General features: G+C 32.8%; 11 protein-coding genes, 1 long non-coding RNA gene, 2 other non-coding genes and 1 pseudogene across 31 annotated transcripts; 6 read left to right on the plus strand and 9 right to left on the minus strand.

The window, feature by feature from the left end:
* Window positions 1-500: 500 nt before the first annotated feature.
* On the minus strand, window positions 501-6,925 carry LOC11440472 (D-aminoacyl-tRNA deacylase). Its single transcript, XM_003628680.4, has 9 exons — window positions 6,685-6,925; window positions 6,423-6,606; window positions 5,676-5,818; window positions 5,198-5,261; window positions 2,560-2,612; window positions 2,346-2,401; window positions 1,733-1,807; window positions 1,203-1,379; window positions 501-971 (listed from the first exon to the last, which is right to left on the minus strand). The coding sequence occupies exons 1-9, from the start codon at window positions 6,919-6,921 to the stop codon at window positions 884-886; spliced, it is 1,077 nt and encodes a 358-aa protein (XP_003628728.3). The 5' UTR covers window positions 6,922-6,925; the 3' UTR covers window positions 501-883.
* A 6,396-nt stretch (window positions 6,926-13,321) lies between these two features.
* Window positions 13,322-13,393, minus strand: TRNAE-UUC (transfer RNA glutamic acid (anticodon UUC)). The gene has a single exon. It is a non-coding gene; the product is annotated as a tRNA-Glu (tRNA).
* A 690-nt stretch (window positions 13,394-14,083) lies between these two features.
* On the minus strand, window positions 14,084-26,602 carry LOC11411182 (uncharacterized). Of its 10 annotated transcripts, none has more exons than XR_003008117.2 (11): window positions 26,393-26,602; window positions 24,071-24,177; window positions 23,038-23,985; window positions 20,644-21,189; window positions 20,519-20,551; window positions 18,735-18,772; window positions 17,517-17,652; window positions 17,341-17,418; window positions 15,139-15,188; window positions 14,771-14,827; window positions 14,084-14,575 (listed from the first exon to the last, which is right to left on the minus strand). XR_003008117.2 is itself a non-coding variant. In XM_024773779.2 (11 exons), exons 2-8 carry the CDS (start codon window positions 24,134-24,136, stop codon window positions 17,623-17,625), a joined length of 438 nt encoding a protein of 145 aa, XP_024629547.1. In that variant the 5' UTR covers window positions 24,137-24,177; window positions 26,393-26,597; the 3' UTR covers window positions 14,084-14,827; window positions 15,139-15,188; window positions 17,341-17,412; window positions 17,517-17,622. The 10 variants fall into 10 exon arrangements, 8 of the variants coding, with proteins under 8 accessions (XP_024629547.1, XP_024629549.1, XP_024629545.1 ...); XR_003008116.2 differs by having other exon boundaries at window positions 14,689-14,827; XM_024773779.2 differs by having other exon boundaries at window positions 14,084-14,827; window positions 17,341-17,412; window positions 20,644-20,750; ... (1 more) ...; window positions 23,953-23,985; window positions 26,393-26,597.
* Window positions 26,603-28,821: 2,219 nt separating this feature from the next.
* LOC11443506 (translin-associated protein X) lies at window positions 28,822-32,915 on the plus strand. Its single transcript, XM_003628686.4, has 8 exons — window positions 28,822-28,951; window positions 29,040-29,170; window positions 30,597-30,676; window positions 31,077-31,218; window positions 31,297-31,446; window positions 31,673-31,874; window positions 32,361-32,462; window positions 32,555-32,915. The coding sequence occupies exons 1-7, from the start codon at window positions 28,873-28,875 to the stop codon at window positions 32,459-32,461; spliced, it is 885 nt and encodes a 294-aa protein (XP_003628734.2). The 5' UTR covers window positions 28,822-28,872; the 3' UTR covers window position 32,462; window positions 32,555-32,915.
* Window positions 32,916-35,258: 2,343 nt separating this feature from the next.
* On the minus strand, window positions 35,259-36,519 carry LOC11446492 (cytosolic sulfotransferase 12-like; annotated as a pseudogene).
* Window positions 36,520-40,769: 4,250 nt separating this feature from the next.
* LOC11445287 (cytosolic sulfotransferase 12) lies at window positions 40,770-42,025 on the plus strand. The gene has a single exon (XM_003628690.4). The coding sequence runs from the start codon at window positions 40,844-40,846 to the stop codon at window positions 41,843-41,845; it is 1,002 nt and encodes a 333-aa protein (XP_003628738.1). The 5' UTR covers window positions 40,770-40,843; the 3' UTR covers window positions 41,846-42,025.
* Window positions 42,026-46,464: 4,439 nt separating this feature from the next.
* LOC25501384 (pentatricopeptide repeat-containing protein At1g08070, chloroplastic) lies at window positions 46,465-54,568 on the minus strand. Of its 6 annotated transcripts, none has more exons than XM_039828864.1 (7): window positions 51,570-54,568; window positions 50,490-50,975; window positions 50,329-50,408; window positions 49,934-50,108; window positions 48,926-48,993; window positions 47,072-47,777; window positions 46,465-46,984 (listed from the first exon to the last, which is right to left on the minus strand). In XM_039828864.1, the coding sequence occupies exon 1, from the start codon at window positions 54,254-54,256 to the stop codon at window positions 52,451-52,453; it is 1,806 nt and encodes a 601-aa protein (XP_039684798.1). In that variant the 5' UTR covers window positions 54,257-54,568; the 3' UTR covers window positions 46,465-46,984; window positions 47,072-47,777; window positions 48,926-48,993; window positions 49,934-50,108; window positions 50,329-50,408; window positions 50,490-50,975; window positions 51,570-52,450. The 6 variants fall into 6 exon arrangements, with proteins under 6 accessions (XP_039684798.1, XP_039684795.1, XP_024628531.1 ...); XM_039828861.1 differs by having other exon boundaries at window positions 49,934-50,196; XM_024772763.2 differs by lacking the exon at window positions 50,490-50,975.
* A 3,935-nt stretch (window positions 54,569-58,503) lies between these two features.
* On the minus strand, window positions 58,504-64,489 carry LOC11418521 (truncated transcription factor CAULIFLOWER A). The gene is made up of 8 exons (XM_003628694.3): window positions 64,061-64,489; window positions 60,964-61,042; window positions 60,709-60,773; window positions 60,521-60,620; window positions 60,362-60,403; window positions 60,227-60,268; window positions 58,927-59,042; window positions 58,504-58,811 (listed from the first exon to the last, which is right to left on the minus strand). The coding sequence occupies exons 1-8, from the start codon at window positions 64,243-64,245 to the stop codon at window positions 58,718-58,720; spliced, it is 723 nt and encodes a 240-aa protein (XP_003628742.1). The 5' UTR covers window positions 64,246-64,489; the 3' UTR covers window positions 58,504-58,717.
* Window positions 64,490-80,549: 16,060 nt separating this feature from the next.
* LOC11423693 (cytosolic sulfotransferase 5) lies at window positions 80,550-81,363 on the plus strand. The gene has a single exon (XM_003628696.4). It carries the CDS (start codon window positions 80,665-80,667, stop codon window positions 81,292-81,294), a length of 630 nt encoding a protein of 209 aa, XP_003628744.1. The 5' UTR covers window positions 80,550-80,664; the 3' UTR covers window positions 81,295-81,363.
* A 2,429-nt stretch (window positions 81,364-83,792) lies between these two features.
* TRNAD-GUC (transfer RNA aspartic acid (anticodon GUC)) lies at window positions 83,793-83,864 on the plus strand. Its single transcript has one exon. It is a non-coding gene; the product is annotated as a tRNA-Asp (tRNA).
* Window positions 83,865-83,935: 71 nt separating this feature from the next.
* On the plus strand, window positions 83,936-95,442 carry LOC11410157 (uncharacterized). 2 transcript variants are annotated; one of them, XM_039828890.1, is made up of 15 exons: window positions 83,936-84,169; window positions 85,454-85,561; window positions 85,672-85,806; window positions 86,881-87,459; window positions 87,740-87,884; window positions 88,250-88,588; window positions 88,777-89,238; window positions 89,519-89,634; window positions 89,665-90,309; window positions 90,415-90,500; window positions 90,584-90,802; window positions 91,362-91,490; window positions 92,068-92,439; window positions 93,208-93,323; window positions 95,068-95,442. In XM_039828890.1, the coding sequence occupies exons 1-15, from the start codon at window positions 84,026-84,028 to the stop codon at window positions 95,193-95,195; spliced, it is 3,723 nt and encodes a 1,240-aa protein (XP_039684824.1). In that variant the 5' UTR covers window positions 83,936-84,025; the 3' UTR covers window positions 95,196-95,442. The 2 variants fall into 2 exon arrangements, with proteins under 2 accessions (XP_039684824.1, XP_003628745.2); XM_003628697.4 differs by having other exon boundaries at window positions 89,519-90,309.
* Window positions 95,443-96,508: 1,066 nt separating this feature from the next.
* Window positions 96,509-97,369, minus strand: LOC25501386 (uncharacterized). Its single transcript, XR_003007996.2, has 2 exons — window positions 97,189-97,369; window positions 96,509-97,085 (listed from the first exon to the last, which is right to left on the minus strand). It is a non-coding gene; the product is annotated as an uncharacterized lncRNA (long non-coding RNA).
* Window positions 97,370-100,796: 3,427 nt separating this feature from the next.
* On the minus strand, window positions 100,797-106,290 carry LOC11421697 (probable transcription factor KAN2). 2 transcript variants are annotated; one of them, XM_024771726.2, is made up of 6 exons: window positions 105,345-106,290; window positions 105,064-105,140; window positions 103,642-103,687; window positions 103,366-103,528; window positions 101,899-101,959; window positions 100,797-101,375 (listed from the first exon to the last, which is right to left on the minus strand). In XM_024771726.2, the coding sequence occupies exons 1-6, from the start codon at window positions 105,934-105,936 to the stop codon at window positions 101,253-101,255; spliced, it is 1,062 nt and encodes a 353-aa protein (XP_024627494.1). In that variant the 5' UTR covers window positions 105,937-106,290; the 3' UTR covers window positions 100,797-101,252. The 2 variants fall into 2 exon arrangements, with proteins under 2 accessions (XP_024627494.1, XP_003628747.2); XM_003628699.4 differs by having other exon boundaries at window positions 101,899-101,965; window positions 105,345-106,288.
* Window positions 106,291-113,193: 6,903 nt separating this feature from the next.
* On the plus strand, window positions 113,194-119,347 carry LOC11419499 (phosphatidylinositol-glycan biosynthesis class X protein). 2 transcript variants are annotated; one of them, XM_024771861.2, is made up of 7 exons: window positions 113,194-113,431; window positions 114,381-114,479; window positions 114,789-114,850; window positions 114,993-115,104; window positions 117,630-118,020; window positions 118,144-118,301; window positions 118,948-119,347. In XM_024771861.2, exons 4-7 carry the CDS (start codon window positions 115,000-115,002, stop codon window positions 119,239-119,241), a joined length of 948 nt encoding a protein of 315 aa, XP_024627629.1. In that variant the 5' UTR covers window positions 113,194-113,431; window positions 114,381-114,479; window positions 114,789-114,850; window positions 114,993-114,999; the 3' UTR covers window positions 119,242-119,347. The 2 variants fall into 2 exon arrangements, with proteins under 2 accessions (XP_024627629.1, XP_024627630.1); XM_024771862.2 differs by lacking the exon at window positions 113,194-113,431 and having other exon boundaries at window positions 114,361-114,479.
* Window positions 119,348-120,389: 1,042 nt separating this feature from the next.
* On the minus strand, window positions 120,390-125,601 carry LOC11443508 (syntaxin-22). Its single transcript, XM_003628703.4, has 7 exons — window positions 125,246-125,601; window positions 123,467-123,560; window positions 122,997-123,136; window positions 122,657-122,731; window positions 121,934-122,091; window positions 121,732-121,832; window positions 120,390-120,968 (listed from the first exon to the last, which is right to left on the minus strand). Exons 1-7 carry the CDS (start codon window positions 125,434-125,436, stop codon window positions 120,903-120,905), a joined length of 825 nt encoding a protein of 274 aa, XP_003628751.1. The 5' UTR covers window positions 125,437-125,601; the 3' UTR covers window positions 120,390-120,902.
* Window positions 125,602-144,179: the final 18,578 nt, after the last annotated feature.

Raw genomic sequence — 144,179 nt, forward strand, 5'->3', positions numbered from 1 at the left:
AGATAACTTGAAATCACTCGTATTATCAACCAAATTAGGGTAAGTAGAAGAGACAACTTGGAGCCGAAAGATATTTTGAAACATCAAACTCTCCAAACTACCATGTAAACAACCGTTACAATGGACCGATGTGACGGCCTCCACTGTCTCATAATCCATTAGAACAAATCATGCATGAGAGCTGTTGCATGAGCTCCTTAGCAGCACTTGTGAAAAGACCATGGAGGAGTGAATTCATAAGAGGTGCACATATGTGCTTCAACCCGCCGTAAAACGTCTACGAGAGAGGCACTTCAAGCGAAGGAGTTCAAATCTGGAGTGTCTAACCTGGTCTACACAGCTGTTAGTTGCCTTTCCAAACTTATTTTAAAAGCTAGAAAGCAATCTATACATCAAAATGAGAACTCTGCAAATCATCATGACTCACAAATCAATTTTCAGTTTCCTCATTCATCAAACTAGTGCTGCTTTGTAGTATAATGAACTCATAAGTAGATTTCTGGACAAGTAACTATATTTTATTGTATATCTTTTGACTCAAATATTGCCAAGGCAAATACATTCATATTAATCTGTCATACATACATATATTATCAATCTACGGTACAATTCCAAAATAAATACATAGGAGCATAACATATATGCTAACCTTCTAAAGCGCCTGAAATTATTTCTAATAGAGAGAAATACAAAATCACTTTCTAATTTTAAACAAACATAAAATGACTTTTGCTTTCTCTTAGAAATCTTGAAAAAACAATATGTAAATTACTTTGTATCAAAATCACTTTTACTGCTAATCTGGTCTACAAAAATTTGCAGCATGCCTCTGTCTGCAATCTGCACATTCTGTGTTCACAATAACATCCTCTTAAATCGACACTCAATAGAAGTTATTTGGCTTTCCAATTTTAATATTCTGCTCCGTGAGGAATCCTGTGATGGCATTCTTCTGCCAGCCCTTGAAACTCCTGCAGTAAATTTTAGGGTAAACATTAACTTGAGTGTAAAGTAAAAGCATTACAGCCTATTATCTGTTTCAAATCATATTTCAGACCCCCAATAAAAAATATCAAACTTCCATGTCTTGCAGTTGCAGATGATTTTTTATGAACCGTTTATCACTCAACAAACAAATATCATTCAGTTGTTTGCAACATGCAAACAATTGATTACAGAAGGATAATGCACATTGAGCTTACTTTTGGTCAAGATGTGCAATAATTTCGCCACCAGGAAAAGCAGATTTAGTTGCCTCGTATGCAGCTTTTATAGACTGTTTCCAAGTTCCTCCAATCTCCACATTTGTTTCTCCTTTTGGATCTTCCATTGGCACCGAATATCCAGAAAGTACGTGACCAACCCAAACACCGTCTTTCCTGTATTGCAAAAAGCAAAGCAAGTATTCTCATTTTTTTATTCAAGGTTTAAAAATAATTTTGACAAGTGCAAAATTTTATGTAAACATCATTTTCTAGAAGTGTATTAGAACTCAAGACTAAAAAAAGGCTCAAGTAGAAGATTGTTTGCACAAAATGAAGATGTGTTGCATATGAAATGAGGCTAAAGTAGTCTAACTAAGGAAAAGCCACCTTTACCTTCAATCCAGTGGAGTTTAACTCCCATGTTTGTCACCAATGTAATTTATTCCCATAATCTATTTAAGTGTGCAATTTATACCCTTTCATCAATCAGAAAATTCAATTATAAAGTCAATAAAATGGCTACTTACAACACTACATTCATATGCCTAGGCACATAATGTCCACCACCTATCCCAAGAAGGACTTTCTTCTTATCATTCTCCCTGCAGGAAGAGTGTGAGAATTAGATTCAGTTTAGAAAATTTTCATCAATTTTAGAAGGAAACTTTAATCCATAAACGAACCAAACCTAAATATTGGCTCTGCATTGATAAAAAACTTAACTTAGTGCTTATAGCATGTATAAGCTATTTCTATAGCAAAAGATAAAATCAAATCAAACTGTTTTCGTAAGCTATCTATGAGTTGTTGTGAAAATAAATTGAAAACAACTTATAGACATGCCATAAGTTGTATATGTACGCTCTCAGAAACAGTCTCGCAAGTGCTTATGCCAATAGATAAGTTCAAATAAGTCAATCTAAAAGCTCAAATATATAAACAGCCCTATTTTCTCAAACTAGTCCACCAAGGTTAAAATTTAAAACTCAGAGGATCATATGGTAATTACACATTTTGAAACAGATGGAATGCAATGCTACTCGTCGAAACATGCGAAAGATGGCAAGGCCTCATATATACCAAACACCAAACAAACATGCCAATTAACATCACTACATTTTCTTAACATAATCACTCTACCTGCTCCAGTTTCCGACATCAGTCCCTCCTCCAAGTCCAAGTCCTTCCCAGACTAACTGAACGAATCCAAACAATATCATTTTAGTAAAATAAATAAATATCACTAGCTAGATACCAATACAAATCTTTAGCTTTTTACAACAGAATGTATGCACACAGGGAAACTCTACAAATTGAAGCAAAAGTTTTGGGAACGTATAACAGTCCACTCGACCTGAGCCATAACTTGAGCAGCATCTTGTCTTTTCCAGTAATCTTCAGTACTTCCTATACCAGAATTATCCAGTTGTTATACTAGCTCAAATTGCAATTAATTTCTAACAGTTTCTTGAGTAACTGAAGAATAAAATTTAGCAGCCACAAACTACTTCAAAATAAAGTAAAATAATCGTGGCTTATCTATGTGTAAGAGAAAATAATATGTACTAGAAAAACTCAACAAATATGAACATGGATGATGGATGAAAGCAGGAAGGAGTGATCAGGCGTCAAACAAAAGTGATAATGTTACCAACACAGAAAGAGATATCAGGTTTGGGGAAAAGTTGATCAGTCGGGGATCGTGGAAATTAGTTGTTTGCTCAGATTCCACTACAGTGCTAAAGCCCCGGTATTTGGTAACACTTTATACTAAGGTACTGTTTGGCCCGGTTTTTTTTCAGCTTTTCTACGTTTTTAAGGAGAAGCTAGGCCAAACACAATATCAATAAAGTACCTTCGAAAAAGAGTACTTTTTTTAGAATGCATAAAATTGAATGGAATGAGCTTTAACCAAAAGTTGTTGAATGCTACTTCAAAAAACTATTTCTCCCCAATTTATTTCAGAAGCACCTCTCTTCAATACGCTTTTTTCATCCATTTTATTTTTTTTTATTTTTTTTAACCGGTCCATTTAATTTTTTAATGAGGTTCCATTTAAGTTTATTATCTATTTTTTTAAGGAATTTTATTATCTTTTTATCACTTATATATTAATTTCAATATCTTTTGATCATCACAACCACGCAAATATTTGTATTCACGCTGTCAGTGAATGACACCGAATATTTTTATTCCCTTTCTTCAACCACGGAAATACACACACACATTAGTGTTTAGAGTAATACTTTATGTTCCTCTTTCTGTTTTTTTTTTTTTTGTTATGCTAATGCGTATAATTTTTGTTAGTGTTGTGTAATGCGTATAATTATTTTTATAAAATTTTGATTTTAATTAAAAGTACAAGTGTAGTTGCCTAAAAAAATTATACTTATATATAATTTACACATTTGTATTGTAACAAACTATGCATATCTTTTTCTTATTAAAAAAACTAAACATATCTTTTTCAATGACACCAGCAATATAACAAATATAATATTATATATATAAATTCTTATCTTTTTTACCAACACTAAAAATATGGTATTCTTATAACAAAATTTGTTATAGAGTATAATTGGAAAAGAAAAAACCAATTATTCTCATTATATATACACACATATACATATTATAGATATGATTAAGCGTGACGAAGAAAGCAATATAAATGAAGAAATCAGTTCATATAATCCAGGAAGAGTGCAAGATGGAGGCTACATGAATAAAGTTAGAAATCAAATAGGAGTTGCGTTGATGGAGAGTAGAAATATTTGAGTTTGTGATGATTTATGTCTTTAAAAAAAAATGATTATTGTTTTTAATTTTCCAAACTACTTTGATATTATTTATGTTATTATTTGAGCCTCCTTAAATTATTTATCCTATTCAAATATTTAACAAGTCGTTTATATGATGATACAAATTTGTATTCATGTTACATAAAATAAACGTCATTGAGTAAATATAGTATTGGTAAAAATATATCTTTTATATTTTAAACATTTTTTCCCTTCAAAAAATATTTTAGACATTTTTTTATTTATTATGTTAATTCATAATGAATTCAAAGTTTTTTTATTTATAGACAATGCATAAATATATGCAAGGTCCCGGGTTCGAACCCCAGACACCACCAAAAAAAAATAAATTCAAAGTTTTGTACAATATTTTGCCAAACAGCTTTTAACTCAAAAATAACTTTAGAACTAAAAAAAAAAATAAAGAAACCAAACAGCTTTAACCTTTTTCTTAAAGAGCTTTATTTTAACTTTGTTTTAAAGTAGCTTTTAGACCGAAAAAAAGCCTGGCCAAACGGTACCTAAATACCATATCGTGGAACAATAGAGATTTGTTCAAATTATGCTATGCTATAGCACCATTATAGTCATTATTTGACAACACTGGTTGAGGGGGTAGAGTGAGGAAGGACCAAATGATAAGTTGGCCATTTCTTGATAATACCGCAAAGCCAATAAAAAACTGAGCACTTAACATATACACAGAAAGAAAGAAAAAAGGGCAACCCGGTGCACTAAAGCTCCCGCATACGCAGGGTCCGGGAAGAAACAATTTGAAATTGTGTTGTTTAAAATCCTGAATGGACTTTCGCAATACCAGCAAAAATACCCGTTATGCACAAATGAAGTATTAAAATAAAAAACACTGTTTATTTGCAAGTTTCATTTTATTGCTCTTTTGGCACCTAATATCTCGTTTCGCATTGAAAACCAACAAAATATGGAACCTTCTTCGCAAATTACTGGTACTTTCATCAGGCAAAAGATGAATATGAAATGAAAAGGAGATTAATCAACAAAATAAAGACTAACTGAATCTAAAAAAATAAATAATGAAGGATGCAAAGACTTTACAAGGCATGTTCATAGTACGGACTTGAAGACAACAAATAAAGTATGCAATATGCTTATAATAGAGGATGTATCAAATCTATCAATCTAAAATACATCTAGGAGGAAAGAAAGAGTACGCACCAATCTCCAGAAACATAGTTGGCTTATTTGTCATTGGTCCATGATGAGTGGCCTCCAGAGTAATCTAAATTGAGGAAACACATAAAAAGTATGCAACAAGTGCTTTTCAAAATTCAGAACACAAATTTGACAACATTTTGTACTAATCGGCGTATTGCAGAATAATAGTAATTTGTTCAAATTTTTCTATGCTATAGCTACTATTTAACAAAACTGATACATAATATAACATTAAGCCAAACAATCCATGTAACATAATATATTAAGTCATCTTCCTCCAATGGGAAACGATCCATGTATTTGCAGAAATATTCAAAACATAAAGTAAAAGTACTTCAGATAAAACTAGAACACAAAAGGATAATTTAAAAGCAAAAAACCATCACACAACACAAGTAACAATCAACAGGAAAGAAAAGAAAACCGGTTCAAATTGGAATTAAATTAAAATTACAAATATAAGAAAAGAGTAAGGCACCTCAAACTCAGGGACCAGATTATGAGCCTGAGCAATATTTTTCAAAAGTCGAATCCAAGGTCCAATCCTAGGATTTGGCAGTGCTGCCCATCCAGGTTTCCCACCTTGAGGTGGAACATCACCTTCACGCAAATGTGGAACTCCTACAAAAACACAATATTTTAAGAAATTGTTTGTGACAGCCATTTGGGTTGTTTATTTATTTTACCCCAGAATTTACAACATTCACACACTGCACACAGCACACTAGTGTGGCGTTAGACTCAAACCGTCCGTGACCACAATTTGGGTTGTGACATCAAGAATTTGCATGTCTAATTGAGGTCTCATCTGCTTCATTTACCATGACTTAAACTTTTCACACACTCATTTCACCCAACAAATCATTACCAGACAGACTCTTTTTCAATTTGAATTGACTGAAAAGTTGGTACAAAGTACAAAAACTAAAATTTCAAGATACACATAATCATTTCCTTCAAAAACAAAAAAAAAAGATACACATAATCAATATAGCATCCACTCTTCAAATTGAAGCCTGTCTGGTGTCTAGTGTCTGGCATGACACCAACATATGTAGTTACATTCAATGAGTTCTATTTCTCAATCTATTATTACCTATATGTCTACATGTCAGTATCAGTGTCACTGTCACTGTCGTGTCCAATGTTCGTGCTTTGTAGGTTAGAAAGACTAAAAACATATTTAATCCTTATTAAAAAAGGGTAATGAAAAGAAATTAAATACCAATAGGATGAACAGTGAGAGCAGGTTTATTAGAAGCAGCAGTGTGTTTACTTAAGAAGATGACTTCATCAACAACCTCTCCAGTAACCTCTTCCCACCTTGTATCCAAATAATCTTCCACCACTATACTCTTTCCATGAAGCAACACTCTCAACCCTTCATTCACAAAACTCTTCATATCATCCTAAATCAAAAAAAAAAAATTAAAAAATTTAGAAAAATGGAAAACAAAAAGGAAGAAAAAAAGGGTTTTTGGTTGAACCTGGAAATGGGGTCCAGGTTGCCAACCTGGCATGGCTAAGAGGGCATTGGCAGGGTTGATTGAAGCAGGGTCGGATGTTGTTGCAACGAGAAGAGACACCATTGGATGATGATGATGATGGGTTGAAGAAAGTGAAGAAAGTGGTTTTGATGATCTAAGGCTGCGGTTTAGGTGAAAAAAGGGGTGGCGGGAGTGGTTTACTATTGGACAGGAACGAACTATTGTACTAAGCAACATGTCATGTCATGTCATGTACAACAAGCAACAATTGTCTTTGATTAATTTTTTTACTTGAAAACAACAAAATTAATCCTTTTTGCCTTAAATTAATAGACTTAAGTCTACTTTTGACCCCTTAACTTTTTAAATGTTGTGATTTTGAACCCTATGAAGAAGAAAAAAATTACAAATTTAATCCTCTATAAATTAGCTCATGTGCAATATTCATCCTTTTTGCCAGTTTTGACTTTTTCATAGAATACATAGTTCTCCCTTAGAAACTATGCACTTTGCGCAATAAAGTCTATTAATACCAAGACAAAGAAGCGGTTACTGTGCATTAACTAATTGATTTGAGTTAATACTTCAAAATAAACTAATGACTACTACGTTTCCACTCGTTGTTATTTTATCTCCCCAAACGGAAGGTGGAAGCTGGAAGTCTCCTCGTGTCACCTCTCCACAAAGGCACAGGCCAGACCATGGTCAATCATGTTGTAGCTGGTATCCTGGAGCCAACCAAGGTCGGTTCCCTGTTCTCCCACCATCGTGCAGCCATGATAGGTCTGGTGTCATCATCATGCATCGCTTCTATCTTCTTTCTGTTGATGATGCATTTTAATTTTCCACGCCACTGCAAATAATTAAAATTAATAAAGTGAGTTTAAACTCATGGCTTCACAAACATATTTAACAATAAATAAACAGGTAGATTTAACAGTACATAAACACGCAGTTTCAGATATAAAGTGAGTTTAACATTAATAAATAACACGCCATCAGTCGCCTTCCAGACCACGTGCACATGGTACCTCCACAACAGGCCAGTCTCGTGTGGGCCACCGGGATAGTCATCAGGGTCCACCACCTTCTTCTTTCGCCTTCGTCGTGGCTCGACATCTTCCATTTCCTCGTCCATACCCTGCAGCTCCTCCTCAAGCTCCTGCTCCTCCATATGCTGCGATTCCACATCAGGCTGCTCCTGCTCCATGTAACGCACTCTTCGAATTATTTATTTTATTTATTTATTTATTTATTTATTTGAGTTTAGAGTCTGTTCTTCTAGAATTTAATTAACTTATTTGATAAGTGATATTTTGTTATGTGTTATATATATATATATTAGTAGCTTATATTTGTTTATTTAATTATTTTAATGAGATAGAGTCGAATTATATGATTTATTTGATTATGTGGTATGTTGATATTTTATTAAGTGGTTTTATTTTATTATTTATTAGAATATGATTAAATAATAGAATAAGTAGACTTGGGGGGCTGAATTAGAAATTAAAGAAGTTTAGTGGGCTTAAGTAGAATTAAGAGAAGTGGTTAGTGATATAAAAGAGGAGAAATTAGGTTAGAATAGTTTTTATGTGAAAACAAGGATTTGGGAGAAAACAAAGAGAAGAGAAGAGTCAGAGAATGAGAAGTCTGTAGAACCTTGCTGTCAATCAAATCTAAGGTAAGGGTGGGACTAACATTCAATAATCTTGAGTCTATGATTTTGAAAATTGTATTTAACATGTTGTAGGTTTAGTTTTTGAGAATTTGAGAATTAGGGTTAAGAGTGATGATTGTGATGATTTTGAATGAAAGTGAAGTTGAATAATATAGGTTGCTTTTTCTGATTTTTCTTTTCATCTCTGCCCCGAATTTGAAATGAAAACTGATATTGATTGGTACAAAATTGGTCTTAGGTGTAAACACGAAAGTTGTAGGTATGGATGTTAGCTTTCTAATGTCGTTGGTCTGACGTCAAAACGATTTATAGAACTTGAGTTATGGTCAAATTACTGCACGTAGGTCACAGTGAATTTTTATGAATTTCAGCACAACTTTGTCCGAGTTTGAAATGAAAACTGGTATTGATTGGTACATAATTGGTCTTAGCTGTAAACACGAAAGTTGTAGGTATGGATGTTAGATTTCTAATGTCGTTGGTTTGACTTCAAAAGGATTTATAGAACTTGAGTTATGGTCAAATTACTGCACGTAGGTCACAGTGAATAATTGAATATGATTGATGAATTAGTATATGTATGTATATGTTTGTGAATACGATATTGTTCATGATTGATGAAGTTTTATATGTATATATGATGTTTAAGATGTTGATTTACTTTGATGATTAATGTGAGAATATTTATATATTGTGAAAGATGTTGATATGAAGTTGTAATGGTTGTATTAGATGATTATTGTTGATGTTGACTTGCTGTAAATTATTTGATGGTGTTGCCTTGCTGATGTGATGTATTAATATCATTAAGATGCTAATGTTGGTTTAAGTTGTTTAAGTTGTAAGATGTTGATCCAAATTATTGGAGTCATAAGAGATGTCTAAGTTGTTAAGATGTTGAGTCTATTGCATACTCATTTACGTTGGGTGAGGGCTTGATGCTCTGTAATATATATTTATACATAATATGTGAAGGGAGAGGGCTTGATGCTCTGTGAGCCTATTTACACTCAATATGTTGGGGGCTTGATGCTCTAGTTGGTACCACATGCATGATTAAGAAGATGAAGTTGCGTTGTCGTTAAGTTGTCATTTGTCAATGAGTTGTTAATAAAGAACTAAGTGAAGTATTAATATTTATTAATCGTTGTTGTTTAAGTTATTATGAGATGACATATGTGTTGTTATATTATGACGAGATGATGAATATGTTGTTGTTAAGTTATTATGAGATGATGAATATGTGTTGTTGTATTATTATAAGATGATGAATATGTGTTGTTTATATCATTATAAGATGATGATTATGTTGTGTTGTATATGATTATTATTATGGCTTAATTATCTTTTTGGTCCTCTAACTATTTAGTTGATATCAGATTGGTCCTCTAACTAAAAATTGATTTATTTCGGTCCTCTAAGTTTCTCACGTTACTACATTTAATCATTTCTGTTAGTTTTATTCAAATAAACATTATGATTTGTGTTATGTGGGTATCTGACCTCTTGCTTCACACATACATATGAACCATAACAGTTACCAATAATATCAGTCACTATTTAATCATAATACCTTAACAAGGAATAAGACCAAAATGATACTAATAAATAAAGTTAGAGGACCTACATAACACAAACCCTAACGTTTATTTGAATAAAACTAACAGAAATGACTAAATGTAGTAACGGTGAGAAACTTAGAGGACCGAAATAAATCAATTTTTAGTTAGAGGACTAATCTGATACCAATTAAATTGTTAGAGGACCAAAAAGGTAATTTAGCCTTATTATTATTAAGTGATGATTATGTTGTGTGGTCTAAGTTATTATGAGATGATGATTATGTTGTGTGTTAAAGATGATATTTATGATGTGATGATCTATGTTGGTTATGATTTGATTATTATGTGCTATATGATGAAGTTTATAATGTGATGAATATGAAGTTAATGATAATTAGAAGTTGATTGAGTTATTAAGAATCATTACATAAAGGATTATTATTGCTAATACATGAAGTTATTTATGTTGTTAAATATAATTAATGAATTATATGCTTGATATTATTGTTTTGTGAAATCTCACCCTTTCTGCTTGGAAATATTGCTCTTCGTATGAGTAACTTGCAGGTGATCGAGTTTAAGTTGCTGTTAGATTGCTGTCGTGAGTGGATTATCTCTCATGTGTGTCTTTAGGTGCTCTGATATGTAACAGGATAGGAACTTTGTTGCATGCTTTTCTATTCCTTACGTATTGCTTATGAATTTACATGATTAAGTTGTTAATTGGATTTTTATGAGATACTTTAATGAGGCCTTCGTGCCAAAATTATTTTAGATGTTCGAATAAATTTTGCTGCGAAGTATTAAATATTATGTTATTGAATTTTGAAGGATAATTAGTTAATTATTCCGTTTATGATTTTAAGAAAAGAAGTGTGACATTCCGTTTATGTGAATTACTCTGATTAATTAAATGAAATTTTTACGTTGGGAAAACGAGGTGTTATACTCCATGTCCATATTCTCTTGCTGCTCCGGCTGATGCTCGACATCAGCACGGCGTCCTCTACCACCCCGATGTCTCGGAGGAACACCACCTTTCTCCTACAGCCGTCGGAGACACTCTCTCCCATGGGAAGCATGCACTACCTCCCTTACGTGTCGAGTATTAGATGTTGAACATTTAAATTAGGGTAATCAAACATCACAAAACATAAGCAAAAAAACATTCTGGGTTTTTCCGGATTTCAACTTCCGGACATCAACAATCAAGTCCGGAAAACAAAATTCAGATTGCATCCGACCAGAAATAAAAAAAAAAAAATCGACGAAATTAACCATGCATATGTACAGAAATCGAACTTACATTCCATGATGTTTGAAAAGGGTTGAAATGTGGTGTTTTTCATCAACAAAACTCCAAATTTGGACAGGATTTGTGGTGTTCGGAACTTGGGATAATGTAGAGAGAGAGAGAGAGAGAATGTTGAAAGTGAGACTGTAAAACTGTAAAAATGGAGGGTGAAGTTCCTTTTATACTTCGCAATTGTCCGGATTCTATATTCCGAAATACGTATAGATGTTCCGGATTATATAATCTGAATGGCATGTTGGTAATTTGCATAGGACGAGTGAGAAGGCCATAGGATGGGAAAAATAATAGTCTAAATTTAAAGAAAGAATAACCCATAATTCTCAAAAGGTCATGAACATAAAATGGTAAGCAAATTGGATTTTAAACAAAAGATCATGGTTATTTGCATAACTCACAAAGATTTAACAAGAAAAGGTGAGAAATGATGTGTTCATGAGTAATTACTACAAAGTTTTGGACTTGTGATCATTTACATATTTTGTAAGTAATGGAAATCAAATTCAAAGAAAGAGTAGACGTTTTATGAGTTATTACCTTTCTCAAGGTTCTTGGAATTTTCTTTTGTAGAAGAGAGAAGAAAGAATAGAAAATAACAAAGAGAGAAGAGGTAATAAGAGAGGAGATAGAAGAATGAAGAAAGAAGTCAGGAAAGTGAGAGAATGATAGGAAGTGTGAATCACCTACTTTGGTTTGGATACATATATAATCCAATCTGACACAAACACCGCCGTACCGGTGTAATCCTTTATATTTTAAGTATCTATTATATCTCAAATTGCAATCTAACTTACAGAGTCATATTTGCTCATTCAAAAAAAAAAAAAAAAATTTACAGGTAAATGCTTATTTCTATATATATATATATATATATATATATATATATATATATATATATAACATGAGTTTTTATAAAAGACCACATGATATTTCACACCTATATTTTTAATAAAAAGTGCAGGTAATGTTTAGAATTATATATGATTCGTGCGACAGCATGGGTAAAAAGTCTATTTTATAAAAGAATTGGAATATTCTCTCAAAAAAAAAAAAAGAATTGGAATATGTAAGTATGTGTGGTTACCATGTGAGGATAAGAAGATGAAAGTATATATTTTCTCACCAAAAGATCATCTCAGTTACCCTCTAATTAATATCATTTCTACCAATATTCCCTGAAATCATAAATAATTAGTCACTTCTAAAAACTCATCATAATTATTTGCTTACATTTATATTTCTATAACACGTTACTTAATTTTAAACCTAAATGATTGCCGTCGACAGTTATACGTGATATCTAATAAAAATGTTCAAAATCATTTTTGTCGATAAAATAACTTTTTCCATCTAAGTAACCTATACGATGCGATTTTATGAGAAAATTTCCGACGAGGAAATTAATTTTACAGCATAATATATCGTAAATAATTTCATAGTATACGAGGTTCATTTATAAATTTATGCGCGGCCAAATCGTCGTCTATTGAAGAGCTTGAAAATCGTGTTTCAGAAACTTTTTTAAAATTTTACCACTGGTCACTAATGTGACAAAAAACACTAAAATATTCGAGTAGCGATAAAAAATCATCTTCGAAGTCATTATTTATTTTTATTTGAACATAATTTAAAAGAGTTATGTTAAAAGATATGGTGTGCTGTCTTTTTTTTTTTGGTAAGTGTGCTGTTTTTTTCTAATTGATATATATATATATTTTTTTTTTATTTGAATGTATTTTTTATTTTAATGTATGAGCTTGTTTTTTATTTTGGTCTTAATGTATGAGCTTGTTTTAATAAAATATTTTTATTTTCATTAAAATTTAATAAACTTATATTGAAAAATCATAAACTGTTAAAATTGTTATATGATTATTAATTAGCTACAATATAAGAAAATAAATGGAGAGTATTTTCCAGTTTAAAAGATACAAACTTTTTTAGATGATTATTATAAAGTTTCCATAAAAAAAAACTCTCAAAAAGAAAATATTTCTCATAAAATTGGTAGAAAACGATTATTATTTCCATGAAAGACCCAAATTTTGGACAAAAAATATTTATATGAACTAGCCAAAAAATTTCCATTGCCGGGAATCGAACCCGGGTCTCCTGGGTGAAAGCCAGATATCCTAACCGCTGGACGACAATGGAAGATGTGTTACTTCTTCGACATATTAGTATATATAGAATTTAATATGATAAATCCTCCAGAATTTGATACTTTCATCTGAAGTTTATGTTAAAAAGAGGAAGTAAAATTCACCCATGAGAATAAAGGAGAATTGATTCTTTCACAAAATGATGTCTCCTTTTTTTAATTGGATTCATGATTTACAGCTTGAGAAGGTGGATTATGAGCTATACGCCAATAAAGTTGTGGACTACTTCAGCAAAACACTAATGATGTTACAGAATTTTGAGTTGTGAGATGTCGCATTAAATCGGAGAGAAACGAATGAGGTCAATCATACCTTAGCCAGAGATACCACATTCTTTGCTAGTCCTCATATGTTTATTGAGGTATCACCACACATTACCAATTTGATATCTAATGAAATGTTATAAGCTTGTTCCCTTAAAAAACAATTGGAACACGCTCCGGTCCAAGACCTGCTCCAACATTAATCTTAAGTTTTTTCAGTATTTTAGATCATAAAGTACATGAACTGAAGCAGAAACATAGGAGTTCTACTTATCGCTTCTAGTTTTAGCTTCTCCTTGGCATTATATATCACTATTTTAATTGTAATCTGAAAATAGTTTTTACATTTTATTGTTTCCAGAAGATACATACAATTGTTTGTTCGGAACCTCTTAGTTATCAAGTAAAAATAACACAAATTTTAAGAAAACATGTTCTGGCGTTCACGGACAAGCATTCACAAAGAACATCACATCTACAATTCAAAGAAAGACTTGTATAACAATCAAACAACATTCGGTTAATGCTTCACATACTTCCTTACAGTCAAAATGTGCGAGAATTTCGCCACCACAAAAATTAGATTTATTCACATACTTCTTTTATGCCTAATGCTAAATCTCGCGAGAGTTGGTATCACGAATGGATTGCGAACTCAGCTGATTGGTTGTTATCACATACTGCATTGATATTTTCCGGTAAATAAGGAAGTGGGGACACGTTGCTTGCCTTTTAAAAGCAACACGACAGCTTCGTGGAATTTCACAATGGAATTATTCGCTTGAAATAGCATTGCTCTTCTTATAAACTATTTCCAAGTTCCTTCAAGATCCACATTTGTCTCTTCTTTGGGATCTTCCATTGGCAGTGAATATCCAGAGTATAGGTCACCAGTCCAAACACCATCTTTCCTAGATTGCAAAAGCAAAGCAAGTATTAGTCTCATATTTCTTTTAAGCGAAAAACATACCCACGAATATGTATAATGAGTTTAAAAAGTTCAAAATTCCAGTTCTAATGTCACCCCTCTAGAAACAGAGTATGAAGTCGACAAGCCTTGTAAAAACTTGCAATTCTTTGAAAACAAAGGTTGCTCAATTACACACCAAAGAAATTCACGGTAGCAAGGTTATTGTTTCTCAAACCCTCCTTCCAAACACACCCTAACACAAAAATGAAACAACCATATGGTTATTGTTTCTCAAATTAGTCCATATAATTCTGCAATACCATCAAACATGAAAAACTATTTAAAAATGGTGGAAGGGAAAATATAGTCCATGAAGGCCAAAAAATTAAAATCAGCGGACCATATGGTAAACACATATGCATCTCTTAAAACAGCATAAAGATATGTGAAAGATGTGAAGGCCTCATTTTTTTCTTCTCTTTTGAAGAACCGCGTGAAGGCCTCATATATACACCAAACAATCATACTTACTAACATTGCTACAACTTAGTATAGTTATTTTACCTGCACCAGTTTCCCAAATCAGTCTCTCCTCCAAGTCCTTCCCAGACTAACTGTAAGAATCCAAACAATATCATTTCAGTAAACAAGATAAAATATTTCTAGCCAGATGCCCACAATGTTGCCAATCACATATCATGGAAAATAGTGGTTTGTTCAAATTTTGCTGTGCAACAGTGTTGTAGTACTGCTATAGCCGCTATTTTATAAACTTTGTGTAACGTATGTGTACCACAAAGCAAATAGCAATTTGTTCAAATTATGCTCTGCTAAAGCGCCGATATAGCCTCTACTTAACAGCATTAGATTGCATGCCCATGCCAAGCATTTAGGTTTTTAACGCCACTGCTCATGTCAATTTTTTGTTATTTCAATGATTTCTTCCCTGTTGCAACCTTGACAGACCTTAGAAAACTTTGCCCGTTCATATGGAGCGCTCAACGACGTTTTCTTGCCTTAGGACTGCTAACAATTTCTCAACTGAGAGAGCAAATAATGGAGTTTCTAATTCACCCAGCATTAAAGTTACTGAACTTTAGGATAAATCCTATTGTTTGCCAACCTAGCCTCAACTTTAGTGAAGTGTACTAACTCGTGTGCTTTTCATAGAAGCATTTGGTGTCTGACCAAATATTAAGTTAACTCCCATTTGACACTGAAAGTGGAACTAGAACCTTCTATTCAATGTCACACAAGTAGGATTTCCTGATACTTAAACAAATGTTGTATATTAGACCCAAAAATGGGTGGCATAGAATACTAGGATCTAGTTCCACCTTCAGCTTTAACTAGGAGGCAGTTCCTCCAATATTTGAACATTTCTCAGATATTACGAAATAATCCACGCGAAATAGCATGATCTATGAGGCATTTACTCATTTTTTAATTCATTCTTTAATTCTGGTAAGGAAAATTGTGAAGGTCTCAATGCTTAAAAGGGACAGTCTTCAATGGAAGGGACATGTTAAATAAAATGAAGTCCCACGATAAGTAATATATCAGCATACAGTTCCAAATGTGCATATCATGCAAAAAATATCAAAAAAAATAAACAAGCGCAAAAATTGAATAAAAACACCACTATATATATGCAATCTCATATCACCGTCAATAATATATATATATATATATATATATATATATATATATATATGCATAGCCAAAAGTATAGGCATGATTGTCGGATGAATAAAGGAGTAATATGTGCAAATTAGCTTGCAGTCACACTCACGATTCAAAAGCAGTCAAGGAAAAATATTATACGAACTGCATAAAAAAAATGTTTTTTGTGTAAAGTTAATCTTTCTATGCTTCCATAATTAAATTTGACTCGGTGGGATACAAATTCAACCAAGCCAAAAAAGAAAAGAAAAAGAGGGACCCAAACAATGAGTTTGGGTTGAACAGGCTCAGATTCGCCTTTTCACAGACAAATGAGAGAAGTTTGCAAAGGCTGCGCAACAGCATTTATGCAAAGGACCAAAAGGTAATTTCACACAGACACGGAGTCACAATGCCTTGAAATAGCTATTCACCCAATGTCTGATTCAATAGTTGAAAGCATCACTGCCATGTTGTTAAAGAGGATGAGATAGAAGAAGAAAAAGAAGTACATAATTGAGACGAAATATATATGTATATGGATCGAAATGTGGTTTATGATAGAACATTATGGTGTAGTTTGATCCATGTAGTTGGTTGTTGATGTGTAAAGAGCTGCTTGCAAAGTTCACCGAGAAGGATCATCGGCTTGCACAGCAACTCAGAGCGGCAACAACACTCAAGACAACCTTATCTCTGAGTGTGGAGCCTCATACTTGAACTAACAAATATTAAGGGGAGAAACCCTAATTGCAGGGTTTCAGATAAAGGCTCAGATTCACCTTTTCTCAAACAAGAGGCAGAAGAGAAGTGCCTCACCATGGCTGTGTTACCAGTATTTGTAGAATGGACCACAATGGTATTTTCAAACAGATACTGAAACACCTTGCCAGTGATAAGACTCTTCAACCTGTTTAATTTAAAAGAGAAAACAACATCACCGCCTCCTTGTGTCCTATATCAAGAAACGTAATTCAAAAAAATCATATCATAGAAGAAATGTGTGAGTAACAGAGAAGCTTAACAAATGCAGAAATAGAAAATCTGATAGTCTTAGAGACAACCTGATACATAAATAAAACACACATTGCGTGATAAAAATACCTTAGAATTTATTAAAACAGGAGTGGCATGCTTCTCCTGAAACCATTTCAGCATATAAAACCGCCTCTTCATCTGCATCTAACAAAAAAGAAAAAATACACTTCAAACAAAACAACATAATGAAAAGAAATTATTAAGGTTCAAATACTAACCATTTGAGATAGGAGAGTACAAACCATCTACTAGTTCTCTTTTATTTTTTATATATAAAAAAATGGATTGATTGTCCAAGGCTTGCAGTAGTATAGTTTTCTCAGGAGTTAAGCAACTGTTACTTCTGAGTCATTCCCTTTCCACCATGGCCAAGTGTATCTAAACATATTTCAAGAATGAAAAAATAGTCGAGTATAATAAACTATAATCATAGAAATTCTTTTTGGAGCTCACTTCACGCGAAATCAATTAGTGTGTGTACAAATATGCCCCACACAAATTGATGATGAGGGTCAAGTGAAACGCATACTAAATACTAACACTATCATCAATTAGTGTGTGTACAAAATAGCGATGTGTCCCATAGTCGTATGCTTCCAACAAGTAACTTGACTTTATGTGGGAAACAACAAAAATTCAACAAGACAGACGAAAGACGGAAAGAGGAAAAAAAAATCCCCAAAACAAATGGAGTTAGGGTTTAACAAAAGAAGGCTCAGATTCGCCTTTTCTCAGACAAAAAAGAGAAGAGGTTTGCAAAGGCTGCATCAACAGAATCTGTGCAAATGACCGCAAGGGTAACTTCACACACATACATAGTTACCTAGCCAGAAAACAACTCTTCATACAATGTCTGATTCAATTGCTGAAATCATCATCACTGCCTTGTTATCTAAGAGGAAGAAGAAGGAAAAGAAGCTTATGTATGGAACAGAAACAGAAACAGAGTATGTGTGTGTATGTGTGTATGCATGGAGGGTTTTTTGCGAATTTCACTAAGAAGGATCATCAGCTTGCACATCAACTCAGAGGAGTGACAGCTCTCAAGGCAACCTTATCTCTCTCTGAGGATGAAGCCTCACACTTAACTAACGATTGTAAACCCTAATTGCAGGGATTCCAAGGGAGGCTCAGATTCACCCTTTTCTCAAACAATAGGCAGAAGAGAAGAGCCTCACCATGGCTGCGTTATCAGTATATGTAGAATGAATCACAATGGTATTTTCAAACCAATACTGTAACACCTTGCCAGTACTTAGGCTCTCCAACCTGTTGTTTGATCTAAAAGCTGAAAACAACATCATAGCCTCGTTATATCCTCTATCGAGCAACTTATTCCTATAACAATGTATCACCCAAAAAATGTGCAAGTCATATATGAGGTTTAAAAAAAATGCTATAACAGAGTATTCAATAGAGATAACCTAATATATAAAACACACGAAACATGTTAAAAATACCTTTGAAACCATTTTAAGATAAAAAACCTCCAACTCATCTGCATTTATAAGCAAAACAAATGCAGTTAGACAAACAAAACACCGCAAAATGAAAAGTATGAGAAGAAATAAACTACTAACCTGTTAGGAACCCAAAATTAGATTAGTTAACGTAGTTATGGGTTGTTAGAGTAGTTGGTTAATATGTTAGTTATTTGTTTAGTTAGGTTGTGTTTCTATTTTAAGTTGGTTGCTTGCGATCCTGTCTCTTTCCCTTGTATATGAAGTCTAAATAAAAACTTCCATTCCCTTGATCGCTTCCCTTTTGCAACCATAATAGCAGCCAGGCAAAGTTATCATGTATATTCATATATAAGATGGAGCCCTCAGCAATGTTGTCTTGCCTTGCCTTGCCTTGAGAAGCCTAACAATTTTCTTGGCCATTTTCTCAACCGAAGGTCAAATAATAGTGTCTAGTTCACCTAGCATTGATGTTTCTGAACTATGTCACAGATTCTATAGTTTGCTGACCTTGCTTCAGCTTTAGTGAAATGTACTAATAATTCCTGTGTATTTTTTATACAAGGAAGAAATTGTGTTTGGCAAAAAAAGGCCTCAAATAAACACGATTTGAGATAGGGTGGGTTGAACACAAGAGGGCTCAGATTCGCCTTTTCTCAGACAGAAGAGAGAAGAGGTTTCCATAGGCTGCGTTGGGCATCTGTGCAAAGCGCCACAAGTGTAACTTCACACAGACACAGAACCACCTCGCCATGAAACAACTCTTCACCCAATGCTTGATTCAATTGCTGAAAACATCATCACTGCCTTGTTACCAAAGAAGAAGAAGAAGAAGAATGAAGGGGTTAACATTGCTTTGTTATCTAAAAAGAAGAAGAAAAAGAAAAGGTTAATATACGCGTTGTTAAATAGCAGCTATAGTGGCGCTATAACGTAGAGGAATTTGAACAAACCGCTATTATTCTGAGATACGCTATCCAGTACAAAATATTGTCAAATAGCGGCTATAGTGGCACTATAGCACTATTGCACAGCGGAAGTAATAGAAGGTATGTGTGGAGAGTTGTTTGTAAATTTCACTGAGACGGATCATCGGCAACCACAGCAACACGGAAAGGCAACAACTCTCAAAACAACCTTATTTCTCTGACTGTGAAGGAGCCTCACACTTAACGACTAACGAAGTTAAAAAACCTTAATTCTGGGTTTCAAAGGAAGGCTCAGAATCACCTTTTCTCAAACAATAGGCATAAGAAAAGAATCTCAACATGGTTGCATACTTAAATACCTTGCCAATACTAAGACTCTTCAACCTATTGTCGGATCTAAAAGCTGAAAGCAACATCACTGCCCCATTGTGTCTTCTATCAAGAAACTAATTTCATACAAATCAATAATATCACAGAAGAAATGTGTAAGCCACTGCTTTAACCTAATACTCCATCTGGTCCTAAGTATAAGGTTATGTTTGGATAGAGGATTTTGGAGAGGAGGGCATACTTTTCTATTTTAAATTACAAATATCATAAAATGTTTTTTTTAAATAAATAAAGTGTTATTGAAGTATTATATGATAATTTATCATGCTGTTCTTTGAACTTTTTAAAATATCAAATGTATATATTAAAATATAAATTTAGCCCTACAAAGCCCTTCCCTCCAAAAACCCCTCTCAAACAACCCTAAGATAAAGTTTAGACCAAATACATCAATTCTTGTTTGCCAAACTTTCTTATAGTTCATATTGAAGGGAGTATAAAACACATGAAGCTCATTGAAAATACCTTTAAATTTAACATTGAAACCGTGGAATTCATCTGCATTTTGTGAAGAAAGAAAAGAATGCAGTTAGCAAAGCTGCAAAACAAATGAATATAATCAAAAGTAAGTGAAGATATAAAATACTAACCACCATTTGTGATTTGAGATGGTAGAGCACCAAAGCCTCGTTGAAAGTGGTGTGACAGTGATGCATGCTTGAGTTCAATCTTCCGCAGCTTTCTCTTCAATTTTACCCTATCCCAAATCCCAATATAAGCAAAATAGATTTGTACACTTTCACTTGCTTCGAGTGGGGAAATGGTAGGTCTAGGGGGAAGAGAAGTTTATTAGGTTTCATTGAGTATTGTGAGTGAGTTGCTGAGTGGGTATGGTGAAAGGTTATTGAGATGAAAATAGTACAAGGAGAGATAACACACTGTGGGCTACTTATTTCTTTTTTTTTCCTTCCTAGTTTTGAATAAAAAGTGTTTTTTCTTTGGAATGCAAATATTGTGTTCGTATCAAAACCATTTGAGATAGGATAGTTCCAATCCCTCTAGTTCTCTATTTAAATATTTACATATAAATAAAAATATATTGATTGATGTCCAAGGCTTGCTTTGTTATAGTTTCCACAGGAGTTAAGCACACATTCCTTCTTTGGTCTTTCTCTTCCCACCATGGACAAACATATCTATATAAATTTCAAATTTTAAAAAATGAAACAATATACAATATCACTTCAAATGAAATCATGATTCAAAAAAGACTTCAAATGACAACAACTAAACATGTACTGTGTAGAAAACTGTTGCAGAGATGTGGGTCAGTAAAGTGAAACACAGTTGCTATCATGTGTGCACTGTACAGCATTAGAATTTGAAACGGTTTGCATACAAAGCTTTGCAAATAGAAGGATTCTATAAATATAGTACAACTTGTTTTGAAAGGTTAAAAGACTTTGTTAATTCGATGATCACTTCCCTGTTGCAATGCAACCATAATAGCAGCAAGACAACATTATCATGTCCATTCATGTATGAGATGGAGCGCTCAGCAACATTGTTTCGTATAAAAGAGGCATCCCGACCCAAACACAATTTGAAATGGGCTGTACAGAAGAAGGCTCGGATTTGCCTTTTCTCAGACAAAAGAGCAAAGAGGTTCCTAATGGCTGCATCAACAACAACATCTGTGCAAAGTACAACAAGTGTAATTTCACACAGACACAGAATCGCCTCGCCATGAAACATGTCTTCACCCATTGTCTGATTCAATTGCTAAAAATATCATCACAGCCTTGAGAAGAATAAGTAGAAGAAAAAAACAAGTGAACAAACATTGCCTTGTTATAAAAAAACGAAGAAGAGGAGCCTTGTTATCGCAACGGAAGTTATCTTCCGATGGGATCGGTTCGTAACTTCTGATCGTTTAAAACAGGAGCATGTGAGCAATGAATGATGTCAGAAAAGCAATTTTCCAAAAATGTTGTACAAATATCATATCTCTTCCCAAACACAAATTGAGATGGGGCAGAACAAATGAAGGCTCAGATTCGGCTTTTGTCAGACAGAAGAGAGAAGAGTTTCCCAAAGGCTGCGTCAAACCACCTCGCCATGAAAAATCTCTTCACCCAATGTCTGATTCAGTAACTGAAAACATCATCACTGCCTTGCTATTGCTATCTAAGGAGAAGAAGAAGAAAAAGAAGTATTCATTCCATTATTGTATTAAGAAGAAGAAGAAGAAAAGGAAGATTATGATGAGGAACAGAGGAAGTAATAGTATATATGTGTTGAGAGCTGTTTATAAATTTGACTGAGACGAGTCATCGGCTACCACAGCAACACAGAGGGGCAACAGCTCTCAAAACAACCTTAACTCTGTGAGTGTGGAGCCTCATACTTAAACTAACGACAAATGAGTGTGTAAGGCTCAGATTCACCTTTTTTTCTCAAACAATAGGCCGAAGAGAAGAGCATTAACATGGCTGCATTATCAATATCTGTAGAATAAACCACAAAAAAATGGTATTTTTCAAACAGATATTAAAAACACCTAGCCAATATTAAGACCCTGGCTTCAACCAATTGTGTGATCTATAAAAGCTGAAAACAACATCACTGCCTCATTGTGTACTCTGTCTATCTATCATGAAACCAATTTTTTCAAACAAAGTAAATAATATGACAGAAGAAATGTGCAATTTGTTGGTGAATGAGGGGAGCCCGGCGAATTATCCATATTGGAGAAAAGCTTATGACAACCGCATCTTTCACCCAAAATCCTAAGACGTTGGGTTCACGGATCTAACCAATTATATGTTGTTTGACCTTTACTTTTCTAAACAATGTGAGATTTCCAACTCACACTTAAGTATAATATTCCCTCCGGTCCCAACAAAAAGCGCATTGAAAATAGCTTAGCATGTATGATTAAAATCTAATTAATATATAAAATGTGCATTTTAGGAAGGAAGAAAGAAAGGTAAGCTGCTAAATGAAAAGAAGAAGAAGAAGAAATGAAAATAGTAACAACCCACCATTTGCATGCATTACATTGCTCGAGTTCAATCTTCCGCAGCTTCATCTTCAACATTTCCCAGTGGGTAAGTGTAAGTGAGGCACCGAATCTTGACACCAATGAGCATAAAGAGACAACAAGAACCACGACCTCGAAAAAACCAAAGTCATCGAATGATGTATGCATATAAAGGTTTACATACAAAAATTACTTTCATATAATATTTTACACTATTTAAAATTATATTCCCCAACTAATTCCTCATTATGTTTTATTTCCAAAGTACCTGCTTAGCTCTAATACTTGTGTCGGATTGCATCATCTCATCTCTTAAAGGTAAATTAATTGTAAAAGAAAATACTTCATCTGGTAACATTTATAAACAAAAAACTACTTTTTTATTAGTTACATAATGTATTTAGTCTATAAATACATTAAATGTTTATTGAATCTAAAAAGTAGCTTTTAATCTATAAATATGATTCAAGGGAGTACTTCTTCCGTCTCGTAATATGGGTTTTTTTTTAGTTTTACATTATTAAAGAAATAATTAATAATATTTATAGATGATTGAAGTACTCCCTCGAATCATATGTTTGGATAAGGGTATGTTTAGATAGAGGATTTTGGAGGGGAGGGCATACTATTCTATTTTATCAATTACGGACGTTATAAAATGTTTTTCTAAAACCAATTAAGTGTTATTGAAGTATTATATGATCATTTATCATGTTGTTCTTTCAACTTTTATAAAATATCAAATCAAATATATATTAAAATATAAATTTAACCCTTCAAAGCCCTTCCCTCCAAAAACCCCTCTCGAACAACCCTAAGATAAAGTTTAGACCAAATACATCAATTCTTGTTTGCAAAACTTTCTCATAGTTCATACTGAAGGGAGTATAAAACACATGAAGCTCATTGAAAATACCTTTGCATTTAACATTGAAACTGTGGAATTCATCTGCATTTTATGAACAAAGAAAAGAATCCAGTTAGCTAAACAGAAATAACAAAATGAAAAGTAAGTGAAAATATAAAATACTAACCACCATTTGCGATTTGAGATGGTAGAGCCCCAAAGCCTCGTTGAAAGTGATGTGACAATGATGCATGCTTGAGTTCAATCTTCCACAGCTTTCTCTTCAATATTACCCTATCCCAAAATCCCAACATAAGAAAAATAGATTTGTACACTTACACTTGCTTCCAGTAGGGAAATGGTAGGTCTAGGGGGAAGAGAAGTTTCTTAGGTTTCATTGAGTATTGTGAGTGAGTGCCTGAGTGGGCATATGGTGAAAGGTTATTGAGATGAAAATAGTACAAGAGGAGAGAACACACTATGTGTTATTTATTTCCATTTTTTTTCCTTCCTATTTTTGAATAAAAAGTGTTTTTTCTTTGGAATGCAAATATTGTGTTCCTATCAAAACCATTTGAGACAGGATAGTTCCAATCCCTCTAGTTCTCTATTTAAATATTTACATATAAAAAAAAAATATATTGACTGATGTCCTAGGCTCGCTTTGTTATAGTTTCCACAGGAGTTAAGTGCACATTCCTTCTTGGTCTTTCTCTTTCCACCATGGACAAACATATCTATATAAATTTCGAATTTTAAAAAATGAAACAATATACAACATCACTTCAAATGAAATCATGATTCAAAAAAGACTTCAAATGAAAACAACTAAACATGTACTGTGTTGAAAACTGTTGCAGAGATGTGGGTCGGTCAAGTGAAACACAGTTGCTATCATGTGCAGCATTTGAATTTGAAACGCTTTGCATACAAAGCTTTTCAAATATAGAAGGATTCTATAAATATAGCACAACTTGTTTTGAAAGGTTAAAAGACTTTGTTAATTCAATGATCACGTCCTGTTGCAATGCAACCATAATAGCAGCCAGACAACATTATCATGTCCATTCATGTATAAGATGGAGCGCTCAGCAACATTGTTTCATACAAAAGAGAGATCACGGCCCAAACACAATTTGAAATGGGATGAACAGAAGAAGGCTCAGATTTGCCTTTTCTCAGACAAAAGAGCGAAGAGGTTCCTAATGGCTGCGTCAAAAACAACATCCGTGCAAAGTACAACAAGTGTAATTTCACAGAGACAGAATCGCCTCGCCATGAAACATGTCTTCACCCATTGTCTGACTCAATTGCTAAAAATATCATCACAGCCTTGAGAAGAATAAGAAGAAAAAAAAGAAGAAGTGAACAAACATTGCCCTGTTATAAAAAAAACGAAGAAGAGGAGCCTTGTTATCGCAACGGAAGTTATCTTCCGATGGGATCGGTTCGTAACTTCTGATCGTTTAAAACAGGAGCTTCTGAGCAATGAAAGATGTGTGAACAGCAATTTTCCAAAATGGTTGTACAAATATCATTTCTCTTCCCAAACACAAATTAAGATGGGGCAGAACAAATGAAGGCTCAGATTCGGCTTTTGTCAGACAGAAGAGAGAAGAGTTTCCCAAAGGCTGCGTTAAACATTTGTGCAAAGTGTAACTTCACATAGACACAAAATCACCTCGCCATGAAACATCTCTTCGCCCAATGTCTGATTCAGTTACTGAAAACATCATCACTGCCTTGCTATCCAAGGAGAAGAAGAAGAAAAAGAAGAATTATTCATTCCATTTCCATTGTTGTTTATTAAGAAGAAAAAGAAAAAGAAGATTGTGATGAGGAACGGAGGGAGTAATAGTATAAATGTGTTGAGAGGTGTTAACAAATTTCACCGAGACGAATCATCGGCTACCACAACAACACAGAGAGGCAACAGCTCTCAAAACAACCTTAACTCTCTGAGTGTGGAGCCTCATACTTAAACTAATGACAAATGAGTGTGTAAGGCTCAGATTCACCTTTTTTTTTCTCAAACAATAGGCCGAAGATAAGAGCCTAAACATGGCTGCATTAGCAATATCTGTAGGATAAACCACAAAAAAAATGGTATTTTTCAAACAGATACTAAAAACACCTAGCCAATATTAAGACCCTGGCTTCAACCAATTGTGTGATCTATAAAAGTTGAAAACAACATCACTGCCTCATTGTTGATGAATGAGGAACAAAATGTTATGACAACCGCATCTTTCACCGAAAATCCTAAGACGTTGGGTTTACGGATCTAATCACTTATATGCTGTTCCAACTCAGACTTACTACACAACACAAATCACACACAGAGTTTGTAAACCTAACAAACAGCGCATTGAAAATAGCTTAGCATGTATGATTAAAACCTAATTAATATATAAAATGTTGCATTTTAGGAAGAAAGAAAGAACATAATGCAATTAGGTAAGCTGATAAATGAAAAGAAGAAGAAGAAGAAATGAAAATAGTAACCAACCACCATTTGCATGCATTGCAAATTGCTTGAGTTTCATCTTCAACGTTTCCCAATTTCAATCCCAGTGGTGGGTAAGTGTAAGTGAGGCACCGAATCTTGACACCACTGAGCATAAAGAGACAACGAGAAGACCTCGACAAAACCAAAGTCATCGGAACTAGACCGATGATGTTTGCATTTAAAGGTTGGACTGATAACAATTAAATACTGTAGGTTTTTTATACTACATTTCTGGCAATATAAAAGTAGGCAATATAGTAAAATAAATTGTGGATCCTATCACTAAGTGAGTCTAAATATCATTAATTATATTTTACTTTTTTCAAGATTTTATGTATTTTTGTCTCTTCAAATGGAAGAAATTGAGAAAGACATAAATGGAGAAGATCTTAACTCATCTTTAAAGGCATAAGTTAACATTTGTCAAAAAAAAGAAGGAAAAAAATTGTAAATAGGGCTCAGCATGGAGCACCAAGCTTCAACACCGACTCCAACTCTGAAGGAGGAGTCTGCCAATATGTCACACCTAACTTTGAAGAACAATCGAGTTTGCCAAAAAAATACGCGCAACAATTTCCCTCTCTAAGCACATGTTAGAAAGAAATGTTAGGAATATGCTCTTTTAAACCAAAGATCTCCGCCAACAAAGAAGTGTATGCATACATATGCGAGTGGTCTGGATGTTAAAGAAGATAGAGGACTTCCAGAGAATCTATCTCGTAAATAACCTGTTGAATATAGTTTCTTTTTATCAACTTCAAACCATGATAAACACCAAAGAGCTCAACAAAAAGCACATCCCCTGCCCCTCATTAGAAGAGAAACTCAACATTCAATCACCCTTGTTCTCACGAAGTAAACCTCCAGAGCCAATGTCACCAGAGGTACCGCAACTTCCATCAATATTCAACTTAACGCATCCATCTTGAGGTGAGGTCAATACAAACTCAATTAATTTTTTTGGGTTAAATAACTTAGTGGTTATAAATCATCTCTTAAGATGAATAAGTGGAGTGTATGTGGTTTGAACCTTGACCCCTACATATTAATGCAATGTCCTAACCGATTGAGCATGTGTGTCGTAATGGCCTCATACTTGGTCAAAATAAAGTGGGATTGGACGACGACACAACAACTCATGTTCCTTGTTTGTAGCCCTACTAGCATCAAAGAAGGATGAGGGAAGAAACACATTTGTAGTAGAGTTGTGCACCAAGTACATTGTCAACAAATTATGTCGTGAAGGACAGAGGCGGAGTTGCCTATGGGCCAGGGTGGGCCACGGCCCACCCTAATCCTAAAAAAAAAACATTTTTAATAGGTATATACACATATTAGAATATGAAATTATGTTATACATATAATATGTTACGTCAAATATATCAGGTCAGAAGTGTATTCTAGCAGTTAAGGTGAGGTGTTTTGTAGATTCTTATCTGCAGTTTGACTCAACCTGCCATTTTTTTTAATTTCTTATGCTTTTTAAAAAAAAAAAAAAAGATTTTGAACTTGTGCACACGCAATTGTAATCAACAAGTTCTTTCCCATCAGTACAACAACTATGTGGTTTAACTTGATTTTGATTATTATATATATAATGCTATATTGCTTACCAATAAATAAAGCACAATTTTTTTTCAATTAAAAGTATATGTGTAATAAAGTAAAAATTATATAATATTTATGTTAAAATATTCTTAAAACATTAGTTTAAATGATGTTCTATGAAAAAAAATTAATAGTCACTCTAATTAATTAATAAAAACATATAAATTTACACCTTCCCTAAAAACAAATATAAATTTTCACGTGTTAAAAAATTGACCCACACTCGAAATTATTTTAAGCTTTGCCACTGGTGAAGGAGTAGACACAAATCCGAACGTGAAGTGCCACGATTCCATGAATGAGGGAAACACACTACGCGCAAAACTAATCGAACAAAGGTTTAGGAAATAGACGCTACCTCATCACCATATATTATCATATTGTTTGGTTACTAAACATCGTTTTTGTTATAAAAACTAAGTTCGTAACTCTAATTAGCTGCATCAAACCAATCAAACAAACTTATTTCACGTTTTTTTTAATTTTATTTTATCATTTTACCTTTATCTTTATTTTATGTATAGAGTTATGCTTTCTAATCTCCTACTCAACACATCATGAGATGAAACATTCAAAACAATCCTTAACAAACTGAAGGTTACTTGTACAATTGATGAAATACGGCGATTTAATCCCTTGAATATATACAAGTTTTCAATTTAATATTTGACATAACAAAATTGATGAACTTTGTATACTTCATCAATTATTTTTAATACTACTATTTATATAGTTTATGGCCTAAATTGAAGAGAGTACCAATAATTAAAGATCTCTTTAAAAAATTTAAAAATATTTCTTAATATTTTATTTTTAATTAATTATTGGGTTTTAAAGTAGGGGTTTTAGGTGTCCTAGGAAGAACTGAACAGATGTTGCGTTCCTTTTCATCTTCATTTCACAGACTTTCTCTTTTCATGGCTTCCGAAAAAACTCAACGTCTCCATCAAAGTATGTAAACCTCCCTCTCTCTCTCTCTCTCTCTCTCTAGTTTACATTAATTAATACTTATTATTTTTCGATTTTGGGTTTTCAACAGTTACAGGAACCAACTTCCAGAACACATCAAAGAGACCAAAAACAATGTCCATTGCTACTGACACTGCCACTGTCACAGATTCTGCTATGAAGGAACCATTTACCAAATATACCGAATATCTCAATAACCTTGTAATGTTTCTTATCTTCCATTTTAAATTTTCTAGCTTTTTAATATTCATTGCATGAATGTGAGTTCATTTTGGAAATCAGTGAACAAATTAGCTCATGGGTTATTGTTTTGATGCCTAAAGATTTGATTTTTATTAATATTTTTTTATCTGGGGTGTGGGAGTGGAAAGGTTTTGAGAAATGGTTATTCTCATTTAGGTTTTTAATTAGTTTTAGATCCTTGTTTCAATGGTTCCAATTTTATTATGCTTTCGCGTTGCAAAAGGCGATATCTGACAACACTTTGGCCATATTTGGATAAACAGCTTATCACAATAGCACAAGCTTTGAATCGCTTATCATGATAAGCACTTATGTATAAGGTATTTCTATAGCAAAAGATGAAAAATAGTTACATTAATTTTGAAAGCTGCTATGGGGAATTTATGAAAATAAGTTGAAAATAGCTTATGAACAATGTCACAACTTGTTTTCATAAGCTCTCCCAAATAATATGACAAAACTTATACCAGCAGATAAGCTCAAATAAGTTAATCCAAACAGGCCCTTTGTACTAAATTGTTTATTGCGGAACAATAGTGGTCTGTTAAAATTCTACTACACTATAATGCCACAATCACTGATATTTGACTACATTTGGAGAGCACAGGGGGTACTTGCAATGAATACTTTGACAGTTAAGTAAGAAGCTATTTTAGCAGGGGCATAGATGATTAGATGTACCTTTTCGTCTATAACGTACAGTTATTTAGAATATATGCTGATGCTTGCCTCACATGCACATCGCCATAAGATATTCCCCTGGTAATTTGTTAGTATCGACTGAAATCCTAACAAAGGTAGAATGTGGAACCCATTAGAGAAAGGATCTCGATCTCTTGACTTCAGAGGTGTAACTCAGATGCACGGTGTCTATATTGACATGCCTTTTGGTTGTTGATTAGGGTAACCCGGGAAAATTTGAAAGATGGTTAACTGTTGATTAGTGTATATGGAATGGGAATATTGAGGTCTTAAACCTTTTGGATGTATATGTTTGTTCCTTCTGTCAGCTTTTGTCCGTACCAAAGGACTAGTATAATGAAGTGGAAGGCTTTATCCGAGAGAATCTCCATCTTCCTCTTCCCTCAAAATTTATTTTACTGTATTGTTCACCTTTATGAGAGTAGTGGATTCATTAATCATCTAAGATTTTATAGCAAAATGATTTGAAGCATACTGCATACTGCCCTTTCATATAACAAATTTGATTCAATGATAATATTTCGAAGCTGACTTTGCAATAATTTGAAATTGAATGCTTGGAAGTATATAGAGATATTGGGTAAGCTATGAATATCCTGTATATTCATTCCCTTTACAATATAGCTGCATACCATTCGATGCTATTTGCTGTTATTGAGACGCTGTTAACCTGTATTTGTAGAATGATAAACGGGAAAGAGTGGTCAAAGCAAGTCGAGATATAACAATGAATAGCAAAAAGGTCATATTTCAAGTGCACAGGTTACCTACCACTTTTACATCTCACTCTCTTAATGCCTGTGTGTGTGTGTAGTTGGATCTGTAACTGTTTAGTGTGCTAATTTGGATGAACTGAATTTTTATCAATTATACATTTCATGGTCTTTGCATGAATTAGTTTGTCTTCCATGCTTTATTTGTTCTGTATTTTCCCTCACATTCAGAATTTATACTTGTCCTCCCTCTCCCCCTACCCCTTTCGCTTTTGAATATGAAAATGAAATGAGTCAGAAGACCTTGCTATCTTAATGAATTCTTTTTCCATAACAAAGGGTGAAATATGATTCCAAGTATTACTCACAATGTTTAATGATATACTGTTACATGTGATCATTATCTTCTTGGTCTTACCGGCATACTATTTTCTAATATTTTTAACAAGGATGAGTAAATACAACAAAGATGAAGTACTTGAGAAAGCAGAAAAGGATTTAGCTGCTGTGACAAACCAGCACGTGTCTCGACTAGTCAAAGAATTGCAGGGAACTGATTTTTGGAAGCTAAGACGAGCCTACTCACCCGGGGTATACTTTCAGTTACTTAATTTCATTGTTTAAGATCAAATACATTTTATCTGATATACTTGTTGTGGGTATTTGCAGATACAGGAGTATGTCGAAGCAGCTACTTTCTGCAGTTTCTGTAAAAACGGAACTCTTTTGAAGCTTGATGAGATAAATAAAACATTGTTACCGCTAAGTGATCCTTCTCTTCAGCCTCTGCAGATAAACATCCTTGACTATATATTAGGGGTATTTCTTTCCCCCTTTTATTATCTTAGCGTTCTATTCACGTCGTTGAGTAGTAGATATAACATTTAACAATGGCCATTTCAATGGAATCATAAGTGCTTGATTTGTTGTGACGATCTCTATAATTCTGTTGGCCTTTATTTTTCCTTTGGTAATCTCTATTAAGACGAAACAAGCGTTCAACTTAATAATTATGATTTTTCTCCTATTGTTCTCAATATTACAGCTTGCAGATTTGACTGGAGAGCTGATGCGTTTGGCTATTGGTAGGATATCAGATGGTGAACTTGAATTTGCTGAGAAAATATGCAGCTTTGCGCGTGATATATACAGGGAGCTTACGCTCGTCGTGCCACATATGGATGACAGTTCTGATATGAAAACAAAGATGGAAACCATGCTCCAAAGTGTAATGAAAATAGAGAACGGTAATGTATTGGTTTTCAACTTTCTGTTTGTAATACTAATTTTTCTATCTAAAATTGACACGCCTGAATATCTTAATCGAGGTATGAATGGGATAGTCTTGTGACTGATCGGAAAAACATATCATATTGTCTTCCATTGAATATAATGATACTCCATCCGTTCCTTCTTATTTGTTGTTTTAAGGGTATTTTGCACATACCAAGACAAACCAGTAAATTTTGTTACTTCTAATGGAATTATGACTTTTTTCTATAATACCCTTAACTGTTTATCATCTTTATTTCTCTTATTTTCCTGATAAAACCCTATGCAAAATCAATAGAAATGTTGATATTAATGAGTTTGGATTTGTATAAAAAACTCAATATGGAATAACGATTTTTCCTCTTCCCACCCTAATAGAAAGTGAAGTGATCAGAGAGAATACTGTCTAACATATATACTGTTTTTGCACGAAATCTTGATAATAGATGTTGTTTGTGTAGCTTGCTTTAGTGTTCATGTCAGAGGATCAGAGTATATACCACTTCTGGGATCAAATGATCCAAGTTCTTTCTTAGTGGGAGTTCCTGATATTGAACTATGAGGTATTTCATTATTCTCAGTTTGATTTTACTTTAGGACTCTTGCTATTTCTTCCTTTCAAATTAATGAAAAGACATTTTTTTATCTTGTACAGGTCATGAATTGGAAACAAAGTGAAATTTATGTAGATGAGTGATATTTACGGTGATTCTTACTAGTCTCCTTTGAGACTAAAGAAAGACACTTTGGCATAAAAATATAACTATGCTACCATAGGAATATTTTGTTTTTGTTTTTTAATTAGACGATAATTTAGGTATGTCCAAGCCTTGTTTTGACATGTAGACAGTACAAGGCTGATTCTAGCTAGGACCGCCTTTAGAAGTGGTTTATGGTGGATCATGAATGATGACCATTAGAAGAATATTATTTTTGCAGATTCATTGGATCTTGTAGTTGATTCCATAACCATTCCCATGTTTATTATAAGATTGAAGGAATTGAATGTTTATTAAGTACTAACGTTAAAAATTGTAAATAAGTAATGTGTACATACGAGAATCGGCACTCATACTGAGAGTAAAAATGAGTATACTCGTTTGATTTACATTTATTCTCGGGAATGTTATTCCTAGGCTTCAAACAAACACCTCAAAAATTTAGAAACTCAACCCATGTTTGGACAATTTGTTTCCGGTGATAGTGTTTAACAGCTCAATCATTTCTGTTGTGAGAAGATTTTTCCAATCTCCAACTTGTCCACGATGGAAAAAAGCTTTATTTTCATCACCAGATGATATTCTTCATGTCTTATCGACTTCCAAGTTGCCCAGATTCTCAAAACTACACAAATTTAATAAATCATCAACCATGCCGTTGGATTCTTCTTCAATAGAAAATCCACAACCCAAAAACTCAGCAATCTTTTTCAAATAAAAACTAGGCTTCATTTTCGCTTCTTCATATTTCAAAAACATCACCTTCTCTGGCATTTCCAAACTTTCCGTTCAATATCCTAATACATGCTCCCAAAACAGTCCAAACAAGTACACCCCTCTACAAAATTTCTCAAATGACTCTTCTATTGAAAGTCTTCGTATACTTTTTGTTGTCTTACCTTGTTTGTGAAATACCATAGTGAAGTAAAAATGTCTTTAGGATCTCTACACATGTACACTACCTTGCAAGTTGACTCTTTCACTGATTTTGGCAAGTATTTGGCCACGAGAGAGTTTTCATCACTTAATTTGGCCACTAGAGAGTTTTCATCACTTAATTTTGACATGGTGTACATCAAGTTTTTTTTTTGTTTTTTGTTTTGTTGCAAAAGTTGACCCCACAATTAAAATGCTATTAGTTTGGTGCTAAATAAAGGAAGAATATCCGGTAAAATAAAAAGTAGTGATACAAGACCACTTTAGGTGGCATGTACCACTTGTACATCCACAGACAATTGCGACATGTGTTCATGTGGTTTCCATACACACAAAAAACTCACATATATTGTCTCACACACACTCTAACATGGGATGGTACAATGAAAAAAGGGTGTTCATGAAACATTATCCATAAAAATAAGGGAAAGACCCATTAGAAATGCTTTATAATACTTGGTTTGTTGCACAAGTTTTTCTGAAATCGAATTCAATATATTTAGATTACTACTATACTACTTAGTTAGTACTTAGTTAGCAATCCAAAGTTACACAAAAATCGATTAGACTAAAAGTGAAAGTTAAGTTAGCAATCCATATTTACATGCACCATGTGTTATTCGTGTTCTCCAACCCATTCATTAAATTTGGAAATATGCTGAAACTAGTTAGACTTTGCAAAGTTTAAGTCTGATCCGATTAAAAAATTTAAGGTTTAGATCTGCTATATGTCATAAATTTATTTTTAGGGTTGAGTGTGACATATTAATACCCTACCCATTACTACCTGTTCAATTTCTTTTTTGTAACTTAATTTCTTTCTCATTTCTGTTTGATAGGAAAAAGGGTAGCTTAAAAGTATTTTTTAAACATGGCTGAAGTAGCTAGAATGGAAAATAGTTCAGAACTAGCAAATTATTTTGACAAAATTGATTGAATGATCTCTTAGTTCGTCTTGCTCATTATACTTGTACTCACATATGGATAAATATAACCATTAAAAGAATATTATTTTTGCAGACTCATTGGACTTATAGGTGATTTCATATATCAAAATAATTCCCATATTTCTTATAAGATGGAAGAAATTGAATATTTATTAAGTACTAATGTTAAAACTTATAAATAATTAATGTGTACATAGAGACTCGACACTTATATGGAGAGTAAATATGAGTATACTCATTTGATTTCCGTTTAATCTTCTGAGTGTTATTTTTTTTTGACAAAAATAAAATAATATTCATTCATTCAAATTGATAGAGTACATCAGATACAAACATCATTAAAATCGTAAAGGGTGAATCTGCAAACAAGCTCATAACACCCAAGTTCATAACATATAAAGACAAAATGTCTATAAATAATATGATAAAATCTAAATCACTGAAATACCATGTTTCCAAATCTGCAATGTTGACGCCCAAATCATTAATTGAATTTGTACTAACTGAAGTTGATCTTTCAATAGGAATTAAATGAACACCACGACAAGACGCGAAATCAAATGTCGCACAAGACGACGAACAACACAATGGCACACTTAGACGACGAAATTACAAAATACATAAAAGGAAAAACTTGATATATGTAAAAATCACTTATTTAAATTGAAAGAAAATGGAAAGAAAAAAACCTAAAACCGCCCCTCATCGATGAATGAAGGAGAAAGAAAGCTTAAAGATAAGTTGAAGTTTCTCTCACTTGAAAAACTTAATCTCCGCAATGTTATTCTTAGACTTGAAACAAACACTCCAAAAATCTAAAAACTCAACCCATGTTTACCCAATTTATTTTCGGTGATAGTGTTTAATTGCTTAATCATTTCAGCTGTGAGAAGGTTTTTCCAATCTCCAACTTGGCCACGACGAAAAAAAGCTTTATTTTCAACACCTGTTGCTACTCTTACGGTCTTGTTGACCTCCAAGTTGCTTAAGTTCTCAAAACTACACAAATTTAATATATCATCGATCATGCCCTTGGATTCTTCTTCATTAAAGAATGGACAACCCAGAAACTCAGCAATCTTTTTCAAATAAAAACTAGGTTTCATTTTCATTTCTTCAAATTTTATAAACATCACCTTCTCTGGCCTTTCCAAGTTTTCCTTCCAATATCCTAATACATGCTCCCAAAAGGGTCCATAAGAACTCACTCCTCTACAAAAACTCTCAAAAGCCTCTTCTAATGGAAGTGGTCCTCTACTCTGTGCTCTTACCTTGTTTGTGAAATGCCAAAGTAAAGTGAAACAAACATGTCTTTAGGATCTCTACACAGATACACAACCTTGCAAGTTGATTCTTTCACAGATTTTGGCAACAAAGCACAAGGAATATGTGTGGAGAAGAGTCTTGGATGAGATAAAGAGTTAAGGTTAGGAACATAGTCTTTATCACTGTAAAGGTCAATCTCCAAGAAGGGAACAAGAGAATGGGGATTGGAAATGAGCAAAGGATGGTTGTTATGAATAATTGGATATTTGTTGCGGTTTAGCAAAGCAAAAGTCAATGCTTTGAGCCAAGTGGTACCTGATTTGGGAGCGGTAACTAAGATGATATCTGAATCTAGGGCTTGAAAGTGCTTCTGACAAGATAAAACACCTTGAAATTTTTTTGTGGCAATCCAAAATCCTTGATATTGATAGGTGTGGGTTAAAATCCAGGCTTTTTCTGATGGCAAGGTGGGTATCAACTCCTTGCATTCTTGGCTTAAGTCATCATCTTGCAAGTATTTGGCTACAAAAGAGTTTTCATCACTTGATTTTACCATGGTTATGGGTAGTCAAAGCTTAATATTGAAATGATAGAAATAGAAACGTTTGTTTTTAGTTGGCAATGGTGCACATATCCTTGAAGTTGATTCATATAAGTATAGTTCCTACCCAATTAAGGGAATGATTCATTTGTAGATGCTCAATATTATTCGGTGCATAATTTTTTCAAAACTGAATTCAATATATTATTTTATTAAACTATATCCTAGTATAGCGGTGCGGCTTTGAAGGACGCACGGTGGCGGTGGGGGATCACTTCGTTCACAAACATTAGTCAGTTAGCAATCCAAAGATACACAAAAACCAATTACACCAAAAGTAAAAGTTAAGTTAGCAATCCATATTCACATGCCATATGCTAATCACGTTCTTTACTTAAAAAAAAAAATTAATGATATGTTTCGTCCTTGCAATTAAACGTCATTTAAAAATTAGTCCATGCAATCGCTAATTCTGACAAATTACTCATGCATTGTTTAATCATATAAAATTTCATCTTTGAGCAACTTAATCACTATCAAGTCATCAAATTAGCAAAATGACATGAGAATGGACAAAAATACCCTCGTCTTTATTATGAGAAGAAGATGAAGACAGGGGTAAAAATATCAATTCACGAATGGATGACGAGGGTATTTTTGCCCATTCCCATGCAATTTTTCTAATTTGATGACGTGACAGTGATTAAGTTGGTCAAATGATGAAATTTTAAATGATTAAGGTAATTTTTCAGGATTAACGATTACATGGACCAATTTTTAAATGACCCATAATTGCAAGGACGAAACATATCATTAAGCCCTAAAAAAATAATGAATGGCTATTAAGCTAGTTTACAAGGAACAATTGATAGCAGATAAGATAACTTATTGAATTTATAATGTATGATAAAATTAGTGGTTGAACTAGTTTATAAATTTGAAATGAAAAAAAAAATATATTAGATCTGTGTAGTTTTGAGAAGATGAGTAGTTTGGAGGTTAATAAGACAGGAAAAGGTTGAGAGTTGCTTAATTTTCATTGAGTTACACTTGCATCCTATTTCACATGGTTTGTTTGAATTGTGTGCAGTTTGTTTAGTTTCCTAAATTGTTATTGGTATTTTGTTAATTTGTTTCACTAGTATGTGTTATTTAATGAATTTGGTTTTTGAAAGGAAAAAAACATGGTGAATGTGTGCTCCTAGTGTGTAGCATATTTGTTTCTGCAGGTTACATTTTTTTACTAGGATTAGGAATGAGGAGGAGTAAACATTAACCACTAATTTGGAATGTGATAGAACTATATTCTTGTATAGTAAAAATCTATTCCAAAGAACTTACTAAATTTTTATTTTTATTTTTGCAAGAAATTGAAATTAACTTGTGAATGATACATAAACCATTTTCATATAGTTCTCATAAACATTTTTACAGGTGCCCATGCTATAAGATAAACTCAAATAAAATGCAACTAAAATATTTACCATATCAGAAGTTTTTGGAAGGTCAAGAATCAAGATGAGGTCGATTTAAATAATGAACACTATCTTGAAAAGGTTTATTGTTGCTACATTTAAATTGAAAAGGTTTAAATCGAAAAAACACTGAAAACTTTTTCTTGAGGCAGCACAACACAACTCTCAAGTTAGAGGTGATCTAAATTTATTTAAAAAGAATTTTAGATTTCACTTTTTTCTTTCTTCTCTTTATCATTTACCCTTTTTGTTATTTTCTCTTTTTTAATTCATGATTGTTTTTATTGCTTCAGAAATATATAATTTTTTACTTTTTTTTGTTGAAGAAGTAGAATTTTTTACTTATAATCAAGATAACAACCACAATTGGATTCGGAGAATTGCTGTTCCCACTTTTGGTTTGGCTGTGCCACACGAGTAAATTACTCAAATACCTCTCGGCAGTTAACTACCGAAGTTTTAGAAATACGGCTGCAGTTAACTGCCGAGGAAAACTTCGGCAGTAAACTACCGAGGAAAACTGAAAACTTCGGCAGATAACTGTCGAGGAAACCTCAAACTTGTTTTTTTTTTTTTTTGACAAAATCCATAAATTATCATTAATAACAAACTTTTTTTTTTGACAAAAACCATAAATTGTCTTTAATAATATTTATTGATTTTGAATGTTTCAATCATTATTTTGGTACGTTTTAAACAATTGCAGTATTATACTTATGTGTATATATATCTTAATAAGAATAACATTTAAATCAGTGTAAAAATTAAGCATTTGAATATTGTTTTGCACATTACTTAAATACAAATAACAATAAAAAAATCGTTAAAATAATTGTGCACAACAATTTTTTTTAAGGTATAATATGTTGTTATATTTTCTACATTAAAATAATTGTGTACAAAGATTTTTTTTTTTATTTAAGTAATTTGCAAAACAATATTCAAATACTTAATTTTTACACTTATTGAAATGTTTTTTGAGGACTTAAATGTTAAGCCTAAAACAAAGAAAAAGGAAATAAAATTAAAGAAGAAAATTTCGTGAAAGTTCTTTGGAAATAAAATAGGCAAAAAAGAAGAAGATCAAATGAGTAATACAATTAAAATAATTGTGAATATTTCCGTAAAAAGGAAATAAAAGAAGAAAATTCCGTGAAAGTTCTTTGGAAATAAAATATTCACTATTATTGAAGATCAAAGCAGTTATAACAAAAAAAATTAAATTTAAAGGAGTAATACAATTAAAATAAATAAGGAAGGCAAATCAATAAATTAAAAACGAATTATTAAGAAAAATCAATCAAAAATGATAAAGATCGCGGAATATTCTCAAAAAATAAAAAAAATAAAAAAAAAAACAGATTTGAGGTTTCCTCGGCAGTTAACTGCCGAAGTTTTCAGTTTTCCTCGGTAGTTTACTGCCGAAGTTTTCCTCGGCAGTTAACTGCAGCCGGTTTCATAATTCGACAGTTAACTGCCGAGGGGCATTTGAGTAATTTACTCGTGTGGCATAGCCAAACCAAATGTAGGAACAACAATTCTCTTGGATTCGTGTCCGACAGGAAAAGAGAAAGTGGTATAAATGGGTTTGGAAACGTGAGTAGCACGTGGTGCATGTGAGTTTGGGTTTGGATTGGTAGCTTAATTTTTAAGTATCTATCTAATTGTTTTTTGTGCAAGTTTGAATTGCTAATTAAGTGTTTTATTTTGTCAAATAGCCAACTTCGTTAATTAGTACATTCTCCGATCACTATTATAAGCAAAAATTAACATTTTAAATTCATTCATTAAATGATGTATGTGATTTATAATAAAGACTACATATATTATTTTATGAATGTATCTAAAATGTTGATTTTTGCTTATAATAATGACTGGAGGGTGTAGTTGTTAGAGGATGGAGTTGAATTCACGATCTTCTTATCACAGTGATTGCTAACTAAACATTTGTCCAATATTCAATGAATATGTCAAAATCACGATCTTTATAAAATCACGATCTTTATAAGGATTTGCCTAGTCCCCTTTTCTTTTTTCTTTTTGTACTCTTTTTATCTTATTTTATTGAAATGGTTTGATGCTCTCAAACATCACACACACATATTACTACCTCGTGTCCCTCGTTCCCATCGTGCCCTTTTTTTTATTTGATAGTACTATTTCGTGCCCATTAAAAATAATAGGTTTCATAAATGTATTGCCTTTTTTAGTAAAATAAATAAATGTAAGCTAGAGCCACATGAAACATGATATAATACATTATACGGGTTAAATAAGTAAGTGATCCTCCTAAATATATCAACATTTGCTTTTAGTCTTCATAAAATATTTTCCAAAAAAAAAAAAAGGATTTTTTAACAAAACATAAATTTAATATGAATTTTTTTAGAGAGATTTTCATAATATTCTACACATTCTTGAAAAAATTTCACTAAAAAATATTATGGCTAGACATAAGTTGACGAAAAAGTAGAAACTGATTTCATGAATGAAAAATTTCAGAGGGACCAAAAGCCTAAATAATATTTTATGGAAACTAAAATCAAATATTGATATATTTAAGTGAATCATTTACTTATTTAACCTTATTCTATATCATCCCCTCTGTGTTTACTTTTTCTCCAATTTGAAAGGTATGCAATGAAGTGAAAGCTATTAAGTAAAATAATTAGAGAAATGCTAACTAGTGTCTCTGGGACATTTGGTTAAAGAATCAAATATGATAATATTTACATTGAAAGTTGTGTAAGTAATGTATTAAAAGCTTAAAAAATATCTTTTTTAATTTAATTTTTTTTATTGACTTCCTTAATCCGTACCCCTGAGATACTGGTTAGCAAGATCCAAATAATTATCCTCTGAAAAGATTTAAAAAATGAGTCATTTCACTTAAATTTTTTTCACCATCAACTCTTACATCTAATCTAATATTTTTAAAAGATATATAGTGTATTTATACTACTATATATATGAATCAATTTTCACGATAGCCAACCAAGAAACCAATTAGTTTTATCTCCTGCTTCCATATTAAACCTTAACTACCGACCCACAAACACCATGACAAAATCAAGTGATGAAAACCCTACTCTGCCAAAATACTTGAAAGAAGATGACTTAGGGCAAGAATGCAAGGACTTGATACAAACCTTGCCATTAGTAGAAGGGTGGATCGATCCCACCTTTCATGAATATCAAGGATTTTGGTTTGCTCCCAAGATTCTCCAAGGTGCTTTATCTTTTCAAAAGCACTTTCAAGCCATTGATACAGATATTATCTTAGTTACAAATCCCAAATCAGGTACCACTTGGCTCAAAGCATTGACTTTTGCTTTGATAAACCGTAACAAATATCCAAATATTCATAAAAATCATCCTTTACTCACTTCCAACCCTCATGTTCTTGTTCCTTTCATGGAGATTAACCTTTACTATGAAACTGATATTGTTCCTGAACTCAATTCACTATCCCCTCCAAGAATCTTCTCCACACACAATCCTTATGTTTTGTTGCCAAAATCTTTGAAAGAGTCCAACTGTAAGGTGGTGTATCTTTGTAGAGATCCTAAAGACACTTTTGTTTCACTTTGGCATTTCTCAAACAAGCTAAGAGAACAAAGTAGAGGAACACTTCCATTAGAAGAGGCTTTTGAGAGTTTTTGTAGAGGAACAACTTCTTATGGACCGTTTTGGGATCATGTATTAGGATACTGGAAGGAAAGCTTGGAAAGACCGGAGAAGGTTATGTTTTTGAAATATGAAGAAATGAAAATGAAACCTAATTTTGTTTTGAAAGAGATTGCTAAGTTTTTGGGGTGTCCATTCTCCGAAGAAGAAGAATCCAATGGTGTGGTTGATGATATATTACATTTGTGTAGTTTTGAGAAGCTTAGCAACTTGGAGATCAATAAGAACGGGAAAATTTCGTCGGAAATTGAAAACAAGAACTTTTTCCGTCTTGGCAAAGTTGGAGATTGGAAAAATCTTCTCACAACTAAAATGGTTGAGCAGTTAAACATAGTTGTCGAAGAGAAATTTGGTAAACATGGGTTGAGTTTTTAGATTTTGAGAAATTCTGTTCACTTTATGGCTGATTGGCTTTTCCTAATTCCTTTGTACCTTTTCTTTTTTCAGCTTGTTTCTGTTGGGAAATCATTTTGTTTCTTGGATATTCCTTTTGGCTTTTCTTTGTGTGATTTCACTTTGGTCAATGAATTTACCTGCTCTTGAATTTTTTTGATATGATGTTGTTGCATGCAAATAACAATCCAATGACATATATTATATACCCGAGTCCTATTTTAAACGACCTAGTTTGAAAATATGTAATATCCATATAACATGTTTTGAGCTTATTATTTTACAAGAACAAAATATAACATATATATATATATATATATATATATATATATATATATGTTGTTGGATTCGTCTCGAATAATATTTTTAAGATATTAAATTATTTTTTTTTCTAACATATTATTCAAATTCTAAATTGTGCTTTGGTATACATAAAAGGGTCAACTGTATCGTTTAAATGACCTAATTTAAAAAAGTGTACTATTCATATAACATGCTTTGACCTTATTTATTTACAAATATATAAATACGAAATATAGCATATAAGATCTTGTTAGATTCGTCACGATAAATTTTTTTAAAATATCAAATTTTACAATTTTTTCTAATATGTTATTAAAGATATTTAAATTCAAAACTGTGTATTGACATACGTGACAGAGTCAATTAGGTCACATAATATGAGACAGAATGAGTATAAATTTGAAAAAAGTTAACCAATATTTTGTGGCACTCTTTAATGACCTTAAATTGTAAATTTTTACAAAAAATTGTGTAATTAGTGCATTGAAAATTGAAATATTTCACTTTTAAAAAAATAATATCTTAATTTAGTATCATTAAAAAATATCTTAAAGACACTCATTAGCAAAATCCAATAAATTTTAATATTTTCCTAAGATAAGAAATGTTGAATTGAATGTCACATTACCACTGCTTAGATGGCAAAAGACTCAACACATTTATACGTTGGAGTGACAGATTCAAACCTACGATACTCTTTTTTTTTTAATTTAGTCTACGAGTTTTACTTTTTTTTTTTTTTTTTTTTTACAAAATATATACGAGTTTTACTGTTATAGACTATTTGACAAATTTTTTTTTTTTTTTAAAGTTTTTAAGAAATTAAATGAACAATTTTTAAAACAACAGTATTTCTATATTATATAAGATCATGAGATGTTATTGAATTGGTGTGATAAAATCATGTCAAAGATTCCTCAAAAAAATCATGTCAAAGTTAACAGCACGGTTTCTTGCCTGTTGTTACATGATCATCAGTAGTAATGTGTGTTGTCTTCTTCTCTTTGTTCTCACATTGCACACAACATCTGCCTTTGTCTTTCATTTTCAAGGATGATTGCACAATGTACAATGTGTCGCCTCATTATTCAAACTGAATCACTAGTGTTTGATTTTCTTTTTTCTCTCTATTGTTTTTAAGGGTCTTGCTAACGGCTGCAGTTATGGTGCATAAGGAAATCCTTATGCACCCTGCATAAATCCAAAAATGGTTTATGTAAGTTGTATTCCAAAACCATTAGATGTACTTAATGGTTTCCAGCACCCTGCATATATCATAGTATGTTTTGTATAAAATTATGCCAAAACCATTTTGCTGTGGAAATAGTTTCTGTGAGTTGTACTCCAAAACCATTTATGAATTTATGCACCCCTTGCTAACTGGTGCCCTCAAGACAATGGTTAAAGAATCTACAAATAAAAATTGTTTTGGAAATATAAGATATTACTTTTGATAAAATAATAATTACACAACTTTTTCATGAAAATTTACTTGTTTTAGATGCGTAACCATTGTCCTTGGGGCACAGGTTATCATTCTCATGCTTTTAATTAATAAATATAGAGACAAAGAAAGCTGTCCCAAAATATATAATGTGTGTCATATATAATATTTTGAAAACTGCTCTTCTTTTTAAAAGCAACCATACACCAAGTAATGCAACCCAAATAACCGCATCAGGTTCGATTGGCATCTTTCTTATAAAACTCAAAGCTTAATCTAAAAGACCAGCTATTCCCAAAAAAATCAACCATACACCTATAATGATCAATTTGAGGCACATTTGAATAAATGATCAACCATTGATTTGAAATACAAAAAAAAAAAAAGAACCAACTTTAACCAAACCCATATGAGCACAAGCAGACAATATCCTGACAAAAATAACCCCGTCCTCTTCTTATTTAGACCATGCCATACACGTTGGATCAATAATACCCTCCCACAAATCTATATAAGAACAAACATTATCCCTTTCTTCTCATAAAATCTCAAAGAAAATATTCATTCTCCTTCCTTATACTTAATTAGCTCTTGCAATTTATCAAGCTATGGCTCCAAATAAATCCCTAATCATATTATTTATTTTGGTTGTGACCTTATCAAGCATGATCATGAGCTTTGAAGCTCGCCATCTTTTGGAAGAAGGAAAAAAACCAGATATGAAAGCCCTAATTGAGAAATTTCTCCATCTTTCGCAAATAACCACACCGCCACCTTCAACTTAAATACTACTTTTTCACTTGTTACAATTCATCATTATTTCTTTATTGTGTGGCAGAATTGCTTTTCTTTTTTTACAAGAGTGTGACAGAATTACTGAAGGTTATTATTATGAATTTATGAAGATGGTATCTTTGTTTTATGGTGTGAGAAGCATGTAATTATTTTCCTTTTTTTATTTATAAATTTGGCACTAATGCTTGTAATTTCTCTTGGTGGGACCCCTTCCCGAACCCTGCGTATGCGGGAGCTTTAGTGCACCGGGTTGTCCTTATACAGATTTTGTATTACACGTTTATATATGACTAGATCGCGTGACCAGTACTATCGCACGGGTCAATGATGAGCATGATATATTAGCAATTTAGAACTACAATATCACATGAATATATATTAAAATAATGTGAAATATATTACAATTGAAACTTCATTCCAATATCGCATCGGTAAACTACATTTGACATTACATCTACATCTTCAATTTTTTTTCGTCAATTACAGGGATCTTCAAGCCTTTCCTTGGAAGCACATATAGTTGTCCATGAGAGAAAGATGATTGTACAGTAGATATACTTCCAGGATGTCTAAGAGATCGCCTTGACTTTTATTATTGTTGTCCACTAATATCTCCATAAAATATGGATATAGAACTAAAAAAGATGCACATATTATTATTGTTGTACAAATTTGAGTTTTGGCGATGAAATCCAATGATGCGTGACTGCTGCATCTAATGCATAGGCTTGATACATTTCAAATCTTCATCATATATAGAAGAAGATCTTGATCATCATGTAGAAGTGCACGTTCCTATGAATTTGATTACATTTTTTTGGGCAATGCATTCTTGACATAGAGTAGGCTATAGTGTTATAATTAACATGGAAGGGCAATGCATTCTTGAGTCTTGACATAGGGTAGGCTATAGTGTTATAACTAACATAGAAGCTGGTATGTGAGTCCATTGAGTGAACAAATGAAGCAAGCATGAGGCCTTGGCGCCTTGCACTATTAAACACATGGTCTACTCTATAAGAGGCGCCTTGCATTATTGTCAAGGTTTTTAATCTCATATCATGCTAATAAAGGACTTCAAACTAAGCATATGTTAGAGACACTATCATATGATTAGTTCCTTCTTCAGCCAAAATAGTTTTGCCACAGACTTGAGATTATCCTTAATAAGTGATAGCTGTCTTCAAAACTTTGATATAAAACATGGTCTACAATTGTTACTAATTACTAAAGTAGCTGTTATAAGCAAATCAAGGGGCAAACCATTATGATCACGATATCAGGTTTTGATAACTCAAAATATACGATTTTAGATGCAAAAAGGACTTAATAGGTAATAATACATGTGATGCCTATATCAAGCAATACTATCTGCTGCACATCTGAGGTCAAGTCGAGATGTATTGAGAGCCATAGCTTATTAGGGACATTTTTTTATTGTTTCAAGATATATGTCATAACTTTCTTGTAAGAAACTTGAACAATTTGGGAGGCTCAAAAGGCATGCTGTCAATGAAAATCCAAACTAAGCAAATGCTAAAGAGCATTTTTCCATTAAATAAATTGTTTGTATATATGTCTTTCTTCTATTGGATTAAATCTCTTCTTTTTTTCTTATACGTTGACAAAATAATACAATAAAGCATAGTCATAAGAAAGTATAATGTACTAGAGTCAATTTCACTATGTCTAATTGAATCTTGACAACAGATGTTGCAGGGGAAAAACTATATAACTGATAGTATAAATTTGTTTCATTTTTTTCTACTTAAATTGGATGTAACAGCTGCAGGGCAATTGACACATGTTCTTAATTGTAACAGATGCAGGATGAAAATTGATAGCTTATGAAGTACATAACTGAAGCACTATTTTTCTTATATGCAAAGAATTGAAAAAGTTCATAAGGGAAGAATAATATTCCAAATCTCATAATTATGAGAATTTAACTCATATGCATGAACTCAAAATTGATAGCATATGAAGTAACAAATAGAAAGCATATCAAAGACTACTCATACCAAAGATAATGATAGTATTTCCTTAATACCCAACTTCGTAGCAGAAAGTACACAAGGCAAATAATAAGAGTACATCTCACAATTTGTTGATTACTTTATCATCAAATCACTAAAGTGGTAAAAAGTACACACAACCAAAAGAGTACATTTCTCAACTCAGAATAGAACCACTCTATAATGCTTTGAAAACAAAAATATGAAGCCGCATAATTAATATTACTAATTCTTCCAGAAATACTGCTTAAATTGATAAGATGGACCATTTTCTCCAATGCTTGCAGATGGAGGCATTTTTGTTCTCAGCACCAACATTGGAGGCGCACAAAGATAGACAACCCTATTGTTAGCTGCTCCCGTGACACCTAATTTGATCTTTGCTCCTTCAATCAACTTACGCGCGCTGCACAATGCTTGCCATTCACCAGAAAAAACACATGACAACTGTTCATGACAAAAATCCGTAAACAACTTCCAAGTATAGCCCAGGCAATCAATGACAGTTGATTCAGTTTTCCCAGCCCGAAATGCAGATTGACAAAAGCCAAGCCAATTCAAATTCTGCATATAGACAAATAACATAATAAATTAAAGATCATGAGATTAATGACCAACAATCAAACTGCAAGAAACAATCATACAACTCACCAACATTCCAAAAGTAACGTCAGAAGAGGTTAACTCCTAATCAATTGTGTTATAAAAGGTAGTGGGAAGTAAAAGGGCAGAAGAACCATATGGTATGAAGGAATTTACGTACGCATGAGCACTATGGTTCTGCAACAACATTCTTTGTGGAGGAGTGCTTTGAGGATACACCAACTCATCTCCATGTATATTCCTAACTTCAAACAGAAAAAGGTGTCGATTTTCAAAAATGACAGTGATCCAAGTACCAGCCAAAAGCCCATTAAAATTCTTTAAAAATGTCCAACCGTCAGTAAAATAGACTTTCTCGTTCCTCTTTTTGACAGCCACCTCAAACTCATTCTTGTTTGTATCAACTCAGTATCTTATACATCAAATGGAGCCTCCATTATAACAACCAACCAAGTCTCCAACAAAACATGAAAGCAATGCTATAATTTCTTGAGGATCAAAGATGTGTTTGCATTAAAAGTGTGTTCACATAAAAGTGGGTTTATATTACGTGTTTAAAAGCTTAAACCAAACATTATCCATGATGTATTCGAAAACACAAACATGACTCATATAACAAACATTGTCACATATTGAAGGGAAAAAAAGATTAATGGTATAACCACTCAGAGCACATGTCATACTCCATGTGAAACGTTCTCAAATTAATTAAGTCCCTTATAACAGCTCTGTCAATCTCTAGACCAGCATTACCCTGAAATGATAATAGGTGATGAAAAGTGCACATATAAGATGACTATTTGGAATATTTATAACAGAAACAATCTGAACTTGAACATAAATTTGCGGGAACAAAGTCTAGGTGCAATATTCAGCACTGAGTTTATTCAAAGCGGTTGCAGCACAAACATTATAGCAGAAACAAATTCAAGTGCTAACCATACCTTTCAGAGAAGAAACTACATAGTCTTTGGGATACATGGTAAAGTTTTCTAAGTGTGCCATGTTTAGCTATAGTAGGAATGATTTGATCGTTTGATAAGGAAAGTTTTTTAGCGTGCCATCATTTGACCGTTTAGCTAGTCTTTGGCATACATGGTAAAGTTTTCTAAGTGTATGGTAAAGTTTTCTAAGCGTGATATGGTTTATGATTCTACCTCTCAAGAATATGCTACTCACTTTAAATAGAAAGAAGAATTACTAGTGCTTTATTAGTAGAGAAGAGATGATGATGAGATGCATTCTTGAGCCAAATGAATGAATAAATGTAGCAAGCATGATTATACCTATGCTATGCCTATTTAACGTGTGCTCTATTCTCTATATTGTTTTGTTTCTTAATAATGATGAAGTATTTTGGCGCCCATGGCATGACAGTATATGGAATATTCTCTATGGTTTTGTTTGTTTCTCAATGTGTGCTAATGAATTTTTTGTTGATTTGAAGCTTGGCCATGTTGGAAATTCTAGCGCTGAATCAGGGCTTACAAAGTCCAAAGATGTTGGTGGATTTACCAAAATAACATCTTCATCATCTTCAACTTCAGGGTCATCTAAGAAAGCTAGAGCTATTAACAATGGAACTCAGATAGTTTCAAGTCTTGCGGATGGTTGTCAAGCTGATCTTAGTAACTATAGAGGATATCATATGCGCCATAAGGTCTGCAAACTTCATTCAAAGACTTCACAGGTGACACTTGGTGGACATAAGCAAAGGTTCTTTTTTTTTTAGAAGTGTGGGTGTGAGTGTGACTGCAAAACTCACTTCCTCATCAATTCTCTTTTTGTTTTCAAAAGAGTCATCACATATATGTTAGGAAAAAATTGAAAATATGTCAGCCTCAGTTATAATGCCTTCAAAAAAAGAGAGATCATTCTAAGTCAAAGCCAATTATAAGTTACCTTGATTGTCTTTTATAGCTTTTTGTCGACAGCTTCCGGCAGCTATTCAAGTAATGATTCCATTTGATCTGTTTCAAGTTTTCAACATTCAAAAAACAATATAAGTAATACCAAATAGAGAAACTTCAAACATATTATATCCTTCACAATTTAAAGAATAAACAACTGATATTAAAACTAAATAAATACAAATATATGAATTTCATATAACAGACAATTAGAAGGCTTTATGATACATTAATACCTACATTTTTATCAAGATCCTCCCTTAACCATCTTCCATTTGTTGATTTGGTTATGAACCACAATTTAGCAAGAGCCATATTCAAATAGCTTAGTATCAAAGGAGATGTTGCTACAAAATTCACTCTTGCATGATTCTTATAACATCATCCAAAATTGCCACAAGCATGTAATAGTTCCCACTCCCCCACCATTGTTAAATGTTAGGCAATGTATGAATGAAGCGATAATTCAAATTTTTACGACCAAAGAGGCGTTTTTTCCATTTCATAAATTTTGTTATACATCAGAATAGGCTTAAACTCTGCGAGAACTTCCTTAGGCAGGGTATGGTGAAGTAAAAAAATGCAGCAAGCTATCAACATGTTTATCACATTCATTTAATAAAACATATATCCATCAACTGGCCTTTATTCAACAGATAAATAGAAAATAAGAATGTGTTTGAGAATCACAAACAGACACAAAACAGATTTTTTCTCACAAATGTCAATTATTCACAAACACAGACACATGCTTCAAAAATAATAGAAAGTAGCATATGATGTCACATCGGTTTTGTTAAAAATCATGAAGTGGTAAAAAATTCTAACAGATTCATCTCATATATGTCAAAAGAACATGCAAGAAAACCATTATTTAACACATACACACAACCTAAAAATGTGAAAAATCTATAACAACATCAGAATGGTTAAAAATCTCTTATATGCATCTGTTAAACATTAAAAAAATATCGATAATCGAAAGGGAAATAGATAGTACCTTGGAGGACAGAAGAGCAAAACCAAAAGGCTCGGAGATGAAAACGATGAGATGCGGTTCAAGATGAAATCAAACTTTTTCGAAACGGATTAGTGTTTTTGAATCGGATGGTTTCTGTAATTGAACCTTTAAGACTCAATGGTGAATCAGAAGGCTTAGGGTGAGAATCTGAAATCTTTAATGGTGAAAGAAGGTTAGTGGATCGTTAATCATCATGCTCTGGAATTAGCAGCATATCATAGTTGATTTTTCTCTTCAAAATCCTAATTCAAACCTCACATTATAACAAATGACTATACCAATAACCAAAATATATATTCTACACTCACATCATTGAAATCTAATCTATTCATATTCAAATTAGTTCAAAACACTCAAAATTCAAAAAACTCAACCTCTTCATCATCAGGCTTGCAGGTAGTTTCATCAACTTCCCTTGTATTTTCAAGGTCTTCGGCACCTTCTTCTCTGGAAGCTACGACAACACAGAAATAAAATAATCAAAATCAAAATCAAACAATCAAAACAACAACAGCCATTCAGTGAGAGAGAGAACCTCTTCACCGAGCTCGATAGCTCTTTCAATAGTAGCATCGTGAGCTTTCGACTTAGCATGTTTCTAAAACTTCTTCTGACGAGTTTAGCATGAATTTCAGATCGTTTTTCTTTGTTCTTACTCATCGGAGGACGGAGCGGTTCCTTCATTCTGGTCTTCGTCTCCTTTCTGGTTTTTTCTGCGGTTCCTCTTCCCACCGAAAGCCAATTAGAAGGTTTGGGAAGGTTTCACAATTTGAACAGACAGAATTTGAAAAATCAGAGAACAAAGAGAAGAAGATCGGATGGTGGCAAGGAGAAGGAGGTGAGGGAAAGGACGATAAAGAAGGGGAAAACAGTGTGAGGGAGAAGACACTTAGGTTTGGATTTATGTTGGTGATGATTGTTTCTCTTGTATAGAAGGAAAGGAAGAAAAGAGAAGCTTGCAGCAATTGGTCAACCTCTTGTGCAGTGTGCACCGTCCAATGTGGAGTTATCATCATGACCCCTGAGCATAAACAACGTGATGCAGCAGGTTTGAAATTTCCATTCTCCAACATGGCGAGCAATGTATGGTTACATGCAAGTTTTACAACATAAGGGTATAAACGTAATTTTGTCCCAAAAACTCATTAATTAAATTTTTCCCGCCCGATTAACTGCAGTTGAAAATGATGGATTTTCAAAGGATTAAATTAGGGCAAACTTGCAGGTTTGTGTTCCATTTATAATATTATGATATGATGTCTTTTTTCTTCTTTTGAACTCTTATAACAGCAAACAGGCTTATTGCTAATTAGCCTCTTATCATTTTCAACAGTCAAAGAAAGCAATAAGTCGATCAGCATACTTCGTTCCATCTCAATTAGCATATAGCAACAGAAAAATAGACTCATTGCATATCATTAGTATTCATCTGAGAAAATCAATCGGACAGGATAACAGAAGCGTGGACAGGTCAATTTGGTGGTATCCTAGATTAAGAGTGAGCCACCAAATTCTCTTCTCGAAGAATAAAGGAAACCAAAAAAATAAGCACAACTACTAATAATATCCTTCTGGTTTTGAATAATTAAACCAAACTCAGAAATAGGAAGACTACCTTAAATGACAGCATCTGTTAAGATTTTGAAATCAATCTCAAACTCCACATTTTGCAAATTATGATCCTGAGCCCACTTGAGTGCATACATTAATTTCAAAGCTTCTCCCTCTTGAACCATTATCAAAGGACGGTACCAACCACAAAACACAGTGAAAACAGCACCTGTATCATCCCTAAGAACTGCAACATAGCTGGAAATGCCAAGGTTCTCATGAAAACCCGTGTCAATTTACAATTCAAATTCCCCAACGCTGGTTTCATCCACTTAACATCCCCGGGCCACTACCTGAGGTGAACCAGCCTTGCTGTGTTCAAAAGTGCTCTATTCCATGCTTTCCAAACTCCTTGTGCACGAGACACTACCTCTTCCAACAGAGTCCTTCACACCCTTCCACACCATGTTATTGTGAGTGGCACAAATACTCCATATAAGCATTTCAAACTACCTGGAATGGTCATCTGGAAGGATGGCAAGGACAGGAAAAATGACCTCCCTAACTGAGTTATACTGAAGCAGCAAGGCCGAATGAATAGTAGGGTCCCATAACCCCACCTTATGCCAGAATTATACCACGAAGGAACGCATAGACAGCACATGGAACGAGGAAGTATAAATTGTTAAACCATTTTTTGACTAGTACATAATTCAAGGCAAGATTTAAAAACAGAACATTTGTTACATTTCACATATATACCAGAACTTATTTTTGCAACAAATATGGATTTTCGGAGCGATTTTGCACGCATAACTTTCACAAATTCAAAGGACGCAAAATTGATTTTCAAAACAGTCCCAGCATAATTTAAAGAACTCTGATTATCGCCTGAGTAATAACTTATGGACCTTTTGGATAGTGAGCCATTTCATAAAAAATGGATTATTCACTCACTCCTAATCCATGAGCAACATCCGAGAGATTTGGAACATATCCATGTGATCTCAACAACATTGTCAATCCCTTCAATACCCTATATATACTTTCTGTCTCTGAATGTCTCTCATCCAAGGAATAAAATTCCACCACACTATCATTACACTCAATAACACTACATCCTGGCAATTTCCTAAACCCAGTATCTCTCATTGCAATCTTCAATCTGGCAACATCTTCCGATCTTCCCAGATCCTTATATATGTTCGAAACCATCACGAAATTTGCAGGGTTGTTTGGTTCGAGTTCAATAAGTCTCTGTAGAGCCAATTCAGCTATCTCAACGTTCTTGTATAACCTACATGCCCCAAGTAATGCAGCCCAAATAACCGCATCAGGTTCTATTGGCATCTTTCTTATAAAATTCAAAGCTTGATCTAAAAGACCAGCTCTTCCCAACAAATCAACCATACACCCATAATGCTCGATTTGAGGCACTATTGAATAATGATCAACCATTGATTTGAAATACAAAAAACCATCTTTAACCAAACCCATATGAGTACAGGCAGATAATATCCCAACAAAAGTAACCCCATCAGGTTCTTCACCTTCACTCTTCATCCTATCAAACATACCCAACGCATCAGGTGCATGTCCATGTATAGCTAATCCATTAATAATAGTGTTCCAACTAATTATATCCTTTCTATCCAAACAATTAAACACGACAACCGCATTTTCAATAACACCACATTTTGCATACATATCAATCAACACATTCCCAACGAACAAGTTTCCTTTATACCCAATACTCTCTGCATACACATGCACCCACTTCCCCATATCAAGTGCTCCCAATCTTGAACAAGCAGACAACACCGCAACAAGCGTGAAATCATTAGGAATCACATGACCCTCAACCAGCATCCGTTTAAACGACTCCAACGTCTCAGAAAAAAGACCATTCTTAACATAACCACCAATTAGTCCATTCCAAGAAAACACATTCCTTTCAGGCATTTCATCAAACACCTTCTCAAACATTTCAACTTCCCCATTAACAGCATAACCATTCAACATAGCATTCCACGACATGGTATCACGATTTGGCATCTTATCAAACAACTCCCTCGCAGCAGCCATATTCTTTGATTCAATATAACCCGAAATTAAAACACTCCACATTACAACATCACGCTCGGGCGCTAAATCAAAAAGCCTTCTCCCAGAAACCACATCGCCACACAAAATATAACCGTTTATAATAGCTGTCCAAACAACCACATTCCTCTCATGCATTTCACCAAACACTTTATAAGCATCTTCAACACACCCCTTCTTAGAATACATATCAATCAACGAAGTCGCCACAAACGAATTCGACTTAAACCCATGTTTCGTTGCACAACAATGCACCTCTTCACCTTCCCTCACACCTTCCAACTTCCCACACGACTTAATTATCATCGGAAAAGTAAAACAATTTGGCATCCCCGCGATGCGGTTAAGTTCCCCGAACAAAACAACCGTGTCGCGGTGATGCCCATTTTGCAGATACCCTCTAAACATTGCATTCCACGTGGCAGTATTTGGTTGGGGAATTTTATCAAACAGTTTACGTGCATGGTGTATTCGTTTGAAACGTGAACACGTTGTGATGAAATTTGGTGCAACGAAATCGTTGTGTTCAAGTCCATGTGTTACTATTTGGGCTTGAATCTGGTGCAGTCGTTCGTAGTTTTTACATGAACGTAATAGAGTGATGAATTTTTCTTCTACGATTCTTTGAACTGGGTTTAACACAACCATTAGGGAGCATTTGTGGCCGTTGATTATGGTTTAAGAATAGATCATTGGTGTGTATAGTTCGACGTGAACCGGTTTTTTCATGAACCGGTTTTCAAGTTTTTCATCACTTCTTATTTCTTAATCACATGGATTAGCATCTGAGGTTTAAATTGATTAATTGATTAGTGTTTCAGCAAAGAAAGAGTATGTGTGTTAAGAAATAAGAAGTTATTGTTCAATGGTATGAATGAGAAAGCAAATTTTAATTTGAGTTGTGAAGGTACTGATGTTGATATAATTATACAAATCAAAGCTCTTGTCGCATCATAATGTATTATTGGTTATTTCTTGAATGTTCTTTGATTTGATCTTGTTTAGAATTTTGAATTGAATTTTAATTAGAATAATGCTATTCATCCACCACTTTCATTCGCGCCCTGCAGCTATTTTAAAAATGCCCTAATTAATTAATGCAAGTGTAAAATTATGATGCAGCGTGACTTATGACTTAAGTCACGCACACGTAAAAACGGTTTTTTTACACTTGCGTGACTTAAATCACGCTGAAATTAATAGGCTGGTTTCAAAATTTCAAATGTGGAATTAGCATTCTGTTAATGTTGGAACTTGGAAGCAGCCAAGCAAGGCACATATGGGAGCCAAAGTGAAGTGAGGGAGAATAATATCTGTATACATCCTCCGGTCATTAATATAAGCAAAAAAAATTATATTTTAGGTTCATTCATTTAATGATATATGTGGTCTATAATAAAGACTATGTGCATCATTAAATGAATGAATCTAAAATGTAGATTTTTGTTTATAATAGTGACCGGAGGGTGTACGTAGTAAGTACCATTCAAATACTGACATGATAACCAATAATACATTTTTTTTTTTACTTTTTACCTTCATTTTAATTTTTGTCTTTTTAATATTAGTGGATGCATTTAATATATCACAACTTTTTATGAGGGCATATTTACTAAAACAATAAAAAAATAACAGCAATTAATAACCTCATTTTTTTTTTGAAGGAAGAATTAATAACCTCGTTGGTTTTGATGTCTCTTCTCTTATACTACCTTCTTTCTTTTTTAATAGTTACATTTTGACATTTTACATAAACCAATATAGTCAATGATTGTTACTACTTTTTATGCAATAAGTTGTACTGTTACTATAATGACTTTATTTATTTAATATCTCATTTCATATATTTCTCTCTCCGCAATAAATAACTAAGGATAATAAAATAACATTTAATGTTGTATTGAACTTTGAAAGTGACAGTTAAATAGGAACAAAAAATTTCTTCAAAAGAGACACTTAAAAAGGAACGGAGAGAGTAATAAGGATCTGATGGAGTATTATTTGGATTTCTCATTGTCTTAATTTGACAAGGAATGTTTGTATAAACAAGGTAAAACTAATAAATTTAAGAAGATGTGTCAAAATTTTGAATTTCGCTGCCGCCGTTTCTTCAATGATCATATAGTATGTTTGTTTCTGTGGTACAACAAACTTAAACCACGTTTTGGCTAAAGCTCCAAATTGGAGCTTCTACTTTTTCACGTTTTTTATGCATTGGGAAATGTGAATAGTGCATTGGGAAGTGGTTTCTAGCTTCCAAAAGCCTTCCCAAACACACACATAGTAACCTTAAGGCGACTTTCAATTGTCATTCTTTGGCTCTCTTAAGAATTTCCATCATATTTTCTTTGTGAGTGTTTGTTATATCTCAAATGGTAAGATTTATCGTCTTATCTGGATTCTAATTGTAATTTGGTCGTATTGTTTTGCATCCTCTTATACCATTCAATTTGATTTTAGGGTTAATTAAGTTTTTGGTCCCTATAAATATTTACAGTTTTGTTTTTAGTCCCTATAAAAATAAATCACACTTTTTAGTCCCTACAAAATTTTTTGTTAGTGTTTTTAGTCCCTGTTAAATTAAAATTTGTTTAATTATGCTTAAAATTTTAAATTTTTTAATGATTTTTTACATACTTGTTTAAAACATTATAAAAGGTTCCGCCACAATCAATTAACTCAAAATTTTATTTTTAGATCGAAATTTTCGTTAGTTTTATCTTGAATTTTTGGCGTTTTAAAAAAATTATATTTAATTCATTACATGTTAAAAAAATCTAATTTTTTATAAAAGAGATTATTATAATGTTTTTTACATGTCTGTTAAAAATCATTTAAAAATATAAAAGTTTAAGTATAATTAAACAAATTTCAATTTAACAGGGACCAACACATACTTTTAGTCCTTAATTGTGCTTAAACTTTTAAATTTGTAACATATTTTTCACATACTTACTTAGAATATTATACAAAGTTCCTCCGCAAAAAAGTAACTTAAAATTTTATTATTAGGTCCAAATTTTCATTAATATAATCTTGAAAATTTGGCTTTTAGAAAAATTCATATTTAATTCATTATATGTTAAAAAACTAAAAAAAAATTACAAAAGAGTGTCTTACGATGTTATGAACATGTAAAAAATCTTTCAAAAATTTAGAAGTTTAAGCATAATTAAGCAAATTTTAATTTAACAGGGACTAAAAACACTAACAGAAAATTTTGTAGGGACTAAAAAGTGTGATTTATTTTTATAGGGACTAAAAACAAAACTACGGATATTTATAGGGACCAACAACTTAATTAACCCTTGATTTTATTACACTTGGTCGTATGTTGATTTGAAGCTATTGTCAAAGTTTGTGTGATTCATTCATTAATTTGGTTCAATGTGTTGATCTTTGCAATTTGTTGTTATTTTTCTTGGGATCACATTTTCCTCTATCTCAGCGTGATTGTGGTATTGAATTGAAGTAAAGGGACAAAGTGACAACATGAGCCCAATTGATGATAAGACGATGATGGCAGATATGAATGCAAAAACTGAAGAGAGTGATCTTGGAATTTCCATGAGCACCAATCCTTTTTACTATGTCAACTAGTAATGAATATTGTAAGTTGAAATTGTCAAGGATTAGTTAACATGCGTGCAACTCCTAGTTTAAAATACAACGTTTGTATCTATAACCCAGTTGTACTATTCCTAAGTGAGACTTTATCGACCGGTTTTCATCTCAAGTATATAAAGTATAAAAAATAAAGAAAAATCAAATATAATCATCAAAAGAAAATATTAAAAGTAAAATAGCAACATAAGAAATCACAATAAAGATATATATTTGAACATGGTAATAGAAATCTGTGATATATATATTTCTTCTTTTCTCTTGATTGGCTTCCATGTCTAAAATAAAGATTCGGTCAAAAAGAAAGAATATATAAACACCAAAAGAAAAATTTAAAAGAGAATATGAATAATAAAATAGCAACAAAAGAAATCACAATAAAGAGTAACATAAGAATAAGAAATGTTAAACAAACAATAAAACAATAAAAATAAACAAATAAAGGAAAAGAGAATGGGTTGAAATGATTTTTTATGGGAGGAAGATGTAGATGAAAATAATGAAAAACAAATTATCTATGTATAGGAAAAAAAATCATGACATGGTCAATTTTGATTGGCTCATGAAAAAGAAATTAGTCATGATCCATTTTGATTGGCTGATAAAAAAATAAATGATGCAGGATCCATTTTAATTGGTTGATAGAAAAGCATTAAATGACATGAAAAATGTGAATATGACACGTGTACTATTGCTTATAGATGTAGGCTTTTGTATTATATAAAGATTCTCAATTAATATCAATATGACAAATGCATGTATTGTCAAAAAAAAAATCACAAATACATTATTTATTTTTACAAATTTACCATTTTTATTTAGTTGTATGCATATTAAAAGGGAATATAACATATCAATAGGTCTAGATACATGCAGATTTATAAACAGATTTCACATATTAAAATTGCATGCATCAACACACACACGTACACGCGCGCACACACTAATGTTCAGACGGACAAGGTCCACTCTTTTTATTGCGCAAATGCATATAAATTAGGAAAAGTAGTTATTATATAGTTTTGATTTATATTAAAATTATTTTTATTTGTATTAAAGCATAATTATAGATATGTACTCACCCAATTTACCTTTTCTTTTGTAGCTAGCTCCTGCTAGTGCACTATTTATACTGTTGTTAGACTTGTTTTCGAATACATTTTGATGATTTAAAAATAAAACCAATACACACATAACAAGTTCCTACAAGAATTTTAAAACCTTGGACACACAATATAGCGACAGTAGGTGAAGCGTCGCATACATGATCGTAAAAGTCAATGCTTGATCAGCTCGAATGTCATTACATTACAGGACTTGCCTTTAAGCTATATAAATAATTAATACATAGAAAAGCTTAATTCCACTTAGGACCTTATAATTAAGCTTACAGTACACTATTAGCGTCTTCAAAATAGGGAAACTACAAAACATAGAGCCAAATATATATATTGATAATACCATCCACCTTTAATAAGGTTTTCATCAAAAGCATCCAAGATGGCAGGTATACAATGGTTCCAGGGTAAGGTCAAGTTCATTCCTCCCCATTTCTGGTGCTTCCTCACGGTAATTGCCACTGCAAATATATTTTTTTTACTATGATCAGTAACTACTAATGAAGGACAAGAATTGAAGTGGTAAATGTGACATAATTTAATTAATAATGCATAGGTTATAGAAATGTTACCCACCCCATGTTCAAAGTTGGAAGTTGCTGCTGTAGTAAGTAATTTGGATTAACTCCATGATGGTTTGGGTGCTCCCATTGTGCCTGCTGCTGAGCTGCAATCTTTTCCTTCTCCTTGATCTATAATTATTTTTGAAAATGTGTCATGGAAAACAATAAAGAATCTTAGCCTTGATTAATTATTCATATCATAAACGATTATTACTTTTGCATATAGCAAAACCCACCACACTTTGAGTTCCATATTAATGCTTGAGTAACAAAGGAAGGGAAATCAATCCCATAGTATTAGTAGGGAAACCCTAATATGATCCAGATCCAAAATGGTGGACCTGAATGGACTACATGCATGCTATAGTTTAATTTATCTAAAATATAAAATGTTTTGATCGGGACATATCATATGGATTTGATCCAAAGGTGAATCTTACTATTTTCAACAGTTTTTTATTAAATATTTTATGTGTTCTCCATTTTTCATTATTATAAAATAAATTTTTACTAAAATTCATAAAAGACCAATCTTGAACCATTTTTTTTATGGTTTATATTAAATAAACCCTATTTTGACCTTTTAGGTAAATATCTACCGGTCCATATTTAGACTCCCTTTTAAGGAGGGGGAAGCTCCCATATATATCACATTTACTTATTTGCGAGTCTTCATCAAACAACCTAATTAAAAATTAGGCAAAATTACACATTTCGTCCTTTAACTTATAACATTTTCGTCCTGATGTTATAAAATGACAACATAGTTATCCTTTTTTATGAAAAAAATAAATCTAAAACTCCAAAAAAAATTCATCAAACTCATAGACAAACACAAATTTTCATCATACAAGTCTAGAAAATCAAATTTCATTGAAAAACTCTCGGAAAAATTGATAAGATATTGTCATTTTATAACATAAAGGACTAAATCGGGACAAGAAAAATATAAAGGATGAAAGTGTTAACTAAAATTAAGTTAAAGGACGAATTGTGTAATTTTGCCTTAAAATTATTGGATGGATGAATGAAATAGTTAAGCTAACATAGAACCCTCACTAAGTCATATACATTAAAAATATCACCATTTTATAATTTTAAGCATAATTAATTAACAAGGAAAACATACATATAATTTGCAAGAATCATCAAATCAAAGTAGTTTTACATTGCTATATAAAACAATATATATCACTACCATTGTACCAAAAAATGATCATATCCAGATCAAGCAACATTAACCAATGGTAAATTAAAGAATACCTATTGCACAAAAGAAAATAAAAAGAAATAATTAAGGCTGATTAAATCACCTTTTTAGCAAGCATGTTATTCTGCTCCTGAATCACTTTCTCCTACACCAAAGGAGAGCACATGTCAGTTTCATTATCTATAATCAAGTTATAGTATGTCATAAACCTAGGCTACACAAAGATTTGAGCCTGTACCTTCTTCTGAAGCTCTGAAATGGACTCGTACATGACTTGGTTCTGGTTAAATCAAAGTAAAAATACATACTTCAATATGAATCAGCAACAAAGAATAACTATAGTTTATTATAAAGAATGTAACTGATCAAGTATAGAAGTTATATTAGATATATTTACTCTGCGTGTACGAATGAGTTTGAGAGCAGTATCTAACTGCTGTTCCAAACTCTGAAGCTCTTTGAGGCTCATTGATCCCAAATCTTCTCCCATGTAGTGCCTAATTAGGGTTTAGTGTCATAATAATTCAGTGTGACTAATGAATGTTGAAAGTTTAATAAAGTACATAATGATGATAAATAATATACCTATAGTTTCTTTGCAAAAGATCAATCTTTGCCTTCAGTCGCGTATACTCAATAGTCCAGTTTCCCTGCATTCGCGGTTGAGATTATTTTGTGAGCCTTGATATTGGTAATGCCGATGTTGACTTCTAAAACTTTTGTCTTAACGACACAATTGCAGTTGCGGACCACAATTTAAAATTATATCGTCATTATTATTTTGGTTTTCGATTAATAATAGGTTTAACATCTTAAACATGACTGATCTGAATGGCAAACCTGTGACTCAGAATCATTTGCAACTAGCTGTCTCTCTGCATAGGAGTACCTTTCATAGCGCTCCAATATCTTCTCCATGCTGTTTAGAGATTATTACAAAAAAAAAAAAAGAATTAATCCTATTATGTATTTAATTAGGTCATCAATCACTTACAATATGACAACCTTATTTCAAAGTCTTATCAATCACGCCAATGATAAATCATGACAAGCTAGAGCATGTTATATATAATAATTAAGTTAACAATTGGTAATATAAATATATAGTGTGATGTGTACTATTAAACAGAAAAGGTACAATTAATTATATTTATAGGGGTACAAGGGGCCAAAATATAATGCAATTACAAACCAAGCAAGAAACTAGAGAGCATTGAGGTCTTTACTCCAAAGACCCTCCAAACAAACACTTCAAAGGTCTTTAATAAAGCTATGCTAACTTATAATATAGACAAGCACTTCAGAAAAATTCAATAGCAATGTGAGGATTTATTGCTAAATTACCATGCCAATTTATAAAGAGAAAAATAACTTAGACAACAAGAAGAAAATATCCATGTTTAATTCAATCATTGTATGGAAATGATCAAATATATACAAACTTACAATGTTTTTCTCAACTCATTGTAAAATTGAGGGTGTGTCTAATATGAACATCTAAAAAATGGTCTAAAGTTGGACCTTAATCATTTTTAGCAACAAGTAAGTTTTATAATAATAAAAATTGTGAATAAAAAAAAATTCTTTTATTGAAACTCATAAAAAAATAGGAGGATCCACGGCTGGACCGGGTTCATATTAAATAACCCCTAAAATTGAATATAAAAATCCACCAAAAAAATGACAATGGAGTTTCCAAGTTAATTTTTTCATTTTAATTAGCATATAATTAAAACATCCACATTATACTCTATAAAAAAAAAACATCCACATCATATGGTATAAATACTTAAAAGAAAAACACTTTATCTTAAATAGAAATGAGAACATTGTTGTACCAAAAAAAAAAAAATTAGAACATTGTTCACAATTGAAGTTTTTTTTTTTTTTTTTTTTTGAGAGAAAATTCACAATTGAAGTTGAAAACTCAATTTAACAAACATTGTTCAATATCAATAATATCAGAATAAATGTACTCATGGATGGAATTTAATTGTCGTTATGTTTAAGCAAAAAATTCAGTGTATTATGTAATAACAGAACTTTTGCTAATGTATTTTTTATTTTATTTCATAATGTAATTTTTTCTGATTCTTTTATAACAAAAAATTTGGTACACAAAATCAGTACAGAATTTCTGAACCGTCCAATCGAACTGAAAGAAAAACTAGAAGTTAATTTGTTTAATTCATTGACACGAAGCACCTAAAAGTTGAGGCCAGGCAAGAATATAAGTCCTGTTTATTTTTAACAGAAAAGCATGCAATGCAACATTCTTGCTTCCATTGAATGGACTTAAGCTTCAAAGTGAACTCAACACCTGGTTTGTTTAAATACGTGTTGATTACAGCCAATACTATAGGGAGAAAATCATCAACTTTTCAGAAGACTTGTTTTATTAAAAAAAAAGTACAACAACAAATTTAAAAGTAAAGTCTGCAAATGATGCTTCTATATAGGTTCTGCATTGATAAGACTGGAGATCCAAAATGAAGTTGTGACAAGTAATAACCAAATACTGTCACTCTTACTGACTTTGTCATTTCAAGAAGATTAAGCACCTCATCAAGGTATATATTTAACCAAATTTAATTAAACAATTATTATTTATATGTGAAGAAAATCAAACTAGGGTTTACTACAGGACCATGTATGCTTTTTTTTTTTATGATAAATGTCTATCTAAGTAATAATTTTCTACCAAGTATGGATATTTTTTTTATTTTTTTTTTATGATAAATGGTTTGCGACAAAAATATTTAATAAATTAAAAACAAATCTAGAATTGAAAGGATGGTTTCATGTTTTTTTTATTATTAAAAATTTAAGTTTCTTTTTTTTTTCCTTATCAAGAGAAAAAAATGATGACTGAAGTATGTAAAGAATAAACTTAAATAACTATGGAAATGCAATAAATCCAATGAAAAAAAGGACTTGTTTTAGAGAAGTATGACATAAGAACATTCATTATCCATAAAACTCTGCTCTATAATATTTTTTTTATTTAATTTTATTTTGACAAAACCATATAGTAGCAGGTCTGCAGTGTTTGACCTAACAACAAATCAGATTTGGAAGAAATACAAAGAAGAAAGCATATATTTTTCTTTAGCTTTGCACCCAAACAAAAGAAACCCTTCTCAAGTGATGAGAAAGGAAAAAACAAGGTTGTGAAATTTGAAAGAAAAAAAGAAAAGATAAACACAGGCTTAAAAAATCCTTGACTCAATGAAAAAAAAAAAAAAAGTTAGATAAATATATAGATCAACTAATTCTCTTTATTTGAGTAAAAAAGCCTAATCCACTTTACACAAAAAAAAAATATATGAATTCTTTTGAGAGAAGTATATATGAACAATACAAGAACATTTATTGTCCTTAAAAATAAAAATGCGTTCTGTCCTTTCTCTCTACGTTATTTTTTCTTATTTTTTGAAAGAAAAAAAAATCACATACTTTTAGGTTTGTACTGTTTGATATAAACAAAAAACAAAGGAAAAAAAACAAAGAAAGAAAGCATATGTTCTCCTTTAGCTTTGCACCCAAAACATATACAAACCCTTCTCAAGTGAGAACAAGAAGGAAAAATAAAAAGGTATAAATATTGGAAAGAATAAAAAAATAAACATAGGCTTAGAAAATCCTTGACTCAAAAAAAATAAAAAATTGTTGTATGCATACATAGATCAACTAATGATTACATGAAGAAACAAATTTATGTTGTATTTGAAAGAGAGATTTATATAGTATACACAAAAAGTATATATTAAAAATAGTGTAATGAAAAGATCTATATATTTTTTTAGATCTATATATCAATGAGTAATAATATATAAATAAAGTGCAATATTTAGTAGTATAGTATATAGTATATTAATTTTTTTTGGATAATATATAATATATATATATATGATAAAATAAATAAAAAAATATTTACCAAGAATCAGTTGCATATTCAAAGAGCTTTCCTTTGTGGGAGAAGACAATCAAAGCAACTTCAGCATCACAAAGAACAGAGATCTCATGAGCTTTCTTGAGAAGTCCAGCTCTCCTTTTAGAGAAAGTAACCTGACGATTGATCTTGTTTTCTATCCTCTTCAACTGAACCCTACCCCTTCCCATGTTAAGTGATGTTTGTTTTAGGAAATTGTTTTTTCTTTAATTATATTATTATACCTAAATTACTTCTTCTAGCTATATCTTTTTTTCCCAAGAAAAACCCAAACAAGTAAAAGGGAACAAACCCCAGAAATATGCTTAAAAGCCTTTCTATTATAGCTTAGAGAATGTTAATTTATGGGTCTTTCTTCTTCTGGACAAGTTTTTTGAAGAGAGACCACATCTGTGAGTGTGAGTGTTCTACTACTATCATTCATTTTATTATATTATAAAAATTTGAAGATTGGGGTTTGGGGACAAGTGGTTTCTGGTTTTGGAAATTAAAAACCAGAGTTGTTTTTGATAATGTTGTGTTGTCGACAAACTATTGGTTGGTCAGTTACCAAGTTGCTGTCCTTTGGTTATTAACAACCACACAACAATCATATCTCTTATTTTGCTTTTTCACTTTCCTTTTCTTCAAATGTTAAGGACATAATCATTTTTGGTGAAAACTCTATTACTATTTCTTTGATATTGCCACTCAAGTGTATATTGGACCAATAAAAGATATATACGGGTATCTAGTTTAGCATTTCTCTAAAGTATTATATTTATATTGTCTTAGTAAATAACGACTTTACTCGCTCGCATGGCTGTTGAATCAATATTTGTACCGTAGAATACATAATATATGTAGGGATTGAGGTTCGAACTCTAAACACGTCGTATTTCTTCACATTTAAAATGTGAGGCTCCAACCACTAGACTGCATATATAATAAAAAAAAAATACTGGAATCTTGAATTTTGTGACAATTTGGTGAGAAAAAGAGATTGAAGAATAACTCAAAACAGCAATTGTTCTTGTTTGTTTTTAATTTTTCTAATTAGATTTTATTTTTGTCTCAACCATTTGGTTTTTGAGGTAAAAGTTTCTTACTATCTTGAGTTTGATATGAAGGTTCTTATCAACTGTACATAGTTATTAATCTTAAATGGTTAATGAACTTCAATTAAATACAAATTATTAGGAAGATTGTGAGCTTAATTTTGACTAGAACAATCATTGATCATATTACTAAGAACTCACTCGCGCTACAAGACGTACCACACTATTATGGAAGGTTCAATTTGATTAATAGAATTAATTTAAATTTTAGTAAAATACATTTGAATTTTATTTACTCACAGGATAAGGTAAATAGAGTTTGCGAGTTATTTACTCACAGGATAAGGTAAATAAAGTGTGCTAGAGAGAGCAAGAAAATGTTATTTAAAGTGAGCTAGTCTACTTATACTTATGAATTACTCTCTGCCCCTTTTTATAAGCACTTTCAGAACTTTTCATAAATATTTTAAAATAAATTGGTATTCTAATTAATTAATATGTATATTTTATATATCCATAGATATTACTAAATTATCCTTTGTGTAGATGTGTTTTATTTTAAATATAAATTTGTAGAATTACATATAACAAATATTATAAAAAATATATATAATAAATATCTCCAATAATTTGGAAATGTGCATATACACTAATAGACATAATTTTATTTGAATAAAGAAGCTTATAATTAAATACAGAGTGGGTAAATCTTTTCAAATTCAATTATGCTCTTACTACCTTTTTCTAACACCAAATTTATTAGAAAGAATAGGGAAAAGTAAAAAGAATGTTTAATCCACAAATGTTGCAAACCGGAGGATATTGATCATATTTTTCTATCTTGCGATTTTTTGGGGAAATTTGACATGATATTCTAGCTGGTTTGGTTATATTACGGTGCATCTTGCTCATGTGACAGACCGATTACTTCAATTTGGAACTTTAGGCGGTCTTTTAAAAAAGATCCACTCAGTTCTTCATCTCATTTGCCTCTCATGTGTGTGTGAAAGAAATGCTTGGGTTGTTAAGCAAAACGAGGACACGTTACAACAACTTCTCGAAAAAAAATTAAGTTTCAATCATAGTGGTGGCTGAAAGCAAATCAGATCAATTTTGCTTTTGACTATCATTTATAGTGGTTTAATCCTCTCTCTTGTTTGAGAGTCTAATTGTAAAGGGGCTTGCATTGTCTCTTTTATTGATTTCCTCCTTTTGGTAGAGTTTTGATACAACTTATTACTTTCTTTCCTGATTTTCTTTTGGCATTTTTTGTGCTAGAAATACAAGACGTTGAAAAAAACGTTTACCTCACAAATAAAAAAAGTGCAAGAAATATTTGGTTCACATAAAATAAACAACATAAAATAAAAATTAGGGCAAAGAAGAGGTACCAAAGCCATTCAAAATATATATACAAGCCCTAAAAAGTACAAAAAACACCATATACTCTTAATTCGTGTCAAAAACAATTTACTTAACCATTATCTTATACTTATATAAATAAAGATTATAAGTAGGTAAATATTAAACTATATATCTCATAAGCACAACTTAATTGGAAAATTATTCAAAACAAAAAAAACTTAATTGGAAAAGACAGCACTTCACAGCACACACATTTGTATATAAATTAATGGATAGAGAGTAAATTTAAAAGACAAAATAGATAAAAATAGCAAGTGTATTTTGCTAGTACTCCTTTATTTCTTGTTTTGGTTTTGGATTCTCTCTCTTCTGTGTTTGGTTGGAACTGTAGTGTGTCTAATGGACTAAACAGTGTCAATATCGTACGGATGAGGACATTACGTCTGACGCCGCCATGAACCCACGAGTATTGATCTATGGTCCATCCTCTCATCCACCAAATATTGAAATGGTTTTATATTTAGGTTTAACTTCATACCTATTCTATCTTTTTTATCGTATACTTCATTTTGTCTTTCCATTAATGCCTTTATGTGCATTCAAGCTAATCCCCTAATTAATATTGTCTCATAAGTACTTGAAACTTTATACCATGTTGCTTTGAAATTAATTGCTACTTTTTTAGGCAAAAAATGTATGAACTTATATATACAAAAAATATGTATACAATTCAAAAAAATTAAAATAAACAAACACCATTTTTTTATGGGTATTGTTATCTTGTGCCCTAAGGGCACAAGTTAAAGAATCCAAAATTAAAAGTTTTCATAAAAAAGAACAAAATATTGACTTTAAAAGTTGAATGACACAACTTTTAAGACAATTAATTCTATTTTAAATTTCTTAACATATGTCGAGGTACATGTTGGCATTCTCCTTTTTTTATAAGTAAAAACTTTATTGAAAGGGGACTAGGACAACTACAAGGGTTATCCGACCCATTACAATGTAATAAAAACTGACATTACAAAATACAAACTTCAAACTCTTAAGGCATTATAATGGGCAAGAACATCGATCCGAGTATGATAAGTGAGATCTCCTCTCCTCCCTACTAATGAACCAACACTAAGAAATTTGAGTTGGGTTTCATAGACGGGTAAAGTTAAAATTGTGCCTCAAAAGTTAAACATCGCATATAATAAATGTACTTAATTACAACCTATAGATCAATGATCTGATCTAAGTATAAGTCAATTTCTTATCAACCGGATTAGTCCATGTTTGTCATTACATTTCTTACCATACAGTATTTTCTTGAAGAAGAAAAAAAGATTCAATCTTATATGGACATTTAAAAATTGGATTAAAGAAGTCCTACTATTTTTAGTAAAAAAAATACCTTATGTAATGAAACATAGAGAACAAATATAATATTTTTTCCCCTAGAAAAATTATTTTATTAAAACTTATTGAAAAATACTAAGATCTACCATTAGATCGGATTTAAATGAGACACCCCATGAAAAAATATGTATTTTTTAATAATAGTTATTTTAAAATTTTAAAATATATTCATTAATTTTTTATCAAAATATATCAAATCATTTTGCTTTTTTTTTTCTTTTCAATTAACTAGTAACCAATAAATACCAATGAAGTCTGGATGTAACAGAAGAGGCTAAACTAATGTTTGAATTTCCCGCCAAAAAGTATCATATTTTTTTAATTGAAACATGAAAAAGAGAAATCATATATACTATAAACATATATATATATATAAGAGCACAAAAGGTACTCAAACCCATACACAAACAAATAAGGGGAAAAAGAGAAAATAAACAAAGGAGAAAGAAACCCAACAAAAAAGAACTAACCCTACTTCGAATATGATTACTTTTAGGGGAGGTAAGGGGGTAAGGGTCTGTTTGGAAGTTTTGAGGGGTAGGGAAGAGTTTTGGAGGGAGGGGTAGAGAGAAAAATACAAAGAAATAAAAAATATTTTTAATAATTTGTATGTTTTTAATTTTAAAAGTATAACCCTCCAAACTGCTCATCAAATATAATTTCTGGATTTCTCCATTTTGGGAGGTTTTTGCATTTATAAAGAAAAATAACCCCCTAAAATCATCATCTTCTAAAAACTTCTATTTCTTTCACTTCTTCCTTCCTTATTTTTAAACTCCTACCTTCAACTCTCCTTTAAAAAAGAATACTATCGGGATTAAGATGAATTAACCTTTTTTCGTGGATAGTTCAACTTAAAATATAATTCTAAATATAACAGATCTAGTATCAAATTTATATTTATAGTAATTTAGTCAACATAACATATATTTAAAGAGGAGGTAGTAAGAAAAATGGTTGCTTGCTATTACATGAGCAATAAATCTATATATATTTGACATAGTATTTAATTATTCAATGACAAATACATACCCTGATACCATGATGTTTTGTTGGATACATGTACGTCATCGAATCATTAAATACTATGTCAAATATAGGATGTTGCTTTTTTATACTCGATTTCTTTAAAGTTTATTTTAGAGCAAACCTCGATCACTTTAAAGTTGAACACCGAGTTTTTGTTCGAATTGTGTAGATAGGTAGTATATATCCCTTATATTTCTATTATATAATTTTATATATTAGTTTTGAAAGGGTGATTTGTTGTAATGATCTGATTGAAGTCAATAAATTTGTTTTGCTTCCATGGTTTTTAGTTTTGGTTGGAGATAATTGTCCTGCCATGATTGATTTGAAGTCGACACAAACATTGTATTATAATGGTTAAGCCATTGAATGTATCTTATCTTCAACTGTTGATTGTTGAGAACAAGCTTTATAGATTTCTTTTGATACATTGAATTCCTGATTTGTGAGGAAGAATTATAAGTGATGGAATTGTATTATGCTTTTTGGGAGTGTGGATATGCTTTTGATAGCCAATGATTTTTATCAAGTGGTGGAGCAATCCTATTTGAAATTTGGTTTTGAACCTACATATAATTAGAATTAGGAGTGAAAACGTGCTTATTTATTCCCAAAAAAGAAATGACAAATTTTATAAGTTATGGTGATAAGAAGATTATTAATTATTTTATTTAGGCTAAATTATACCGGACGTTTTTAAGTTATTTAATTGTAATAAATTGATCTTTTAAGTTTTTTATGTACCACTTACGTCCTTTAAGTTATTTAATTATAAGAACATTAGATCATTTAAATTATTTAATTGCAATTTTAGGTTTCGAATAACTTACATTTTTAAGATATGAAATTTACAAATTATTACAGTTAAATAACTTAAATGACCTAATTGGTACAAAAAAAACTTAAAAGGCCAACTTGTTACAATCAATTTACTTACTTAAGTGGTATGAAAAAAAACTTAAAGACCAACATATTACAATCAATCAATTAACTTAAATAACTAAAAGACCTCCTGTGTAATCTGGTTTTTTATTTTATTTTTACGGAAGTGATAAGAAGATTGTGGATTTAATGTGCCTCAAAGAGTTTAAGCGTTTAGACGGGTACCGATCCGTGTTAGTTGTCTACTCTTTTTATTGCGTTAATACATATAAATTATATGGTAGTTTTTAAGAAATTTTGATTAAAACTATGCGTATAAATTTTAGATATTTTGTACTTTTATATTGTAACAAACTATACTCATCTTTTTTCAATGAAACTAGCAATATAACAAATCAAACTTGCAAACTCCCCCCAATTTACTTGCTTTTATTTATTTATTTACTTGCTCTTATTTTCTGTTTTAATAAGTATCGTTAGTGGCCTAGTTGAAACGACAATCCATATGAAAACGATCTTACTTATCACTTTATTAATTTAAAATAGTTTGGTGCACTTATCAAATTTAGTCATTAGTGTGTTGTGTTTGGGGATGCTTCAAGTTACACACTAATGATAATGACGTGCTATAAAAATTAATCACTTATGATAAAAAAAAAAAAAAATATATATATATATATATATATATATATGTAGCATTTAAAAATTATAAATGCTATTTTTTTATTTTAATTTAAAGAAAAAATTTAGGGTGAGAGGATGACATTAGGGGTCAAAGAGTACTTATAACTAGATTTACTTTTATTGTCTTCCAAAAGCCCTAGCATAGCTCAAACCCAAAACCTCCAAAATTTGTCTTTTCTACTACTAGATCAAACTCTTAAATTTTTATCTTTTTTTACACAAAACAAAGGACATTCATTTATTTAAATTGAAAGAGTACATCGATGCAATACAAATTCACTAAAAATAAAAAGGATGAATCTGTGAACAAACTCACAACATTCATGTTAATAGCATAAAACGGCAAAGTACATAAGCCTACAAATATGACTATATTAAAATCTACGGAATAGTCACGTTTCCGGATATGCAACGTTGATGACGCCTAAGTCATTGGTTGGATCTGCACTGGATCGAAGCTAATCTGACAATCTGATCTGAACAAACACCTAAACAAGAGGGAAAACACAAACAACGCCGCACAAAGACGACAAACAAAACAATGTCGCACTAAGACGACGAAAACCTATTTCGATGTGAAAATCACTTATTTAAATAAAAAGGAAGGAGAAAAACAATGTAGAGGGACGATTTGGGATCAAAAATTGACCCTAAATCACCCCTCTTTCGTGGTTGAAGAAGAATACATTAGAGTTTTAGCTAACGGCTCACAAAAATAGAGAAGGAGATATATCAAACTCTTAAAACTATAACCTTGTTTAATTGCATATGCATTTCTTTTGGAAATTAAATCTCAACGAGATTTTTATCTCATTAGTTTGTTCTCTATGTTTCAACTTAACAAGTTTGAAGTTGTTGACCTTTAAAAAAAAATTGAAGTTGTCGAGGACAATTACAAGGCGTATAGTCTCATCTAAGTCTAACACTCTAACTTAGCTTAGTTTGACCCTTGTGCCTCTTTTGTTTACCACAAGAAGAAGGGAACAATTACCTTGCAATTCTTTTACCTCTAATGTTTTTGCTAAATATTGGGTAAGTATTATCTCTATCTTATATATATATTAAGCCGCTGGATTGAAAGTTTATATGGTATAAATCACCTATACAGATTTTTATATAAATTTAAAATTATTTTTTTAGCTGAATCGGGAGATTGGACATAATTTAAAATTATTTGATACATTATTCATGTTTGTCAAGATTAAAATTCATGTTTGATTTCTTCTCATATATCAATTAGATTTCAAAAATAATTTCGAATCATGTCCATTACAAAATTTAATTAGAGTTAGTCCTTAACTTTCAAATATATAGTATTTTTTGAAGGAGCTTTCAAGTATATAGTTGTAATTATTAAAGATTCGGTATTAATCAAGTGCTGACAATTAATTTGAATAGAAATTATAATGAACTAGGACTTTTACCCGTGCTAACGCTCGGGACATTAAAAATGGAGAAGCTAAAAAAGTTCTGATATTATTCATTACATAAAAAATAAAATAAATAAACATAAAAAGTATTTAAGGGCATACAAAATATTGGGTCACACATTTTCAAATATCTCCTTGTAAACATAAATTTGAAGTGGTGCTGATACAATCCTCATTGTCATCCGTCGTTAATAATATCTTCAAAGTACGGGTCATAAACAATGGAGAAGCTAATATATTGCAATATGATCCATTACATTAATAAAATGTAATGATATCTCTTATTTACGTACGGGTCATATCGGCTATAATATATAGAAATCAAATATATCATTTTATTGATTTGAAAAGAAAATAAGTTGTATGATACGTACAATTCACTTAACATTAACATAATTAATTATAAAATACGAAATATTTCTCTATAGACTACGTTTGAAGTTACATTAGTATCTTTAACGTATCGGTTATCGATATCTCAACATTAGTATCTTTACAGTATCGATAACATTCGTATCTTTACCGTATCGGTTATCATAAATTCCAATACGGAAAAAAAAGTACTACTTAGGGAAACATTTTAATCCCTACTTGGAGAATAGATTTATATTTTTGGCATTGATAATTATCTAATCTCAACAAAGTACACTATAATATTTTGGAAGAGCAAGAATAAACCTTTATATAGTGGAAGCCAAAGAACTATAAAGTTTTACCAAAGCAGCTGAGAAAATCGGATACTAAATTATAATCTTCCAATTTATATTTCAATTATCAACTTAACGCAAATCACTTGATCCATCATATATTTCTACTGGAAATTACAAAACACAACACAGGAAAAAACTAAAGAGATTACAAATAAAGATACATAATACAAACATCCCAAGTCTTTAGACTAATTACAGACCCTAGCTAACACTATATATACACTGCTAGTTCCCACACAGCATATGGATATCCATAACAACACCAGTAGGAGAAATTTTCACCAAAGTGAGAAGCATATGACTTAGAATGGTTAGAAGCATAGGCTGCTTCAAAAAATAAACTTGTAAAGAATGGCAAGAATCATATTTCTTCTCAGCACCAGTAGAAGAAATGCAACAAAATCAGACCCATGTCGACTTCTTGGAATGTTAAATCTGGAAAAATAAAATTCAACATAAGAGATGTTTAACTTAACAGAAGTGATAAACTTTAGAAACATTAGTTGCTAAAGTAATGGTTAATGAAAAGGCTTTCAAGTGAAATTTAAAAGTCTATCAAGTTTGATAAATTAGAATATAAATACAACAATGTCAAGAGTTCCAAAAAAAGGCTTACAAAAGCTCATGGACACACATTAAGCATCTGCTACAAAAGCTCGTTTGAAAGTTGTAAATTCTAGTTTAAGTTAAAAAGACAATAATAATGAATCCCTAATATATAGATTGTTGTACACTATTATATAGATTTACATGAGTTTAAAGTGCTGTTACAGAGAGAGAAAACTGAAGCTAATAATAGAAGGTTGTTACAGGGCTATAGAGCAAAAGACAGATAAGGCTAAAACATATTTACAACTTACGAATCCAAAATTATTAACATAAAGATAGAATAGCAGTAACTATATTGTGAGAACTACAATAAAAAGCCGTGATAATAGCAAAATCCATCTGCAAAACTATGGACTTAATTTGAAGTGGGGACAGGAACCTGATGACAAACTGTTTTGAGTAGTCTGTCCAGCTCTATACATTCAAATTTGCTGCTTAGTGATGAGTCATTTATTGACTATTTTAATATGCTTTTTAGTTTAGTTTTATTTAGATTTTATTTAATTTTATATTAGTATTATTTCCTTTTTAGGATAGTTTACTTTAAATTGCATTTTATTATATTTTAGAATATTGGATGGATTGAATCTTGGAGCAAAAGAAAGGGACTTGGAGCCGATTGGATGCAAAAATACGAAGATTGAGAGACAAAAATATGTCTCCCACAAGTCAGAAGCTTGGCACGGCCCGTGCTAGGCTTGGCACGGCCATGCCACCCTCCAGAGTGCCTTTTGCTGCTTTTGCTTAGATTTTAAGCTACTCTATTTTTAGCCCAAATGTAATAGCTTAGATTTTAAGTCGATCGAATGCTATAAATAGAGTAGTCACCCATCACAAATATTCATCTTTACTTGGAATTCAATAAGTGACAATTGCTTTTCTAATTAAAGTTCTTTTCTTTTCTTTTACTTTCTTGTCATTTACTTTTATGCTTTCTCTCTTCTCCCCCATGTCTACGATGAACATGAGTGAGTAGACTTCTCCTTGTCTTGGGATTGTTGGATAAGTCTAAATGACATAATCCTAATCAAACCAAGCTCTAAGCCTTAATCTTATGTAACCCTAATTTCTTATCTAAATTCACCGTTTTAACATGGATCAACCATTATCAAACTGTGGAAACGAAAGTGGAGGGTTTGATAATTGTTTATCCATTATTCCAAATATCAATTCATAAAACGAAAGTGGAGTTTTGATATTCGAACAAGTGAATTTAGACAAGGATTGCAAAGTCAGCGAAATAGGCTTTGCAATCTTTGAGACATATAGTTTCGATCTTCAAGGGAACTAATAACAATCAAGTCAGCGAAATAGGCTTGGTTGTTAGAGGAACAAAATCTAATAGTAATCAAGTCAGCGAAATAGGCTTGGTTGCTAGAGGAACATAAGAGAAACTGTCTTGAGAAATTAGGTCTAACATAACATTATAAGCTTATAGTTTTGGTTTGAGAAGGACTTGTTATTTAGATGAAACCAACGATCCCAAGGCTCTTTTTATTATATTAATTTTTCAACCGTTTGAAAACCCCCAACTTACAATTCTCTTCTCTTCTAATCATCTCTAAAGGTTAATTGAATTAAACTACTCCCTGTCGGAACGATACTCTTTCAATACTACTTCGGTAAGACCGTGCACTTGCGGTTTTATCTCATCACTTAGCTTAAGTAAGCAATCACCCAAAACTGGCCATGAAAACTAATTCCTTTGTTTCATGCAGCATTGGAATCTAAAATTACGTCATTTGAGATGCCTAAAGTAAGTAGCGTAGACTATCAAAAGCGTTGAATGTGTGGAAGACTGTATAAATGTGCTTCAGAAATTGGAATTAGCTAGCTAACTCCTCCATGAACATATAGAACTTATCTTTAACATAAATTTCACTTTTTCTCCCTACAAAGCTCATAATGATCAATACACGTCCCAAAATCCTGCTAATTCTTAGCAACATCAGTCAATTGCAATAAAAAACTATTAATAGGACCCTACTTACACATTCAGTCAGACATAGGACAATTGATTGTATTAGCAAAGTACCTTAGTGAGAATACATTACCATACCATTGCTACCGAATGCCCCTTTAGCATAACCGTCGCTTGAACCTCTCAATATAACACATTGTGTGGCTGCTGTAGGAGAAACAATAATCAAAGGGTACATAGACTTGTGCTCTACTTAAACTTTTCATTAGGCTTCTCTGAAAATTTGAGCAACTAATTTCTGAAAAGTAACAAAGAAATGGCTAAGAAAGTTATACTTACTGAGTATTTAATCGAAACAAACTAAAAAAGAACATTAAAACCTTTAAAATAAAATGCATTTGTTCTATTTTTGAAATGTGTTGTTCTCTTAAGATTTAAATCACAGAGTTAAACAAATTTACATAACATTGCTTTTCAAGTTTCAGGAATCACTTTAGCAGCCACATTTGAAAGTATATATCTAGCAAACCAAGCAAAAGCAAAATTAAAGATAGAAGAAGAATAAGAAGCCATCTAAAGAAAAAACAACCCAATGCAAAAATCACCAAAATCATGTAAAAAAAGAAGAGATAAAAATCAATTGAAAGCAAAATAGATCTACACACATCAATATAGATATTTTTGTCCTAAACAAACAATTCAATTCGAGTCCACACATATCTGAAGTACATGAATAACGAATAACAAATTACAAATGACAAAGCCATAACCCCCTTAAACTTATGCCTATTCTCAATAATGCTCTTAACAATTCTAACCAAGAAAGCTACACCTGCAACAACTATTAACCGCCTACTGCACCAGACATATAATGTAACTAAACATACCAATTACCACAAATTGAGACATGACCAAGAGCCTAAAAAAATACATATGGCTTTCCTTCTAAAAAAGTATCAGCATTACACACCTAAAGTATCAACACAACACATCTATGACAATTAATTTTTAAGAATCAATTGATACATACACAAACGTTGTCAGACCAATCTACATGTTCTGTAATGAATTATTCACTACATGTGGTTAGCATTCACTATGCTCTTGCTATACCTACTTTTGCTTCACAACCAATATGATCTCTACGATACATACCTTCACATCATAAGTGTTTTATAATTATATCAAGCATAGATAATGTCATTTGTAATCTTTATGTCAGTTTATTGCCCAAACATGGAGAATGTCGCCATCTGCCACAATTATCCAAGGTGAACAATATTGTAAAGTATTCAACAGTCAAATGCTTATTGTCCAAATGTAAAAATAAAGTCATCATTTTCCCAATGTCATTGACACTAATGTTTGATGAAGAAAAAAAGAGAATTGATTGCTAGAATAGTCTTTAATTACCTTTAGGTGAAGCTTGCAAGTGTGTTTGGTTGCAACTCGTACTATTTGTATTGGAGCAGAAAGTTATATTCCTTGTTTTTTATAATTGTCAAGTTGCTTCATCTCTTGCCATTTTCTGTATGACAATTTAAGTAGGTAATTTCATATGAACTAACAAAGTAAACATTGAAAAAAAGAAGCAAACCATAGGCTTTAACAATAGATGAGCAATCAACATCTTAATACTGTGACAGTCAAAATAATGCCATAGCATTCATAATGCTTCAGATTTGAGAAAAATGTTCTACCACAATATCTTCAAAAAAAGTTGTGAGCTAATTTACTTATGTTAACAATATGCAATTCAAACAAATTGATGTTTCACATCAACATATAGTGATAAGCAAGGAGGGTTGGACCTAAATGAATCCACATCTCCATACAATACTTACACACATACCTATATAGACATATTTTCAAATTTAAGGTTTAAGTTATCATAAGCAGATTAGATAACACTTAGATTACAAAAACCAAAAGAAGCATGTTAACTTTGACACCCATTGATTTTGATTTTAAGAACATTTGAAGTTAAGCAATCAACAATCTCAGTCTGATTATACTTGTCACCAACTACCTTTTATGTGTCAGCTAACATCATATACACCTTTTCTTTGCGTCATTAATAAATTACTTGTAAGTAAATCAAATATGCATACATATAAAATGAAATTTTTAGCAAACACCTTATAAAATATGCAAACTAAAATACATCAAATTCTTAAAGAACGGTTTAAGACAATTTCAAGTATGGAGTTGCATAGTCTGTTGCATAGTCATAATCCTGGAATCATGTAATGTGCAGATCTTCCTACTGAAAAATAAAATCTCAATGCAGAAAAATCAATTATGAAGGTTATTATTAGAACACATGTCCATGTGTTTGAAACTTAGATTATCTGCATTCATTTATAAGCTATAAAAGACACCATTTTTCTATCTAAACTCTTAAAGAACTATAAAACGACACTATTTTTCAATCAAAATTCTTAAAGAAGAAAAACACATGATTAAAGACATACTTTAAATTAGTGATTGAAACATAGTAATTGAGGTATGGAGAAATTAACTCATGAATCAAATTAAATTAAATTCAGGTTTAATATACATTTACAGATTGGAAATATAAGCCTTACCTGCAAAATATGAAAATTGTGATTTAAGTTAGGCAAAGGGTAGAATAGAAAAATTTACCGTGATTGGGAATGTGACCGGAGTTTTCCGGGTGGTGTACCGGAGGTGGCCGGAAGTGGAAATCTGGACGGGTGAGTTTTTTTGTTGATGAACAGCGACAGCCTCAGGAGGATGAAGAGCATAGCTGAGAGAGTGTGAGAGAGAAAAACAGCAGTGAAGAGAAAATGAGAGAGAAGAGTAGTGATTCTGATTTCACTAAAAAAAATTGAAACGGTGTATGTTCCAATACAAATGAATTAGTTGTGTTGAAAGTATCAATCAATAAATGCTCATTTTTCAAGAGTCTCCCATAAGCACATTACACTATAAGCTATATGGGAATTTGGTGCATAGGAAATATACATCAAATTTGAAAGTTTGATTCAGATTAGATCAAAGGATGAGATGCATGCTTAGCCAAATGATGAGATCCAACGGCGTCCCTTGTTTGGAGCCAAAGCCATTTAGGTTTAGGGTTTGCAAAGTCATTAGCAATGTTAACAAAGATTAGATATAAGTATGATGATTAGGATCAAGGAAAAAAGTTCTTCTTTTTTTTTTTTAGCAAGGAAAAAAGTTCTTCTATTGAGGAGTCCACTTCCTTTGTTAAAATAAAGACAAATGGTTTGAATGAGTATTTACTAAGAATTGACTTAGTGGAATCGAATACTTCATATATGATCGCAATAATAAATTGGATTGGATCAATATCAATCCAATGTTTTCTATTCATTCCAAGACAAAAGTTTAAAAATCATTTAATCAAAATCATGGAACTATTTCTATGTTTTTGTGTAGATATAAAGAATGCTGATCTTGAAAAAAATTATCTTCTAATTGTTTTCAAATGAGATCATTCAACAATGTAAAATATTACAATGGGACAAAAAAAAATCCTATAATTCCAATTAATGATGGCACATTGGAACCTGATCCTGACCTTGAGGCTGATATAGACACAGCTGGTAAACTAGCCAATTTGAAGGAAACTCGCTTTGCAAACCAGTGCCTTCGGCAACATTCTCATGAAAAACCAGGCAGGAAAGGCTAGAAGAAAGCTGCTAAAATCATAGATGGCAACAGTTATGTCAGAGTTTCAAGTAGACATAAGAAGACTAGTGTTCGCCTTAAGGACCAAGCATGAAGTGCATCCTTTGGACTTTTAGGGGAATTGTCTTTACTGGATATTCTATGTTTTAGCTGTTTTTCTTCCCTCCTGGCTGTTTTAGGAGGGTTTGTTTCTTTTTGTTGGATTTGTTTCATTTTGTTTTTGTTTCTGAGACTTTTGTATGAGGTTCAGGCTGCACCTAACAACATTTATTGAATTTTTAGCTTTATAAAAAGGGTTTTTCTAACCTGTGCAATGTTGCACAGCTTAAGGAGCGGTAAATGCACTGTTTTATTCACATGATAATCTGTCAATTAATTAGTCTTCCTTGAAAATGATATTTTTTTTCTTCTCTCTCCTTTTGACTATTCTAGAGAGAGACTCGTCCAACTTTTCAATTCAAAATCACCATCTCTAAGAAAACAAACAAAATGAAATGCCCTTTATGCCCATCAATGATTTTTATTTCAGAAAACTTACCTTCATGCTAGAATTCAATATCCATGAATTATATAAACAGTAAACTCATGCTTCACAAATACATTAGATGTTCTTACTAAAAAAAATACATTCTTCTACTACTGGTAGTAGTTACGATTATGAATGGATCTTATTGAAAACCCACTTGTTGGGTTCTCTACTCTCTGGTTTGTTGATCTTGATGAAACCAAATCCATGGAGAAAAAAGATTTTTCTGTTTCCTTCTTTCTGATTTTGGGACTCTAACAATGACGTCAGACTATAGAAAGTATTGTTATACACAGCGACCTTTAGATCTGAATCTTTGCGGGTGATATAGATGTTGGATTCAAATCATGAGGTGATCCTACATGGATCTCTAAACTACAGTATAGTTCGTCCATGTTTGTGGTGGTAGCGTCCAACGTGACAACAGTGTTGCCAAGAGTTACGATAGATAGGGGCATATATGGCATTTTATTTTGTTTGTTTTCTTAGAGATGGTGAGATTCTTGGACATAAAACGTTGGATTAATCTCTCTGGAATAGTCAATATGAGAGAGAAGAAAAAAAATCATTTTCAAGGAAGACTAATTAATTGAGACATTATTATATGAATAAAACAATGTATTTATTGCTCCTTAAGCTGTGCAACATTGCACATGTTAGAAAAATCCTTATAAAAAAAGGGTTAATAGGTCTTTACCCCCCTGTAATATAGGTCATTTTCGGTTTTCCCCCTGTAAAATACTGTAATTATTTTTTGTTTTGATTTACCCCCCTAATAGGCCAAACAAAAACGAAAAATTCTTAAAAAAAAAAAAATTGGTTTTTGTTTGGCCTATTAGGGGGGTAAATCAAAACAAAAAACAAAATTACAGGGGGGTAAATAAAATAAAAAAATTTACAGGGAGAAACCGGAAATGACCTATATTACAGGGGGTAAAGACCTATTAACCCAAAAAAAAAAAAAAACGACTAATTCCTTAAGCCTTTTAGGAATAGCCCTTCAAGTTGCAATTTTTTTATTGTTGAGATCTGATTATGAATGGGTAGGACTGGAATGGTTAAATAAACATTGCACTGCACTGCACATGCTAAAGGCATCTAATGCAGTATGACATACAACTACAGCTCATCGCAAAATAATATATTTATTTACACATCACTATATACATGAATCAACTTCGAGGACCTTAAACAACCAAAAAAGACCAAACCGTTCTATCTCCAACCTTACATATTAATCTTGACTACACTCATCTACACCATGGCAAAATTAAGTGAAGTTGAAAACTCACTTGTGCCAAAATACTTGCAAGAATGCAAGGAGTTGATATCCACATTGCCATTAGAAAAAGGATGGATTACGTCCTACTTCCATCAATACCATATGATTCATTGCCAAATTCTGCGAAAGAGTCAACTTGCAAGGTGGTGTATCTTTGTAGAGATCCAAAAGACACTTTTGTTTCGCACTGGCATTTCACAAACAAGCTAAGAGCACAAAGTAGAGGACCACTTCCATTACAAGAAGCTTTCGAGAGTTTTTGTAGAGGCGCGAGTTCTTTTGGACCGTTTTGGGAGCATGTATTGGGATATTGGAAGGAAAGCTTGGAAAGGCCGGAGAAGGTGATGTTTTTGAAATATGAAGAAATGAAAATGAATCCTAGTTTTTATTTGAAAGAGATTGCTAATTTTTTGGGTTGTCCATTCTCCAAAGAAGAAGAATCCAAAGGTATGGTTGATGATATATTAAATCTATGTAGTTTTGAGAAACTGAGCAACTTGGAGGTCAATAAGACAGGAAAACTTTCTTTTGATATGGAAAACAAATACTTTTTCCGGCTAGGCCGAGTTGGAGATTGCAAAAATGTTCTCACAACTGAAATGATTGAGCAGTTGAACACTATCACTGAAAGTAAATTGGCTACACATGGGTTGAGATTTTAGATTGAGTGTATGTCTCATTTCCGCATTGAATTTGAAATAATTTATATTTGAATACATTCGTGTAAAATTTAATTGATTCCACTATTATGCTACTGCAAGCTAAATTTGATTTCAACATCTACCTCTTATATTTAAAATTCAATATATAAAATATAAAGATAGGTTGCTATCTAAGAAGCTTTTTTTTTTTTTTTGAGGGATCTAAGAAGCTCTTAGAAATAATATCATTCTTTTTTTTTGGTAGATAGACGAAATGGCAAAGCCATTATAAACTCACACGCACAAGTGGAGGTACCGGGGTTCGAACCCCGGACATAACATCCGACCTAACAATTTCGACATTTTGCCAGTTGAGCTAGAACTTCTGGATAAATAATATCATTCTTTAGTAACAGGTTGCAAGTATCTAAACATCTGCTGACTTGCAAATGTTATGCAATAAATGGTGGAGACATCAATTGTCTCACAAGATTGTTGTTATGAAGCTATGAACCTAAACAATGATATCATCAAATCAATATTAATAGTAGTCAATAGACGATTGCATACAAGATGTTGCTAGCAAAATATGAACCTTATTAAAATGAATCGTTTTTTGATAAGTTGAATTGAATCTTCCCTTAAAAAAAAGTTGAATTGAATCTATGGCTACTCCTTTTAATAATTTAGGCTTAATAGCAGTTTTAGCCGTCTAACTTTTCCAAAGTTGCGATTTCGACCCCCTAAAAAAAACTACAAAATCGACCCTAAGTTTTGCATCTATGGCAGTTTTGGCCCCAAAGCCAATTTTAACTCGATCTACGCTGACGTGGCACCCTAAGTGAGGTGCCACGTGTTGTTTTTTTTTTTTTTTTTTTTTTTTTTACCAAAAATTGGCCTTGGGGGCCAAAACTGCTACAATTGTAAAACTTAGGGGATAGTTTTGTAGTTTTTTTCTTAGGGGGCCAAAATCGCAACTTCGTGATAGTTAGGGGGCAAAAACCGCTATTAAACCAATAATATAATTACATTGATAAATAAATATATATATATGGGGTTTGCTAGGATACACCCACTAGTTTTTATTAAGGCGTGTTTTAGCAAAGATATAACTAAAAAGTTGTTAAATACACCTTAAGGTGAATGTTGCTAAAACACACCTTCTAAAATATAAGTGGGTGTATGTTAGCAACTCCTATAAGCATTTGCTAGGATACACCCACTTATTTTTTAGAAGGTGTGTTTTAGCAAGTTATAACTAAAAAGTAGTTAAATACACCTTAAGGTGTAGATTGCTAAAACACTACCACATAAAAACTAGCGGGTGTGTTCTAGCAAATCCCGTCTCTATAATATGTAAATAAGGAGTAAAAATAAATAAATTTTTTGTATAGACTAAACTTGAAAGCTTATAATTTTTGTAGGATTAAAAACATATTAAACCCTAATATAATCATAGTTTTGGTAATCGTCAGACTCCGAAGAAAGAAAAAAAATAATAAAAAAATAAAACATGAGATGACATTGAAATACAGTGTCCAAAGTAAAATTTTAATGTCTAGAAAAGATTATGTATCATTAAATATTACAACAAATAACTAAAAGTACAACAACAAATATCATCCATTGTATTGGATGTACATAAAATTTTGAAAATACTACTCTCTCCAGAATGAAATAGAAACAAATAGAGTAATTGAAAAGTTGATGTATATAGGCTAAATTTTTAACAATATACATTAACTTTTCAACTATCACTTTTGCTTATATTTCATTAGGGAGGGAGTTCTTCTTAATCTTTGTGGAAAAGATGAAATTATTTGGCGGTTTGACAAAAAAGCTTATACTTGGTTAAGACTACTTATGGGGCATGTGTGGATGTGTTAAACAACCTAGATGAGTGAAAAATGAAGGGTGATTAGAATAGATTATAGGAACTGCCTATTCCTCTTAAGGTAAAACATGAAGGGTGATTAGAATAGATTATAGGAACTGCCTATTCCTCTTAATTTGCTGATGTTTACACTCGGTTATTGCATAATTTAGAGCAATCCAATAAGATAAATTTCTCCATGACAACTTGGAGCATTTAGAGGAAACAAAATTTAAAGTTATAGGAGGACAACAATGAGTTCATTGACCAAGTTATTGAAAGAGCATGCAGCCTACTTCATGCATGACAGTTTGCATGTCGAAGATGCGTCTACTGCTGGTCGAAAATAGTTTATTCATCGGAATGCATCTACTTTTGGTTCAATAATTATAAGATAAAGAACACATAAGTCTATTAATTTATTTTTCGTTAAAAAGAAGTCTTTATTAATTTAATTTATTTTAAAATTTGGCTGACGAACTATTGTTTAAAACTTGTATTTATAATTTCCAAGAACACATTAAACATACCCGTAAAACAAACACTATTTTTTCTTACAATTTATCTATTTCAAATTGTTCATCCTTAATTTGTCTCTTAAAATCAAATAAATAAATATTAACCATTTGAATTCATAGGTATCTGGGTCGTTGTAGTATAGTGGTAAGTATTCCCGCCTGTCACGCGGGTGACCCGGGTTCGATCCCCGGCAACGGCGTTTTTTTTTTTTTTTTTATTTTTTTTATAAATTTTGCAATTTTGTTTTATTCATTCACGAAATGGAAAAGCGGTAGATGGAGGGAGCTATATATACTGTTGTTTTGTTGTAAAACCATTTTCCCGCCATCTATTTCACATTTTCACTCTCTCTCCTCTCTCATGGTGAGAACTAGAACCGCTGCAAAACCCGCCGCGCCATCTCCAAATGCGGCGGCACCGGAAAACGCCGATAACCTCGAAGTAATTTCAATCGGTTCACTCTACAACGGACCTTGGGACAAGAAGTATTGGAGCAGTTCTAGGGTTTGTTACTTTTTCCCCGAATCTCTTCCTTTCCGATTTCTCTTCTTTCGTTTTTCAATCTGCAATTGCTACTGAATCACAATGTTTTTCGATCTATTTTCATTCCGATGTGTTCGATTTGCTTTATAATACATCAATGTTTGAATAAGTTTAATTATCTTGTTTCGTGTTTGATTTTGCAATTGAACTGAAGATTATCGCTGTTGTTGCAATTCCCCCCCTAAAAACGTGCAATCTTATTGCAATTGAACTGAAAATATATCTTGTTTTGTGTTTAATCTTATTATGCACTATGTACAGACATCCAAGGATTTAGCTTGGAAGTGGCAACTGTAGTACAAGTTGCGTGTGTGTATGATAGATATGATTTTGAGAACACTGTTTAGATTGAAAGTTGAGATAACAAATGAAGTAAGATCGAGAAAGCACAGCTACTGACACGTCGACACCGAAAATGATTTTAGAAAATGACATAAGTCAATATAATCACATGTGTTGGTGTTGAACACTGGATACACCTTTGATCAAAAGTGTCGGTGCTTCAGTGTAGGATGCTATTCAAGATATCCAACAGTGAGACATTGATATTTTGATCCAAAATGTTAATACAGTTGTAGAGGTCATTGAGTGATGAACTATGAATTTTGAATATCAGAGATCCTTTCCTTGTTTGAAGTGGGGATTTTATGAATATAAAAGGAACTGGGAGTGTACTGACATGTATTTGTGCAAGTACAAGGGGATCGGATCTCTTAAGCACATGGTCGGTCCTAGGTTTAATTCTTGGATCATTGCGTATGAGAAAAATATTGTTGGTATGGGTCCTGCCTTTGGCATTTGACTTAATAGGGTAGAAGGGTAGTCTCTTAAGCACATGGTCGGTCCTAGGTTTAATTCTTGGAAATATAATTAACAAAATATCAGAACTTTAGTATCAATGCTTATTTGTTCATCCAAGTCGTAAGAAGTTTGATTTTCCTTATGAAGGATGCTGGATTCGAGTGAATAGAAAAGATAGGTACCAGGAGAGCTTTATCTTCTTTAAATGAGTTCAGCTAGATTAACATGATTTAGTTGCAATAGTATGTGATTTCTGGATACTGAGTTTCTCAGAAGAAGAAAAAAGGAAGTGTTGAAGCTTATGTGATGTATTCGTAGGAAAATATAAAGAAGTGAGATGCATGTTAGAACAGGGTTTATCTTGGAGGAATTTCTGCATACCACCGTGTATAGATTTGTTTTCCTTTTCTGACTGATTGCATTTTTGTACTGAATACTTTGTAGGGAAAAGATCGATACCCATATCCAGTTGGCTACCAGGCTGTTAGAGCTCATAATGGTACTACTTATAAGATGGAAATACTTGAAGGCGATAATGGGCCTAAATTTTTGGTTTGTATTCATGATTCTTTGTGCTTTAATGTTTTGAGTTATTCCATATTATAAATGTTTCAGCTTGCTTTGAATTTTGTAACAATTTAAGTTACTTACTGTTTCTACAGATTTCTTCTGATGATGGAAATTCAGCTACTGGAAAAACTCCAGACTCTGCGTGGGAGGAATTTCAGAAGAAAGGTTACAACCGCATGAAGATTTGGCATGGGAAGAGACTTTCATCTAAGATGTATGGCTTGGAGGTAGAAATCAGTGACATTGATAATTCTATTTTTAATGTACCAGATCATTTCTTTTACTTTTCAGGAAAAGTTTATCAAAATTTCCAGAAATCATTCCAAATAAACCACAGCCTTATCTATTTTCAAGCTTATTTGAACGCATCTAACCTAATTATGGCTGTGCTTTAATTATTATTCATGGTTATAATTGATTATTTTTACAAGATATTTGAATATCATGTTAACATGATAAAAGAAATACCTCTCTATCATAACACTCTTATATGACATCAGCAATTGTAGTGGCATATTGAAACAAATAAGTCTTGTTGTGCCAAGTAACTATTGAAAGAAGGAGGACGTGTATTACTGTATTACTTATTGATATACACGTATGTCAATTGCTCTTTTCCTAGACTCTAGGTATCATAACTATGTGGTATGACATTTTCTTCTACGCTATTAATATCTATTTTCCTGTGTAACTACTCTGTCAAAACTGCTAGCAAGTTTAAGAAACACGTTTCCTGTTTGTCGTGGTATTAATCGCTGATTAAATCAAAGCACCAAAACAGAATGCTTTTTCCTTTTAATTGAACAATCCAATATGCAAGACTCACCATTTTTCTTTGAAGTTATGTCCTCGTATTTATATTTCTTCAAACTTTGTGATTTATGCTGAAAACAATTGTTAGTGGTAAAATAGCCTTACTGACTTTTCTATGGCGCTCTTTTCATTGTTTCGTTAACTAGTCCCGCAAGAAGATATGCAGCGGGGTTGGAAAGTGTTATTGCACTAACGGTCTAGTTAGCTATTTTATAGTTCTTTCTTTTGTAGCCCTTTTTTACCCTCTTCAGTAAAGTAAATTGTAAATTCTCAAACCGTTAATGCATGTCCGACCATTTGATGTTTCTGTCTACCTACACACATTTTGCAAAAGTTTCTGTTTATGTGATGATTAATCTCATAATCCTCCTTTTTCTTTTCTCTTCATTATTGTTCCAAAATTATTTATCATTTGTTTATCTTATATCACTTTCATGAGTTGTTTACTGTACTTAATGTTATTTTCATTGTTTTTTCATTGCATCCAGCTTTTTGGGTTCAAAAACCAGTTTATTCAGAGGTTGCTTCGTGAACTAGTGTCAGATATAAATGGAATAGTAGATCGGAGCTTAGTATCCTCCAACCTCTGTAATGAAGTTTCTAAAACACAGCATGATGATTGCCACCCTAATGTAGGCACCAGTTCTGATTTATTACTTTCCCAGAAAAGACCGGGTGTTACAAGGAAGAGAACTAGATGTGAACTTAAAAATAAAGAGTCAAATGTCAGATCTAGACCTCAATCTCTAGAACTTGCATGCAGTAAAGCTTCAGATGCAAAGAATGAGACAACAGTTGGTCAAGGGAGTACTACCAGCAACAATGGTTCAGAAGACAAGGACGCCACTTATAATCAAATAGATGTATCATCTACGCTACCAATAATGTCATCTGTTGGTAAAATAACGAATTGCATTTCATCCCAAAATGGGCTCCTATTGAATCCTATTGACATCTCTGAGGACAAAAAAGGGGGAGCTGTACCTGCAGAGAGTCCGACAGGGTTTATTGACTCTGCAAATAAAAAAACTACAGAAAGAACTGAAAACTTGTCTACAGAAAAACTTGTAAGCATGTCCATCTAATATTCTACCGAACATTGTTCATTGGAAACATGCTGGTTCATAAAGTATAGTCTATTGGATGTTATTAGCATGGAAACTCGTTCTTTCCAAAATTGTGATAATTTTGATAAAACTAGAGGGAAATGGACACAAATCTTTGAAATGTTTTATATATTATCCCGCTTCTCGAGATATATTAATTGAAATTTTGCAGAAATTTGTGATTCAATCAAAATTATGGTCCACTTTGTTATAGAGGAAACACTCTTTTAACTTCTTGCAGCTTCATAGGTCACATGATGTGGAGATGAAAATGTCAAATTTGTCGGTAACTGCAGAAGATGACATAGTGATGCAGTCACGTTCTAAAGAGTCTCAGGGTTGTATTGGCATTGATCTTTGGGCTCCTGATTCGGTAGATTTACAAGGTACTTATATCTTTGTCACTTTGTGCTTGTACGGTGCATCCTCTTACTCATATATTGATGAATTGAAAGATTTACCTTTTGGTTTGACATACTTATAGATATTCGAGTTGATTATAATATTTTGGATTTCCAATGCTTATGCCTTTGGTAATATTTGATAGAGTAGTGTAATTTACAATTTTGGGATTTATCATGCTTATGTCTTCCGCATTTCTAATGTACTTCGATTTAACACATTGTTTTGTTAAAAACTATGCAAAACTATCAGTATGCTTAGGATTCTCTATTCATTTAATTTATCTCTCATATTTCTCTGTTCTACATTTTCCTGTTGATTCTAGATCACTTACTCTAGTGCACTGCAGAAAATATATCTGATTCTGCACCAAGCAATCTGGTTAAGAATACTGACAGTAAACCAGCATGTGAGGTCACCTCTGAAGATTTGTTAAATTCAAAACATGAGGAAATGCTTAGATCTGATTCAAATCCAAGCTCTGAAAAAAATCATTTCAATTCAGCTGGCCAGGATGTGGCAAAGTCAATGATGTCACTTCTGCTACCACAAGCAGTTCCCTTACTGAGGAATGTCTCAACAGATGAGAAGTTAACTCTTATCCCTTCAGATATATTACCTTCTATGGCAACAAATTCCAAGGACGAACAAAATGAAGTTGGATGTGTTTTGGATGTACCATCATGTGGTAAATATACCTATCTGTGCTATTTTAATTTTTCCTCATTATTTTTTCTCAATGTCTGGCATAGATTAATACATCGCGCCACAAGGGTTTTTGATGTACCGTGTCTTTTAAATCTTCTTTTTGTTGCATTTGCGTGTTCTGTGTTTATGTATTCATGTGCTTTGTAAAACCATGTGATTATACGGCAGATAAAATGGTAACAACGGATGCATATGGGGAACAAGGTGAAAAGACACACAAGCCAAATACTTACCCACATTCAAATTCTTCTAATACTGACCATATGAAGTCTATTGTTCCTGATAGTTTTGAGTATACTCAATTTGAGGATCTCAAAAACTCAGAATTTTTATCTTTTGATATTGCGGAAGTTGGTAGGTCTAGTTTGAGTATAGAAATGTGTTGTCCGAAAAGTCAAGAACAGCATCCTGGTGATTTGCCAAATGGACCGTCAACATGCTGTGCTTCAGAGTTAGACTTTAAAAACAGGCCTCCTGGTTATGATGTATGTGTTCCTGATTCTGTTCTGGATGACATGTCTCCTCCTGATGTATGCATTCCTGATTCTGTTCTGGGTGACATGCCTCTGGTGCATGATAGTTTCAATTCAGGGAAAAATGACCTGTCAGCTGCCCAGGATTTTACTGAAGGTAATGCGTTCATGATATTTGGCATAAAAAATAAAAGTTCTTAAATTCAGATAATCATGATCAGAAGGGATAAAATGTATATCATAGTATCGTTGTTGAGTCAGTGTCAACTCATTCACATGCCAATTCTACTCAATTGGTCATGCTTGTTGCAAATTATTAGCTTATTTTGCTGTTTGGTTAAGAATGAAACTTCAGGATCTGAGACTAAGGTTTCATTAAATTATTGTTGTGTTTGATCCAGACATCACCATTTCTTACAATTTTAAAAACAACGCAGGTATTAGTAATGCAATCTCAGGGGTTAAATCAAAGATTTGTCATTTAAAAAGCATGGAAACCCTTCCAGAAAAGACACAAGATGAAGCTGTTGGTAAAACAAGCAATACTAAAATAATGATGACGTCTTCTTCTCAGTCACCAAAAATGATGACGTCTTCTTCTCAGTCACCAAATTTTGTATACACCAGAAGAAAGAGGCGGAATTCTGTTAGCATCCAAGAAAACTGTTCTGCTGTGGAGAGTAATGAATGTGAGAAGATTAAACTAGTTACTTCTCAAATGCGTACTGCCAAAGACACTGTTCCCCCCTCAAAAACCATTGAAACAAAAAATGATAAACTATGTGAACCAGATGATTCTGCAGGTTTAATATCAGGAATATCTCAAGCTCATAGTGAAGTTCCAGATGTACAAAGCAACCTAGCGGAACTAAACCCTTCGTCTCAGAATCCAAACCCATTTTCCTGTGAAAACAAGTGCTCTGGTGACAAGGAGGCTCAGTTATTCTCAGAACCAATGGTCCAAAGAAACCAGGAACTCAAGAATAATCTGAACAGCAATGTAAAGTTTGTGGGGAGCTACATGCACCCAATGCCTGTTTCGTCGTTACTTCTAAGAACAAGAGAGGATGAAATCCACATTTGTGTTTTATGTGGCCTTCTGACGGAACAGCACAGAACCCTGTTTACCTACAAGGTAGCTATCAAGGAACCAAATTTTGGTTGCCCCTCTGTCATGGCTCACACCCCGGTAATGTTGCCAGATCCAAAATATAACTTCATGAGAGAAGTAAGTTGCTTTTCTTTTCTGTTTTGAAACCCTTATTTCCTTATTTACATTTTACCCAAACTTCTGGCTACATGCTTACAGTCAATAAATTATATTGTTTGCTAGAATATGTTGGAAAGAACTGGGGTGGACTTGACTCCTGATGGACGCTATATTGTCTTAATAGGAAGCATTAAAACCCCCAATTGCAGGTTAACTGTTTCTACAGTTTTGAATTGATATGTAATAAATTTAAACACTGTAAATAGAGTAACTATATATCGTTTAATACCAGGGAAGGAAAAACTGATTGCTGTTGCTCAACATGCACATCAGTCTGCTCCAAGAAGAATGCTTTGAAGATTGTTCATGTAGAAAGTGGCTCTGCATCAGTTATGGCAACACTGGAAGCTGTTGAAGATTTACATTGTATATTGGTTTGTGAACCTAACCAACTTGTTTCTGTTGGAGAGAGTGGAAGACTACAAGTGTGGGTCATGAATTCAACATGGAGGTGATTTTAATGCATTCTCTTTGATTTTTCTTTCTCCTTAAATACAAAAATAAAAAAACAAAAACTTATGTCCTTTTAAGAATCATGTCTTTTAAAGTTTTTAATTTGCAGTGAATGCGATTGTTACACATTGGTTTCTTATGTAGTAGCATTTATAATAGAGACCATGGTTATATGATCATGAAGTGCTTGTGCTTTTTATAGCAAATCTTCAGAGTATTCAGGAAACTGTTACTCGAATATTATGACCAATTGTTTCTTGGTTAAAAGGTTCCTAAATTTCATTGTATTAAATTTTCTGATAATATAAGAGCTTGGTTTCTGTCTTTGTTTTACAAACTACTTTTGAAGAGCAAAGGTTGACATAATTGATGAGTTAGACGTAGACCATTGTAACTGTAACATTTATTCCAGTTGTTGGTCACTAAAAAAACTGTATTATTTACTTTAAATGTTTATAATTTATTTTCTGCTAGTTTTATTAAATATTTATATTTATTGGTTGTGGTTGTGGTCATACAACTTATCTTCTTCACCCACTTTATTAACATTTTCGCAGTGAAAAGATAGAGTACTCCATCATTCCGCCTGATGGTTCCATGTCCCCTGGCATTGTGGAATTGAAGAAGGTTCCAAACTGTGCTCATTTGGTTGTAAGCCGAAACATTTATGGGGACTTTAGTTTGTGGTATGTTGTCTTTAATTACCTTGAAGGGATGTCCTATTATATCAGCATCATTCTAGTTATTTTAAACATTAAATTTGATAACAGTTGGTTTATAATCTTATTTAGGAATGTTTTTGCGATATTACACAGGAGCAAAGTTAGGGGTTTTCTCACACACCCATATTACATTTTTATGAGATGTATTTTCTTTTTATCACATTTGTTACATTAATTTGCTTGCATTTTGTCTTAAAATCTATTTTATATAGTCACAGGCTCATCGGTATATGCCTATTTACTTTTTCTGCACATAACCCTGTTTTCCTTCTGTAAATCTGGAACAGACTGAGGTTCCTAGTTTGAGCTTTATCTGTTTCAGAATTCAGGGAATATGTCACTGCTGGCTTTGATGCCACATTTGCATGCCCTTATATCAACTTCTCTTCAAATTTCTTATTCCAAAAAACCTCTAACCTAGCCCAACAGTTGTTAAAAATAAGAAGAAAGGAGAAGTAATAAGAAAAGTGTAACTAACTTTTAATTTGGCCATTCACTTATAACAATATCTCATTAACATCATTTTCAACGTTTTCCTCAGGGATATTACGAAGCTCAATTGTGTTTCAAGCTTCTCTGCTTCAGAATATCTAATTAATGAGTTCTTTCCAATAAGCTTGTTGCATTTGCAAACAAAAGGCTTAGGATTGAGCTATGCTAGTGTTGAGGAGAAGGCTGAAAAACTTTTAGAAGCAACCAATTTGTGGCACTCAGAGAAAAGAGAGACCTGTGTGTATCTACTACCAACTGATGATGTTGCTATGTGGTTTCTTGTCTCGACTCCCTCAGACGTTGATTGTTGCCAGAATCATGTTTCATCTTCAAATCATCATGATGTTCATACAGCTAGAAGTTGGAGGCTTGCTCTACTGGTGAAAAATAGCATAATTTTTGGAAGTCCCTTGGATCCTAGGTGCCATATGATGTTTCCTGAGTTGAATATAGTCTGTCATATGTTGTTTGATTCTGTCAACGTTATTATTCTTTTACTGCTTATGAAGTAGAGGGAAGTAATTTTCCCCTTCTATTTTTCAGATTTTTTTTATGTTTTTCAATGTTAAGAAAGAAAGTAAATTAAAAACCGCTTAAACTGAATTTTAGATCAGCGTTGCAGTCTCACGATCTCCTGTCCTTAAACGATAGCCTGTCATTCATTTATGGGGCAGCAGCTGAAGAGCTTTACTGCATATCATAATTATGAGGGTAAAAAGAAGAGGCAACCTGGTATGTCAAAGCTCCAGGCACAGTGGTGTCTAGGGATGGGTCTGACCTATTATGGGTCTAGTAGGCTGCTATACCTTGAATCTGCAAGAGTTTGATTTCACAAATTGAACCTGTGATCTCATAGTTAAATGATATGACAATGCTAAAACTATTCCGCCAAGGTTCCAACAACAACAACAACCAAGCTTTAACCCACTAAGTGGGGTCGGCTACATGGATCAAATTATGCCATAATGTTCTATCATAATTCTGCCAAGGCTCCCCGTCATCACAACTATGAGGATCTTAAGGACATCAGTTCATATTGTTTGAGTTATATAACTATAGCAAAGTACATCTTAAAAACTGCTGATGATATATCATTTTTACACTATTTAAAAGCTGTTGTGCTATTGCCTATTCTACACCACAGATTTATCATTTATTGACAGTTTTCAACTGTATGAACACTATGCAGGACTACTACTGTTGGTGTCTCAGGTGGTTATGGAATCACCAGCACAAGTGACGGTGTGGTATATATGTGGAAATTGTCTACAGGGTCCAAGCTTGATACTCTGCACCATTTTCAAGGTATGTTGCAATGTTCACTTTATGCTGGTCACGTTGCACTGACCACTAATGCAGAAGCACTAATGATATTATAATTTTTTTAATGTTAGTTGTAAGTACAGTAGTGGTTATGTTAGATTTTCAGAGTTTGAATCTAAGACCTCTTGGTTAGAACTCTTTCAGTGTTTCTCAGCTCACTAACCGAGCTTCCTATATGAGATTAGACACGGATATTGATAGTTTTTACTTGGAAATATGTTTAATTTGCTGCACTAGAACTGTCGGTGATTAGTTAGGAATCATCATAAGTTATGATCCATCAATACCTTCAAGAGACTTATAGATGTCATGATATGTCTTCCACATTTACATTGTGTGCTTTTAGGAATTGACCACATTTATGGTGCAACAGTTTCCTTTCCTGTGTTAGTATAGGCCATACTGAAAATTAAACTAAATGTTCACTTTGAGTTGTGTCACTCAAGCGATTAAGATGACTTAACACAACCATGGAGTGAGAAAGTACATATAAGAACATTGGGTTGTTGGTAAATAATCTTAAATTTTTGTAGCATGTGCTTATATGGAGAATATATACACATCAATGTAGTTTAGTCCATTATTTTGAATCTAGTATAGGGTCTTGAACATTAAAATCTGGTTTGAGATCACCAGATTTTTACTTCTTTTCCGTCCTATTTTGTTAACCAAGTTTGGGCTCCTTAGAGTGAACCCTTCAATCTCCAGTAGTAAAAATACTGAACTTATAAAAATTAGTTGCCCCTTTATTTTACTGCAAACTAGTTAATATTCTTCACGAAACATCTGATTCTGCTCACATAAATTGGTGACAGTAAATATCCAAACATACAAATTATTTATCTAGGCATAATAGTTGGCAGTTGGTTCTTTTTTTCTGTTGAAGAAGCCAAACTACCCCACCGAAATTGGCACCGGGGAGAATTGAGTTGGCACTTGGTTCTTGAATTCTTTCTTTTCCTTCGCTGATAAACCTTAGAAAAAGGAACTACTTTAGCAGCCATGTTTGATTGACCAGACCATAACGTCACTTCCTCAGTTAGAAGAGCGTTTATTCTCAAATGCAAATGCACATAGCAAAGTTTCACGTATGCATAATGGAGCCCACTCCCCAAAGGAATCAGCTGGAGAGTCCTTCCCAATGGGTGTGAACTTTTGTCAGACCACCCTAAATTTGAGAATCCAGGAAAGCATCTGGAGATGGATGGAATAGGCACTTCACAATGTAGGGGTAAAGTAGGTGAGCAAGATTCTAACCCTTGAAAATTTCTCCAAACATGAGACATGGAAAATATGATGAAGCTTAGATCCCTTAGGCAGCTGCAACTTGTAAGATCCCAAACCAATACTTCTATAATAGGGAAGACCCAGGATAAAGGAGCTGGCTCATGCACCTTATTACATGGATATGTGACCCATGTTAATAGTGAATTTGTTACCTACAAATGAACCACTAACCATCGGAGGAATACCAATTTAGTAATACTAGGAATACCAGTATAATCAATTATAATTTGGGACAAGTTATTTTTATGTCTCTAAACTGCTTTTCCCATGTCATTCCTCATGGTTGTGTCATTTTGAGTACCATGTTGTGTCATTTTGAGTTTTAAATATCGATATACGGTTTCAATAATGTATGAGCATAAAGTTGACTGATTCTCTAATTTGTTATTTGTGTTTGTGAGATATCTCTAAACTTAAAAAAAAAATGTTTTGATTTTAGATGGCACTGCCACAAGTCTTGCTACGGATGATTTAAATTCAAATTCGAGAAGTGCTATCGGAGTCGTTGATGATGGAGGCCAACTGCTGCTTTATCTGCATCTTCGTGAATGGGACTCAAATGAGTAGACGATGATAGTGGTATTTTCTCATTGATCTAGTCTTAACTTTGTATAGAAATTGTCATAGTTAATGCACTTGGTGGTCTAAAAGGAAAATGCCAGATATAGCGATACATTTTTACCCGAATCATTCACGAAGAAATGTAACTGATCAATTAACACTAGTAGTCCACTACTACTTGACTGTACATATTTTGTCCTTTGTCAATATAAGTATTCGGGAGTTATCTCCCTAACCATTTGAGAGGTATTTATCGGAAGTACAACAACTTTTTTTTTGTCAGGTAGACTAGTGGCTAGAATTCACCTAATAAGGTGAATAAGTGGGGTGTCTGGGTTCGAATCCCGACCCCTGCATATAATAATGCATTATCCTACCAAATGAGCTACGCTCACGGGACCGGAAGTACAACAACTTAGAGGTGAAAAAGAAATTTTAGGGGAATAAAATTAAATTCTCTTTAATTTCTGGATGTAATGTATTTATTATTATTTGTTAATGTGTAGAAAACTGCTCTTCTCCCAACAAAAAAACGTTCACACCCAACCAAACTGATTAAAATATCCCAGCGTGAGTTAATTCACGTAGGTGTATAACCCAATGTGACTTAAGTCGCGTTCGGTCATGTTTCGAACACCAGCTTAATTTAACTCACGCTGGTGTTAAAGACCAAAGTAATAAAGCACTCAGGACCATTCTATTCCCTCTCCATGTACACCTCTTTGTTCATCATCTTTATTAAGGACTGTGTCCAACAAATCACCACTAGATTCAGTTCACTTCAAAATCAATTTCTCTATGAATTTTTTCAATAAATCTGTTTTATTTTTAATGTAAATTTTTCATTTATTCTGCAAGTTAAAATGAAGATCTGTCGTAAGTTCACCAATTTGCTACCGGCAAACATGATTTCGCCAAACATTCAAACACCTATAATTTCTCTCTTATATGTTGATCAATAAATTTCCTTACATGAAAAATAATAAATACTTCATGTACATTTTTTTTTTGATGGCCGGGTTCGAAACCCAAACCTCCATACCAACTGAGTTAAGTTTACAATGACAAATACTTCATGTGCATGATAAGTCACTAGTCTTACCAGAATAATATTTAAAGGAAAGATTATTAAACATCATATATAAGATGTTTGTGCAAGAATACGTAGCTTTTATTTCTATTGCATCGGGAGGTACATAGAAACAAGAGACCACTCTTGTCAAGCACCTTAAAAATGTAACAAAAAAAAAAAAAGATGTTTGCAGGAATTTGGATTTCTCTTTTAATCAACACATAAACTATTTTTAACGTGAATGATGTGCACATACAAACTTCGCGTACAAATTGATAGAAGATACTTAATGACATTACATGCATGTTCCAAACCTCACTTTATTTAGTTTTCTAAAACTATATATAAATTAGATCAAACAAATTGATCAAGAAGAAAAAATCAAAATGAAGCAAACAATAATTTGTTCTAAAATTATGAATTATGTTATTCATAGTTTGTTTTCTCATTGCTCTGTGTAGGTCTTCATCAAATGCACTTTAATTGTCAAAGTATATAATTATGGTGCGACATTGGTGTTCTCCATCTTCTAAAAGAAAACAAATGAGACTACACTTGCATAATATACTTAACATGCTTCAGGACCTCTCAAGAAAATCACAAGGACGAAGTAATATAAATCAAAATGTTAAAGTAATCGTAAGAAGAGTGAAAACATCATGAAATGTAAATAAAACTATAAGCTTGTAAATAACATAAAATGAACTTTGAACTTAACTGTAAAAGTTAGATGCATATACATTGAGAGCTAATACAAACTGCTTTCGAAGGAAAACACAAATTATGAGGACAAGTCATGTCCTGAAAACAAAACCAAGATTCTCCTGTAATGTAAAACAAGAAGATGACAGTGTTTATAAAAGGGATAAAATAAATAACGTATAAGGTAAATTATAAAATTTGAAAAGGGTGTGGGAAAAGGCTTACCAGCGATTACATCACTTACATCAAAAAATACAAAAATAAATATGATCATAGCATAAACAAACTTAATAATTTCGGTCTTATTATTCTCCATTAGATGTAACAAACATTAAATGTTGCAATGAATTGTTTTAGCACTTGTAAGAAAGCCATAAAAAGAAAATTAAAGTCATTATTTAAAATCTTTTAGATGCACCCATGTGTCATGTACATGTTTGTCCCTTAATATCACACAAATAAGAATCTTATATAATTAATTTTTATTAACCTTTCATTACTTTTTAGTTTTGTCATAACCGTTCATGATAGACAAAAGAAAATCTATTACGATTAAAGAAACTTGGATTTCTAGCCCTTAATTGATTATAACCAATATATTTCAAAGAACAATTCATCATTATTTTGATAAATTTTATTGTGTGTAACCAAAAAAGATGAACATTCATTAAGAACTCAAGTAATCAAGAAGAATGGTGGCTTCTAAATGTAGTAAAAAAACACAAGAAAATGTATTTTCATCGTGTTGCTTTTAAATGCTACTTTTTAAAATTTTGTATATAAAATATCTATTGAGGAATACAACTACTTGAAATTACTTTAAAGCCTTCTCAACATCTGAGGCCCAACTTTATTGAGGAACTGACTGGTACTAGGCAAAAAAAAAATATATATAATTATACTAGTTTAAAAATTCACCACTAAATAAATCTCAAAAGAGATGATTTGAATACAAAGCTCAAAAACATGTAAATAACTTTCAAATAAAAGGAAAATATTTTAACACTTTCACAGGAAGATCAGAGATACTCTCAAACGTTGAATAATTTCTTTGTGAATTGTAATTTTCTTTTGTAATATGTCTCTTTAACTTTTTCATGTTTGGTATCTCATGATAGTAGCAGTCTCTAATTACTTTAATCCTCTTGTTCTTCCATTAAGTGTAGTTTCAAGTTTCTCATTCTTTCGGTAAAAAAAAAGTATCTCATTGCTGTTACAAACTCAATTTAGTTGAGTTTCATTGATCGTTTCACAAGGATTCGAGTGTTCAGGCCAAAAGTCCAACTCTATGGTAAAAAAAAATTAAGTTGCTATGATAAGAAACTGGTGATTATATTGGGTCATGTGTGTATTTATGAGTGAGTCAATAAAAAATCTAATTTTCCACTTTGTTCCGGGGTTAGACAATTAATTGAGTCATAGTGAATGATCGATTTTAGCAATTAAATATGCTATTTTGTAAATTACGCTAAAGCTATGTGATGCAATTGATAAGATACACTATATCATTCAGGTGTCATTTAGCTTGGACCCATGAAGTTTTGGTCTAAGATGGACCAATTTTTTTTAAACCTTTAGATTGAATCAACAACCAATTTTTATCATGGTCCATCCACATCAAATACAACTCATCAATACATAATAAAATGTAAATGACATAAAAGAACATTCGTAATTCATAATAAAATGTAAATCAATTAATATTTAAAATATTCATAAAATACTTAATTAATTTCTTTTGATTAAATTATATTTTTAATTTAATTCACAATTTTTATATTTCATTTCAATTAAATAAATTATTTTCAATTTTTTTTTATAATATTTCAGTTTTAAGATTTATTTTACGTGTATCAGATTTTTTTCATTAATATTTAAGTATACAATTTTATTTTAAAAACAAAACAAAAAATAAGAAACCCATAAGATTAAAAACAAAAATATTAAAAAAAGAACAACAACAACAATTCAAAAAGAAGTTATTTAATAACATAAGCAACAACAACTAGATTTTTTTTTCGTAAAAAAAAAAACCAATTGAATACTTATTTAATTCATGTTATTTTTTTAAGAAATTTAATTCATATCCCTTCAAAACAAAATAAATTAATTTATATATTGCTTAAAAACTCGATCAATACAAAGTGCCGTAAGAAAAAGAGTACTTGTATTGCTAAATGAAAAAAAAATGTGACAAAAAAAAAGTAGAGAAATTAAATGAGAGTTATAGAGAAGATGAGTGAGATTTGATGTTTATAGACCATGATAAAATTTGGTGGGTTCATATGATCTAATGGTACAAAAAAATTAGTCCATCATAGACCAATATTTTTATAGGTTCATTTTATACTTCCCCTATCATTCATGATATTGTATATTGTATAAATATCTTGAATACGTATTATACATGATAAGTTTCTTGTATAACTATGTAAGTGTTCACAATGTGTTGTAAACTAATGTGTTGTAAAATATGTGCAGTGTACCATAATGTGAATTGTGTTCTGAATTGCGTAAATGTGTTGTAAATTGTGTAAATGTGTTATACTTCCTCCGTCCCATTTTATGTGATTTAGTTGACTCTATCACGTATGTAAATGCACAATTTTGAACTTAAATATCTTTAATATTCTATTAAAAAAATATGAAAATTTGATATTTAGAAAATATTCGTCGAGACGAATCCAACATCTTATATGCTATATTTTATCTTTATATATTAGTAGAAAAATAGAGTCAACATGTTATATGAACAGTGCATACTTTTAAATTGGGTCATTTAAAACGGGACGGAGGGAGTATATGATACCTAAATCCCAATAAATGATAAAATTAATATCATGTCATAACGATGTACATGATAAAGTTCATTGAATAAAACGAATGTATGTCATGACATCGAATACTTAAAATCTTTAACATGCGAAAATGAAAAATAATTTGATAATCAAAATAAACATCCAAACACGATGTCACCTATCAGAGCGGAAAATCCCAAGCATAAATTTGAAGTTAGCAAGTATGTCAACACGGTAATAATAGAAAGAAATTTTTGAATAAAAATGCAGCTTCTCCTTCAAAAACGTCAAATGTAAATTTGTAATATCATAGTATAAGTAAGATGATGTAAGTTGTTGAAGTTGAGAACCATGAAGGAGGAGGATTGGAATCAGGGTTTTAAATCCAGTGTAGTTGGAAATTTGTGACTTAACGGATACTATGATTTATGTGGTGAAATTCAATCCACTATAAATTACGTATAAAGATGATTCACCTTAGAACTAATGAGGGAGAGAAACTCAACTTTTTTAACAAAAACTGCTCATTTGACTTGAAATATAGGAAAGAAAAAAAAAGTACTTACATTTGTTTGGTGGTCTCAAATATGAGCAAATTCAACTACTTTAATTCTATTTAATAATATATTTGAAAAAAATATCATTCAATTAATATAAACTTTATTTTTCAGTGATTCTTTTATTTTTATGAAATAAGTTTCTATAAAATATTTTTAAAAATCATTTATACTGCATTTCACGATACTTGTCGCTTTTGGAGAACAATTTTGTTTCATATTACTTGTCACTTTCAAGTTTCAATGCAACATTAATTATTGACTTGTCAATAATACCCTTACCTATTTATTGTAGAGAGAAATAATAAATTGTTAAGGGTGTTATAAAAAAAAACACATAATCTCATAAAAATAACAAAAATTATTTGATTTCTTAATATATGTGTAAATTCCTCAAAAACAGCAAGTATTGTAAAACATATGAAGTATTTTATGAGGTCAACGTAATTAACTGTACTTAACTGAATTTCTTAATAAGTGTGAAGCTAATAATTTTTACTTTTTAATTAAGGTGGGAGAAAGTACTAATACAATAAAACATCTAATAAATTTAAAATCCTAGCTCCACTACAATTAACATAGATATCACACTTTGAGACATCAAAACCGTCTCTTATGCCCATTAATTTCTCTCTTTGCAAGGCATACATACAAATCAAATTAGATTTGATATATTAATCTTACAAGAGCTTTGTTTGGAAGGATGTGCTTTTCTTCGTTGCTTTATGCCTTTCTTGTTTCCCTTTCTCTTTCTTTAGCTCCATTTACTTTTTCCTTTTGTATTCTTTTAGCTTTCTTTTTCTCTGATTTTCTTTGCAGGAACCTAATTCTTCTTCCAACACTCTAGCTAGCTCTTGATCTTGTCATTTTTGAGACTTAAAATATTTATGTCAAAATGATTAGTGCTTATTATAAGTCAGTCACAAGAGAGACATCAAACTGAGTTGCCTAATGTGAATTCCAAATTTGGATTCTTTAAGCTTGTTCCCGAAATGTTTGAGGAAGAGCTTCCATCTGATGAATATCTTTCGTTGCTTACACACTTTGGATCCATTTCCTTAGTAAAACAAAATTAAGTTAAATAAACGAAAAAACTTATTGCATGTGATAAACATTATCCATACTAGAGAAAACTAATAACCTAAATTTCTACTCTCCTTATACTTTATTAATAAACCGATGGTTGACCTAAACCAATTATCCTCTCAAAGACTAATATGCTTTCTCATCAACAAAAACTATCAAGCCACCTATAGTATATCTAACTTTTCTATTCCTCCCTCTAAACATAACATGAATTACATTTTACACAGACTTTACCAGCTTTCTTCATTGTAATGTCTTTGAGTCAAATGCATTCAAGTACTAGTTCATCATTAATAAATGCTTAGTGGTACTCTTTTTCCCATCAAAGTTCTTTTTTTAGCCTTGTAATTAGCAAATGTAAGAAAAGATATATAGGTCCACCAATTTGAATTTGTGTAGGTCACGCAGCTAGCTTTTGACTATATATATATATATATGGAGCCAAATACTTCAATAAAAAATAAAGAGGGCATTGAGTAATAATATTTACAAACCTCAATAGAAGACACATTTCCAACAGGATGGACCTTTGGCTTACCATGCAACCAAGCTTCCCTGTTACTACCAAACACATGGAGAGAATATTTCCCATTAGTGGAAGCCATGTATACAAAAAGCATACTGACAAAAGAAAGCAATCTTTTTACTGTCTTATTTATACTCCCTTTTTCTTATTCTGCTCGTTGAAAAATAAAGTTTATATATGCCACCCCATGTGATCCATAGCACATCTTTACCTCTTTATATATATTTTTTAGTGGTGACTTCTCTTTATATATAAACATGGTGCAACATATTTGGCAAATAACATTGTTAGAAAGAATATAATCAGTGATGATGAGAAAAATTATACTCTCTAATTCTTTGAAAATACTTTGGTGATTTTGAATTTGTGACTTTGATGATTTTAGTGTATTTAATTGATCAACGAGTGATTAAAATAAATTATATTGATGAGATAGAATAATTGGTTGAGAGAAATAGAGACAAAGTAACTAAACTCGAAGGCACCCAAGTGAAATCTTTAATTCTCTTGTCATTAGCTACAAATTATAAAAAAGACTATATATATAGTTTCCTTCTATAAATCTTTGTTGCTAATTTAACCTCCTTTAATTTTAATACTTTGTAATTGAGTCCTTAAACACGATCAAACTTAAAAGAGTAATGTAAAAAAAACTCATTTTCATAAATAGATTTAAATATATTTTCAATAGAACAAAATCAACTTGTAAGGTGATAAATATATTTCGCCTATAAACACATTTTTTTAACTAAATCTTATCCAATATGAAAATTAGGGTATCTCATCTCATTAATAACAATGTGTCTATGCATATAGGAAGAATTCAAAGGACACATAATCCCTTTGCACCAAGATTTCTAACTAGGGGTCTACCAAAAAATTATCTTTAGGACCAAGTTTTCCAACTATGGGGCTCCATGTAATAATAGCTACCCTTATAAATTAGCCCCACAAAATCCTAAAGAAAGAGATATCTCGAATTTTAAAATAGATAATAGGGGGAAATACATATATCAAAAACCTGTTTTTACTTGCTTTTCTCCCACTAGCTAGTAAAGAGTATATATTATTACCCCATCATCATGGAATTTGGGTGCTCTTGTTTTGAGGACACAGACAAAACAAAGCAAACTTTGAATCATTTATTCCTTTTGTGAATTTTCGTGCCTATATATTTGTTTATGTGCAGAGAATTGAGAAAAAGATATTGCTAAACTGAATAAGACATGCATGAATTGCTCTGCTTATAAAGCTACTTTATCACATGATAATTGAAACATAATAATGAAATAGTATCTATATCAAATGATAATCAACCAAAAAATGGGAACAAAGATATATATTGCTCAGATTTTGAACATTATGATAAAGAAATCCCCACGGACCACAGTAACAGAAACCATAAATATATGCTATTATATATATTATATATTACCTTGAAGAATTGCTCCAAATACTATGTTTTTCTTTATCTTGATTAGTAATTTCTGCATCCAACTTAACTGGCAGATCATTAGACCTTGTTGAAGAGTTTATGTCAAGCATCAAGTCTTCAGAAGTTTCTCCAGATGAACCATTATCATACATATCAGATTGACCTATTCCATTTTAAACACAAAAGAAAAATCAAGAAATATAGTAGATAAATATATGGTCTGATATATAATTAGCTTAATCTTCTTACTAATACAAACTGAATATAATCACTAACCTGATGATGCTGGTGGTCTATCTGTAATTTTCACAGTCCGGTACATCTAATTTAAATTTGTAGCATATCAGTAACACAAAAAAGAATAATAATACATTAATACATTTAAACTAAATAATTGAAACACAACAAGCCATCATACTTATTATACACTGCCCTAAGTAATTTGTTACTATTTTTTTATGCAAAAAAAGTTTAAATGAGTTTGGTTATGAGAGATTCGAGTTTTCACCGCCCGCCTACGGTCCGGTTTGGGTAGAATGAGATGATAAACGGTGAAATGTATATAATCAAAAGTAAATAATTTCATGAAAAGTACAAGATTCATTAATTTCTTTATATATATATAAATTAACTTTAAAACGACAACTAAAAAATGGATGGTCGGATATCCACTACCAAGATTCATACATCAATAGTGGAATAATTAAACTCCTCGTACTAATATAGTACGAACTACTCCCTTCAATCTTTTTCATAAGAAACAAATGGGTCAACAAAGTTGATGTATTTGGTCTATATTATGAACCAAATATATCAATTTTAGTCGATCAATTTATCTTTTATAAAAAAGACAGTTGGTAGTAAATCTTTATCAATTGGATATCACTTGGCATAATATAATATTGTACTTCTAATTAAAGCATACATAGTACATCAAATTAAAATAACAAAAAAAAGAGGCTTTCATGAATTAAATTGATACAAGGCTGTATAAAGGTTTTAGCTGATGCAGAAATATGAATGGTTCTGGTTTTCTGGTAAATGTGGAAGCATTGAAAAATGTGACTAACCATGGTTAAAGCTGATACGATAAAGAAACTCCTCAGTCATGACAGAGGAGAGGATCATTGAGAAATGATGATGTTTAGTACTTTCTCATTTGTTATTTTCCTATTTTCTTGTGCAATAAAATAATACTACTAATAATAATAATTTTGACTACATAGCGTGGCCAAGACTCATTTTGAATTTCTCAGACTTTGTCTTACTCGTTTTTAGAAATTTGATAGCTACTGTACAACTCTCTCTCTCTTTCTACAATTTTCTCCCTTAATTAGGGTGGTTCATTCTTCCAAGCAAAAAGCTACTTACTCTTATTACTAGCTTACAGAACCATAGCTAAATATAAAAACTATTTTTGCTAAGGAAATTAACCATTGGAATTTGAAACATATCCATAAACCAACTACTCCTTGTACTACATTACAAACTATATAGTATTATATTATATTTATATATAATTCTGTAACAGGAACCATTAAAACACGCAATCAGAACTGTACAATCTTCAACCTCAATTTCAAAGGACTACAGAAGAACTTAAAATAATATTGAGGGAGTTTATATATAATTAACAGATTATTATAACTGTAAACGGAGTATTTAGTTTAGTGCAAATGAAAGAGTTTAAGATTATACCTGTAAATGAGATTTAACATGTGATAAGGTTAGATCCTTTACATCCATCAGCTCAAGAACTGATTTGGGTGTAGCCCCTATAAGATAAAATGAAAATTAGTATAATAACTAATATAACAAAATTATGACAAGCACGGTAAGTTTGACAAAATCACGGAAACATGGATATTTTGTTAAAGTTACGAACTGTAGTTTTTGTCAAAATTAAGGTTGCAAGTCGTGATTCTGACAAACTCATTGTTAATACAAACATGTAAGAAAGAAGGGTAATAAAGAATTACTTTCATGGCCACCTAAAAGTTCAACAGCATGAACAAAGCGATTATGAAGAGTGGTAGTCCAACGCATCCTCGGAGCTCTGACGCTACGCTTTGAAGGAAACCTCGGCAACAACTTCGATCTCATCGAAGTATGTGGATGAAAAGCTGCTGGTGAACTTGAAGTAGAAGCATCAAAAGGTGGTTGTGGTTGAGAAAATAAAGCAATAGGAGGATTAGGGTTTTGATGATACACTGGAATTCCTCTTATAGGTTTAAGAAACCCTAGCTCATCACTTAGGCTTTGGTAATTGTTTTGTTTTCGATGAAATGGTTGAAAAGAGTTGTTGTTGGAATTATTAGTGTTTTGAAAAGGATTAGGTATGAGATTGTAGAGGTTTGAAGAAGAAGAAGAAGAAGAAGGTGCCCTTAGATTAGAAAGGGTAGGGTCAAAGGTGTAATTTGCATCTGTTTTGGACTCCAAAGCTCTTTTCCAAAATCCTAAATCATTCAACTCTTCTTGATCATCTGTATTTCTCCTCCAACTTGATGTTTGTTTGCTGTTTGGAAGACTAATTTGCAATGATAAATCTGGTTGTGCTGGGAATAGCTCCATCCTAACACAACTATATTTTTCTATATCTATATATCTATCTATATAAATACATATAGTCTTCAATATGTACTACACTCTTTTTCTTCTTGATCTTGAGTTATATAATTAGGTTATGTAATAGCACAACTAAATGAGAATTTTTAAGGATAAGAAAAAACTGAGAAATATATATAATAGTGATGATAGTAATAGTGATGTGAAAAAGAATGGATATTAATTAGAGTTATTTAAGAAGTACAATTAATTTCATTGAGTAGTTGTGATTGTAGAGCAGAGATTTTGAGATTTAGAAAGGAGAGGAAAAACAAAGAGAGAGAATACAATGAGTGTGAAATGAATGGTTTGTGTGTTTTGTGTGAGGTATGTATATGTGAGAAAATGACACTTGAGAGAAGAAAAAGGACTATAGTATACTCTATAGAGAGATAGAGGGTGTAGGGTAGTATAGGGAGAAAAGTGGTTAATATTATATGAAAGGATGTGAAATTATAAGATAAAGAGGGGAACAAAAGAAAAAGGTAAATAAGTTTATAACTTTTTTTCCTTTTTATAAATCTACTCTCTTTTGCACTCTTTTTCTTTGGAGTAAAAAATTGGAAAAGTGAAGAAAAAAATTTGTAAGCTTTAACGTGTGCATTGTGTGTGTCCTTCTGCAACGAATTCTTCACTTTCTAATATACACGTACAGAGAAACCTTATTTAACTGAAACCTATGGCTCTGGCTATTTTTCACTATGCTGAAAAAAAAGCAATAAATATGGAATTTACTGTCACATGATTGCTCACAATTTTTCAGATCTTATGTTTGTTAATTCCTTTTATAAGTTAATGACCTAATTATAAGCCACTCATTGTGGTCTTGATATAAAGCCCTAATCCCTTTACAAATCACATCATGCATTATTCTTTGCTAAATTATGAGCCCTTACTTTATGTTTTGTCATTTTTAGGGCACATAAAATATGCATATTGTCCAAATTGATGGCAATAGGGCACATAAAATATGCATATTGTCCAAATTGATGGCAAAAATGAAAAGAAAAAAAAAAATCAAGTGTGAGTATTTTTATTTAAGAGTGAAGACTCGTATTGATCTTTCACAATTTTTTGACGACACAATTCAATTTTTGAAAGAAAAAAAAATCTAAATTAGTCTCTAACTTTTTTATATTGTAGACAAATTAATCTTTATATTATAATGAATGAAGGACTAATTTGTCCTCAGTATGAAAATCTCATAGACTAATTCAAATTATATTTTTGCTAGGGAATAAATTGTCCTGTCATAAAATTGTGATGGACCAAAATGGATACTCACTCTTTGTTTTGAGTAAAAGACAACAACACAAAACTAAATGGTAAAATTGTCATTTTAAAATATGATCGATGTTTTCAAGCAATTAAGGATAACGAGAATATAACGAATAATGAATCTATATTTGACACATATACCAATGCCAACGAGGAATAATACACTATCTTTGACGATGTACGCCACTAACTTATAACCTTATAATACTAGTTTATAAATGCATGAATGCACGTCTATACCTCTCTATATAGTCAGAGCACCTCCAATGGTGAACTCTATTAATAATTATTTTGTGTGTCATATTATATCATATTATCTAAAAATAACTCATTCATTTTTTTACTTCAGTAACAAACTCTACCATACTCATATTGGATCCCACAATTTTACCACAATGATACCATATTCATAAGTATCATCAGCATATTGAAGATGAGAGACAACCAAACCATCACGCCTAAAATTGAACCCTCAAACAAACTTACCCACTCTGCATTCCTCATCAAACCACTAAAGTCTTTTGTTACTACTAAGAACAAGAACGGTGCCAACACATACCCTTGCTTAAGGCCTCTTTGGATACTTATCTCCTATGTTTGGCTACCATTCACAAGAATTGACATGCTCATACAACACACACACGTACACCTTCATCCATGCCACCCACTTATCACAAAAGCCAAAAATCTTCATCATGTAATCCAAAAAACCCCAATCCACACTATTTCTTATGACTTGTGAAAGGAAAATTAGTTGTACTCCCTATGTCCCATGATAAATAAGTCATTTGTAAAAAAAATTAGTTGTCCCAAAATGAATGACTCATTTCACTTTTCAATATAATATTAATTACCTTTTTCCAATTGTATTTTTATTAATATTGAAAAAAAAATTAGTTGTCCCAAAATGAATGACTCATTTCATTTCACTTTTTATTAATGGTGCATTCACTCTCAATTCAATATTTTTCACTTTACATTTATGAAAATGGTGAATGCACCATTACTTGCCAAAGATACTTAAAATCATTTTTTTTTATCTCTTTCACTTACACGTTTTTTTTAATATGTATGAAATCATCAAAAGAATCGCTTAATATAGGATCAAAAGAATCATCAAATTTCAGTATCAAATTTTGTTTTTTTTGTAAAGAAATAAATTTTATTTTCAAGCCATGCAACCACGTTCCAATTCCAGCATTTTTTTTTTTGGTGGTCGGGATTTGAACCCCAAACCTTGCATATATTATGCATTGTCTGTACCAACTGACACATACTTCCCTCTGAAAAACATTCATATGTCAATATAATATATCAAAAACAGGGTCATCCCAATAAATATTGAGGCATAAAACAAACTCAGGCCATTTAATTAAAACTTCTTTTTTATAGCTAAATTAATATATTTTTCAAAAATATCGTATGTAAATTTTTATTTTTCGGCTGTTATGAGATGCAAAATCGTCTATTAAATTATCATAATAATTATTTAACATTTCTTTTTCAAATGATGATAAAAATAATCAATTTAATTTTTGTTGTGACATTTTTTATTTTATTAATTTTAATTTTGAAAAACTAAGTTCCATAGAAGCAACATTTTTTTTGAAGAAGCTAAATCAAGCACCAGAGAAAATCGAACCTGAGACCTTGAGGATTTAGGATGAACACACTCCCAACTTCCAAGTCAATACCACCATGCTAACACAAATGAGTTTAATAGAAGCAACATTTACGAGAATCATTAACATTATTCTATAAGCAATAATGCAATATATGCATTTGAAAAAGAATCAATTCATTTTACATATGGCAATTGGTGTATTATTTTCTACTTATATACAAGGAGTGTGAATCACAAAATCAACATTTCGTAATGTATATATTTTTGTTATTTTAACGTGGAAAAAGTTTTTCAACCAAATTCATATCCAGTTGATATTAACTATACATAGTGGAACTCATTATTTATTTATTATATTTATCAGTGACAAATTTTTGTCCTGTGTTTTTTTATATTTATAAGTGACAAATATTTTCCCTGTTTTTTTATTATTTATCCCATATTTTTTATTTATTAACTAGTTATAAATGATGATCTTCCAATGTTTCTTTTATATTTATCGATGAATTTATATTTAATAATGACAAATACGTGTCCTATGTTTTTTATTTATTTATTAGAGAAAGATATTTGTTTCATATTTTTTAAGTTGTCCTGATTTATTTTCTCAAGGACTGAAAGTTGTTTTATTTTTCTAAAAGACTAAATTGAATCTCGCAATTTGTATCATGGATCTTCAGTCAATAAAACTCTTATTTATAAGCTAAAAAAATAAGTCTATTTTAATATAATAACACGAATTTTTACTTTACTTATAAAATACATTTTTCTCAAATGTATATTATTATTTTATAAGAAAAAATGCATATTATTGTTTTAAAATAACATGACTTTTCTTTAAAAAAATAATCTACTTTTTGTGCATTTTCCTCTCAAAAAAATTTAATTTGTGGTGCATTTAACATCATTTACTGTGATTGGAAATAATATAGGAAGCTAGCTTTAGCAATTTAGCCTTTTGACTACACTCACACAGCCTTTATTATAGCATGGTTTTAATCTTTCATCTTCCTAGGAGTAAACATCTGTATTCAATTGTCAAATTTTGTACTCATTGATTTGATATATATGATAAACCATACCTCAAGGATCAAGAAATTTGCAGATATGTATGTCTACCTTCAAGAAGTTTTCTGATAATGTTTTAGGAAATGAATATGAGCTCTTAATTTTTTTTCTCTTCGATGCACTATACGATCAAAATGTGTTGGAAAATGTTGTTTGGCAATTGACAGTATATACTCCCTCCGTCCCTGATTAAGTCTTTAGCTTGTGGTTTTAATATTTTTAGTTTTGACAATTCAAACCATAGATTGATTTTGGGTTGCAAGTGTGATTTGCATTTTAAGAATGTATAATCAACCGTAAGGGAAAATGGCATACAAGAAAATTTGTTTTAGTTCTTGAGACTTTGGCGTTCACTTATATATTTTATAGTTTTGTGCTTGAGTAAATATGTTACAGTTAGAATCAAGTTAATAACAAAGGATTATTTAGTTGATACATTGTTTTATGTTTGTTGGGTGCCATGAGTTTTTTGGCTTTAACCATGTTAAACTTTAATTTGATCTATGCTTTGGCTAAGGACAAAATCTAATTAATAGTAATGACTACCACATTTATCAATGGTATATGAATCCATAAGCATGTATCATAATGCAAGTGTCAAGATATCTCATGGTTACTTGCTAGGAGGTTAAGGTTATTGTGTTCAAGTCACTTTGAGTGGTTAAATTTGGGAGGAGGCAGAATGTTGCTTGTTCAGTCTAAGTTTCGGAAAGATTATTTGAGAAGCTGGTTCATCAACTCTTCTGATCATTCATGGCTTCTTGGTGGTACTACTCAATGTCTCGAACTGTCACTCTGCTCTAAGACTTCCCAAACTACACATGTTGCCAATTAGAATGATAAAAATGTTTTCAGTGTCACCTCTCATTGCCCCAAAAACACCTTGATAGTATGTATTAATAACTGCCTTGTACCTAAAAGAAAGATGAAGGGGAACGTGTTAGAGACCACAATAACAAATATAAGCTTCAAATTCTATAAGAATAATGATATATGGATCAATTACATCAGGTAGAGAAACCAAGATACTAGCAAAACAAAGGCTAGAAGCCTAACCACGTTAACTTTAGCAAAAAAGCAATCACACGTTAGATTAAGACTATTACTTGTATTCTCGCACGCTCTATTTTTTCCTCAAAATACTTTTTGTTCGGATTATATTAATCCGAATCACGTTTGGATTATATAATCTCGATTTTCATGACCCTTTTGTAACTTGGAGCACCCTAAAGCATCTTGAAGTTGAAATGCATAAGATAGGTTCGAATTATATACGAAAACATTTAAGCCAGTTTGGATTTTAAAATGCGAAACGTGTCAAACACCCCCATGGAAAGTCAACAGTTGGAGGGAAAATAGGGTATTTCGGATTATATAATCTGAAATGTCTAATAAACAATTCGGATTATATAATCCGAAGTATGGGTGTTTAAATCTAAACCGATTTAAATGAAAACTGCAAACTGATCCAAAAAAATCAAAAACCGTATAAAACCGAATATTATTGGATGTGTTTGGATGACATTTTGTGAAAACCGCTCGGATTGGATAAGATTTTGGATTGATTTTTTTAAACCAAACCAAATCGCATACAAAAACATATTTCCATTGTTGTAAGTATAATATATTATATTAAGCTATTATTTTTCCTTATTAATTCTTTTAATATTACGTATGAGTTTAATTTAATCAATTTTGTTTATAGTTCATATGTTTCAAAATAATCAATTATTGTTATTCCATACTATTATTTTTTTATAAATCATATATTACATTTTGTATCGAATCTATTATTTTATCATATTTTTATAAGATTATTATTAATAAAAAAAAAGTTACAATGTCTAATTTGGACATCCAAAAACCGATTCAAATTGAACCGCATTAATTTGGATCGGATCGGATGGGTTTTTTGTTTTAAAAAAAAATTAATCATCCAAAACCGAACAAAACCGCATATAATTTATCTTTGAATCGGATGAGTTTTTGCCTCAAAATCGATCCAAACCGAACTGAAAACACCCATAATCCGAAGTGTATCAGCACACAGACAAACAAGGTCTATTTTCACTGACACATGAATTAGGCGCTTTAAATCGGTTCTAAACGATATAAACATGCATTGTTCAGATGTTCAAACTTAAAATTTAATCAAAAACAGAAATTAACAACATAACATAAATTTAAAAAATTAGATTAAAAATACAAATTATCCAAAGGTTACAAACCAATTGTTCAAACATAACATTAAAATGAAAATAAAAAGTATCCATTGGTTACAACACCATAAAATAAAATCAATCCCTTCCCTTGCCCCTGCCACCCTCAACAATAAGCCTACGACGGTAAACTCGTCCTCCATGAACCTCTCTCAAGACTTCTTCCAAATGAACTCATTCAGAAGACCCTTGCGCAATCACACCACTGGACATCAGAGCATACACATGGTTTCTGATACGGCTTAACCTTCCAGACAGCTCCAAGTACCCCATCCTCCTCGGCAGCAAACTCATCAAGGTTCGGACTATATAATCCGAAGTGCATTTTAAATTATTTCGGATTATATAATTCAAATGGTATTTTAGTCATTTCAAGTTCAGAGGACATTTTGCACATAAGTGTAAAACTTCAGAGGGGTATTTGCAAAACGTCATATTGACTAACAAAAGAATTTGACGGAGGGAGTAAATTGATCAACGTTGTGCAATTTCAGGGGGTAATTGAAGTTTTGTTAATTTGGGTAATTTACGAAACTTACAATTTCAGTCGTAATATTTACTCTTTTTTTAAAAAAAAAATTTAGTGACCGGGTTTGAACACCGACCTTGAGCAACCAACCGAGTTAAGCTCACGAGAACATAAAATATATTGGAAAGGAAGTGAAAAATGAGGAAAAAAAGGTTAATTAAGTTTTTGGTTCTTATAAATATCTGCAGTTTTATTTTTAATATCTATAAAAAGAAATCACACTTTTTAATCTCTACAATATTTTTTGTTAGTGTTTTTAACAGGACTGAAAAATGTGATTTGTTTTTATAGAGACTAAAAACAAAACTGCAATAATATTTATAGGACCAAAAACTTAATTAAAAAAAAAAAAAAAAAACAATTCGCCTCTCCGCTTCGTCGTGTTCCGCCGCAGTGGCAAGGGGGAGCCACCGCCACCTCATCTCTAAAAATAAAAATATATATTTATACACTGGAAATTACTATAATGCCCTTAATTAATATGAATATTACCAATTCAATTTCATTTCCTCTTCCCCTTTCTCTTTCATCTGATGCGCGCGTTCCTCTTTTTTCTTCTCCCAGCCAAAGCAAAACCACCGAACAACATCCACCACCACACCACTGCCGGCGAGCCGCGACCACTCTTCTCCTTCTCCATCCATCACCGCCGCACCCCCCTCAATCTTCTGTATTGATTCTTTAGTTTAGAGAGCTATCTCCATCCATCTCTCTCCACAAACCCTAATTGTTGTAACTTGTAAGGTAATGTGAAATTGAATGTAATTTCCTTCAATTCTGATTCTGATTCTGATTTGATGATTACATGTTCTTTAGTAATGTGAAATTGAATTTTTTTAGTTTTCGATTGCTACTGATTACTACAGAAGACATGAATGTTCTGCTTATTATTATGGTTTAGAACATGAACTCTGATTGCTACTGAACTGTTACTTGTGTTTAAATAATTGTATTGAGTGTGAGAGACTCGGTTTTAAATAATTGTCTTAAACAATAGTAGAATATGAAAGCCTGATAACTAGTCAAATTGTTTTAGAGTTACTATATGTAATTAAGAAAAGTTAACTTACTTCCTTTGCCAATGACTTTGAGAGGAGGACGTAATCAATAATCCTAAATAGTAGAGGTGGAAAAGATGGAAAATGTAAGCTTATTTGATTCAAAATAATGTAAGCATATCTTCAACTTCTAGCATGCCTAGATGAGCTAATCTTCCTCTATTTTTGATAGTGTTTGGTTTTTCTGTATATGACTAGCATGTTCTAGCAACTTGTCATGAAAAGTAGCAACATTCATGGCATTTTCCATCAGAAAGATCTATCAAACCTGGCTCAACTTTTGTATTCAGCTATCATCGTCTTCTGTTTATGAAAATCAAGTGAAATTGGTTCATTTTGAAATCATTTATGTTATTTCAATGAAATTGAAACCGGCTATTGTTATGAAATTTGAATGTTATTAGAATTGATGTAACATTGAAACCATGTATTGTTAGTTGATTTTGAAACTGTTTCAACAGGAAAAGTTAAGATGAAAAGTTGGGATGCGTAAAGCATCACTTTGAATATGATGATCGGTTTTTAGTATTATTTTGTTGAAATTTTTTATGAACGACACCGAAATGGGTCGTATTGTATATTATATGATTTATATATTTTAGTTTATTTTTAAAGCTGCCACCCCAAAATTTTAGGTCTGGCTCCGCCACTGGTGTTCCGTCGTCGGCGCCGTTTTCCTGCCTCACCGTGCTTATCTGCATCTTCTTCTTCTCGTGCCTCTCTGCTTCAGTTTTGTAAGTTACATATGTCTTCCAATTTGCTTCTCAACTTAGTTTCAATGAGAACGAGTATGATCCCAGATTTTCAATAGATAATTTTAAAATTTTCATAATTTTATCGATCAAGTTGCTTCACTCTTATAATGTTTGCCTCAAAATTAGAGATTTACTCCGTATCTACATCGTATTAGGCTTATTAGGTATAAGCTTCACCTTTGATTGAGAATTGAGATGATTTACCTCGTTGTAGATGATACTGTTATTACGAGTGATTATGAAAAGGGAATTAAACAACTAAAGCAACACTTGTTTACACATTTTCAGACCAAAGATCTTGGTTGGTTGCGATACTTTCGTGGAATTGAAGTTGCTCAATCAAAAAGCAGGTATCGTCATTTCTCAGAGAAAATAAATATGCCTTGAGTAATATATTTTTGCTCTTTCTAGGTTACCATCTAAGATGCAGATTATAGGATTTGAGTGATTATTTAATCATTGATCTTTCGTTGCTGCTAATCTATCTTTCAGATTCTAAATGACAACTAGACGATTTATTCAACTCTGCATCTATTTGTTTGCCGGGAGTTCATTTATATGGTCACCTGGCAATTGTTCTGTTGGTGATTCAGAATCAGGCCAGGTTAGTAAATATTTGTTTATGTGTGCTGTTCCTTCTAAGTTTGGGTCAGTGTCCACAAACTTCTAAAATAACAGCATAGGGATCCCATTGCCCTAAAAAATAATGACATTCACTTCTGATATGCCTTCTTCCTGAACTTGACATTGGTGACAGTTTGAAGTAAGGGATCTGTACCAGCAGTCAGCATGGTAGATCGGTAGATACTTTTAGGCCCAAGTGTGTAAGGCCCACTCAGAGTCATCCAAAGATTAAAGTTAGAGAAGGGGGCAAAGTTAGTAACTGAGAGTGAGAGGAGAGAAATTGAAGAATGATATGTGTCAGGGAAATCATGTTATAAGGACGCTGAGTGGAGGGAGAGAGAGGGATAGGAAGTGAAATCATCAAGTCTGTTAAGAGGCAGAGAGTATTGGTTCTCTGAGGAGCTTAGCTCTGTGGACAATAGGATCTTCATTCTATTGTATTTTCCTTTGATTTCCAGAAATAATACACTCTTTATTTTTCATTACTACTCTATTTATTTTCTTCCATTTGACAACAAACGTGAAACTTTGTCGAATCGCTATGACATGGATCAAATACTCCATTTTCTTCCATTTACTGTTTCTGTAATCTGGATTCGCATCACAGTAGATGGTCAATGTCATCTATTTTGTTGTTAATGTTTGTACATTATCCTATCAATTGACTGTATCTGTTTTCCTTGGCAAGAGATGCAGAAACATCGGCATTTGTTTCAACAAAAGAAATAATTAATTCACAGAACCCTTTAAATGCCAAACTAGAATTCTTCTCTGTAAGAGCCTGTGTTATTCTTGTTGAAATGACTTATTTCAAAATGAGCATGGCACCCCAACCAATGTACAATTCACATTGGTCATCAATTATTCCATAGTAAGTCACAGAGATTTTAGTGTTTGATAAGATGGAAAAGTCACTCATAGTATCAAGGGAGGGTATCAGAAGCTAGTGTCGTAGTAGACTAGAGAAGCAAATGATGTTGTGCATAATTTTAAAGCAAACCAAAAAATAAACCTAATGTCACACTAAGAATTGTACGATGGATGAGTGGTCACAAAAGACAAAGTAAGGTTAGAAGTACAATTTGTAGCGAGAAATTTGAGGTAGCCCTCACTATACAAAAGATGATTGAGTCTTGACTTAAGTGGTTTGGACACGTGTGGAGAAACCCGTAGAAGTACCAGTAACAAGAGTTGATCATAAGTTAGATAGTTTAATAGTTAAGAGATACAGGGAAACGTTAGATAGTAAAATAGTTAAGAGATACAAGGAAACTAAGAAATAAAAAATCAAACCATTGTAAGTGATTTTGATGTAAGTAATAATAATCTATCTTTGGACCTTATAAATAACAAAGCTTTACGATAGAAATTGAGTGTATAGCCAGCTCCACCTGGAGAGAAAGGCTTGGTTGTTGTTTTTGATGATCTGCATTCTTTTTGTAAATAATTAGCATATTCAGTGTATTTAACATTCCCATTTGACACATTCCCTGCTTTATGTAAATAACTAGCACATTCAGTGTATGTAACACTCCCTTTTGACACATTCCCTGCTTTAATATGTTATTCCTTAATTGTTCCAGTTGGCTGGTTTCTTACTCGTGTTCTCTTTGTTGTCACTGGACTCGACCTTGTTGGCGTTGCTCCCTTCAATTCAATTAACTGATTATTTTTCTTGGTTTATTATTCCCAGCTCGTAACACTACCCCCCCCCCCCCCCTTCCTTTCTTCTTTTGTCCACCAGCATAACTGAAAGAGGTCTATCAGTTTTATACTCTATTTCTCCTCTTATCGTATAAATAGGCTGTAACAGTCATGCATTTAACCTCTGTTTGCAATTTATATTCCAACTCTAACAAGCCAAAGAGAAAGTCCAATTTCCACCTGTTTGCAATTTTATATATTTTGTTAAATGACTGAAGGGTATACCTGTGGTCTGTTGTTTATATTGCCAGTTGTGTCGGTTGTATTCAACTTATGAAATACATAAACTGTATCCAAGAATGCAGTTAAAAAGCAGCACGGTGCATTATGTACTGATTGTGCATATCGTAGTTTGATATTCTCAACTATAAGCTAGTAGGGAGTAGTAAATAATTAATCATTTCAGATATGAATAGAGGTTTTATAACCTTGCTGCATTACTCATCTTGCTTTTGGGGGACATTGCATCCTACAGTTTTAATTTTTTTTGTCAAGAAAATAAAATTTCAGCTTTATATTTTGCAATGTTTTATAGACCATACGTCCATACCTATATAGATCCCTTAGTTCTGTGTAAATCCACATAAGCTGTTTTTTTTTTTTTTTTTTCCTTTTCTCTGGATGAACATTTGCATGTAGGTGCTATTTGATACCTTTGCATAATCTTTGCATTCTTGCCTGATTGTAGCATAAAAAATCTCATGCTTAATTTGACATTTCTCATGCACAAAAGTACTTCCATATAAAGTGCCCTTTTTTCCGCTCAAACTTATTGAATAATATCTTTCATTTTCATTTCAGATGGTTGATTCCCCAAACCCTATCTCTAATAGCAAAAATGATAAAGCTTCGTCTCCGACAAAGCAGTATCTGATGCAGTCTTATTATGACAGATATACAAGCTTACATGATTCAGATTTTGAAAATTTCATGTCTCAAGAAGTCACTTCTGGTCTGTGTGAAGCGCTTCCAGAAAACCATAATTCCATGTTAAGATTGTCAGTTGTAAGACGTGATCTTGTTGGTGAAGGTTCTCATCGCCGTATGTCTACATTAATCAAATTACAAAGCCAACAATTGAAGTCTTTGTCTGAACTTTTAAGCTACTCATGTGAATTCATAGTTATTGAAAGATTACCTTCTGGAGTTTTTGCTGATCCATTTGAATTACAACATCTCGCTCAACGTGGTGGTAAGTACGCTGAACCTGCTTTTCAGATTATAAATAAAATAGAAAGTGGAATAGAAGTTTCATGTTTTTACATTAAAGAACATCTCCATATTTCTTATAATCAATAACACATTTTTATTGCAGTGTGCAATAATATAGCTGTGTTTGGTGATACAAATCTGGAGCTGCCTTCGTTCTTGTCCAATCGTTCTGCTGTTGAAATCCACTTAGATGTTGATCCAAATACATTGCTAAAGTCAACTGATTTCAGCATAGAGTTTCCTTTGCATGCACGATATCAAGTAAGGCTGTTATAATTCAGTTTATATCTTAATGTCATTGTTAGCTAACCATGCCCTTCACATTTGCTTGACTCTGATGTTTGGCAAAGGAAGAGAGTATGTATTTTTTTAAGGTACTATCACCAAGAAAGAATCACCATTTTAATCCCTAAAGTTGTAAGGATTTGGTCCATAAAATTAACAAAAAATTTAATGACCTATGAAATTGAAAATCTTCAGGAACATTTCTGGGTCAATTACTTTTATCCCTAAATTTGTCACAAACAGGCTAATATGATTAAGGATTTTTAATTGTAGAGGCCATTTTGAAATTTTGTTACTTTCAATCAAAGACCAAATTGCACAACATTCATAATTCCGGGGACCAAGTTGGCAATTCAACTCATCGCCTTATGTTTAATTGCTTCATCTAAAGATCATGATATAATTCTCACAACTTGCATACTTTTATATCCATTAGTACTATATGTTGTAATTATATACTAGTACTAATACTAGTATTACTAAAGTTTGTCCTTTTGCACGAATAAAAAAAGTTTTCCTGAACAAAGTACTATACTAGATTACTAGTGTTGCTGTAGGTTGTCCCTTATCAGGTAAATTGCAGTATTGCCTCATCTCACATTTTCCCCCTCTTCTTTTGCAGCCTCTGAATGAAAGTGGCTACTCAATAGTTGAATTTGGTGCACCGGATATGTTACTTCGCTGCAGCAGAAAGGAAAAGGTGGAAAATAACAATTGCTTGTTCAGATTGAAAATCGATGATGCCAATCTGTATGATGCTGGTCTTGTTTGGAGAATACCATCGGGAAGAAAGGCGCATTCTGAACTTGTCTCTGCCGTTACATTTCTTATCGCCTTGTTATCAACTCTTGTAATTGTGGTAACATCATTGCGTTATTTCAATTGTAGATTGAACAAAGATTTGAAACAATCGTAAATGTTTTTATTAATGCAATTTTGCTTCAGTGGTTCTATGCATTCAGTATTTGTTGTATTTATTTGAGAATATTTTGTCATCAGTCAAGAAAAAGAATTTGCTTGAATATTTTTACCACAACCACAATTCTCCTGAATTTCACATATATGTAGATACAAAATAGTGTTAAACAGTACATTCATTCTTGGATAAATTTTTGGTATGCACTACGTATAGCTCTCAAATTAACATTTTATGGGTAAGGCTGTGAATCATATTAAAATAACTTTCTATTTGATGATTATAATAATTGATGCCTACGAAGGCGATGGATTCCATCAATTGTTGATAAAAGAGAAATAATAAATAGAATGAGAGAAAGAGACGTATAAGACACTAATAGACATATAACCATTGTAATTTTTCCACCTTAAAATCACTTAATCTCAATTCCCTATGAAGAGTGGGGAATGATTTTCTCCCTTTTGCTAGGGAAAGGCATCTACCTTTCTTTCTATCTCTTATATCTCATTTTTCCTCTCATCTTTTCACTCCATATTTTTTTCATATTTTCCCACATTCTCTATTTATTTATTTTGCCTAAAGTCACCCCCGAAGGTTGAGAAGCCAAAGTTGGAGATCCAAATATAAGAGACAAGGAAGAACAAGTAGGCAAGTAGCATCAGGAGGAAAGTGCCGTAAGGAATATTATAGCTGTAATTATCGGAATTTTTTTTTCTTTAACAAAATTATCACATTACAGCAAGGAAACAAATAATGTAACTAAACAACTACTATTGAATGGAGATTGCAAATATAAACTCTATAAGAAGACAATACAACATCCCTCAAAACCAAAAATAAAAGGAGACAATACAAGATGGAGATAAACTATTAAAAGGAAAGATTTACACCACCATTTTTGGTTACAAAGTCGCTATCAGAATGAACTGCCAGAAATTGCCAGGAAACTCTTGTAAATATCACATGTTCAATGAATATCATCAACATTTTAAGCGTGATTAATACTCCATAATTTATTAATCTTTTGACTTTGTTTTTTACAAAAAAATGAAATATTAGTTCCAATAGAAATTTTCCATTTTTTTTCACTAGCCTTGTCACTTTTTCAGCTTGAAACAGACTTAGATGAACAAGTTTACTCAGCATGAAAAATATGATTATGAACGAGTGCCTTCCACAAATTATAAAAAATAGTACATCTATTTTACTCCATACAGTCTTTAGACCTACCCAAGCAAACTTGAAGCTTTCAGTTTTGGAAAGAAAAAAAAAACTACAAAAGAAAACAGATTATCATAAATCAATGTCTTGCTGAGGAGTCAGCACTGCGAATTTCGGTGTTGCATTTACAAGTAAAGGAAAGTCAAAGAATTAATATATTCTTTATATTGACGAAACTAGAAGAGAGCTTGCAGCACAAGTTGACACATCCTTAAAACCCCAAACACCAACATAAGAGAGAACATAACACCCCATAACAAAATCACAATATACTGAAGGGAATTCCCACATCATGCACTGAAATCAGCTACGTCAAACTCCAATCAACCGAGACTCAGTAAAACACCACTTAAGTGACATCATCAACAAGGGAGATTCTATCTGCTGCTCTCCGAATATATGCATTAGTACCATGGTGGAATTAATAGAATCATTGACTAAGCAGCAAGAACTATGATCAAGATGAGAAGCACAATCCCAAATATGACCAAAAGCAAGCATGCCTTAAGAACAGAAAAAAACACAAAATTAGCAATCAAGGATGCACAATGCTTTGAAAGAGAAAAAAAAGTAAGTGAAATCATTAATCAAGACGGTGAACAAGAACAATCAAAGTGATAGAAAATGGTCCCCAAATTCCCTTCTCACACACCTCATAAATCCTCCCCACTCCATGTGTGTTTCTTCTCTCTCCCTCCAACCAACTTGCCGGCTCACCTCTCACGTTGAGTTTTTCTCTTTTTGGGTCCTATCACGAAGCCTTTTTCCACCAAGTGGAGTTGGCTACATTGACCAAATGATGTTACCGTATCCTAGAAAATGGTAGAAAATCTACAACAACTCCTGTATGTAGAAAACTACAGCAAGTAATAGTTACATATTCCATCAACTACTACCCCTGCAAGGGGTGCCAGCAAATAAATAATCCCTCTCTCAAAAGGTAAAATAGTACGAAATGTTCGAACAGATAACAAAGTGATAGGAACCCGAATATATGAACAGTCAAAATGAAAGGAACCCGAATATATATTTATCTAAGCTCGAGTCTTTGCCATTCCAATTACCTACAACTATGAACCATGAACACAGATTATATAACAAGTTCAACTTTCCATGTTAACAAGGCTTCAATAAAGCAAGCCCTACAAAACTGTGTTAAATCAATCGTCTTTTTATTCGGCTCTGACATATATATAAATTCATGTCATGGAAGCAGGTTGAGATTTGCAGAAAGTACTAAATTGCAATAAGAAACTTGTATATTACCAAAGATGAATTTGATCTTTGTGTTTTTGAAGCTTTTGCAAGTTGAGACTTTGCTTGTGCAGTTGCTGCATGGGAGTTCTCAATGTTGGAACCAATATCATCTACAAAATATATTCAATGACATCAGATACCATGAACAAGTACAGAAAATAAATGAATAAAGCAATAAAAAACTACAAAAATGAAAGAAGAATTAAGTTACCAATCATGGTTCCTTGTTCATGGACAAGCACAGCAAGATCTTTGAAAATTTCATTAACTTCACCAATTTGCTGCTGTATTTCTTGAATGCCTTGCTCCCTTTCCTCAATGATTGCCTCATTGAATGCAATCTCATTATCTAAGAATAAAACCTCCTGCCTGTAGCATGAATAATCAAAGAGTGAGGTACTAAAATAATGCAATTTGTTAATGGAAAAGTGCACTTTCTGATAACAAAAATGAAAGCTCAGTTGTAACATAGGACAATCTTGTCATTGACTTTGAACCACAAAATATATATGAACAGAGAAATAACAGCTTTTGGCATCAATTGTGAGGTAATGTTAAATTGGAAGAAAAACTTTTATGGTAAATAACTGACATCAGTTTTCAATCAAATTTTACAAAAAGATAGGATTAACTCATGCTGGACCTCCTTTGAACTGCCAAAAAGAAAAACAGAACGTGGTTTTGGCATCAAAGATTTTTAAGTCTAAAAAAATAAAATGCCAGATAAGTAATACTATTATTTGACCTAAAATTACACATCAGTGTGCAGTTTGTCACGTCATATATTAATATCAAATTCAATTTATAACATATCCAACTTAAAAAATTTTAGGGAGGCAGGGGGGTGGAGTGGAGCAGAACCTTAAACAATGCAATAATTTTGAGAAAATGAATATGTTAATCAGTGTTCGTAGATAATAATATGAGAAATAACCTTCTGGATTCCACAAGAAGGGCACGCTGTTCTGGTGTCTTATCAGTACCAATATCCATTTCACTAGCTGTGTAGCTGCAAGCCAGAAAGAAAAGCCCATGTTAAAAACTAATGTGTGCAAAAGTCATCAAAATTAATAACAACGAATCACCTATTGCGACTAAAGAAGCACAATTGATCACAAGTGCAGACAAAATAAACTAGTATTATAAAATTAAGCTACTCTTCATTGTTCAGAAACAGTTCACATTCGATATAAGCCACATGACCAGAAACAGAGGGACGCAACACAAGCTTGCCCCTTCTCTTTTAGGAACTCTAATAATGATTGATAAATCACCTCGAAGGAAGAACTGCTTGTGGAACAAAAGGAGTGTAAGCTGTTTCCCTCTCGGCTGAAAGACGTTGTGCCTTCTGAAACTCTTTCAACACTGCTTGAAAATCTTTGGCGAGTTTAGCATCTGCTATTTTCTTGCTTGCCTGGAAACACAAGAAATAAGGTTAAAAGACATTAAGGTCATAGGATCCGAAGATACAAAATATACAATACATTATGACTGTAATTTATTTTTTCAGCATTCATTAGAGAATGATGATACAAGACGATTATCTGTTTGACAAAGGGGGCAGCAAGAAGTTCGGTGAAATAAATCAATACATATGTGTACGAACGTGTGTGTGTGTGTGTGTTGGTGTGTTCGCATGTGTTATTCATGCATTTCAGAAGTTGATCTATATAAATTTTGAGACCATATAAATTACCCTGCACATGCAGATGATATATGGTACAAAATAAAGGTCTAAACTTACATTAACATCGGCATGGTGATCAATGTCACTAGCTTGTTTAAGCTTGGCTGATGTATCCTTCACCAACTGCCCAATATGTTGTCTTGTCTTGTGACTGCAAGTTGAAAAAACCTAACATTGTTAGAGCCTACGCGTAAAATTTACATAGTGGTTTTGTTGTGGACAATATTCAAAATTAGTCTCTGAATTAGAATTTTAAAATGGGAGGGAGGTGGGAGCAGTTTGCAAGCCAAGAAAAAGTTACAGTTTCCCAATCAGCAGTTGACATTTTATCTACTTTTAAATCATTTTACTGCCATCCAGTGAGTTTCATTTTACAATAGTTTAAGTATTTGTGAATATAAGTAAAGGGGTCTCATTAGGTCCTCGTGAGCTTAGCTCAGTTGGTAAGGACAATGCATGATATATGCAAGGTCCGGGGTTCAAACCCCGGCCACCACCAAAAAAGGGGTCTCATTATATGCACTATAACAAAGCATGTCCTGTTTCAGATTTGAAAACTTAGGATGTCACTACTATAGCTTAATCCCAAGTTCCATTTGATGAAACCACCAGTGGGAAGAAGGCCTTGGTCATTGCATAAGCAATAAAAACATTGTTTATTTTGCCTGCCCGGTTGGCAATCGACTCCTGGCAGTGGGAGCAAGTGACACACGCAAAAAATATTAAATGAGAGCAAGTGCCGCCTTCTATCCTCGCACTCATGCATTACACAAATAAAAAAACAATCGTGGTTCACTAAACAACAACCCGATAAATTTCAATTAAGATATAACAAAAGGGTCACTGTAAAATTAGATCAAAAAGAAAACCCTCCCTCACAGACTATTTAAATTAACACTGGTAAATTCAATTAGGCCTGTTCAAAAACTATGGTTAACCAAACCACACCAAACTCAAAATAACCAACCCATTTCACCAGTTCAGTGACTTAAACAAGATTTTCAAAACAGGTTAGTAATTGAACTGCTCACCAATCCAATTTGGCTAACCTACATCCAAACCCAAAAAGTTCCTTACGACCTATGAAGCCCTGACTCACGACTTGACACTGACACATCAACACCAGTAATAATTTGAAAAAATGACTTTTGCTTTTGTTCTGTAGACGAAGTGGCTAACACCACTATAAACTCACACAAAAAGTGGAAGATCTTGGGTTCGAACCCAAACACAAACCCAGGACACCAAGGAAGATATCCGGCTTAACAATGTCGGTATTACCGACTGTGCTAGGCCTTACAGCTAAAAAAATTACATAAACTGAATGCAAAAATGTGTCAGTGTGATGTCGGAAAGTGGTGTCTTCGATCGGTGCTACATAGCTTATGATTACAAATCCTAAAACCACATTCAAAAAATCTCAACTCATCTATGATTCTCTAAACCCCAACTCATCTATAATTCTCTAAACCTCTAACATTAACCCTAAATCACAAATCACCAATCCATCCCACTTGCAATTAAAATCCAACATTCATTTCCTTTCAATTACACCCAATCCCCTCTTTCGTCATCATCAATCACCCAATTCTCTCTCTACTTTACAATTTCAAAACCTATAAAGTAGAATTCCACAATGATTAACCGATTCAAATTTCAAATACATAAACAACATCAACACCAGCTATAAACCACGTACAATCATCAAAATCACCACTTTTCATCATCATAATCATCATCTACCAAATCCCAAATCCAATTGAGCTCAATCCACAACAAAATCAAAATAAAAAACAGGAAATTGAATTCAATTCAACAAGTAAACTCAGAACTAACAGCTTTTCACGAAGCTCAGGGGTATCTTTGGGGGTTCCAAGGGTATTAACAAGTCTCTGAAACGTCGAAACGGCGGTGTTGATCTGAAAAATTCCGGCAGCCACCGCTTGCGTTGGGTCTTGCTTCCCGTTGATCGGTCCGCCGCGTCTCGAACCGAACGGCCGGCCAGCTTCAATATCCTGGAAGCTCATAATTCTCTGATTGTGTTTTTTTTTTTTCCTTCAATTCGATGATCCAAACTTTCTCGAGAAAATTAGAGAGAATTTAATTTTCCTGAGAAAGAGAGAGAAAAGAAAAAACGATTATTGGGATCTGTGATTTTAGGGCACGAAATGAAGATTCGGTGATGTGGTTGGTTTCGCGTTTTTCTTGTGGTGGTTAATTCAATTCTGCTACGTTGACGTGGACGTTTAGGACACGTGGAGGGTGTTTATTGGGTGAATTAATTAATTAAAAATTGGTAAATTATTGATGTTTGTATTCTTGTGTTGAATTTTTTCAATTGTAGTGGGAGGGAGCATATAGAGGACGTGGTGTCCAACTCATATGATTGTTTTTTTGTTGGCATCGTAGCTGTTTGTTTTTGGTTATGGGATGGAGATGAATGAGCGAGCTATCCAACTATACTTTTTACTTAATTCATGTTAATTATTTTTTCACTAAAAAATGTTTAAATAGTTATTTATGTTATTAAAAAAAAATACACCTAAATTATAATGACCAATCTTAAAGTTTATTAAAATCTCATTCACATTTTTTTTCTTCGTTTCTATCTCGTCTTTAACCTCATATGCTTAACTTTTATCAAAAGAAGAAATAAAGAGATGACTCATCGATGTCACCTCAAACTCATTAAAGGGAAGAATCAAACTCATATTTATGATGATAACTTCAGATCACCTAAATGACTTACAATAGCAAATGTGGATCCAGTCAAGAAGACTCACACAACACCATAAACATATGAGAGTGTATCAATTCCCTTTACATGTTTTAAAAGAAAATTTTAAAAGGCATGTTAAATTGTAGTATGGGCCTCGTAGAAGTGAGATATTGTCATTAATGAATATCACTGTTAATGTTTCTCACATCATAACATCGACCAAACCAACCCCAACCTCATTTTCTCCCAAAATTGAAACTTTGAAGAAGAGGAAAAAGTCATTATTTAACTGCATCCGAGTTTGTCGACTGTATCAGCAGATCGAGAGGGTTGAACTCAGTTAATGAAAGGTATTTTTTTCATTCATCTCTTCCTTTAACCCATAGTTGAGTAATCACAATTTGTCCTGGTTTACTCCCTTTTTTTTTGTTGGTGGTGAAAGATTAATAGTTGTAAGAAATTTTGAATTTTATTTGAAAAAATTGTAAATTCTTTGCTAGTTAAAAACATGATTTTGTAAATTATTTGGGAGTTGTCATAGAGTAGATAAATATGATTGATGATTACAATATGTTTTAATATGTAGATTTTTGACAATCACTAATTAAAAAAATTGAAATTATGCCTTATATTCAGGTAGTATATGTTTATCCTTTTGAAAAGAAAAAATGGATGATGTTGATTCGGACTCAAGTACAGAACTCTCAGATTCATCAGAGGTATGTTTATTTTACATGGTATAGTAAATGTTTGAACATTTTTCTTTCGCAAGTTAATTAATATAAGGATTCTTATGTAGGAATTGTCGAATGATTTAGTTGACAATGATGTTGAGGGTTATGACATTGAAGGTGAAACAATAGAAGATGATGTGGAAGGCAGTGTATCTGATGTTGTGACTGGGTGCAGTTTTGAGGAGGCATTTGCTGTTAATTGGCTTGAAGATATTTCACTCATTAATTTTAAAGAGGTCACCAAACAAGATTTTTTGAGATATCATTGTGTGGACGTTGGTGTGGCGTATACATTTTATAATTGGTATGCTAGTTATAACGGGTTTGCCGTACGGAAAGCAAAGTGTTAAGAAACAAAAGAACTGGGGATTTAACACAACAAACATTTGTTTGTTATAGGCAAGGTATAGTTAAAGAGAAAAGTGAGCCATCTGCAAGTCGAAAATGTGTACCAAGAACTCGTGTAAGATGTGGCTACCAAGAAAAGTGTCGTATTCACATTGAAGGAAACAATGGTCGGTGGTACATGAAATTTCTTAACAACACACACAACCACACATTGTTGGATGATGAATTCACGTGAATGCTACCGGCGCATAGAAAGATGACTGATCACGAAATTTGGTGAATGAGCAACATGAGGCTAATGCAATCGCAAATAGAAGAAGAATTATGATAAGCAGATAAGCAAATTGAAGTTTGATTTCGAAAAAGCCATTGCATTAGCAAAGCATCAGGATTTCTCAAACCAGTAGATATGGTCCACGCATCAGGTAGAGGGGGGTATTGAAACGACATCTCTTACATAATATTAGAGGCTGAAGGGGTCCACACAACCTCTTACTTAGTGATGCTTCTTCCTTGTTTGATAAGGCAATCACCATGTTGTCTAAGTCTTGAATATTTTCCGAAGATTTTTCACCCTCAAACTCTGGCATTTTTCGTTTCCCATTAATATCCCCTCGTGCATCTTCGTCGTCAATATTGACGACGTTGGTTGGTTCATTAGTTTTTTGCTTCAAGTTTGGATTTGTGGACTTGGAGCCGAAATTGGTAGAGCACAAAACAACCTCAATCATCTCAAGTGAACCATTTATTTGATCAAATGAGGATTGATGCCCAACAACAATGAATTTCAGTTCAGTCAAGTGTGTAGTTCAATGTTCACTAGCAAAATGATTCAGCTCCTACAACAAACCACATGCAAAAAAGATAGAATATTATTTATAGTTGGAAATATAACTATAAAATCATTAATACTATGTGCACAAGAAAATAGTATCAGTAACATGGAAAAAAAATACATATAAGAATGGACCTCATGTATCATAGACATGTAAAAAAAACAGGTGTTATAATTTGTGTATGTAACTTTAACAAAGTAATAAAAAATTTAAAGCCAAATAATTTATGTATGTAGCTTTAACAAAGTAATAAACACATTTTAAAGTTAAACAAGCGGTTTATCTATACTTTAATGTCCTGAACAACTGTGTTGATAACACCAGCTAGCTGTTGAAAAGTGTGAACAAGGTCAAGAAATAGAGCAACAATATCACCAACCATGTCAATCTCATTTGCTTTTTCATTTGAAAAGTTGTCGTCGACTTCAAAGTTAGAGTTACTTTGGAAAAATTGTAAGTGTTTTTCGTGAATAGAGACCTAGATACCAACATACAAATATATTTACTTTGGCATGGAAGAAATACTGCCCCATAAACTTACTTTTTGTTTTCTTTCTGTATGTCGATACAAACATGCTTTTTTGATATAAGGTAACAACAAAAAATTATTTTTTTTATGGCAGAGATTGAATATATCTATTTACTGAATGATTTAATAATATAACTATATTTTTGGCATGGCAGATCATTTACATTTTTGTGTAATGTCATGGTAAAAAATAAAAAAAGTCTATCATATAGTAAAAAATAACACACAGACCAGTTGAATTCAAGTAAAGTAGAATCTAATGGGAGTGTGTTTGGATATAATATTTATTCTGGTGTTAGAAAAATATGTATTATTTTTTCAATGACAGATAATTAAGAGCACAAACATCGGTGGTGGCATTGCTTACGTGTGGCACCTTGTGTCAGTATGGATACCACTATTTAACAAGGTGGTGGTAGTGGTGGTTGGAACCGTGGTAAAGAATGGAACCGTATCCATACCATTTGCTTTTGAGTTTTTATTATTATTTTATTAATAACTAGCTTTTGTCTATTCTATTTTGAAGACATGCTTTTGAAATATGACATAAAATTATTAGAAAATACTCCCTCCGGTCTCAAATGTAGGAAAAAAACAAAAAAAATTGTGGTCTCAAATGTTAGAAAAAGTATAGTAAAAGTAAACTAATAAATGCCACTATTCCAATTTTACCCTTGTTAAAAATAACATTCTCATAATTCAAAGCTGCATGCTCCCATGCTGTTTCACGTTACCCTATCTCCATGAGTTCAAAAGTCACTTTCTTTTCATACACGTGCACAGTAGTTCAGTTGGTGCTAGAGTTCAAAAGTCGCATACCTTTATAAAATGTTTCTAACATTTTCATTTACAAACTGCCTTTTGTAATTTACTTGAAAAATTTGTCTTCTTCTTCCCTTTTCATTGTTACTTCAAATATGGCAACTCCACCAAAATGGGGAAACGAACCTTCATTTGATTTGGGTATTGAGGACTCGGAAGATTTGTCAAACCTAAATGTTGAAGACTTTATGGAAATAGATGTGGACTTGGATATGAGTAATTTTGATCTCAACAAATTGCCGCCAATGAACTTCGGTGTTAAGAAGAAAGAGGTTGAAGACATGATCAAGATTTATCTAGATTATATAAACTGCTTTTTTATATAAGCTGCTTATTTGGGTGGAGAATTCTGGTTATTTTAATGTTGTTTTATCTAATTGATTTTTATGAGAATTCTGTTTTTAGTGTTGTTATGAGAATTATAAAATGTGGGTTAATAACATGAATAAAAAAATTGCTTACAATCTGAATAATCCAATTCTGTTAATGAGTTGTCTTCAGCTTCTGATACTAATAAATCATCGATTTCATTTTCAAAGTCATCTTCATTTGCATCAAATTGAATATTTGCATAAAATGTGGGTTAATAACATGAATAAAAAAATTGCTTACAATCTGAATAATCCAATTCAGTTAATGAGTTGTCTTTAGCTTCTGATACTAATAAATCATCGATTTCATTTTCAAAGTCATCTTCATTTGCATCAAATTGAATATCTGCATATTTAATAAACAAAACTCATTTATATAAACAAAAAAATTATGCATAAAAATAAAATATAATAACTCCTATACCTTCTTCCATGGCTGCTAGAATTTCATCTAAAATGAGGTCGTTATTACTTTCATCATTGCTGGGAAATGAATCTTGAAATTCATCTTGACATATTTCTTCATGTTCTTTTTCCTCTTCTTCATTTGATGGACACACATTTAAATCAATGGAAGATACGTTAAAAGTACTTGAAGAGGGATAATTTAGATCAATGGAAGATGATAAGTTGAATTCTATCATTTCAGGATCAATAGGAGTGTTTAAATCAATATTTAGAGGCATTTTTATGATAATGGCATGAGAACTGTTTGGTTATATTTATACATAAAGAATCCAGCAATTTTAGGATCAATAGACGCGGGTCTTAATTTTTTTTTCCAATTGTCCATTCATTTTAATTAGGCGGGAGCTTAAATTTTCAATTGTACCACGTTTGAGTTTGAAAAACTATTAGAAACATGACTCAGTGTACAACTATTTTTATGAGAAGTTCAACAGTTTTCATCATTCCACGCAACAATTATTACTTAAACCCACTCCATCATTAATTATTACTAAAACATGACAAGGGCAAAATTGGAAAGTTGTACATTTTTTAACATGACTTCAATGTAATCAATTCATTTTCTTAATTGGTGTGCTTTTTTTTTCCTACATTTGAAACCGGAAGGAGTATAAGATTAGTGGGATCCATTGTAAGTTTTGTAAGAGTGGTATGAATATTTAGAAAATGTAGTTGAGTGGTTTAAATAATTGGAAGGTGTGAAATAATATAAAGAATTACGTGGGACCCATTTATTCCACCATGTAGAGTGGCATGGATGTGAGTGCTCTAAGTGTACATTTTTGTGTATGTCATGGTAAAAAAAAAAACAAAAAAATATCATATAGCCATGTTTGACTTGGGCGTGCCACATATATGCACACAGCTCCATCAACAGCTTGACATGTGTAGTCATAAATTCAATGATTATTGCTTTTAACCAACTATGCGGTGTAGGTCTCATGATAGCATTAAGGTTGACTTATTTACGATTCAAATTTATGCTTATATTTGGCACAAACCCTTAAGTTTTTTTGTATGTCTCAGCAACAAAATCCTTACAACAAGGATACTTCTAGTCACGTTTGGAACATCTTAGTTACTAAAAAAAAGACAAATTTTGTGTAACATATTGAACAATATATTGAATTCTTTACAAAAGTCTATACCTACCGAAGTTAGGAATCTCCCTGCAATTTACAGCTCAATGGGTATCACACATTACTTTCTTGTCACAATAAAGTTGTTTTCCTTTCATCCAACTTTTGTATTCAGTCAACCTTATCTTCATCAAATGGTTGGAAATCAATGTTGCAGCATTTGGGACAGGAAAACTAAAACATGTTCTTAAGAAAACAAAGAAAGAATGAAAAAAAAAATAAGAATGAAAAAAAAATATTAACCCCCACGCTTCTTTCAAACAAGAAGATCAACCCATGCCTCATAGATTTAGAGCCCGTTTGTTATTTTTTTTTAAGGAATCATTTTTTTTGTTTAAATAATCACTTTTAAGGGTATTATCACTACACACCAAAATAAATTTTATTTTTGGTAGCATTATAGAAAACAACTTTACATTGATATAACAACAACATATTATCCCTAGTTTGCGGTTTTAAACTTAATTAAACTACACATAACATCATTACAGTGACATAACAACAACATATTATCCCTAATCTGCAGAAAGGCAAAAAGCTACTGAATTAAAGTAGAAAAGCAAGAAGCTGTTGAAATGAATTAGTTGCTGAAATAAAGTAGAAAAACAATGGCAATAAGCTGCTGAATTAAGCTACTGAAATAATCTGTCGAAAAGCAATAAGCTGCTGAAATAAGGCAGGTACTTATATTCATCATCCATAAATCATTAACATATCAATATTTTCATTACTTCATATATAACCATTAAAATGCTTAGAAATTAAAGCTAATCGATATTAAACACCTCACATTACTTCTAAACTAATTCTTAACAAGAACAACAAATCCTAATCTTTGGTTTCAAACCTTGATTTCATTACTACTAAACCTTCACGCTAGTTTGTTAAACAACATACAACCCAAAACCAAAATCATAGCAATTGTTAGTAGATTAAGCATCCAAACTGTTTGTCCATTCTTTTCCATTTCCATCTTCAGATTATCCTCCACCAACTTAAGATCCTTTCTCAAAGATGTGGTTTCAGTCTCAAGCTCCTTCTTCATTTCTGAAACTTCATTCTCAAACAGCTTTTTCACCTCATCAGTTGTTTCATCAAATTCGTTCTTGATTGACACATAGGGTTCATGAATTACAACCCTCATATCTTCCATCTCAGCAGCATGAATCATGATCATGTCGTTTACATCCTCCTTGATTTTTCCAAATCTTTTATCAAAATCAGCCTCAAGGGGTATCTCAATAGATGAATCTTTTTTCATTGGTTCACACAACTTGTAGGACTTGCATCTGTTGAGCTTTCAAGCATAGTAAAGTCAGTTCAGATTTGGAATCGTATCTTATACCAAGATCTCAGAATTTCTGTTGCAAAAACAGTCTTTGTTTGTGCATCTAAGATTTTTTGGACGGGTTGAGCTGTTAGCTGAGGTTGCTTCCAAAGGATGGGTTGAATTGTTAACTGAGGTTGTCATTAAAAGAAAAATGGTTTTGAGATTTGGTGATAAACAAAAGTTCTCTAAAGTTGTTGGATAAATGTTTGGTTCATCTAGCTATAAGAAAGCCTTATAAATAGGTGAGAGGTGGCCTAAATGTGTGGTGAAAATGGTTTTTTAGACAAATCTAACCCTAACCCTAATATATTATAAAATATTGGTTCAAATTTAACTAAATAATAATTCTTTAAAAAATGAAAGAATAAAATAGTAAAATCTTTATTAAAGTCCAGTAAATTAAATTGAAATTTCAATGTAAGGATTATTCACATAATCTAATATTTGCGCATGAGATTTCATTTATCGTACATAATCTAATATCTATTTATCATAATCCAATCTACATCCCCCAACTAAGAAATTTAAGCCTAATTAGGGAAATGACCTCAAATTAGATTCTCTTGATGTCTAAGGCCTCCAACTTCTACTTTTTCTCTATGAAAATAACGATTAGCTATAAACAACATATATATATATATATATAAAGGAAATTTGAGTTGTTCTCATGCAAGCTTTGTGATGACGTGACACTCTCAAATCTCTTAATTTTAATCCCATGATTTACATTACAATAAATGGCACCCTTCATATTCCAATCAAATAAATTATTATTATTATATTAAGATAAGAATATATATGTGAACTTTATAGCAAGGATGTCTAATTGGCAAAGCAAAAACTTTCTAATCCCGATATAAACAATATGAATATAACACATAGTCATACTTAGATAGTCCAAGAGGTGTTTTGTTTTAGTAGTGCTTTATTGAACATAAATCAATTAAAACCACAGAAACCCCACTATTATTGGTCTCTTACATAAAAATGTGCTTTTACAAATTGCCTCAAACCAATTATAATAAAGACCAAATAGCATGTAATGTAACACATGCCTCTTTGTTTTCAAAAATTATTGTAACAATTACAACCTCTTTCTCCCCCTGATTTGACTTCAATGTGAACAACCTTTCAAATATCACCTCTTGCCATTCTTACTTCCCTACCTGCAATTAAACTCACAAAATAAATTGATCAACACATAATTGCGGAGAGCATTTTGTATAAATATGCAACACATCCAACGCACTTCTTCACCTTTCACATTTGCACTCTTTTTCTTCACTCAACATTTTAAGCAATCATGGTTGTTGTTCAGAGAAATACCGACAAGTAAGTAGATAACATCCTATATAATTATGTTGTTCACAGTAATATGTAAAACTTTGTTAGCATACTATTATTTGTGTTTGAAATGTTTATATTTTATTCTTACAGGGCAGTGGAAACCGCACATAGGTTTTTGAACAACATCACCAACATCACAGAGGAGAGTAGTGTAAAAGTATGCATTGCTAGACTATGGGACAATTTCCACATCAATAAAAAAAAATGAAAGAGGCAACAATGTGTGTGTTATATTATTGTAAAATCTAATATTGAATAAAATCTTTTACAATAAAAAATTATTCTCCCTTGCAGTCCAATTACATACATGCTACTGTACCCAAGAGGTTTGCAGATTCATTCCAAAAAAATCATTGAAGGAGGGAAAAATATATGTCATTACAAAATTTGCGATGTCAAAAGACAATAAAAAGTAAGATGTGGTTGAAAGCAATTTTTTGATGTTACAGTTTTGTTATCGCGATTTTCGGGTGTCAAGTCATAAATTAGGCTTGAACCTTTCAATCTTTGATATTCTCTATTTTTTCTTGGGAAGGGCAAAATTGAGAAAAAACCCTTAGATTCTAAGTTCGGGGGTCGCTTTCGCTACGGGAAGGTGTTAGGCACCCGGAACGATTATGGTATTCCATAAGAACCGTTCTCCTAAGCTTATTTCTACGCTTTATTTTTATTGCCTACTTATTGAAAAAGAAGTTCTATTTGAGTGAAGAATGGGGGGAGAAAGTGATTGAGATCTTATTTTTATTTGGCTTGGAGGAGTTTTAACTCATTGCCTACGTACCCTTTTAAGGGATCAAAACCAAACGTAGTTCGTTCGAAAATTGTTTTTGCTTTTGTTGGTTGATTTTAAGTTTGAAAAAGGAATTTTGAAGAATGGAGATGAGAGGCCTCAAGGGCATGAGATTTGGAAAATGTGAGGTGGAAGTAGTTATTTTGCAAAATAAAGTCTAAGTATGATTAAAATTCATTGGGATTTTTTCTTAAGAAAACAAAAGGGAAATGAGGAGTTTTGACTCCTATTTTAGAAAAAAAGTTTTCAAATGAGGTTATTCATATTTTTGAAAAATGATTTTTTTTTCTAAGCGTTGTAAAACCTAAGCATACATCTAAGCGGTAATCATGCAACGTGTGTGCGTGTCGGTGCTTGTGTCGGTGTACATCCCTTATAATGTCCATAGTCCTTTACATTGTCCTAGATACATGCTATGGTCTTGCAAGAATGTAAACTAAACTAAACTAACTAAATTTATTACAAACCCAATTGATATAGAAATGAATGGAAAAAATGATGCCAAAACTATAGGATGAATGAAATATGAGATGAGATGGTTAGTATCATAAAGCATAAAAAATAGTAGAAAAGTAAACAAAATTGAATAGAATAGCAAGAGAAAGAAAAGGTGATGAAATGAAACAAAGTGGCAAAATATACCTAAAATTGGTTATGACACTTAGACGTGCATATGACCTATAATCTCCTCATTATGGCAATGTTAAAGGGGTTTAATTTTGAGCTATAATGTGGGAACAAATAGGACGTATTCAAGCCAAGCATCATGACACATTTTCAAAGACATTTTGCACTTTATTTCTTGATAAAAACACACATTGCTTGCAAAACAAGAAAGACATGAAAATCTACATCCACAATCAGCAAGACATACACATGATCAGCAACATATTCATCATGAAATTACACACCAATCATCCACATCACATGCCAACATTTTATGAGAAAATATACCACAAAAAATGCACAAATTCAGATCAAACACAAAATTGATCAAGAAAAAAATAACACGCACATCTTTATCATTTTTTAAACCACTGGAAAATATCACAAAAGTGTTAAAATGTATTAAGAAGCATATAACAATTTTTTGGAATTTTTAGAGAAAAAAATTGAGCATGCAGAGGTTCAATTAGCAAAAAAGCAGGGTGCAGATAGCAGAAAAAAAATCAAAAACGTACAGGAAATAGGCCCAACCCAAAACCAAAGGATCCGGATTCACGAGGAGCGTTGGATTGATCCAGGGAGGGAAACCCTAGATCCAACGCTCAGGATTGAAGGGATTGGACCGGTTTTGAACCGGTCCGGTTCAGTTGTCTATATAAACAAACTCACGCCGGTTTTTTTCATTTTTACAAATCCTTTCTCTCTCTTCTCTCGTCTTCTCTCTCTAAGCTCTCATCCTCCTCCGCCGGTTTCTGGAAGGAGACGGCCGGAGAAGATGAAGATTCATCGGAATCTTCATTGACTCCGCCGTGAATTCCAGATTCCGGCGAGTCTTAACCTCACCAGAAACCTATGAATCTTACATCAATCGACTCGTCTCTTCGTTCTAAACATGAATCTGATAATAGAAATTGCATGCAGGCTTTGAATCAACACAGATCTGAGTTTTGTTGTTCACGGTTTTTGAAAATTTTAGGTTTTCAATTTTTTTGGAAGAAACCTCTAAGAAAACTCACAGATCTACGTTGATTTGTTCTCGTTGATACTTTGAGATGGAAAAAGAGAAGGTTTACGCGTTACCTGAGTTGTTATTCGGAGATTTCAACGGAGATCTTCGGAAAACTTCGTCTTGTTGCTTTAGCGCTCTGAAACCGAAAATAAATCGGTGCTTTCCACTGGTTTGCTTTCTTTATCTTCTTCACCGGTTTGAATCTCTAATTCTTTCCCTCTTCTCTTCACTGGTTCCTTCGTGATCAGTGCTGGAGTTTGTCACTTCTAGTGACGAATTCGCACTTTGAATTGCGAAGGAATCCGCTTCAATGATGAAGATTCACCATGAATCTCTGAGAATCGCAGAAAACTTTGTTGAATTCGTGTTGATTTTTGATGATTTTTGGTTGAATCCGAAACGGTTAGGGTTTGTGATTGTTCTGTGTTCTTGATGATTTCTGGGTTTTTGATCCGTAACTGAAAGGAGAGAGATTGTGATTTCTGTTTGTGATGTGGCGTGTGATTAATGGATCTGTGTGGCACTGTGCACTATTTATAATCTGACATGTGTACTTGAGACCCAATGAAATGGTGACACCTGGACTTGTATGAAAATGGCACTGCCTTGGACTTGAAATGAATTTGGGACCTTTCTGCAAAATAAGAAACTTGAAGGACTAATCAGCAAAATAAGAAAAAGTGGACTAAAATGCAATTTATAAACAGTTTAGGACTGAAATGCAATTTTAGAAACCGTTCAGGGACTAAAATGAAATTAAAAATAAAATTGGACTAAAATTGGTAATTTGGAAAAAACGTAAAGTGAAACCAAAAATAAAATCAACAAAAGGACTAAAACGAACCAATTACTGACATGAGGTATTTTAAAATACCTCCCTGCCGAAATTTTGACATGAAAAGACCAAAATGCCCCTAGGGACTAAACTGACCCAAACTGACTCAGATGCAATTTTTGAAATAATTTTTAAACAAAGACTCAACAATGATTTGTACAGACAAATTGAAAAGACTCGGAGGCAAACACAGGGACTAAAATGGGTTCCACTGCAGGAAATGACCAAAATACCCTTTTGTATGATTTTTGAAATAAAATGCAAGAAAAAGTAACGCGACGTTTCAGAGAGTTCTTAAATGACTTGGAACGTCAGAAAAGACAGAGGCAGTAAAATTCGTTTAAAAAGAGAGTAAAGATTCAGAGAAAAAACAACAGCGAATTGACAAATATCAGTGTTAGAAAAGAAATTTGAACGATTATTTTTAGGTCCAAAATCAGGGTATAACAGCTGCCCCTATTTAAGTTTCTTTGTCTGGAGGGTCAAGAGACGGAGTCTTTGGCTTGACGGGACGAAGATACTTAAATATTAACATTTGCAGTGTGTTTGGACGTAAAAATACGCTTGTACATTTTCAAATATCATGAATGCCATGCAACATTTGGATTATGAGTGCAAGACAAACGAAAACTGGAATTAACAAAAGATGTCATATCCATTGCGGGACTGATAGACATTAACAAGATAACAGATAACAGGGTAGATAGGAGACTAGGAACAAATTGACGGGTACAAGTTGCTATTGGATTGAGCTGGGCACTTGACCGGGAATAAAAGCGGACAAACAGGTGCGAGTTGTTCTTGGATTCGAACTGGTCACTCGACCGGGGACATAGAAAAGGTAGACAGGTACGAGTTGTTCTTGATTCGAACTGGTCACTCGACTGAAAGCAAAGGCAAATAGACAGGTGCGAGCTTGTTCTTGGATGCGAACTGGTTACTCCACCGGAGACAAAGACCAAATAGACAGGCGCAAGCTGCTCTTGGATCGAGCTAGCCACTTGAGCGAACAGAAACAGATAGACGGGTACAAGCTGTTCTTGGATGCGAACTGGTAACTTGACCAAACAGAAACATATTGACAGGTACAAGCTACTCTTGGATTGAGCTGGACACTCGACCGATAACATAAGCAAATTGATAGGTACAAGCTGCTCTTGGATTGAGCTGGGCACTCGACCGATAACATAAGCAAATAGGTAGATTCAAGCTGCTCTTGGATTGAGCTAGCCACTTGACCGAACAGAAACAAAATCACAGGGGATTAGTTTTTTGACAAAATATAGGTTGAAATTGACTTGACGTCGATTTGATTTGAAAGGTAGAAATTGACCGATATTATTGGCTCACAAGGTTTTGACAGAGAACCTGACATGAGTATTGAATTGAGACTGATGTTGACATTGGAAATGCAATATGCATGGATGATATAACAATTTCATTAAATGCATGGGCACGTAATATGCATGATTATGCATGTATGAATGCTTGTAATGCATGACTGTTGGCGATTTGTAGACGCAGTTTCGCAGAGACAGACAAGACACTGGAGTGTTGGGCACGCGGTGGCTCGTGCTATATTACACATTCTTGGAAATCCTCTTTGGAGCTGACGTCGTTGGGAGACGTATCGGAACCATGGCTGAGGGCAGGTAGCTATGCAACTTGCTAAGGATAGAATCTTGGGAGACTCTACTGGGAATAATGCCGGATGTATCGTGGACGTCGCATCTGTGGTCAATGCTTTTTGCATGTTATTTTTTCAATTTTCATTCATCATCATTTTTTTTGCATCCCATTTTTGCCTGGATCGCCCTTTCGGGTTTTCGATCCACCGGGGAAATAAATTCTTTTCAATGCCCCATTTTTGCCTGAACTGCCCTTTCGGGTTGTCAATCCAGCGGGGTGCTCATTTTTGCCTAAGCCGCCCTTCCGGGTTTTCAACTTAGCGAGCCTATTCATTTTCATGCATTTTCATTCTGTTTTTTCATTCTTGCCATTGACCACAGACTATCCTGGAGGAGAACCTGCTTGTAACACATATTGAAATAGACACCAACACACACTCGCTCATGCATGTTCGTTTGAATGTACCCTGTTGCACAGGTTTGCTTTTCAAAAAACTTTTCAATTTTCAAGATGTTTGTTTCGAGCATTTGTCATTATTAAAAATAGAAGGAAAATGTTTTTGTACATAGCTTTGAAAGTAAAAAGAAAGCAGAGTTTCAAACAAAAGCACAGGCTCAAATTGATGTCTAAGAGTGGTGGTCAGCCAAAGGCATGACTCCACGGATTCACAAAGCTTGGAAAATGGTAATTTTATTGGTTGGTGGTACATTGAACACAGTAACCACTACAGTTCTTAGAAACTTTGAATTCACAAGTACAGAAGCTTCAGATGAAGATGGTCATTAACAGCTGCAGATGCCCCAAAGGGATTGTGATTTGCCAGATATAGTTACTTGCCTTTTGTTTCAATCTCGTTTTTGCATGAACCGCCCTTTCGGGTTTTCGGCTCATCGAGACGCTCATTCTTGCCTGAGTTGCGTACAATCTCAGCGAGCTTTTCATATTTGTTTTTTTTGTCCCTTATTTTTGCCTGGACCGCCCTTTCGGGTTTTCGATCCACCGGGAAGCGCATTTTTGCCTAGGCCGCCCTTTCGGGTTTTCGACCTACCACGCTGTTCTTTTCATATTTCTAGGCAAAATATTTCTTGACTATATCAGCATTCACTGGATTTGGAAGTTCTACACCATCCATGTGTGTAAGGATTAAAGCACCACCGGAGAAGGCCTTCTTGACAACATAAGGACCTTCATAGTTAGGCGTCCACTTGCCCCTTGGGTCGGGTTGCTGGCTCATCCTCCTTTTCAAAACAAGTTCTCCTACCTTGAATTCTCGAGGATGGACTTTCTTGTCAAAGGCAGTCTTCATTCTTGCTTGATATGACTGTCCACGAGCCATGGCATCCATACGTTTTTCCTCAATCAAATTCAACTGATCATACCGGCTTTGGCACCATTCAGCCTCAGATAACTTTGCTTCCATGATCACACGGAGAGATGGGATCTCCACTTCCAAAGGAAGAACTGCTTCCATACCATATACAAGAGAGAAAGGGGTTGCCCCGGTTGAACTGCGCACGGTAGTACGGTAGCCATGCAGAGCATAGGGTAACATCTCATGCCAGTCCTTGTAAGTGGTTACCATCTTCTGGACAATTCTCTTGATATTCTTGTTGGCGGCCTCAACTGCACCATTCATCTGAGGTCTATAGGGAGAAGAGTTATGATGCTCAATTTTGAATTCTTCACAAAGAGCTTGCACCACATTGTTGTTCAGGTTGGTACCATTGTCGGTAATAATCTTGCTGGGAACACCATATCGACAGATGATGTTGTTCTTAATGAACTTAGCTACCACTTGCTTGGTCACATTGGTATAAGATGCTGCTTCAACCCACTTGGTGAAGTAGTCAATTGCCACTAAGATGAAACGATGACCATTTGAAGCCTTCGGTTCAATTCTTCCAATCATGTCGATGCCCCACATTGAGAACGGCCATGGGGATGAAATAACATTGAGAGCGTGCGGAGGCACATGAATCTTATCAGCATAGATTTGACATTTGTGGCACTTTCTGGCGTGCTGGTAGCAATCATGCTCCATGGTCATCCAGTAGTAACCTGCCCGTAACAACTTCCTTGACATAGTATGCCTTGTAGCATGGGTCCCGAAGGTACCGTCATGTACATCATGCATTAACTGCTCTGCTTCGTGTTCATCAACACATCTTAACAATACCATGTCATAGTTTCTTTTGTACAGAATATCTCCATCTAACAGGAATCTACTGGCCAATCTTCTCAGGGTCTTCTTATCTTGTTTGGAAGCACCCGGCGGATACTCACGGCTCAGCAAGAAATGTTTGATGTCGTAGTACCAGGGTTTATAGTCAACCACATTTTCACCAGCCTGATCGATCACATCCCCAATAGCAAACACATGTGAAGGTCTTTCAAGGCGTTGCACTTTGATTATTGGCACATCATTCCAATGGTTTACTCGAAACATGGAAGATAGAGTAGCAAGAGCATCAGCCATTTGGTTCTCATCACGAGGAATATGGTACAGCTCAACCTTTGTAAAATATGTCAGCAAACGTCTCGCATAATCACGATAAGGAATCAACTTAGCATGGTGGGTTTCCCATTCACCCTTTATCTGATTGATGACGAGCGCAGAATCTCCATAGATGTCGAGGTGTTTGATTCTCATGTCAATTGCTTCCTCGATCCCAAAGATACATGCTTCATACTCAGCCATATTGTTTGTACATTCGAATAGAATCCGGGCTGTAAAAGGAATGTGATGCCCTTGCGGGGATACAATGATTGCCCCAATTCCTTTACCATAAGCATTGACAGCACCATCAAAGACTAAACCCCACTTGCTATTGGGATCTGGACCTTCACCAATCAACGGTTCTTCACAGTCTTTTGATTTCAAATACATGATCTCTTCATCGGGGAAATCAAACTCAATTGGTTGGTAATCATCAAGAGGTTGGTAAGCAAGGTGATCGACAAGAATGCTACCTTTGATTGCCTTTTGAGTTTTGAACACAATATCATATTCAGACAAAAGCATCTGCCAGCGTGCAATCTTCCCAGTAACAACAGCTTTCTCAAAGATATACTTTATCGGATCCATTCTGGATATCAACCAAGTTGTATGATTCACCAAATAATGACGCAGGCGTTTAGCGGCCCAGGCCAGAGCACAACAAGTCTTCTCAAGCATTGTATACCGAGTTTCACAATCGGTGAACTTCTTGCTTAGATAGTAGATAGCATGTTCTTTCTTTCCAGTCTCATCCTGTTGACCAAGTACGCATCCCATGGATTCATCAAATACTGCCAAATACATAATCAAAGGCCTTCCTTCCACGGGTGGGACAAGGATAGGTGGTTCCAGCAGGTAATTCTTGATGCTATCAAAAGCTTCTTGGCATTCATCATTCCATACAATAGGCTGATTCTTTCTGAGTAGCTTGAAGATCGGCCCGCAGGTTGCGGTCATATGAGATATGAATCGGGAGATGTAATTCAAACGCCCGAGGAAACCTCTGACTTGCTTCTCGGTCTGTGGAGCTGGCATTTCTCGGATGGCCCGGACTTTATCAGGATCGACTTCAATGCCCTTTTGGCTGACAATGAAGCCTAATAACTTCCCGGATCTGACGCCGAATGTACATTTGTTGGGATTCAATCGAAGCTTGTATTTTCTCAACCTTTCAAACATCTTTGTCAAATATTCAACATGTTGCTCCTCATCTGTTGACTTTACAATCATATCATCCACATATACTTCGACTTCTTTGTGAATCATGTCATGAAACAGAGTAGTCATCCCTCTTTGGTAGGTAGCACCAGCATTTATTAGGCCGAACGGCATCACTTTGTAGCAGAAAGTACCCCATGGAGTGATAAAAGACGTCTTTTCTCTATCTTCAGGAGACATTTTGATCTGATTGTAACCGGAGAAACCATCCATGAAGGAGAACACCTTAGACTGAGCAGTATTATCAACAAGCACATCAATATGAGGTAATGGAAAGTTGTCTTTTGGACTAGCTTTGTTCAGGTCTCTGAAGTCAACACACATTCGGACTTTACCATCCTTCTTTGGCACAGGTACAATATTGGCAACCCATTCAGGGTACTCAACTGTCATGAGGAAACCCGCATCAATCTGTTTTTGAACCTCGCTCTTAATCTTGAGAGCCATATCTGGATGAGTCCTTCTCAATTTCTGCCTGACGGGAGGACATTCAGGCTTGGTGGGGATCCGATGCTCCACAATCATAGGATCTAGACCTGGCATATCTTCATACGACCATGCAAAAATATCCGGATATTCCCGGAGGAGTTGGATGATCTTCTTTTTAACCCCTTCCTCTAGAGCAGCACCGATCTTGATTTCTCGCTTGTTCTCCTCGGTACCTATGTTGATAAGCTCAATCTCTTCCTGGTGAGGCTGAATGGCTTTCTTTTCTTGCTCAAGTAACCGAGTGATCTCATATGGTATGTCATCACCTTCCTCATCTTCGGCTTCATACACTGGAAACTCAAAATTCGGAGGGAATGCAGGATTACTGTGCCCAACGGGTTTATTATAGTTCAATCTGCGTAAAATGATTGGATGATTTTAGAAGGAGGTTTTTTATGCAGATTTTTGAAATTAATAAGAAAATACAGATGTTTTGGTTTTTTCTGGCATTACCATTATTTCCAAGGGAAAAAGCACTAAAAAAGCAGTCGTGGAAGAAACGAAATTTTTTTTTTATTAATCAACGGCAATGCCGAAACAAACATGCCCTTACAGAAAATATCACTCTCGCTTTGGGCAGAGCGAGATGATTGTTATTTTGAAAAAACAAGATACTTAAGCAACAAGGTATATTACTCAGAAACATGCATGATTGAGAGAATGTCAATGGCATCCCAATCTCTCGCAATGCCTCCTGGTGTAACAAATACAGGCCTCGGGCCAAATCCAGTTGCTTCTTCTGTGATTGCGTTGACAAACCCAGCACTATAGAATGCCCCGGTGGAAACCCCTGAAGTTGGGGAGAAGCCAAGACCTTCCTTATGCTTGTTCTCACGAAGCTGTATTAACCTGCCCCAGCCGGCAGCTTGACCCTCTTGGACGGCTCTCTGTGCATCCTTCAAAGAAGCCATGGCAGTTCCATCCCTCTTGGGCTCCGTACCTTCGACAGTTAGTCCTTGAAAAGCGGTCCCCTCTGCAGACCCTGCTTCTATGC

The sequence above is a fragment of the Medicago truncatula genome, chromosome 8 (assembly GCF_003473485.1).
Source record: "Medicago truncatula cultivar Jemalong A17 chromosome 8, MtrunA17r5.0-ANR, whole genome shotgun sequence".
NCBI classification, from domain to species: Eukaryota; Viridiplantae; Streptophyta; class Magnoliopsida; order Fabales; family Fabaceae; genus Medicago; species Medicago truncatula.

What these genes read in the sequence shown, in the direction of transcription:
- LOC11410157 (XM_003628697.4), top strand. Translation starts at nt 84,026, where the DNA reads ATGGTGAGAACTAGAACCGCTGCAAAACCCGCCGCGCCATCTCCAAAT. An exon ending in ATAATGGGCCTAAATTTTTG is followed by an intron (nt 85,562 to 85,671) that starts GTTTGTATTCAT and finishes CTGTTTCTACAG; the next exon opens with ATTTCTTCTGATGATGGAAA. An exon ending in TATGGGGACTTTAGTTTGTG is followed by an intron (nt 91,491 to 92,067) that starts GTATGTTGTCTT and finishes CGTTTTCCTCAG; the next exon opens with GGATATTACGAAGCTCAATT.
- LOC11421697 (XM_003628699.4), bottom strand. Translation starts at nt 105,936, where the DNA reads ATGGAGCTATTCCCAGCACAACCAGATTTATCATTGCAAATTAGTCTT. An exon ending in ACTTTTAGGTGGCCATGAAA is followed by an intron (nt 105,141 to 105,344) that starts GTAATTCTTTAT and finishes TTTATCTTATAG; the next exon opens with GGGCTACACCCAAATCAGTT. An exon ending in GAAATGTGTCTTCTATTGAG is followed by an intron (nt 101,376 to 101,898) that starts GTTTGTAAATAT and finishes TGTTTTACTAAG; the next exon opens with GAAATGGATCCAAAGTGTGT.
- LOC11443508 (XM_003628703.4), bottom strand. Translation starts at nt 125,436, where the DNA reads ATGAGCTTCCAGGATATTGAAGCTGGCCGGCCGTTCGGTTCGAGACGC. An exon ending in ATCACCATGCCGATGTTAAT is followed by an intron (nt 123,137 to 123,466) that starts GTAAGTTTAGAC and finishes TTGTGTTTCCAG; the next exon opens with GCAAGCAAGAAAATAGCAGA. An exon ending in CTTCTTGTGGAATCCAGAAG is followed by an intron (nt 122,092 to 122,656) that starts GTTATTTCTCAT and finishes TTCATGCTACAG; the next exon opens with GCAGGAGGTTTTATTCTTAG.
- LOC25501384 (XM_024772763.2), bottom strand. Translation starts at nt 54,256, where the DNA reads ATGGTTGTGTTAAACCCAGTTCAAAGAATCGTAGAAGAAAAATTCATC.
- LOC11440472 (XM_003628680.4), bottom strand. Translation starts at nt 6,921, where the DNA reads ATGTTGCTTAGTACAATAGTTCGTTCCTGTCCAATAGTAAACCACTCC. An exon ending in TCTCACTGTTCATCCTATTG is followed by an intron (nt 5,819 to 6,422) that starts GTATTTAATTTC and finishes GTGTTTTTGTAG; the next exon opens with GAGTTCCACATTTGCGTGAA. An exon ending in AACTATGTTTCTGGAGATTG is followed by an intron (nt 2,613 to 5,197) that starts GTGCGTACTCTT and finishes ATTCTGGTATAG; the next exon opens with GAAGTACTGAAGATTACTGG.
- LOC11445287 (XM_003628690.4), top strand. Translation starts at nt 40,844, where the DNA reads ATGACAAAATCAAGTGATGAAAACCCTACTCTGCCAAAATACTTGAAA.
- LOC11419499 (XM_024771861.2), top strand. Translation starts at nt 115,000, where the DNA reads ATGACAACTAGACGATTTATTCAACTCTGCATCTATTTGTTTGCCGGG. An exon ending in ACATCTCGCTCAACGTGGTG is followed by an intron (nt 118,021 to 118,143) that starts GTAAGTACGCTG and finishes TTTTTATTGCAG; the next exon opens with TGTGCAATAATATAGCTGTG. An exon ending in CTTTGCATGCACGATATCAA is followed by an intron (nt 118,302 to 118,947) that starts GTAAGGCTGTTA and finishes CTTCTTTTGCAG; the next exon opens with CCTCTGAATGAAAGTGGCTA.
- LOC11411182 (XM_024773779.2), bottom strand. Translation starts at nt 24,136, where the DNA reads ATGCATCATTGTCACATCACTTTCAACGAGGCTTTGGGGCTCTACCAT. An exon ending in TTTCAATGTTAAATGCAAAG is followed by an intron (nt 23,169 to 23,952) that starts GTATTTTCAATG and finishes GGTTTTTTCGAG; the next exon opens with GTCGTGGTTCTTGTTGTCTC. An exon ending in ATCTTAAAATGGTTTCAAAG is followed by an intron (nt 17,653 to 18,734) that starts GTATTTTTAACA and finishes AAATATGTTTAG; the next exon opens with ATACACTTGGCCATGGTGGA.
- LOC11418521 (XM_003628694.3), bottom strand. Translation starts at nt 64,245, where the DNA reads ATGGGAAGGGGTAGGGTTCAGTTGAAGAGGATAGAAAACAAGATCAAT. An exon ending in CTTTTGCAAAGAAACTATAG is followed by an intron (nt 60,621 to 60,708) that starts GTATATTATTTA and finishes AACCCTAATTAG; the next exon opens with GCACTACATGGGAGAAGATT. An exon ending in ATAACATGCTTGCTAAAAAG is followed by an intron (nt 59,043 to 60,226) that starts GTGATTTAATCA and finishes AAATAATTATAG; the next exon opens with ATCAAGGAGAAGGAAAAGAT.
- LOC11443506 (XM_003628686.4), top strand. Translation starts at nt 28,873, where the DNA reads ATGTTGCGTTCCTTTTCATCTTCATTTCACAGACTTTCTCTTTTCATG. An exon ending in AACTCAACGTCTCCATCAAA is followed by an intron (nt 28,952 to 29,039) that starts GTATGTAAACCT and finishes GGTTTTCAACAG; the next exon opens with TTACAGGAACCAACTTCCAG. An exon ending in TGTAATGAAAATAGAGAACG is followed by an intron (nt 31,875 to 32,360) that starts GTAATGTATTGG and finishes TTGTTTGTGTAG; the next exon opens with CTTGCTTTAGTGTTCATGTC.
- LOC11423693 (XM_003628696.4), top strand. Translation starts at nt 80,665, where the DNA reads ATGCAAGGAGTTGATATCCACATTGCCATTAGAAAAAGGATGGATTAC.